Source organism: Eulemur rufifrons, chromosome 17 (genome assembly GCF_041146395.1).
Source record: "Eulemur rufifrons isolate Redbay chromosome 17, OSU_ERuf_1, whole genome shotgun sequence".
In the NCBI taxonomy this organism is placed as follows: domain Eukaryota; kingdom Metazoa; phylum Chordata; class Mammalia; order Primates; family Lemuridae; genus Eulemur; species Eulemur rufifrons.
This window is the reverse complement of record NC_090999.1, coordinates 80002020-80146198: the sequence shown is the minus strand read 5'-3', so window position 1 is coordinate 80146198 and position 144179 is coordinate 80002020. Positions and strand designations below refer to the sequence as shown.

The window sequence follows — 144179 nt, the reverse complement described above, 5'->3', positions numbered from 1 at the left end:
GCGCTGATGATGGAGAAGCCACAAAGGCTTCAGGGAGAAAATGGCATTTGATCCAGTGCAGTGAATGGGTAGAATTTTGATACTAGAGATGGAAAGGGCATTCGAGATGGAGGAAATGAAATGACTGAAAGCATGGGGCAGGAAAGTGCTGGAAACATCCAGGAATTGGTCAATGGCCCAGTCTGGTCAATGCACAGGATACACAGTTGTCAATTTCAAATGTGGTGTGTCCATAATCTATAATGAGGCATTCCCCAATTCTTGCAATCATTCATTCAACAGATATTTACTGGGTACTCTTTTTGGCAGGGACTTAAGAGTATTTAAAAGAATAACAGTGGTCAAGTGATTCCACAATAAATTTTCACAAAGTACTTTTGATGCAGGGGGTGCCCCAATAAAGGGAGGAAAGCCCCCTGAACTCACCAAATGGATTCTTGCCTTTGTGCAGGAAAAGAATTCAAGAGCAAGCCAACTAGCTACGAGGAAGGTTTGTAGAGAGAAACAGACAACAAATCCTACTCCACAGACAAAGTAGGGCTCCTCTCCCAAGCATGATGGGGCAATGGTAAGGTTTTTAAATATTCAGAAGCCCTGTTAGGAAACAGCCTTATGTGACCAGCATTGTCTAAGGTCAGGCCATAAAGGTTAATCAGAAACTGCTGTCACAGAAAGGTAAATACAGTTTGTAAGGCTTCTGGCTTAGTAATTCATTCATCCTCAGGTGGTTCTGAGCCTTTGACTAGCTGGCAACTCCCTTGCTCAGGGTGGTTAGGGTCTGGCATTGGTCAAAACGGCTGCACTCAGGCTCTCTCGACCTTCCTTTTCTGCCTTATCCCTACATTACTTTGCCAGAGTTGTTAACCAGAACTCACAGTGCCTGCTTTAAGATTACAATAACATCACAGGTTTTTTTTTTTTTTTGTACTGATTGACAGTTTTCATAACATCACAGTTGATGCTAAAAAAAATGCTGTGCATGTTTAATGTGACTCATTCATGAAGAAGTTTCATCATTTCAAGGGGGCAACACAACAGCTTGTTGGAAGAAATTGGTTTAAAGCACAACATCAATATATAAGACATCGATAACATTACAACATCCCAACTACATGCAATTGTACTTCCCAAAGTATTACCTGAGGAGTTGAGTGTTTAAAGGGGTGAAGTTTAGCCATTGCATTTGGGACTGGCCACCATAACAATTCACTTAAAAGTTGGACATTTTACCTGAAGGAGAAAAAAAATTAAACAGTGTAAGAATATTCTCAAACAATATTCTTCAACTTTATGGATAAAAAAATGGATAAAAACATTTGCTGGATCTACTTCATGGGGTTGATGTAAGGATAGAATGAGACAATATATGAGAGGTAACCTGTGACCTGCAGAGCACTAAACAAACATTAGCTCATTTTGCCACAAAAGTTAGTCTTGGCTGAGTCAGTGCCACTGTAACCCTCTCACTAACATGGTCCCAGCATGCACAACAGGACACATATTGATGTTAAGCCAAGTTAGAAGGCTATCCTGAATTATTTCTTGGAATTCAGAAGAAGGTTGGGGACCGTGTTGGTCACAGTCTGTCCAAGTAAGTAAGTAGCAACCGCAGGAGCAGCAAAACTGAGACAATAGCTTTGAGAAGCTGCAAACATTTGCTAGTTGCTAGGGAGCTTCAGCAAGATGTGTCCCTGCTGCTAAAATTGAGTTCATGTGGCCTATATTATAAAAAATTAATCCAAGTTAGGGCATAGCAGCAAAAGGTGCTTCCGTCCAAGTGGCTTGACAAGAGTCATTTGAGGTATGATCTTCGGTTTAGAGCCATCTCATACTCAAATTTTGGCTATACTACCTGAGCTACCAAATGAAGCAAGGACATCAGGTCATCACAACTCATTAGACCATCATAATTGCTGAAAATGAGTTACCCAATATTTTCTAAACTATCTTTGCTGATCAAAAGGTTATTAAAGAAAGACACAAACCAACAGTTATTAACTGCTTGCTTTATGCCAAGCACTCTAATTATTATTTACACATTAATTATCTCATGTCACATCCAAAAGACAGATGTACCCCAAGGGATATATGATTGAATGTAATGTTTTTGTATCTTGTAAGTTGTTGTAAACATAAATGTCTGGCTGGGACTAGCCCGATGTCCCTGACCTCTTTTCCCATTGCATTTTCCAGGACTTTTAGGAGTCATCTGTTGAGAGACTAGGACAGAATTAGGGATGAGGCAGAGTTGTGAAGACACAGAACTGCTCGGGGCAGACAGTAAGGAGAGTCAGCAAACATTATTACTGAGGGCAAATAGAAGGCATTCATAGCAAACTGATCAACATGACACCATGACTTTCTCCAGGAGGAGAATCAACGACACAGTGTTAGGATTCCATGCCGCCTTCTTGGGGAGAAGAAAGAGGTGACTAAAACAATTACAGTAAACACATTAAATAGCATGCAAATTAAAAGGGCTACTAGGACACATTCTCCAAATGCACATGGATGGACACAAAGGAATTCCCTGGGTTGGCTCATACCAGATAAGGAGGTAGACCTTCTTGTTTGTAGATACTGACAAATAGGCAGGCTGAGGGTTTTTTTTCATTAACTGCTTCTCTTTTTTATTCTTACCCACAAAAGACTTTCTCTTCCATCTTCAAACCAATGCTGAAAACTTAACTCCACTATCATAACCTCCCCCAAAGATCACAAAGCCCAGCAAATGTGTGATATCTCTGAACCATACTGCCTTCTCCAAAATCAATATCCTCCTCCCCTCACTGGTCCAAGCATGCTTTCATAAACACATTAAATCTCAGCTGGATCTGTGAGTTGGGGATAGTCAGGAAAGGCAATTCATTTAAAGCACACATTCTGGGACATGTAGAAATCATTAATCAAAACTCACAATATGATTCACATAATGCTACTATCATCGCAAAGTATTTCTTTTTCTTTTTCTTTTTTTTTTTGAATTGAGACAGAGTCTCACTTTGTCATTCTGGGTAGAGTGCAATGGCATCATCATAGCTCACTGCAACCTGAAACTCCTGGGCTCAAGCGATTCTCTTGCTTCAGCCTCCAGAGTAGCTGGGACTACAAGGTACAAACCACAACGCCCAGCTAATTTTTCTATTTTTAGTTGAGAAGGAGGTCTCACTCTTGCTCAGGCTGGTCTCGAACTCCTGAGTTCAAGCAATCCTCCCGCCTCGACCTCCCAGAGTGCTAGGATTACAGGCCTCAGCCACCGACCCGGCCTGGGATTTCTTAATTATTGAACATTTTAAATATTTAGACTAACTAGAGACTAAATTTGAGGTAATGTCCTGAATAGTAGCAAAATGGCTTTTCTAAAACTGAAGATTCCATTAAGAGATTATATTCACACATGTGTAGAAACTTTGTCCATTTTTAATTGTACCCCTGAAGGAACACAATATTCTTTTGTGAAATGGGTTTTAGGGCAACATGAAGAGCAAATGAGCTCATACATATGAAGGATTCTGTAAATGGCAGAACACGACACAAACCTAAGAGGTTAGCTCCCTTTCTATCTCCCACATTCTTCAGGTAAGACTGACTCAGTGAATAAGGATGAACTCTGAGACTCTCTCTCTCATAAATAATAGAATGTCTCAATCACCATCACAGTTGCTAATACTGCTTTATGCCAAAGCTTTAAGCTTGCATTTAAGTTAGGTATGAAGTCCACAAACATAATTAGATTGAATTACACAAAATTGTCAACATTTGACCATTTTAACCTACAAAAATGGTCATTTCATGGTTCAACCAAAGCATTAGCTTTTCTTTTATGATCCTGTAAAATTACAGACACCATAAAAATAGCTATTATGATTCTGATAGGATCTGAATTTATAGAAGATGACTAAGAGCCATGCTGTTCCAAAGAATGGGGTCCTCCATAAGAACTGGGAAGCAGATAAGAGCAGAGCAGTTTTAGCAACTGAGGCTGACTGGAACCTCCATGCCAGGAGAGGACCAGCTGCATAAAGGTATTCTCACACGTAATACATCTTACACTGATTTGGAGACATCTGGCTTGCTTTCAGCCTGTAATGGGATATTGAAAGACTCTTTTGCTCTTGTCTCAGAATTTCAACTAAAACCCAAAGTGAAGGATAATAGGTGCTGAGAACCCCCACATTCTAAAGAGAACTGCCAGACATATCTCTGTAGAACTTATCAGTTATGCAGCTATCACCCACTACTCCCACCAGCCTGCATAAGTAATAGATCAGAAATTATAGAATTCCCATGTGTTACTGAGTTGTTGGCCTGGCAATGGTTCTCAAACTGAGTGGAGGCTGGAAATGTGGGGAGGCGTTTTCTGGGGGTGCTATTGGCATTTAATAGGCAGGATCCAGTGATGCTGAATATCCTGCAATGCAAAGGGACAGCCCTGCTCAGCAAAGCATCATCTCACCCAAATTGCCAATAGCTCTCCTATTAAGAAACCGGCATAAGGTGACAGGCCTGTGGCTTTTCTGCTTCCCTCCAGGGACAAGGCTATTCTCCTATACCAAAGCCAAAGGACATGTGCTCAAAGGGAGTAGTAATAACTGCAAGAAAACTGACATCCATTCTCCAAGTGGACTCTGTCTATGAGTGAATTTGTTGACCTATCTCTGTGCCTCTTTGAAAAGAGAATAAAAGGGAATTAACTGTGGGGAGGTGGCGGCTAAAGAAAGGGCAGCAAGGTAGTAGTCCATCCTCCCACCCTTAGGTGCATCTCCTCTGGGCCAGGTGGACACCTTACCCAGGCTTGGGCTGTTTGACCAGAGGGCTGCCCACTGGGGAATGAGGAAACTGTCATTAGGTGCCTGCTATACAGAGGATGTGGCCAGCCAAGGAAGAAACACAGGATTCTTCTTATGCAGGATGCATTTGCCCCTTCCCCTTTCCTCCCCGCAAACCCTAGTACATTGGAGGAAAGAGGATTCCCAAGACAGGAAAAGGAGGAAGGTGCAAAAGGAGAAAAGGCGCAAGCCAGGCCCCCACAGTGCAGTCCCTTCACCAGCGCAGGCCCTTTGGGTCCCAGGGAGAGCTCCTCTCTTAGACACGAGGATTTTGTGACTAAATAAATAAATAGGAGTTCTTTCTCTATTGGACACAAGGCTGACATTTTAAACCTATTAAATTAAGGGAGATTGGAATTTTATGCCCGAAGTGTCCACAAAGCGATGGAATCCATCCAAAATGTTGTTGACATGGAAAATATTTCACAGCACATTGTTGATGGCAAAAAAAAAAAAAAAAAATGGAGAAAAGACATAAAACTGTTTCATAGTTGTATGTCACCAAATCTTGGTTAACAAGGAACATTCTCAGCTGATAACTTTTCTACATGAAATTATAAATGTAATCCTAATATATATATGAATGGAAATACTTTAAAAATAACTAAAACTACTAAAAACATTTCATAATAATAGCTATCTCCAGGGCCAATAATTGCAAGCAACAAATAGATTTTAGCTCTTTAATGCAAATAGTGAATGTACTGGAGACTAGAACAGGCTCCTAGTGCTGATTCAGTCAATAAATATTTATCGAGTATTGTTATGTGCTAGGTATTGTTCTAGGCATTGGGATACAACAGCGAACAAGAGACAAAATCTCTTCCTTCATGAAGCTGAGCTTCTAATGAAAGAGTCAGACAAAATCAAATAAGAAAACTACCAAGCATAGTAGATGACGCTAAAATAAAAACTAAAACAGGTATAGGGAGAGGAAGTTCTGTGTGGAGGGAGGTGGGCATTGCTCTCTAACATAAGCATGAATGATCAGAGAAGACATCACATGAAGTTCTCATCTGGGCAAAGTCCTAGAGAAGGGGAAGGCACTGAGCAATTTTAGCAGTAGATACAATGTCACCACCACTGGCTGCTGCTGCCATGGCAGATGGACACTGGTAGGCTGTGACCACCATGAAATTCTAACCATCCTTTCATCTTGGTTTCCTTCACTGATTCCACCCCCTTGCTCCAGGGAGAATATCTACGTGGCCAAGCCAGGACTCTGTGTCCCCCTGCCCTTGTCGGAGAGGGGCAGAGCGTTGATGAGTTGCAGTTACACTTATTGTGGTTCCCCTCAAATTGAAAAGAGTACCTGGCTACCACACTGTTGTTTTTGAAAACCTACTCTGTGGCATTAGCCCACTTGAGACTCAATTGTGACTTTACGAGATTACATGGCTTACTCTGGCAATGCCAGGTGGAGCAGGAACTCAGATTTAAGTCTTCCCTGACTCCATAAGCCTGTAACTCTAATCACAAAGACAACTGTGTCCCCTCGTGAGCAATCACTGCACTTGTTTTTTATTTTATTGCCAGTGTAGATAGGGCGGGATGGGACGGGGGTGGAGAATGGTTGTCCCCAAGGTCAGTGTCACCATAAGCTCCCTTAAAAGCATTTCACATCAAGGCTCACAATCTTCACTCTCATTTTAGGTGTTCTTCTAGCTTTCCTCACCTCCTGTTCTCTGCAAACGGCCAGGAGGTGGTTTGGCATTCTAGGTCAGCCTTTCTCAAAACGTGGCCTTCAAACAGCTGTAAAAGCATCATTTGGGAACTTGTTAGAAATGTAAAATCTCAGACCCCACAGCCAGACCTACTGAATTAGAAACTGGGGGAGGGGCAGCAATCTTTGTTTGAACAAGACTTCCACGTGGCTCTGATGGAGACCTGCGTTTGGGAAACACTGCTCTAGGTCATACAGCTGTTCTGGGTGCTGGGCCTTCTCAGCGTGGTTCCAGACGCCTGAATGAACCATCTCCCCGCCTCTCATCACACCCTACTCATCTCTCAGGGACAGCCACCTGCTGACCTCCTCATGGAGCTCTCCAAGCCTGGGAACAGGAAATCTCTGCCTTATAAAGCCCTTACCTCTAAAGTCTACATCAAGCCTACAAAACCTCAAGAGATTAAAATAAACATTCCTATAAATGCAAAGTGTATAGTATTATATTTTGACAACCAAAGGTAAGATAGATAGCATGATGGCTTGAATTATGAGGCCATGAAGAAAAACCATGTCTTTTTCTCTATGTCACCCAAGACATTGGCAGTGCTTAACAAATATCCTTTAAATGCTTATCTACTTATTAGTTAAATAAGTAGTTGAATCCTAAGTATATTGTTGGGTAACTACTTCTGTGGGTACAGAGTTGACCCACAATAAGGTGAAATCCATGAAATGGTGAGACGATTAAAAGCAGGGTTTTACTGAAATTTTTATAGCTTTTTATAAATGCAAATTCATACCCATGGGTATGAATTTCACACAGGTTTTTTTTTGCCAAAGCAAAATGAGACTCCTCAGTTTCCATGGATTTATAATTCTCATAGGTGTTGAGAAAAACATTCGAGTATTCTTCCCCAATGAAATTTTACTTCATAATTCTTCATAATACAACTTTTTTTCCAACCTCTTCTCTCTAAATAGTTCCCACATGCCTTCTGACAAGTTAATTCCTTTATTAGCTTCTTTATAACATTTAATTTTTGTATCATAGAAACTATATATTCACTGTTAAAATAAATATTAATAGATTAATTTTCTAAAATCAGTAGTTTGTATTTTTTTCTAACTTCTTATGATTCAATTTTATAATTGGAAGTATTTATCAAGAGAATGGGACCAGTTTGTAGAGATATATGCAAGAAAGCAATTTTGAACCCTCTTTTTCTCTAATGCAAAAATGGCAGTCTCTATCCTTGTTTTTAAAAGATATTGGTTACCAATATTTAGTACCATGCACACTGTATTTCAGTGAAAGTTTATGGTCAAGTTAGATAAAATATAGTTATTTAATATGTACTTAATATCTCACTACATAATGAATGAAGTGTCCAAACTTAAGTCAGTAGGTATAAAACTCCCTCCCTCTTTCTCAAGGACTGAATAGAAGCAAGCATGGCTCATGGATGTTACCCATGGGAAAACCTGAAAGCAGGAAGGACAGGGCAGTAGGAGATTCAGTTTCTATTCATTGGTGATCCTGCCGAGCTACATGATAACTTCACCTTGCTGTTCACCGCTTCTATTATTGCAATTTACTTAGCATCATCCCACTCCCTATGTTAACAATAAATAGACTAGCAATTCTAATTAGATAAGAACAGAGTTCAGTTATAGCATTATAGGTATTTTTTTTTTTTATATTTGGGACAAGCAAATGTACGTATTGTGTTAAGTTCCATCATCTTGACGTATCTACACATGCTTTGCTAGGCATGTACCGAGAAGCAGGCTTGGCTACCTGCCACTCAAAAGCCAAACTCGGTAGAAGAGGGGTTGGTGGAAGGAAAGGTGGATTTATTCAAGAGCTGGTATCCTGAGGAGATGGTGGACTCATGTCCATGTCGCAAAGGCCATCTCCAGTTCCTCAGTCTGACAAAGGGTTTTATGGGGGCAGGAGGCGGGGGAGGGCTTGGGAGGCGCTATGCGCAGGGTCAGCTGGTCTAGTTCCTGATGGTTATCTTGACCAAGGGGCCCTCTGGGAGTCTGGTGGTGTGGCCGGCACCAGCTGGATTGCAATGGAATTGAAGGTTAACTGCTCAGCATTTTCCTCCAGGGGGAGTTCAGCAACCTTGGTTCTAGAGTTAACTGCTCGGGTACAGTTTCTGGAATTCTTAAACAAGCACGTAATTAGCCACTGTAAAAGAGTTATTAGTTAGCTTAGGATGGAGTGACTGTTACTGTTACAGCTATACATGTTATTATTGGCACAAAAGTGATAATTCATTAGATCAAAAATGTAACAACTTCCAAAAAATAAACTTAAAATAATTTAGCCTCATACTCATAGAGACAATGGATAAAATAGACTCAAACCTTATTTTTAACAAACCCAGAGCTTCAGCAGCAAAGAACACGAAGCGGAACCGCCTCTGTCAGGTAAGGGGGCTCGTGATGGCAGCAATGTGCCCCGCGGTGTCAGGCGGCAGGAAGTCTCGGCAACCTACAGACATCAGCTCAGGCTGAGAACTTCACGCTGAGGCCATGCCAGGAGCACAGGTGACTGGCCTTTTGGTAAACTCCACAGCTCTTGATGGAAAATATAGTCTGGGAAAAGAGGGTGACTTTAAAATATAGCTTGGGTGGCAAATAGGGGAGTAGGAGTCTTATAAAAAATACAGGGTACTCCACTTCCTGCTGCCTGAGTGTAGCAGACAGACCCTAGGGTGACCCCCAATAACTCCCACCTCTTGATGTTAATGCCTTTGTGAAGTCACCTCCGTTTGAGTGTGGGTGAGACCTGAGAGAAGGCGTCAGTCTTGTGATTATATTACACTGAAAAGACTCGTCTTTGCAGGCAGGAGAGAGCGAGTCCCTCACTAGCTTTCAGGAAGCACAGTCACACCGGGGACTGGCTCTGAAGAGGGCCACATGGCAGGAACTGTGCTGGGCTCTAGAACCCAAGAGCAGTCTCCAGCTGGCAGGCGGGAAGAAGTGGGGTCCTCAGTCACACAGCCACAAGGAGATGAATTCCGCCAACAACCTGAGCGAGCCTGGACACAGATTCCTTCACAGTGAAGCCTCTGGCCAAGAATGCGACCTGCCCCCCACCTCGATGGCTGCCTCGTGAGGGCCTAACCCACGTCCTGTCTCCTCAACCCTGATGTGATCATTGTGAAGTGAAAAATGTGTGTTATTTTAAGCCACTGAATTGTGGTACTTTGTTACACAGCATAGAAAACTAACACACTGAGTCAACATGGAATCCTTTTTACTTTGAATCAACCAAGGTTTAGCACCCTTCCTCTCTCATTTATTTGTAATAACTGCAACCATCACGGTAAGATGCGTGGTAGTTATCTATGCGAGGTTTTCTTCACTCCAGAGAAGATGCAGTTTTCATTTAATGCCCTAGAGATACTTCTTAGCTCTTTCACAGAGCTAAGGCTGGCCTCTGCCGGAAAGCAATGAAAGGAATTTAGTAAATATGGTCATGTGTCCTTTAACAACGGGGATGCGTTCTGAGAAAAGTGACAGGAGTAGGTGATTTTGTCATTGTGTGAGCATCACAGAGTGTAAATACAAACTCAGATGATATATAGCCTACTGCACGTGTAGGCTATAGCCTGTTGCTCTAGGTTACAAACCTATACAGCATGTTACTGTACTGAATACTCTAGGCAATTGTAACACAATGGTATTTGTGTATCTAAACATAGAAAAGGTACAGTGTAAAGATTTTTTTAAAAAGGTACACTTGTTTAGGGCACTTGCCGTGAATGGAGCTTGCAGGACTAGAAGTTGCTCTGGGTGAGTCAGTGAGTGAGAGGTGAGTGAACGTGAAGGCCTGGGACATTTATAAACACTGTACACTTAGTCTGCACTAAATTTATTGTTAAAAATTTCTTTCTTCAATAATAAATCAATCTTAGCTTACTGTAAATTACATTTTTTACTTTGTAAACTTTTTTAAGTTGACTCTTTTATAATAACAGCTTAAAACACAAACACATTACACAGCTATACAAAAATATTTTCTTTATATCCTAATTTCATATGCTTTTTTCTATTTTTAATTTTTAAACTTTTTTGTTAACAACTAAGACAAAAACACACACGTTGGCCTGCACAGGGCTAGGATCGTCAGGATCGTCAAGTTGTCAATAGGCAACAGGACTTTTTCAGCTCCGTTATAATTATATGGGACCACCATTGCATATGAGCTCTGTCATTGACGGAAATGTCGTCATGGGGCACATGACTGTGTAGCTCCAGGTGCATATTAGGCTTATTTTAAAGAACGGAGAACTAGGAAAAACAACAATACAATCTTTGATGTACTCACTCTCTCATTCTATCTCCTGACCTCAAGCGATCCTCTTGCTTCGGCCTCCCAGAGTGCTAGGATTACAGGCCTGAGCTACCGCACCCGGCCAGACTCTCTCATTCTATAAAGCAAAACCATAAGGATTTACTTAAGCAACAACAAAACAACAAAACAAAAAAAAAAAACTCAGTTAACTATTCTTCCAATAAATGAGTCACAAAACATCTCAGAGCAAGAAAGAGTTCCAAAGGTATTTTTCTGTATAATTTTTGTGTCCTTTTTCGTATAATAAATATATATAAAAACATATATTTACTAGGCTTGAGATGTCACTGACAATTTTTCACTCATTCAACAAATATTTACTAAGAACAGTGTGCCAGGCACTTTTCTAAACACTTCTTTTTATTTCTTAATCAGTGAAAAGCAGGAAAAAACAGCAAAGAACGTTGCTATGTTCAGCAAGAGGCACAAACAATAAACAGCAAAAAGAATAAACAACCAAGCTGTATAGTGCATTAAAAGTGAGAAGGATGGCGGATGAAACGGAAAGTAGAGAGAGGAAGAGACAGCTGAGCATGGCAGGATGAAAGCGGGTGGTGAGCAGGTGAGATTTCGTGGTCAACCCTTTACCTGAGGGAAGCACCTTCCAGGTGGAGGGAACAGTGAGAGCGAAGGCTCTGAGGTAGAAGCGCGTCAAGCGCTGCTCAAGCAACATCAAGAAGCTACTTAGTGTTAACCCACAAGTTCCCAAACTTCCAAAGTTCCTGGCACTCTTAGTGTCTCAGCACCCCTAGGCCAAATAAATACATAACCATTCTTTTTATTAGGTAGGTAGGTCTACAAATTCTAAGTATCTATGTCCCAACAATTGAGTAGCCATTTTTAAACATAATACACATAAATTGACGGGAAAAAGTTTCATTTAATTCTTACATAAACACAATTACTTACAAATGAGGTGCTTGTGCCTCGTGGGTCCTGCATAGCCCCTCAGACACTGGAATCAGATTGGACAGGGCCATCCTCATTAACTGTCCCATAATGATTTTTACTCAGTTCCTGCTTTTTATCCCACTCATCTCCAAAAACTCAGTTTTGCAAAAATGCAATGTCATCTAAAGGAATATAGTAAAATCTAATATTGAAACTCTAAAGTAGTTAGTTTGGTCTCTGATAGATATTGCTCTGTTTCCCTCAAAAATGTAAAATATCCCAGGGCATCCCTGTGAGTTTGCTGCACCAGCCTGGGGGGCGGGGGGGCGGTCCCAGCACGGAATTTGGGAACGGCAGAGTTAGCATATATCTTAGCCTCTTTCCTTTTCTTGGACCAAGATACTTCTATTCTCTTGAGTAGCTTCTCTGGCTTCCTTTCTAAAATTTCTCCTTCCCAATTTCCTTTTTAAGTAGCCACAGACTGTCTTAATAAAGCATGAGTATACAGAGTACAGATATATAGATATATATAGCCAGCATCTCATTATAGTAATGCAATCATTCAGAGGCCTATATCCTGGTGAAGGACTCATTTCCTTCCCTCTTGAGTTCTTTAAGGGAACTAACTCTTTTTGAATGTTTTAAATACCAAACAGATTGAAACACAGATTAACAAATTAAAAAGACACATAGCCTCACACCTATAAAAGATGGAAGGCTGGGAGGAACATTCTCCATCCCCACAAAGATAATTCTATTCACAATAGAAGCCAATGATCTCTTATGCTAGAATTTGCTCTGATATGTTACTCTAAGGCCTAACTGTTCCACTATTTTCAAAATCATTAACCATTTGAATCATTACAAACTGTTTTTAAAGGGAAAAGGAACATTTTAGCCCCTTATGGGAATTTCCAAGGACTGGGAGAAAACCAAGACTTTTAGTCTAACAAAAATTAGTCATTAGCTTTCAGAGAAGGAAAGACTAGACAGCGTGTTCTCATTGTAAGAATCCATCATGCACCTCCATTTCTCCAAATCTCAAGTCACCTTCCGACTGCTCATGCGACACAGAGTTAGCGGCAGGAGGAATGCTGTCATTGCTCATTACCGACGCCACACACTGTGAAACAGAGCTGGTGGCAGCCTGGCATCCTCTCCCTCAAAGTGAGAATTAAATCAAATCGAATTTGCTTTATGCAGAGATAAAATAATGCAGTAGGCCCCTGTCCCCCTCCAAAATAAAAAGGTCATGGTTCTTATAAAGCATAATGAGGGGGAAATGACTTAAATTAAACCTCTGCTTATCTACATTGTTAGCTAATTACAAAATTAGAGACTCGCACCCCCCCCACCACCACCCTGGCAGTCTTCACGGTGGCGTAGCGCCATCTAGTGCTGATACTGTCTTAGGGTACTTCAGAAGCCCACGAGTAAAGGGGACCGAAAAAGCAATGGTAAAATAAAATAAAATCAACAAATATTTATTGAGTACCTACTATATAAATACCATATGCCCAGTTTTTTCTTCACAATTCTTGGAATTGCATAAAGGCTTCCTAGGCAGGACTTGCTCTGACTTCTGTGGCAATTATTTACATTGCAGTGAGAAGAAGACAGAGACGCTCTGTGGGAAGTTTTGCCAGTGATTTCATCAACATTAAATACGAGTGTGGAGGCTGCTCGGCTCGAGCAGAGCCCTGATTACATTTACTGCACCTCTTCCCAGAAAAATATGGGGCTACTTAGCATTTATATTGCACTTTTCATCTCCAAACCACTTTACAGAACCTTTACAGAACCTCTCTGACTAATTCCCCCAACACCCTTGCAAAGTACTTATTACTCTCTACTATTAGCTCCTTTATGAAAGCTTTTGATGGCTGTGGCCACTGCATGTGAGTGAATTGCATTTACCAAAGAGAATTTCTCCAAAGACTCATGTCCAGAGTCAAAGAACAATTACCATCTAAAACCTTAATGTTTTACAGAGGAACAAGCTTATAATTAATTTACATAGTGAACATATTGCCCCTTTCCTAACCAACGATAAAACTGTAACAAAGGAAAACACTGTACCGTCAGCGTGAGACTCTTCCCTATTCTCTCACCAGTGCCAGACACCGAGGGACTTGCCCCTAAAATAATAGCATCGTTGTGTCCTCAAAATAAAGAAAATCCAGGAGACAAATAAGATGGGCAGACTGCTAAACAGGGACAGCTTTATAAATTAGGACTCGGTGATCTATTTAGGAGCTGGCATTTTTTATTTAAAACGTAAGCATCCATCACTGCTAACTTCATCACCTTTCATAAACCAGCTCTTCCTTACAATATTTGGATTAGTGGTGTAATTTAGGACAAAAAATGGTACAGAAGTTGTCACTTTAATGAGTAATATTCACATTTTCAATATATAATTCAAGTTTGAACATCTTAATGGCGCTCTTCCCTTTTTTAAAAGAAAACGGTAAAAAAAAATACCATATTTTTAAAGACACAAAGCATATTTGCTACGTGTCTCCCATACACTATGTGATAAATGTGAGTGTTTCGAGAAAAGGGACCCACATTAAGATGCACCCCTGGGAGAGACAGAAGAGCAGGGCAGAAGAGTGAAGAGGCAGCGTCCTGAGCAAAGTGTAATGTCCGTGGAGGGAAAGGACAGCACACAGCGACAGGGTCAGGGAGGGGCCAGCTCCCGCACATTCTTTTTTCTGTTTCATATTTATTTGTCTTCATCCCGGAGATAACCAGCCCAAGAAACACATATGACAGGCATTTTAAAACGCACACTTTATAACTAAAAAAAAATTTCACATTAGAAATAATCATCCAATATTTTCAGCTTTAAAAAAATGATTATTTCATGATCCGTGGGAAGCAGTAAGTTAGAATTAATGTATCACATGCCACTTCCAAAATCCTTTCTGTAGACCCAGGAGGATGTATTTGGTGATGTCTCAATGCCAGCTTTTAAAAAACAATCTCTAGTTATAACCAGTTTATGTAAGGGGATTCATCACCATTCTGTTACCTAATGTATTTTCGTATATTTTAGGACTTAGGAAAAGAAGATGGTGTGAAATGGAATAACTCTAATGAGCACATTCATTAGGCCAGAGTATTTTAGGGCTTAAGAGAAATCTCCCAACTATTCCCTGGCATAAAACCTCATCATTTTCATTAAAAATAGATTTTATTTTAGATTGTTTGGGAAAGTAGAGGCGGGGTTCTTGTTCCAGAAGCAGAGTGTGTCCATTTTGGAAGAGCTGGGAAGTTCAGGTAAGCAAGGGGGGGAAGGATGGTACGTTTATGGTCTGTGATGCAGACAGAGCCACTAATACCGATAAGGGTTTAAAGCCACCCCATTGCCTACGAAATGAAGCCTGACCCCTGGCTGGCCACATGCCATTCAGATGTGGCCAGAAAGCTTGGCTTCCTCTTTCTGTAAGACTGACCTGATCTTCCTTACCAAACCCCCTCCTAGCTAAGTGGCACAGATCAGTGGTCCCCGATTTTTTTGGCACCAGGGACCAGTTTCATGGAAGACAATTTTTCCACGGATTGTGAGGGGGAGGAGCTCAGGCGGTTCACAACATGGCTAGTTTTCATGATCTCTTTTAGATGAATCAGACCCTTTGCCAAATATTCAGTCTTTCAGATTTTGCTCCCTCAATTCCAACTTCCCCAAGATGGCCACTGTGCATGTAAAAGGGATGTACTGTGCCCTCCTGGCAGCAGCAGGAAGGGGGCCTTGGACCATTGTGGCATCCTTAGGCCACTGCCTATTGCTACAGAGTGGATGGATAGACTCCCTGAGATGCAACCAGCCACATTTGGCTGTTTGGGGTGATGTGAGAACATCCACCTCTGGTCCCAGTCATTTGTCCCCAGCCTAGAGGCCCCCTCCACCCCGTGGTAATCTGTATTTTCTCCCTCCATGTTTGTCGGACGCCATCACAGGGAAGGGGGCCAATGGGAATTCCTGCATCCCTTGCTCACCACTCCAGGCCCATGGGAAACCAGAGGGATTGCTACAGACCTGCCTGGCCAGCTCTTCCCACCAATGCTGCTGAGCCGCCACCTGTGTTATGTTAGTAGTGGCCACATGCAAGGCTGCTTCATAAATCTTGCGGTACCCCACAGCATAACCAAGATAGTTTACTAGTCATCTCAGGCTCCCATGTACCTACTGAATAGTTCTGTAATGCTTGATGCTTGATTTACTTAGTCTATCTTCTTCCCTTAACCTCTCTTCTTTCTTTTTGTCAATCCTCCTCATTCTTTTCATAACAAACAAAACATTTTTTTAAATTAGTCAGGCATGGTGGTACACACCTGTAGTCCCAGCTACTTGGGAGGCTGAGGCAGGAGGATCGCTTAAGCCCAGGAGTTCGAGGCTGCAATGAGCTATGATCGCACCACTACACTATAGTGTACGTGACATTGCAAGACCCTGTCTCATTAAATAAATAAATAAGTGCTATGAGCACTGGCTGGGGGATGGACACGCTTGAAACTCTGACTCTCAGGGGGTAGGGGGGCAAGGGCAATATATACGTAATCTAAACATTTGTACCCCCATAATGTGCTGAAATAAAAATAAATAAATAAATAAATAAAACCATTTTTTACACTGAATATTTTATAACCATTCAAAATTTTGGAATTTTGCAAAAATTCAAAAATTCACAGTAGTTGAAATTACATTTGAAGAATATACCAGCTCTTTCTGTCCTTTCATTAACAAATAGAATGTTGAAAATTTTGGTGATAATGCAGACATTTCAAGTACAATCAAACTTTTTCCCACATCAAGTATTCAAAGCAATGACGGAGTTAATTTGCAGAACCACATGCACTGTTAGAGCAGTTACTCTGCCACTAGTTTTGACACCACAAAAGGGCTCATCTGCTGCACATGGACAAAGGTATCTGATATATGGAAAAACAGCCCCAACTAGGTCCATCAGGAGCCCCCACCAGACCTCTCACCTCTGAACTCTGACCATAGACCCTTAGGCTGCACTCCATGCTCCTGACACCTGGCAGATGACCCCCTCACTCATTCCCAGCTGCATCAGAGGCCATGTGTCCACAGTGAGTAACAAGACACCCCACCTACCAGCTGGTTCCTGAAGTCAACCCAGGGAGTGGAGCATCCCCTAGGCCATGCACAGGGAGACTGCCTGATTCCATTCTGCTCAAGCCCTGGCCAAACTGTTCACGTCCAGAGGCTCCCAGCCAGGAGCCACAGTTACAGCCAAAAGGCATGGCCACCTTGGGACATGCTAGGCTTTCGTGAAGAACACAGGTCAGGAGATGCCTGTAACCCACTGGCCGAACCCAGCTTGGGAAGCTCCAGACTATCTTGTTCTTGATTCCTACTTGGGCATCGAGCCTCCAGGCCTAGAGGGGAATCTTTCAAACACTTGTAGTGGAATCCTGTGACCTGAGCCCTCTGGGCTCTGTTATCAGCTTATTAAAGGAATTCAGAAAGTTCTCCTTTTAAGACAAAACTGGACTTCCAAGTCTGTTGTCTTGCTGCTAAATCCTATTTTGAATGTCACAAGCTAAATATTAACAGTTGCTTTTCGCTTGCATTCTAACTTTAAGAATTGTAATGTCTCTGTTTTCAAGAACATTGTATGCCTTGACTGACTATGGAGAAGACCAAGAACATGGCAATAAAAAAGAGAAATGTGCTTATTACTATAATATCTTTTAATACATCGACCTCGGTACATGGGCATTCAGTGCCCTCCCTCAAATAGCCTCAACCTAACTTTCCAACCTCACCTCTCCCTACCCTTCTCCACACAGGAATTTTGCCAACCTAGACAACACAGCATTCCTTGAACAGATACCCTCTTTGCTTATGCTATTCATTCTGCCTGGAAAGCCCTTTCCTTCCTGTCTCCATGCACTTAAAAAAAAAACTACCCATTTCCTTCAAAATCCATCTTCTGCTGAGTCATTCACCATATTTACTAAACTTGACGTATCGCTTTCCCCTCAGAGCTTTTATGGCGTTTGCTCATCTCTTTTGTACGTCTGCTTTACCTGGTGCAGGAGCGGGGTGTGCAGGGTCTTCCTCTCACACTGGCTCACGACATGCGTGAGAACAGGGATGATACCCTGCTTCCCTTTGTGCACACTCAACGCTTACACACTCAAGTTTGGAATGATGAGGATAGCAATGTCAAGTAAAAGTAGGTTTAGCTACATATAAAGAAAAAAATATTAATTGCATTGAAATAAAAAATAATAGTAGCTTAAATACAAAGAATGTATTCTCTGACAAAAGAGAAGTCCAGTTATAGAGTCACTTGCCTGCCCTGGTCAGGCAGCCCAGGGCAAGGATTTTTGCTTCACGAAGTTATCAGAGACTCAGGCTCCCCTTAGTTTCCTGCCCTGCCATCCTCAGAATCTGATTTACATCCTCAAGGATACCTTGAGGCTGCTCCAGCTGTCACATATGAATTATAGGCAGCAAGAAGGAGAAAATAGAAGAAAGAATAAAAAATGCATACCTATATCTCCAAAAATAAAATCTTGAAAAACACACACACACACAGACATTCACAATCTACCTCACAGAAAGAGAAGTCAAATGAATTGTGCCCATTTTGGGGGGGTTAAAGGGACACGAGGGGAACTGTCATAAGGAGCCATGAGAACCAAAGGATTCGACTTATTTGGCTTTGATACTTCTCAATTCACATACGAAACAAATAGAAGACTACTTGCAGCAAGAATTTTTTTTTTGTTAATGTCACTCCCTCTATGCTAGCAGCAAGAATTTTCCACCCACAAAGGAAGCTCTCTCAGCCGCAGGAGCAGCCAGAGGGAAGCGAGGGACCCAGAGGCTGGAGAGAGCCCTGATGGCAGCCTCTGCCCTCTCAGCTGAAAGGACCCACCACAGGTTTGGGATGCGAGACCAGAGGAAACCCGAACCTCGCTTCCTACACCCCGCAGTGGGAGAGCACACATGGTGGCCAGGCAACAGGAGCTGAAGACAGCCCCACTGAGTCCTCATGACCCCAAGGTTGCTTGGAAGAACATCAAAAGCTTTCCTTGACCTGACCCTATGGAGGCTCAGTATAGCAAAGAGGGTCCAAGGACCCTCTCGATGTTAGTCAAATCAGAAACAGAGAGTATTCTTCTAGAACTTGCATTTGAATCCATTTGGGAAAGCCTATGTTTCATGGATGCCAGCAGGGATAAAAGCCAATAACTGAAACAGGAAGGGATGAGCCAGTAGACACCAATAGGGACCGGTGACAACCAAATGTAGATGCCCCTTCCTCCTGGGTGTTGGGAGAGTCCCCAGAATTTAGATGCAACCTCCCTGTAAAAAGAAGCAGGACATCTCAGAATAAACCAAATGGAGCTCAAGTTAAATGTTAAATTCAGTTTAAAAAAAATTAAGTTACAGTTTTACAGATATAGGGTCTTTAAAAACCATACCCATATCATCAATGATGAAAGTAACTGACCAGTTATTCCAAGAAAGGGGATGGTAACATAATGGTGTCGCTGAGCTGAGAAGGCTTCACAAAGTGGTACTGGATTTGAGCTATGAGACCTAATCATTTACTCTGCTGACAAGGTGGGGGTCACCAGAAGACATTCTTGGCAGAAGGCCCTTGTACACAGAAGTGGTGGCATCTCAGGTGAAAGCAAGAGCCCTCTGAGAGAAAGGGTCTGGTCTGCTTGGATAATTCCCACCTTTTTCCTTCCATGGGTTTGCTCTATTCACACTTCGGATAAGTTTGTGTTATATTGTGATTGTTACTTTAATACATAAGTGCTAGTTCCTTAGTAGTATATTCAATGGTTCTAGAGAAAAAGCAAAATCTTGATGGAATAAACAAAAGGAAGTACCTTGGATACTGGCTAGAACAAGTTAAATACTTCTGTTTATAGAGTCCATTTGGGCATTATGTCTCCCTAAACTTGGAAAAAGAAACATGGTCAAAGAGAATGCACGAGCCCCATCAGCCTGATCTCACCTGGATGGGCAGCAGACTGTTCCGGACTAATTTCCTTCGGGCACTGTTTAGATGGTGTTCCCGCACACTACCCTTTCTAATGAGCTCAACAAACCCTACTGGATTTAATTTGCTTTGATCTGACCCTTAGTCATCTGACAGGTGTGGAGATCTATGGAGAAAACAGAAATACTTAACGTTATAGAGTGGTTACTTCCCGTTGGAGATTTAGAGCACTGTTACTATTTACATAACAACTCGAGAATATACCATCCCCAAGTTACCAAAGGTGTGGGAAAATGTGTTTTCATCTAGAGCACCTCAGCTTTAGTGTCATACCATGGGCATGGTTGACAATAAGCACATTGTTGTTGTCATGGATTAGTCATTCTTCTCCTAACTTTTCCTTAAAGGGGTCAAATAAATAGTTTCGTGTGTACACAGGCACACCCACTCACAGAGATGCCAATTTAAAGCCACAGTACATTGAAAATGAAGACAATCTTGAAACGTACTTCAATGGGATATAAGACACTTGGAAACGTTATCTTTTGAAACATTGTAAAGTGAACATGTATTTCTTCGTACTACCTGTCAAAATCCCTAAAATAAGAGTAAAGAAATAAAGAGGTTAAACAACAACAAAAAAGACAAACGGACAAAGAAAACATAAGAAGACAATGGACGAACAATGACAAGAGCATCTAGAAAGATGAGGAACAGAGGAATGAGTGATCACGGACTACTCTGGTTATCTGTGGTTGTGTAACAAACTACCCCCAAACATAGCAATTTGAAGCAGCTGTTTTTTATGCTCACAAATTTTGGATGTCAGGAATTTGGAAAGGACGTGGCAGGGACAGCTTGTCAGTTTACAATGTTGTCAGCTGAGAAGAATCAAAAACTGGGTGATTCAACAACTGGGGACTAAAACTATCTGGAAGCTTTGTCACTCAAACATCTGGCCATTGATGCTGGCTATTTCTTGGAACTTCAGCTTGGACTGTCACCTGGAACACCTGCATGTGATCTTTCTATGTGGTCTGGGCTTCCTCAGGGCATGGCAGTCTAGGATCTCTTACATAGCACCTCAGGGATCTGAAGGTGAGTGTCCCAAGAGAGTTAGACAGAAGGTATATCATCTTTTCTGACCCAGCCTTGGAAGACACTTATCATGGTTTCACTGTACTCTACTGGTCAGTCACTGAGGCCAGCCCATATTCAAAAAGAGAGAACACAGATCCCCACCTTTCATTGGGAGAAATATCAGAGTACTTGCAGACATGTTTTAAAACCCCTACATCAACTTAGCAGAATGGGGAAAGCTGAAATTTTAGAGTTTATAAAAGAAAATGCAGATGAAAACAAAGCAATCCATGCTGTAGAACTCCAGTACATCTCAGGAATTAAATACATCGGATACCAAGGAAAGAATAGAGTTCAGGGGTGAGGGGTGAAGCTTAAAACAGGAGAACTGATGAGCCTCTGTATAAGGAGCACTTAGACCCCCAGATCCTTTCCCCAACTTGTACAGTCAGACCACCAACCCATTCTCACCCCAGCAAGAGGAGGAGAGTTTGCTCCCTGGAGCAGCAGTTCTTAAAATGTGGAGCCCCCAAGATACTTTCAGGGGATCTACAAGGTCAAAACTGTCTTTATAATAATATCAGAATATTATTTGCCTTTTTTACACTCATTAGTGTATAGGGGAATTTTCTAGAGGATACATGCAGAGAAGGTATGAGAATCTAGCTGCCTCCTATTAAGCTAGACATTAAAAAGATTTGCAGAAATGTGTAACAATCCTACTCTTTTCACTAAATTGTTTGTTGTTTTGGAAAATATTTGGAGTGGACCAAAGGAATGCTGTTTTTTATTATATATTATTGTAATATTTGATTGTTTTATTTTTTATCTCCCAAGATCATTGAGTATATTTGACTTTTTTAGACTATGTACATGCGTAAAAATCTAAGGTTATGATAAAACTAAAACGTCACTATTTTGCAACCACTGACGTATTAATAGATGCAGGCATTGATCATCAAAGATTGCTAATGTTAGAAAAAGAGAGAGACAAGACCATGGGTGTTTCCTGATGGAACAGCACAATACCACCTATGAAGTAGACCTGCCCCAAATCAAATCTGAATCTGAACCTGATCAAGACTCTAGATTCTGTTGCCAATTTCCAGGAAATACAGAGGATGTTAAGTAACACCACGGGAATATATCAACAAAACCAGACTGTAAAAAACTGTACAGAGCAAGCATTTCAGTTTCTTTAACTGGAAAAAAGGAGATGGGAGGACTGGAGGAGGAGAAAAGCAACTTAAGAAATATCTTATACATCCCCAATCTCTAGGAATGGGCTCCCAAGCCAAATACTCAAAAAAGGGAGGGTTCATTTCAGTATAACTACTTGGAACCAAAGATACCCTTATGTCAACATCTCAGTGATGACACGAGGTAGCATATTTCAGTGTCAGACAGTTCATTATTCAGGAGGAGCAACTTCTACAGGAAATGCCCACATATGTACACCTAGAAGCCAAACCATGTGGTCCCCAATATGGTCGTTCAGATGCATCCATTCTGCCTTGTTGAGGCATGCCTGTCATCTAACTAATCATCACACTGGGACAGATTTCATTCCATGCAGGGCCTGTGGCCAAGAGAAAATTCCACAACAACAAGGAAAAATGCCCAAAAGATAGTTTCTAAGTACTAATTGATTATGACCAGCAAGACTAAAATACAAGTATTCTATCTATAAGAATAAATTACAATAAATCAGAACCCCTCATCATTAAAATTTAGCTTTGAGGCAGAATCAAATGTTCAGTGACATCAGCACACATCCATATACCTGCGCCCTTTACACTAGCCGAGATCAGTCCCTCCATGCTATTTCCCCTGACCAGAGCCATGAGTTCAGGAATGAGCATTTAATACTGTCGCTGCCGACAGCACCAGGAGATGTTTGCTGATACTTCTGGGACAGAGCAGCTGAAGTTCTGCAGCCGTAAGATCTGGCACTGCTGCTGTCTTACCCCAAAGGACCAAGCTTGCCTGAGAATGGAGCCCAAGTAATGGGGAGCAGAGCTGACAGATGGAAAGAAACTCTATCCCATTTACATTGTTTGATCCTGTAATTAAGTCATTGAGCATTCTATTAGGACATCTCAGTCAATCATCTATTCACCAGTGTAGGGGAGGCCAGTGGAATTTGTTTGTCACAACTGAAGAAGTCCTCCATGATATAAAGATAAAGGATATATCAGGCAGAGGAGGTTTCACTTTAGCAAACAATGGCCTGCCAAGCTGTTACCCCAGCCCAGCTACCCATAGTGGAGACATTTAAACCTGAATCACAATTCTCCCCCGTGGCTGTGATACCTTTGTGGCCAGAAGCTAGCATTTATCAACTTTATCCTTCATATTAGCATCTGCCACGCTGCTATAGCCAGCATTTAGTAATATATGAGTCACTAGGGCTGCCATAAAAAATCACCACAAACTTAGTGGCTTAAAACAATGGAAATTTATTCTCTCACAGTTCTTGAGGCCAGAAGTCCAAAATCAAGGTGTCAGCGGGGCCGTACTCCCTCCAGAGCCTCTAGGAGAGATTCCCTTCCATGCCTCTTCCAGCTTCCAGGGGCTATGGGCATTCTTGGGCTTGTGGGTGTCTCGCTCCAATCTGTCTTCATGACTATGTTACTGCCCAACTGGGTCCCTTGCCCACTGCCCAGATAAAGGCCAATATACTGAGACAGCAGGAGTTGCAGCAGGGAAAGAGGTTAACATTGCAAAGCACCAGGTGAGGAGATGGATATAATTTCTCAAATCCATCTCCTGGAGAATTTGGGGGCTGAGATTTTTAAAGGTGGTTTGGCAAACAAAGGGCTAGGGAACTGGGTCTGCTGATTGGCCGGGGATGAACTCACAGGGGTGGGAAGCAGAAATTGTCTTCTTGGCTGGGACGGTTCCTGGGTAGGAGGTCAAAAGACTTGTTGGATTGGCAGCTTCCACGCATGGCCACTGATCTGGTTGACAACAGTCCTTCCTAATGTAGAATCTGGAAGGTATCTCAAAAACTAGTCTTAGGTTTTACAACAGTGACATTATCTATAGAAGCAATTCGGGATGTCACAAGTCTTGCAACTGTCAAGATGTGACACTTAAGGAGTGAGCAGTTACAGCGGTAGAGAAGTTAGGGAACAATGGCTGGTTAACATTTAGGTATATCTATACTTTTACAGAAATCAGACTTTTATCACTTTTCCTGCCTTATGTTCTTACATTATTTTATCATAGGCAGTTTCAGCTACAGGGCTCATATGGCCTTCTCCCCGTCTCTCTGTCTAATCTCCTCCCTCTTATAGGGTCACCTGTCATTGGATTTAGGACCCACCCAGACAATCCAGGATAATCTCCTCATCTCAGGATCCTTAACTTAATTCCATACGCAATGACTCTTGTTCCAAATAAAGTAACACAGAACATGGACACATCTTTCTGGGAGCCACCATTCAGCCCACTATAGATAATTAATGTCCTTAAAAACTCATCACAGAGCATGAAGCATCTTCTTGAGAAAACACTCTTTGACATGGTGGTTCCCAAGAGGCTTACACTAGAAACACCTGGGAAACTCCCAACACCAGGTGGCAACCGATGCCTACTAAATGGCAATGTCTGAGAGGAAGAAACAGGCATCAGCAGTTTTTAAAGATTTGACCAGGTGATTCCAACAATGTTTGGGAACCAAAGCTTTCATAGAAGTTGTTTCTGTATCTTTTCTCTATCTTCAAGTTCAAAACTCTTTGATTTACTTTTTGTTTATTTATTAAAACTCATAAACCTTTCCCTTATGGTTTCTTTATTAAAATGAAGACATTTATAAAAAGAAAACAAAAGAATGCCTGATTAGATATTTGCTTATGGCTTCCCTTTGATCACACTTACGAGGACTTAGGAATTGCTCTCACCCCAGGGACCCACGACTTTGCCAGTCCTCCCCCGCTATACACATCTCTGCCAAAGGCAAAGGCAAGCTGCCTTGAATTTAATTCCTTTGAGTACAGTTTTATAACCATTGGATTGCATGTCATTTTCAAAGAATTTAAAAGGAATGATTAAACATTTAAAGCTTTAAGGTTTATGAAATATTAACCTCAGAGAAGAAAAGAAAGTGATGGAGTGTTGAAGGAATCTTGATAATGAGTATAGAAAAGAAAAATTCATATTTCTTATATTTCAAGAGAGATGTTTTGAAATGCTTTCAAATAAGGTCAATTACTATAGAGAAAATCTTAGTGTAGAGCATTGGTCCTATAACATCATATACTGAACCAATCCCAAATGGTTTTCTATTCCGATTTAGATTGTGTTGTTTAGTCTCCTTCCTTGGATGTCCCACAAAAGGTCTCATGTCGAGAACTTGTCACCTTGAGCACTGGGAAAATGCAGACACATTTGGAATGTCCAAACTCTGCAAAGACAGCAGGACTGACCTAACTTTGTCAAAAAGTCATTTTAGTACGTTGATTCAGCTAAAAAGTTTCATCTGATAACTCCTTTTTTTGAAAGTGACGAGCTGCTTTAAAATGCCTAAGAAAAAACAGCTGAGCGTGTGGATGCATATAATGAGATTTTATGACATCCCTGAAGCCGACTTCTGAGTCTGCCATCCAGATAAGATGTCAACAGATTCACATGCCAGAGTCAAGATCAGGCATGTGGATCCAGATGACTGCGCTTCACCATGTGTTTCTAGTCCCATTCCAATTCCAGACAGAGAGCATTTCTAAAGGCTGCAAGTGAGATAACTTACTGCTTCAGTTCTTAACCCATACTCCGACGCATTATATGAAAATTCATTTGAGCTTAGAGGTGATATGATTGTAATGGTTAATTCTAGGTGTCAACTTGACTGGTTTAGTAAGGAATACCTAGAGAATTTGTAAAGCATTATTTTTGAGTGTGTCTGTGAGGGTATTTCCGGAGGAGATTGGTGTGGGAATCTGATTGGACTAAGTGGGGAAGATCTGCCCTTAATGTGAGCAGGCACCATTCAATCACCTGGGCCCAGATAACAAAAATAGAGGAAAGGCAAATTGGTCTTTCTCTCTTCTGGAGCTGGAATACACTCTTCTCCTCCTGTCCTTGGACATCAGAACTCCAGGATCTCTGGCCTTTGCACTCCAGGACTTACACAGGTGGCCTCCCAGGTTCTCAGGCCTTTGAACTTGGACTGAATGAGCTACACTCACCTACACTACATTTAGTTCAATCTTGAAATAAACCATTCATTAAAGCTCTGCATTTTCTCTAAGAACTTGGGAGCAATTATTACCCACAAATGGTTTATAGTATCACTTAATTTCCCATTGAAACTTTAGGAAGATAATACCAAGAATGAAATGAAATAATATATATGCAAGCACCTAGCTCAGTGCCTGGTACAATGTTGGTGCTTGGTTGAATTTGAAAAATATTAATAACTTCTTTTATTAAACCAGTTATAAAGCATTTTTATGTATTTGATAGTGGTGTTGCCTGGGATGTTTGTTTGTTTGTTTGTTTGTTGTTTCATCTGCTTCTAGGTGCCCAGCCCCTAAGAGTCAATCAGTCCCAAATATACTTAATTCCTACTTGGGGAAAGGAAGATATACATGGGGCTCCTATACCTAATCAGCAGGAAGTGAACTGAGGGGATTCAGCTCAACTATCCCTTAAACTCCAAAATTGTAATGCTTCAGAAATTGAACAAGTCTAAGATTGGGCAACAGGATGGAAAAAATAATATGAATCCACTCTCCTGATCCCCATCCCTGGTTCTAGCCATAATAAGATTAAAAATGCTAAAAAGCACAGTAAGCTCCATGAAAACAGACAAACTTACATTGCTAATTTAAGGAAAGAACCGTGGGCTCCTTTCACATCATTTGCACTCTCTGTGCCACCCTGTGAAAGAGAATTGACATCTATACTGATAAAGGCTGTATTTTCAAAGGACTAACCCTTAAATGACAGGTTTAGGTTTATGAGCCCTAAATGGAAAAAGCTTCCCAAGCAGATGTTGGATGTCTCCTGATTCACAACTCAGCGTTTTGGCACACTTCTTGTATCTCCTGAACTACTTGAAACTTTTCATTTTTGATTTAGCTCTCTTGCTTTAAAGCAGACTTTATTTACGGTCTGCTTTCAGCATTATTTATTTTTCTTAATCTTCTTTTCTAAAACACTACTGTCCTAGATTTTATTCCACTTTGGAATACCTTTTTACACTTTACAACTAATTAGGTAGTTTATTTCATTTGCTTGCTTTTTTTCTCTGATTATAAGTTTAGTGAAAATAAAGTCTAACATTAGGGTATACCTTATGAGATAACCTGGTATCCTCTCACTATCTACATTCTTACTCAGAAGCCTCTGTAACTACACTAGAGAACGTGAAGGCAGAGAAGAGATAAACTGCAATGAAGTCACCACTTGTGCAGGATCTATAGAGAAGACAGAGACATTGGAATATGTTCAGACCTTCTCTCTTGCTCACCACAAGAACACTCATTTTCTAAGTGTAAAGCATCTTTCTTTATCCTACAATTGTATTCTCCCCTTCTTAAAACCATTTTAAGGAAAGATTAGAAGATTTGGCCAGGGGATCTAAGCCTGTGTTGGGATATGCCTTCAAAACTTCAACAACTCTGCCTTAGCCTTCACTTCCTGCCTGTACAGAGCCTCAGCCAGAGGTGGGAAACTCAGGCCCTCTCTAATATCTCTTAGATATTCACAAAGCCCTGCACATGCACGTGGCCTTCCAGATTCTAAAGAATATGTCAGAGCTTTTCAAAGCTGCCTATGGACATCTCATTTTCCAGATTTTCCTTTTACGTTTCTGGCCAGGCTTGTTTGCCCCAACTGGTAGCCTAGCTTCAGATAGCTGAGATAGTAAACAATTCCCACTGATTGTTCTTGACAAATGCCTTGAGGATAGATTTTTTTTCCCAGAGATCAAGCTCTGAGTCTGGTTAGGTAATGACCATGCCATTTCTCTCACTAATTGTACTTTGTTTTGAAATATATAGTTATTTCTATTTATGTTTATGTTAAAATATAATTAGTAATTTTTTAATAAAGTAATAAAATTATTCTAATGTTTTCACAGTTTGAAGACCTAATACATTAAATATCAATAGACATAATGCACATAAACAAAACCTCTTTAGGGTCCTCAATGGTTCTTAAGACAGTAAAGGAGTTCTGAGATCAAAAAGTTTGAGAACTACTGGTTTAGCTAAATATAAAATTCTAAATTCAAAGGATTTTTCCGGCCGGGCGCGGTGGCTCACGCCTGTAATCCTAGCACTCTGGGAGGCCGAGGTGGGCGGATTGTTTGAGCTCATGAGTTCCAGACCAGCCTGAGCAAGAGCGAGACCCCATCTCTACTAAAAATAGAAAGACATTATATGGACAGCTAAAAAATATATATAGAAAAAATTAGCCGGGCATGGTGGCGCATGCCTGTAGTCCCAGCTACTCGGGAGGCTGAGACAGGAGGATCGCCTGAGCTCAGGAGTTTGAGGTTGCTGTGAGCTAGGCTGACGCCACGGCACTCACTCTAGCCTGGGCAACAGAGTGAGACTCTGTCTCAAAAAAAATAAAAAAATAAAAATAAAAAAAATACAAAGGATTTTTCCTTTAACACTTTGAAAATGCTACCTCATTGTGTTCTTGCATCTTATGTCATTAAAGAGAAGTTTGTCATTTATATTATTCTTGTTTCTTTATGGGTGATCTCTTCTTCCTCTCCAGAAGCTTTTAGAATTTTCTCTGGTTCTTTGTTGCTCTTAAATTTTATTATAGCATATCTAGGTGTAAGTTTATCCTTATCTATCCTATTTTGTAATCTATAAATTCTTTCTACTACTTCTTATTCTGGAACATTCTCCATCATTATCTCTTAAAATATTTACTCTTTGCTTATTTTTTTCCTCTACTTTGGAACCTATTTATTGTACAGATGTTAAGACTATTCCTTCTACATTCCATCTCTTAACTTTTTATTTTTATTTTCTATCCTTTTGTCTCTTCCTAAAAGACAGTAGGAGCCCTCTAGTTCATTCTTTGTCATTTTTTGAGTTCTGTTTTTATGCAATTATTTCTAGTATTTTTATTGTGAAACATAACAAACATAGAGGAAAATGCATAAAATATAAATATCTAACTGATCAAATTATTATAAAGTGAATACTGATATAATTGAATATTCATGGGCATGCAACTTGTGCAGTCACACAGGAACCCACGCTAACAAGGGCCTCAAGCTTGTTTTAATTGTCTGCTGTCTCTGTCTTGATACTTGAAAATAATTTCTAAGCCAGAAGCCCCACATTTTCATTTTGCACTGGCTCCATAAATTGTGTAGCCCATCCTGATCATCACACTTTTCAAGAGACAGAAAATTTGCTATACTTCAGATGCTCCTGACATGTCCCTTACCAATTCCAATCTCTTCCTCCCACCAAAGATAATATCTATCCTTACTTTTATACTAACCACTTCATTACTTTTACTATAATTTTAAGACCTCTGTATAATCCTATATACTACAGTTTCATTTTCCCTGCCTTAGGGAATGTCTCACATTGTGCCACATCAATAAGGTGGAGAATATTTCAGTCATTAAAATTTTAATTATGAAAATTATAAGGAATAGGTATAGGGAATTCTCTGTTCCTGACAATATGGCTAATTATCATAGGCTCTGTCTTCCTCCCTCAACCCAATCTTGAAGATCAAATACAGAAAAAAGCCATAAATGGAACAAGAGAATTAACGTAAAAAGAAGAGGAAAAAAGCTACAATGTGACAGACACTGAACTACAATCGTGCACCTAATAGACAGGGTTCCTGCACAGCTCTTGAACAAATGATCACACAGTGTGATAAATGTTGAAGGGGAAAGTACCTGGTGCAATAAAAGCACATAATGGGGGTTTGACCAAGCCTGATGTATCTGAGAAGGCTGCCCGGGGCTAACTTTTGCTCTGAGATCTGAACGATGAAGAAGAGTTACCTGAAGTGAGCCCTGCTGTGAGACAGCACATCACAGCTGAGGAATTCTCAGAAGGCAATTTGTAGCACGTGAAGAGCAGGTGACAGATAAGCCTGGAGAGATATGCAGGGGCCAATCACACAGCCTTTGTCCCAACAGCAGTGATTTTAAGTAGTTCTGTTGATGTGATCCTGTTGGTTCTAAATGGTCACTTGAGCCGTAGAGTATGTATTAGAAGGGGAATGTGGAAATGGAGAGACCAGTTAGATGGCTACCGCAGCAGACCAGGCAAGATATGCTGATGGCTTGTCCATGGCAGTGGCAGTAAAGATGGAGAGAAATAGATCAATTGGAAAGATACTAAGTAAAACAGTCAGAGAGAGCAGTGAGAGTTGAAGTAGAAGGATGCATCCAAATCAAGAAAAGCCTTCCAGCTCCTGGTTATGCACCTGAGTGAACAGTGGAGCCATTTGCTATGTTGGGAAACCCAGAAGGAGAACACATAGGGTTTGGGAGCCCAAATAATGAGTTCTGTTTTAGACATGGTCATTTAAGTTTCCTTTGAGACATCTCCTTTGAGATCTTGAGTAAGCATCATGCACCTCAAACCTTCACATGGCCTCTGATCACACTTAGGATTTTATTATAGGAAAAAAGGAAAGAAAGGCACAAAAATAATATTCTCTTCATATAGACCTTTCTTACTCCTTTCTCCATTTTCCAAGGAAAGTAATGATGCCAAAGCCACTATTCTTACTAGGACAGCCTCATTCTCAGGCCATGCCTCTAGTCTGAAGGGAACAGAAACCTATAATCTCCTACAAAAATTCCCAATCTCTGCACATTAAATAAATAATAATAAAATATTAAATGCAAAACAATTTGCAGGAGCCTTTTACAAAGCATTGTATGGATTCTTAACTCTTATGATTGGGTGCCTAAAATTGTATTGAACATTGGGTAATTTGCTGAGAGCGATGAAGACACTATACACAGAGACCTTTCTTACTAAATGAGAGTAATTAATAGACAAATATGACTTTTTACAGCAACAGTTTTTCAAAGGCAACATGTGGATCACTTTTCCTTTCAAGGCTGCAGATGTGATTCTGTGTGAATTTAACACTTAAACACTAATTATTAATACTCTCAGAGTTTTCATCATATCACCATACTAATAAAGCATGATAACTTCCATAGCATCAGTGATCAGTGTTTAAATGAAGACCATCCCTCAGGGGGTGGAGGGTAATCAATCTAACTGTGCTAGTATGCTAGCCAAGCTTAAGTCAAGCTTTTCTTTTGTTTTAATAGCATATCCCTTATAGAAACGTACATTTCTTACTTGCTGTTTCTGTTTCTCTTTTCGTGACATATTAAATTTTCTTAACACCAATTATTAATTTATTAATTATCACCAAGCTAAAACCTGTTAAAAATGCCTAGAGGATGTGTACTGCAGGTTCACAGCTGTAGATCCAATGGAGTTTAGGAACTCATTGCCAATGAATTAAGAGGCCTCCATATGCTCAGGGGCTATTATTTAAACCAAAAATAAAATTTCTAATTCTTTCCATCCATACAATGTCCAGCAGAATGCTATGCTATGCTAATTTTAAGATTATAGAGTAATGTAACAGATATCATGGGTGGGCTACTACCGAGAAGGGATAAAATCCTTCAGTGAAGGAGTACTCCTTTTGGCATTATCACATTTCATTACTTATGAGCTCTTATCATTGCAGAAGAAACAGTAGGATATTATTGGAGTGTCTTCTCTGCCCTAGACTCTGAACCAAATATTTTCCAGAATACCCTGTATAATCCACACAACAACCTTATGCATGTTGTCTGTATTTTACAAAGACAAAACTAAAACATATTAAAAACTTTCCCCAAGTCACACAGATAAATAAATAGCAGCACCGTAATCTAATAACTATATTTAGACTTCAGAACCTCTATGGGAATAATGATAAGTAACAGCTGGTAACCTGTGTACATTAGAAATCCTGGAAGTGGAAAGAGAAATTGCCCACTGGTAAAGATTTGCAATGAAATTTTGACCTCCAGTGAACTCTTGATCCTCTCAAGATACAAAAAGCAGAAATTACCGAAACCATGGAAATCTTGGGAAATGCTCCAAATTTGTTTCATCAATTCCTTTTCATATTGAGTATAAAAAGTTGTTTAGGTTGCAGAGAACTAATGTCACAAAGATATAACATTAACTACAGGAAAACACTAATCAGAGTTGGAGTAAACAATGAATATGAGCAAATGACTCCAGAATTTTCCCTTCTTACTCTTTCTCTATGTCCAAACCAGGGATCAGACATTTCTTCGAAGCATAATAGCATTGGATAGTATCACATTTTCATAATTTTTTTCTTTTTTGATCATTTCATTGTAAAAACTACTCACTTCAGAAGACCTTGACCACAATCTACATTTTCCCCTCTTAGTGTTTTTGAATTTGTTTAATTTTTTAGATTTGCCATTGAAACTTAGGCTCCGCAATGACATAAATTTGAATAACTTGAGATATTAAATGTAGAATTAAATGTGGTGAGCCCTGAAAGAATTCAGTTAGGTAGGAAGCCCCAGAATATATTTTATCCTCTTCAGGAATACTAATTATGTATATGCTGGGTCTTTGTAGCCAGTCTTCTTTGTAGCTATATCTATCATCTTCTCTTTAATTGCTCTCATTTCTTTTTAATTTCACTCTCTGTGATTTATTTCAACTCTATCTCATGTCACCATCCCTGTTTTCAGCTGTGTCAGGTTTTTTTGTGTGCTACTGCTAATTCAGTTTTCATTCATTTGTTCCTCATTTTCTTGCATTAGCTCTGCTTCCTTTCCATTTCTTTCTGTTGTCTGAGCACCTCTCATTTTATTTATTTTATCATCTTCTTTAATTATTTTATATCTGGTTTTGTTTTTTTTGTTTGTTTGTTTGTTTTTTTTTTTGAGATAGGATCTTACTCTGTCACCCAGGCTGGAGTGCAGTGGCGTCATCATAGTTGACTGTAACCTTAAATTCCTGGACTCAAGCCATCCACCTGCCTCAAGCTCCGGAGTAGCTGGAACTACAGGCATGAGCCACCACGCCTGGCTAATTGTATTTATTTTTTGCAGAGATGGAGGAATCACTATGTTGCCCATGCTGGTTTCAAACTCCTAGTCTCAAGTGATTCTCCCAAATGCTGGGATTACAGGCGTGAACTACTGTGCCCAGCCTGTTTTATACCTTTAATGTATACCTTTAATTTATACCTTTAAATGTATTCTTTTCCTCCCAGTTTTTTTATTATGGATAAAATTCAAACATGTAAACAATTCGAAAGACTAACACAACGAACATCCATACCCACTACCTAGATTCAGAAATTATTAACATTTTGCCATATTTGTTTTACCTTTCTGTCTGTTTTGTGTATTGTGAACCATTTGAAAATAATATGCAGACATCATAACACTTCACCCCTAATAACCTCAGCATGTATCTTCTAATAAGGATATTCTCTTACATAATCACATTACCATGACTATAACTTAAAATAAATAATAATTTTCTGTTACTATATAACAAGGTCTACAAATATATTAACTTTTTTGCAATCATCTAAAAAATCTATTTCATATTTGTTTTTCTCAAACCAGGATTTAATCAAGTGTCATGCATTACATTTGGTTGTTATGTCTCTTCAGTCTCTTTTATCTAGAAAAGTCTCTTACTTTTTGCCTCATGGCACTGACTTTTGAAGAAGTATGGCCAATTATCCTATAGAATGTTTATCCTTGTGGTGTCATTTAACTTCTGCTATTCCTTTATTTACTCATGGTGAATCATCCTTGTATTTGTATAAACTCTATTTGGACATAAGGTATTCTTTTATAATGTTCTGCAGGGATTCTGGTTTTTAATATTTCATTTAAGATTTTTACATCAATATTCATCCCTTAGTCTCTGGTTGATCTTTCAGGTGCAGGAGTGAGCTGAGAAATAGCCAGCAAGCATCTTTAATATAAATTATTTCCCTATAAAACTGATTAATCCCTGTTGTGTAAACATATTGACTCTGTGACGGTACTCTCTTAGCACCCTGGCCATTCTCAAAGTTACCCTAGTCTGTGGCCAGGTCATAAACAATAAAGACTGTGGGGACACAAGGTCTCCTTCCAACATCATTTCCCTTGACATTCCTTGGAATAGAAATGTGCCCTCATCAAGGTTCTCCCTGTTTCTCCTTGATCCACTCACAGGCTTAATCCTTACTGCAGTTAAAGGTTAATAATAAGGCTATTTTTTTATCTACTAACTTACATTTACAATATCAGGGGATATAGGAGGCAGCTCTGAACATCTGTCTTCAACTAATTTGGTTCAAATGATATTGCTTCTAGAAGACATTCTTCAGTCTGTGATGTGGAATTTAGCTGTCTGCCAGTTTCACTGTGGATACATATTTTTTCCACTCTGTTTGGTTCTTTTGGTTCATGTCTGTAGGTTTCAGGAAGAGGAATAGACAAATTTACTCTCCTTATATCATCTTTCCAGGAACTTCTCTAATTTGAATATTTAAATTCTTTATTTAATATTTGTTAAATATTGAATAATTATCAAAATATTGATTAAATATTGGATATATAAATAAGCAGAGCTATACACTATTGAATGTCAAAAACAGGATATCAAAAGTGCAAATATCAGAGCCAGGTGTGGTGGCTCACACCTATAATCCCAGTGACTAGGGAGGATCACCTGGGCCCAGGAGTTCAAGGCAGCAGTGAGCTATGATCGTACCACTGTTGGATCATAAAATCCAAGAATAGATACACTGAAGAGGGCAAAAAGAACAATTTCACTTTACCCATGAAATGCCTCTCCCAACTTGGCATAGCTCAGTGTCAAGAGAGCTTGGCCCATGATTTCTTCCACAGGGGAAAGTGAGAGCACAGTGAGTGAGCATCCAGCTCCCTCAGTCATGTAGGATGCTGCCCAAGAGGCCCACTTCATTCTTACCCTATGCAGAATACTGAGGTAATCAGCATGGCTGGAAGCAGGGAAGAAAGGCTGCAAAATCTACCAAACACTGCATGAACTCCTTCAGGAAGCCTCCCCACAAGCTGCTAGGGATATCTTGACTGTGGATCCCCCACCTTCACCCACTGGGCACATCAAATTCTCTGTTTACTTCACCTTCCCCCAGCTGGATCCTCAAGTGCACCCCCATGGACAGAAAGTTCAAGTGTCTCACACTGACAGCCACCCCAACTCTGTGGGACTGGGATGAAGCACACAAACTTGAGCATTTTGGTGCACCATCCTAGAGAAAACAAATGGAAGGCTCTCAGCACTTCGTCTGGCTTTGTAAGATCAAGAAAAGACATACAATCTTAAGAATCCACCTAGTCCCACCAGAAGGAATACGAGATGGGAGCAGGCACATCTACAAAAAAAGTCTGAGAGAACATCAGAATTCCTAGCCCGGTTGTTTTTTGAAGGCATTTCTCTACTGAAGACAGTTAGTTAAGACTGAGAGGTAAATTCTTCTTCAAATGCAAAAACAGCAATGCAAGACTTCAAAGAACATGAAAAAATAAAGAAAACATGACACCACCAAGCGATCACAATAATATTCCAGTAACCACCCCCAAGGAAATGAATTGCCTGACAAAGAATTCAAAATAATTATTACAACGTAGCTCAGCAAGCTCAGATAGACAACTTGATGTATTTAAAAAAATACAAGAACAAAATTAAAATTCCAATAAAGAGATAGAAATCAAAAAAGAACCAAATAAAAAATTCTGCAGCTGAAGAATACAACTAATGAAATGAAAAATGCAACAGAGAGCATCAACAGCAGACTTGATCAAGCAGAAGAAATATCTGTAAACTCTCTAAGACAGGTCATTTGAAAATATCTAGTCAGAGGAGAAAAAGTAAATAAAAATGAAAAGGAATGAAGAAAATCTATGGGATTTATAGAATACCATCATAACAGTTGAATTTGCATTGTAAGAGTTTCAGAAAGAGAAGAGAAAGAAAGCAGCAGGAAATTTATATAAAGAAAAAATGGATGAAAACTCTCCAAATCTGGGGAGAGATATGGACATCCAGGTACATAAAGCTTAAAAGTCGGATTAGGTTCATCCCAAAGAAGACTTCACCAAAACATTATAATTAAACTGTCAAAAATCTAAGACAAAGAGAGAATCTTGAAAACAGGAAGAGAAAAGTGGCTGTTCACATAAAAGGGAACACTTATAAGGCTATTGGCACATTTCTCAGCAGAAACTTTGCAGGCCAGGAGAGAGTGGTGTGATATATCTGAGTATACTGAAAGAAAAAAACTGCTAACTGGGAATACTTTACCTGGCAAAGCTGTCCTTCATAAATAAAGGAGAGATAAAGGCTCTCCCACATAAACAAAAGCTGAGGAAGTTCATCACCACCAGACCTGCCTTACAGGAAAAGCTAATATGAAAACATTTGAAAGTATAAAACTTACTGGTAAATTAAGTATAGAATCAAATTCAGAATACTCTAACACTGTAATGATGGCATGTAAATTACTTATGTTTCTAATATAAAGGTTAAAATAAAATAATATTAAAAATAACTATAGCTATAATAATTTTAATAGATACACAATATAAAAATGTAAATTATGATATCAAAAACAAAATGTGGGGCAGGGGAGTAAAAGTACAGATGTTACGTATGTAACCAAAATTAAGTTGTTATCAGCTTAAAATAAACTATTATAACTGTTTTATGTAAGCCTGATGGTAACTACAATGCAAAAACCTATAGTAAATACATAAACAGAGAAAGAATCAAAGCATATCACTGCAAAAAATCATCAAATCACAAAAGAAGTCTACAAGAGAGAAAGAAAGGAACAAAAGATCTAAAAAATAACTAGAAATAAATTAACAAAATGGCAAAATACCAAAATAATTTAAGGTAATTATTTATAAATAAGAATTATTATAAGGATTATTTATAAATAATTACCTTAAATGCAAATGGATTAAATTTTCCAATCAAAAGACATAGAGTTGAATGCATTTTAAAAAAAAAACCTTAACTATATGCTACCTACAAGAGACTGACTTCATCTTTAAGGACACACATAGAGTGAAAGTGAAGGGATGGAAAAAGATATTCCATGCAAATGAAAATCAAGAGAGCAACATAGCTATACTTACATTAGACAAAATAGACTTTAAGTTGAAAACTGTAAAAAAAGAAAAGAAAAAAGACAGAAAAGGTCATTATGTAAAGGAGTCAACTCATCAAGAGGATACAACAATTGTAAATATATATGCACCCAACATTGGAGCACCTAAATACATAAAGCAAATAACAAATCTGAAGCAAGAAATACAATAATAGTAGGAGATTTCAACGCTGACTTTCAACAATGGATATATCACCCAGATAGAAACACTGGACTGAAGTACACTACAAATCAAATGGACCTAACAAACATGTACAGAACATTCCACCCAACAGCAGCAGAAAACACATTCTTCTCAAGAGCACGTGGAACATTCTCCCAGGATAGATCATATGTTAGGCCACAAAACAAGTCCTAACAAGTTTAAGATTGAAATCATATCACATATATTTTTCAACCACAATATGATGCTATAAAACTAGATATCAATAACAGGAGGAAAACTGGAAATTTTACAAATATGGGAAAATTCAACAATACACTCCCGCACAACCAAGAGGTCAAAGAAATCCAAACCAAAGAATATCTTGCAACAAACAGAAGTGGAAAAACAAGATATCAAACCTTATGAAATGCAGCAAAAACAATCCTAAGAGGGAAGTTTATAGCAATAAACACCTACATTAAGAAAAAAGAAAGGTGGTTTGAAAGATAATGGAGTAGGAAATGTCAGCCTTCATCACCCTATAAAAAAATCAAGTATAGACAGCTATTCACAAACCAAATCGGCTCTGAGAGGGTTCCAGGGCACACTGAAAAATCTTCAGCATCAATAGAAAAGATGGCTGGTGAGATCAGCATACCTGAGACACCAGGAGAGGGCTAGGAACAAAGAAGAAAGACAGAAACCATCTGTATCAAGCCAATGTGGTGGGAACCACTGTGGTCCCCAGTGGCCTGCTCTGCAGAGGACACCAGCATCTTTTCCCACTGAGTAACCAACAGCCAAAGAGCGAGACACAGCTGTACACCCCTGCACCCAGCAAGAAGCAGCTGCTGTTGAGCTACTTCAGGAACAGAACTGCCACCTTTTCCAACCCAGGGATATGACTCAAAAACACAACGAAAGCAAAAATAGACAAATGTGATTACATAAAACTAAAAAGCTTCTGCACAGCAAAGGAAACAAGCAACAAAGAAAACAGACAACCTACAGGATCAGAGAATATATTTTTAAACCATATATCTGATAAGGGGTTAATATTCAAAATACATAAAGAACTCAATCAACTTAATAGTAAGGGAACGATTCAATTTAAAAATGGGCAAATACAAGGAGGCAGAAGCCAAAACATTAAAAAAGAAGAAGAATAAAAGATTTCTGAAGTTCCAAAACAATTTAAAAAAAAAAAATGGGCAAAGGATCTGAATAGACATTTCTCAAATGAAGACAAATAAAGAGTCAATAGGTTTATGAAAAAATGTTCAACATCATTAACTGTCAGGGAAATGCCAATCAAAACCAAAATGTGATATCACCTCACACCTGTTAAAATGGCTTTTATGAAAAAGGATAATGATAACAAATGGTGAGGATGTGAGAAAAGGGAACCTTTTATACTGCTGATGGGAATGTAAATTAGCATAGCTATTATGGAAAACAGTGTCAAGGTTCCTCAAAAAATTCAAAATAGAACTACCATACGATGCAGCAATCCCACTACCGGTCATAAATCCAGGAGAAATAAAATCACTATCTCGAAGAGATATCTGCCCTCCCATGTTCATTGCATCATTATTCACAAGAGCCAAGATACTGAATCAACCTAAGTGCTCATCAACAGATGAATAAATAAAGAAAATGTGGTGTATATATATATAGTGGAATATATTCAGCCTGAAAAAAGAAGAAAGTCCTGTCATTTGCAACAACAGGGATGAACCTGAAGGACATTAGGTTAAGTGAAATAAGATAGGCACGCAAAGACAAATACCACATGATCTCACTGGTATGTGAAATCTAAAAAAAAACAAAAGTCAAATAACACAATGATAAAGAACCAAATGGTGGTTACCAGAGCAGAGGTGGGAAGGAGGAAATGGGAAATGTAGGTCAAAGATACAAAGTTGCAGATACATAAAAGGAACAAGTCTAGAGATCTAATGTACAACATGAAGATTATAGTTAATAATATTATATCGGCCGGGCGCGGTGGCTCACGCCTGTAATCCTAGCACTCTGGGAGGCCGAGGCGGGTGGATTGCTCAAGGTCAGGAGTTCGATACCAGCCTGAGCGAGACCCCGTCTCTACTAAAAATAGAAAGACATTATATGGACAACTAAAAATATATATAGAAAAAATTAGCCGGGCATGGTGGCGCATGCCTGTAGTCCCAGCTACTCGGGAGGCTGAGGCAGTAGGATCGCTTAAGCCGAGGAGTCTGAGGTTGCTGTGAGCTAAGCTGATGCCACGGCACTCACTCTAGCCTGGGCAACAAAGTGAGACTCTGTCTCAACAAAAAAAAAAAAAAAAAAAAAAAAAAATAATATTATATCATATTTGGGATTTTTGCTAGGAGTAGATTATACACATACACACACAGAATGGGTGACTATGTGAGATGATTATTAATATGTTAATTTACTTGACTATAGTAACCATTTTACTAGGTATATGTATATGAAAACATCATGTAGTACACCTCAAATATAGACAATAAAAAAAAAAGGAAATCCTGCCATTGGTGACAACATGGATGAACCTAGAAGACGTTATGCTAAGTGAAATAAGCCAAACACAGAAAGACAAATACTGCATGACCTCACATATATGTGAAATCTGAAAAAGTCAAATTCATAGAAAGAGAGAGTATAAGCGTGGTTCAGGGGTCAGGGAGTAGGGGAAATGAGAAGATGTTGGTCAAAAGGTAAAAACTTGCGGCTATAAGGTGGATAAGTCCTGGAGACCTAATGCACAGCATGAAGGCTATAATAATAGTAATGTATTACATACTTGAAATTTGCTAAGAGAGTATATCTTAAGTATTCTTATCATTTTTAAAAGTAGCTACGTGTGTGAGGTGATGAATATTAGCTTAATTATTCACTTGGATATTAGGTTAATTAGCCTGAATGTGGCAATCATCTCACAATGTATATGTACATCAAAACATCATGTTGTCTACCTTGAATATATACAATTAGTATTTGTCAATTATACCTCAAAAAAGTTGGGGGAAAAAAATCCTATCCCAGCACGCATATTCTTGGATCACTCCTGGCACCAAATGTCACAGGTTGGGTCTGATGCTCAGAAAAATGTTTAGCATGCACAAGTGTTCTCATGATAAATACCTAAAAAAGGAAGCAAAAGAAGCAGAGTTGGTCAGAGGGAGAAGAGGAACTGAAACGCAATCTCAGTGGAGGTCCCAGTTATCTCCACAGAAATTCTTAAAGCTGGGATGACCCTTCAGATAATCTCAAGTGTGGGCAGGAAGGCTGAGCCCCTATATCCCAGACACTGATCAGTCATTGGATATGGGCCCCCCTGGGAAGGGGGCATGACTTGGGCAAGGCAGTTCTCTTCCATCAGCAACACCTGCAGGGGTCTGACATCGAAGGCTCTCTGCTGGCAGCCCACCCAGAATTGGGGGAATAAGTTCTTCCTTCCTAAAGGGGTATCTGGGTGATAAATCACAGTGTTTATCATAGAAACTATGACTAGCAGTGAAAAATGATTTTTTATGGTAGTGTTTTAAAACATACATACAAATACACAATAAAAATGTCAATGTTCAACTATTACGTAAGTGCCTAACAACTTCGACTATAAAACCCTCAATTTAACCGGGACAGTTAGGATGAGGATTAAATACAATTTGAGATATGAAGTATGTACTGTCATGCCTAGCACTCAATAAGATTTTCAAACTAAACCCAATAAAACTGGACCATTAATTTTCCAGTTTGAAAATTCACACATAAATCCAACATCATAAACAAATTTTATAAGGAATTTTATATTATAGAATTTCAATGAAGTTTCTGGCTGAACTGGTCAGGGCTCTGGCTGAAAACAGATGGAAAGAACAAAGAGATTTTAATGAAGGGTCTGTGCACAAAGGAGCGGGCAGCGTTGAGGAAAAGCCAGAGAGAATGCAGTGCCCCATGACTAGCAATAGTGGGAGGCTCTACCACCCCTGGGCCCGATGGGGCAACAGAAAGGAGCAGGAACTAACTGGAAACCAGAGTCCTGCAGCTCTAGGAGAGGGGGTCTGACAGGAGCTATGACCTTCAGGGGAGGATCAAGGAAACAGCCAGTCTACCCCGTGACCCTCTGACAGAGACGTAGGGAAAGAAATTCTCCAGCTCTCTCTCCTCTGACCTATCCACCCCTTGCTGGTGCCTCCCATGGGCCAAACCTACCGGAAAATCAGAGGCCATAAAGGTCAGCATCCTGAGGCACAAGGAGGGTGGACCTGTAGAGACGACAGTGACTGTCCATCATAGTGACCTTCACAATTGCTCACAGAAATTTAACAGACACAATAGTAAGTTTTATATACAGCCAGGTATGTTTATCAGTGCAGATGCAATGGTCGGTTTATAAAGGCCATTTCATTAATTTAATATTGTTAGTTTTGGTGGAAAGAGGTCTAAACAACAGGTAGTTTGGTTCCTGTCTTGGCTAGGTGTGGCTGAGGACTGAGGAACAAAGAGAACAGGGAAGTGGAGAGGAAAAGACAGCAATATCTTTTCAGGACTCAGGCACTTTAAGACTCTTTTTGGGGAGAAATTTGGATGGTTTGCCCTCCAGAAAAGTGGGCCCCGAGCACATGCCATGGCTCCTCTCAGTGCCTGGTTCAGTGAGCTGAACACCAGGGATGCTACACAACTTGGCTTCCTTGAGAAAGGCTCACCGCTTGTGAGAACCTTCCAGCCACTTTCCCAGGGCTTTCTCTCTCTTCAAGTCTGGGGACTCCAAACCTCAATATTTATAAGCACATCTCTTCTGTGTCATCAAAACTCCTTACACATACATTTATAGGGTTACCATTAGCTCTGAAAATAACATACTGCACATAATTGTAAGAAATGTCTAAAGCCTACCAGGAAAGGGAAGAGGGGAGGTTTATGTCACAGAGAAGGGCTTTCTGTGCAATCTCCTCCTTCACCGAAGTCCTCCTCAGCCTCACCAGGGTCCCCACTCCCCAGGAGAAGAGCCGGATTTTAAGTCAAGGTCATAACTGAAATATATGTGTCTCAGAGTCAAAGGGATCTGAGGTCCCACCAGTACCACCCGCAGCCAGAGGTGTAAGCTTCTAGTGTGTTAGTGTTGACAGAGGCGCGCCCAGGCTCCAAGGGTTCCTTCCGCTCAGGACATCCTTTTCATTGTACAAAGGGATTTTTCCAGTCAATGCTCTCCCTTAAACTTTTGGGAACCAAATTCTTCATCTGTAAAACAATGAGAAAGAACTATGCTCTTTGTAAAATTCCTTCCATCCCTAAAATGATTTTGAGAACGTTCCATTTAAACCACTGTGCTTTTTCGTTTCATAGCCATAAAGCTCATGATTAGTGTTTGAAAATGCGTGCCATATCGCCGTCTAGTGGAGAAAAGGTAGTAATACAAGCAACAATACAGACAAATCAGTGAACTTTTAAAAGGATAAAGTAATTATGTAGAACTTCCCAGACAGTATCTCTCAACTTTTTGTAGACTGTGGGCCCCTTAGAGAATCTAATGAAAGTATGGACCCTCCCACCTCCAAAAATGCAAAAGGCATATATACCAAATTTCTGCATACAATTTCAGAGACTATATAACCCTTCACAGCCCTCCACAATCATATTCATGGGCCACAGTTTAAGAGTCTCAACTGTATACATTATTTCAATCATTATTTTAAAAAGGATCCTATAATAATTAGGAATCAATAGATGTTGTAGCACATCTATTGTCTTTTTAAAAAATCTAACCGTAATCTAAGTGCCCTTCCCATTTGGGGAGTTACTTCATTGTATGAAGGTTGGTGGGAGGCAGGGTCCCACCTACCATGGCAGAAGCCAGATTCTCCTTGGCAGGAAGTGCATTTGCTCCCATCAGACTTCGATTCTTAGGAAGGTGGAGCAAAGTTATAGAGAAGGCTGAAAAATTATTAAAGAAAGAAGTGAGAATCCAGCACTGGCCGTGTCCAGTGGCAGCAAAGCCAAGGGTAAGGTCCTGCCTGATCTTTCCTTGGTCAGAATTCCATCTACCTACCCTCCAGCCCATTTTGATATCTGGTTCTTCAATCCCATCAATTCTGTGAACTACCTTACATTCTTCCAATAAATTCCTTTACTGCTTAACTCAGAACCTATTACTTGCAATCAAGTTACACTGAACTTTTGATTCATACACACATCAGATTCTTAAGGGTGCCCAGAAAGGCAATTCTCATTAAATGTAACATATTTTATCATTTATTTTATCTCATATTAAAGCAAAAGACCAAAACTGATTAAAATTTCTGGAAGCCACATCTTCTCTAAAGATGATCAAAGCATTGACAGCACATTACTGCAACATAGTCCACGCTTTGCAGTGCCCTTCTCTCACCTCTTGAACCTACACTTTGCTTTTTATACAGTCTTCAAGGATATCATTTCATGTTTTATTATTTTTCTCTACCTTACACAGGAGAATTTGTTTAATATAATTCCAAATCCTTTTTGGAACAGGAAAGTATTTCGTATATTTCCATACTCCCATTATGGCTTCTGATGATTAGCCAAGATGAATTAAGAGTCCACAAAACATGTTTTTAGAAAAAATAAATTCTAATTTTAAAATTGTTTTTTTAAAAAAACCTATTACTATAATACGAAAGAGAAAGAACCGCCAGTATTGAAAACAGCTTCTCTTTTTGAACCCATATAGACCAGGCCCTATTTTTCAAAAAATTGTTTCCCTGATTTAAAAAACAAATTTTAAAAAAAGTACCTGGAATAGCTAAGACCATTTCCATACCTAGATCATTCTGTTGAAGGAACTATACATTCCATTTACAGCAAAACATACTTTTAAAAATGAGTATAATTGTTCATACCCTTTCATCTATTAATACCACTCCTAGATATCAGTCCTAATGCAATCATTTAAAACTAAAAAAGTTTAATATAATTCACAATAAGGAAAAATAATTGAAATTATAAATTTTATTATAATAAATGAAATGTATTGAATATTATATAACCATTACTATAAATGAATCAGAAGTCTGCAGTAACATGGGGGAAATAGAGTCATAATTTTAAGTGAAAAATAAATAGAATAAAATATTGCCCTCCACTATGAGAGACTGGGTAAAATTCATATATGAACATGGAGATAAAATAAAAACATGAAAAAATAATAGTGTTCATGGGTTAAAGAGGTAAAATTTAATAATGAATTTTCCTATTATTTTCTTTATTGCTTTTAGTAATTTCTTTAACAAATATTTATTAAATGCCTAATAGGCATTGTGTGAGAAACTCAACATATAAAATTGAAAGATTTCCCCATCTCCAAAGAGTTTGTATAGTCTGAGGACAGAGCAGAAGGAGGCAGACATGAAAACAATTATAAACAATGTGATATTTACTATAATGAAGATATGCAAAAGCAGTGAGGAAAAACTAATACCTAGGAGTGGAATATGTAGATGTATGTTTAACTTTTTTAAGGAAGTACCAGACTAATCTCTAAAGTAGTTGTGTCATTTTACATTTTTATCAGCTATGTGTGAGAAATCCAATTCCTCCATATATCCTAGTCAACACTTGGTATGATCAGTCTTCTTCATTTTAGCCATTCTATTAATAATAGATGTATCATGACACTTATTGTGGTTTTAGTTTGCATTTCCCTAATGCCTAATTATGTTGAACAACTATTCATGTACTTATTTGTCTTCTGTATATTTTCTCTGGTGAAATATCTGTTCAAATTGTCAAAAATTTTTTTTTAAAACAGGGTCTTGCTCTGTCACCCAGGATAGAATGTAGTGACATTGACGCAAGAAAGTGACTCCCAGTGCTGAGAGCTGTTACTGAAAGCTTGGCCCCTGTCCTCAAGGCCACATTAGAAGAATGAGAACAAGAGGTTTGAGGAGAAGGAAAGAGAGGTTTATTACTTTGCTGGCAAAGGAGGAGAATGGATGACATAGAAAACAAGGAAGTCAATTAGCACGATGATTTGTGCAGAGACAAGCACATGACCAAGCAAGCCAATGAGATCCAATGAAGAAACTAGCGGGAAAACATTGCTTTTTCTATGGCCCACAGTACAATTTATCATGATAAATGTTGTGTGTGTACTTGAAAAGAATGTGTATTCTGCTGCTGCTGTTCTATAAATGTTGGTATGTTCTATAACTGTTAATTAGGTCTGGTTGGTTGATAGTGTTCTTCAAGCCTACTGTATCTTTGCTGATTTTATTATGCCTACTTTTCTAACAATTGTTGAGAGAGGGGTATTGACATCTGACTATAAATGTAAACTTAGCTGCTTTTCCTTGCAGTTTTATCAATTTCATGCAAGGTATTCCTGAAGCTCTTTTATTAGATCCATAAGCATTTATATTATGTTTTATATATTCATATCTATTGATGCTTTTAGCATTTCTAAATTACTATCTTTATCCATGGTTATATTCTTTGCTTTGAATTCTCCTTTGATACTAATATGACCATTCTAACTTTTTTAAAATTAATATTAGCATAGTATAACTTCTTTTATTTTTTTTAACTTTTAACCTACTTGTGTCTCTATGTTTAAAGTACATTTCTTGTAGGCATCATGCAGACAGGTCTTGATTTTTTACTCCATCTGACAAGCTCTCCTTTTTAATTGGAGTTTTTAGATCATTACATTTAATATGATTACTCATTTTGTTAGGTTTGAGTCTATCATCTACTTGTTTTCTATTTGTTTTTATTTTTGTTTTTGTTTCCATTTGTTGTTTCCATTTGTTCTTTGTACCATTTTTCCTCTTTTCTGCCTTCTTTTGGATTTTTACAAATCTACATAGTGAGAACAGGCACTATTTTCGGCCATTTATAAGCACCAGTCATTGTTGTTCTCTTTAACCCTTTCAGATGGCTCTTCTGCTGACCTCAGGTAGGTTCTGCATGCATGCCCTGATCAGCACTCTGCTGAACACTCCAGGGAGACCCTCTGCAGAGCTCTGATATTCTTTGTACAGTTTTCTCATCTCTGGCCTTCTGATCTAAGAACTCTAGCTGCTTTGGTTTCCCCACTCTCAACTTTGTCTTCTCAACTTAGGAACTATCTCAAGTTCTGCTTCTATTACCCCTCCCTGTGCTATGGCCTAGAAACTCTTTCAAGGCAATAAGCTTGGGCAACCTTAGGACTCACCTTATTTATCTCCCATCTCTCCGTAACTACTGGTCTTTGTTGTCTGATGTTCAGTGTCTTGAAAACTGTTGTTTCATGTATTTTGTCTTTTTTCTATGTTGTTTCTGGCAAGAGAGTAAATATGGCTCATGTTATTTCACCTTAGTTGGAAGTACATGTCCTCATTACCCAGTTTTAATTCTAAAGCATTAATAATCAAGACCATACTTGTGAAGGAACAGACACATAGATCAATGGAACAGAATAGAAAGTCCAAAACAAGAGCCAAACAAACATGGTCAATTGACTTTTTGACAAAGTGCAAAGCTATTCAATAGAGAAAGGGTAGTCTTTTTAACAATAGTGTTGGAACAATTGGACATACATATGCCTAAAAATGAACCTCAGTCTAAATCTCATAACTTACACAAAAATTAACTCAAAGTGGATCATGAGTATACACATAAAACTATGCAACTTTTAGAAGGAAACAGAGGAGAAAACCTTCATTACTGGGGGTTAGGCAAAGAGTCCTTAGACATGACACCAAAATCACAATCTATAAAAGAAAAAAATGAAGAATTATAGTTCATCAAAATTTAAAACTATAAAAAATACTGTTGAGGGAATGAAAAGACAAGATACAGATAAAGAAAAAATATTCACAAATCACAGATCTGACAAAGGACTTGTATTCAGAATATATAATGAACTCTCAAAACTCAACACTAAGCAAACAAACAACTTTTAAATGGTCAAAAGACTTGGACAGACATTTACCCAAAGAGGATGTTTGAGTGACAAATAATCACGTGGAAAGATGTTCAATATCACTAGCCATTAGAGAGATACCACTTAAACCCACAATCACATACTATTGCACATCTACTAGAATGGTGAAAATAAAAAATACTGATAATAGTAAGTGCTATTAAGGATGTGGAGCAACTGGAAACCTTAGACATTACTGGTAGAAATGTAAAATGGTATAGCCACTCTGGAAAATAATGACTACTACCACTACTAAAAGGAAAAGAACTATTGATGTACACTATAACTTGGGTGAATCTGAAAGGCATTATGCTGAGTAAAAGAAGCCAGTGTCAAAAGGTTACATATACTATATGATTCTATTTATATGACATTCTCAAAAAGACAAAACTAGAGTGTCAGAGAACAGAGTAGTGGCTGGCAGGGGTTAAGGATGGGGAGGATGCTGTAACCACAAAGATACAGCACCAGAGAGTTGGTTACCTTCTGCTCGAGAAGGTTACCTAAATCTGTACGTGCATTAAAATTCATATAACTGTATCCCTTAAAAAAGTTTATTGTACTGTATGTTAATTTTAGAAGTTAAATGTTAAAAAAAAAACTTTACAGTAAACCTAACACTAAATGGTGCTTGGTTGTTTGAAGAGACATTCTGAGAGCATTCCAGGTAAAGTGAAGAGCTATAGCAAGTCTCTGAGGCTGAAATGTGCCTGGTATATTCAAGAAATAGTGAGGAAGTCAATGTGGCTAAAGTGGAATAGAGGACAGAAGGTCAGATAAATAATTGGGGATCAGATCATGTAAGGCTTTTAGGTATTATAAGGACTTTGGCTTTTGAATGAAATAGGGAGCCACTGTAGGGTTTGGGGAAAAAATACAAGCCAGTTTAATGTTTTAAAAGGATCACTCTGACTTCTCTGCTGAAAATAGATGCACTGTGGGGTGGGGAGGACAGGAGATAGAAGAGGGAAGACATCTCAGGAAACTATTTCAGTAACCCAGGCAGTTCAGAGTGGTTGTGGCAGATGTGGTGAGAAATGGCTGGAATGTAGGTATAATTTTGAAGGTAGACCCAAGAGAATTTTCTAATGGATTGAATTGAATAATGAATTAAATAAAGGAGTCAAGGATGCAAGTTTTCTGCCTGAGCAACCAAAAGAATTGAACCAACATCAACTGAAAATAGGACAGCTTTGGGTAAAACAAGTTGTGGGGAAAGAACAGTAGTTTGATTTTGAGTATGCTGTTTGAGATTTTGACAGCCAAGTGGAGACTTCACATTTGGCTGGAGAGACCAATATACATCCAGTGGCCTTAGGCATATTGACTGCACTGTGTGGTCCTTTACATGGAGAGGAACTGTGGAGAGTTCTGGACCATAGTGGGGATTTGTGCTCTAGGAAGTTCATTCAAACTGGATGGTGTGGTCACTTGTGAGTTACCTGTTCAGCTGTGATATTTTTGCTCTGGTTTTGATTCAAGAGTGAAGTTTATTCGATTTACTCATCAAGACTTTCTCTGTCTCAGGATGTAAGATTTCAAATGGTGAAGAATGAATATCTGAGGGAAACTTCTTAAATGAACCTGTCTTTTCTTGTAGGACTCATTCAAGATTATTCTTTTCTCATCGTCTATCTTTGCTGTACTCGTTAGTGAGGCTGAGTTGTTCAGTGGACACAAGGGCATGTTACCATAATGCAGCATCCTGACTGAGAGCAGAAGGTGGATGGCTATTGGAACTCTAAGCTGCTCAGAAAACCAGAAGGAACAAATATAAATTGTGGGTAGGGGGTGGGAGATGTACAAACTCACAGAAGAATAGTTTTAAACAAAGTACTGGATAATCTGAAAAATAATGGCAACTGACACTCGCCTGTGAAAATATGGAGTCCTTGATTTAAGAAAGCAAAGAGTGGAAATATCAATGAGATTGGACACCAGCTCCAGCTGCAAATCTTTAATGTTCATACTATGAAATAAAAATATAGATATTTTCAATCACAAGATGCCTCTTTCTGGCCCTTCCCATTTCCCCAAATGGAAATTATCATCAGTAGTACTATTTTGGATTCCAAGTTTATATGTAAACATATGTTTCACAGCCTACTCCCATCCCAAACCTCAAACCCAAATAACCTCCAATTAAGTTGTTAGCTAATAAATACATATACTACCCCTTCTCAAGAGACCAACATACAATAGGTTGATACTAGATCCAGGGAAGTAGATTTTTCACAATAGGTCTTTAGACACCACGATAAATAAACAAGGAAATATCTAGAAATGGAAGCTTCTCAGTGTTACAGCTCTTTTAGAATTTGTCTAGCAGGTTTTCTGGTCCTCACTGGAACATCCCCCCCTCCCCCCAAGAAAGAATTAGAAATGGAAGCTTCTAGTATCCCCTCATAAATTATATAGTATTTGGAAAAATCATAACAAAGATGCTATCATTCTTGAAAATGGGGCTTGACTAATTTTCCTTTTTGTGTATTAATTGATGTTAAAAATAACAGAGAATAAGAATTAAATCTTAGATCCATAACTATGTGCAGTAGACAGAGATAATTTAAATAATACATATATCATTCAAACAGCCAGTTAGGCCATGTATTGAGGGTTGAGGGAGTAGAAAGTGGGGCATGAGGGACCCTCTACTTTTTTGAAGCCTCTGCAATTTCTTCACTATCTAATCATAGAGTAATTGCTTTGCCACTAAGTATTCTTTCAGAATGGTAAGAAGTTAGGCAATAGTGGCTTGAAAAATTGCTTAGAACAGCAATTTTTGTACCATTTTGTGGGCTTCTTATTCTTAGCATTAGATAGTCAAGTGTTAAAACTCCCCTTCAAAACAGGCCTAGTTTAAAATAATCTACCTTACAAAAACACTCTTGATCAAATAATGTTTTTCACTATTCATCCATTCACTTATATAACCTCTACGAGAAAACATTTATATTTCCTAAATATCAGTATTTTCTTGTAAGTGTATAGCGGATTATTGTGTCTCAAAGCTAATTAAAACATGAAGAATCTGTTTCATATGCTAACCAAAGGATTCTGCACAGGTAACTTATGAAAACTTTCGCAGTATACTAAGCTGAAAGCCTGTTTCCACTATTGACTGACCATGATAGACTCGAATAAATGGCATTTGCTCTTTTTTGTTACTATGGACATAGACTCAAAAACCTGTTCCCATCACACATGCACACAACATATGCACAGATATGCATGAATACATTTGCATTATTCTAGGCTTGATCTCTCATTTTGATTAATTAGTCATTTTTTTCAATTGGCTAACTGAGAACTTTCTGTATTTAGTTAAGTGTGTCAAATACATTGATAATCTTATAAACCATTCTTTACTTTCAAATTGATATCAGAAGACTTGAAAATATTTATCAAACATTAATTCACTGAATTTCAATGAGCAGATAAAAGTGTTATCTTGACTTGATTTTATATAGATAAGTGTATGTATACGAAAATATATAGAGGGAGGAAAAACAAAGAAAAATATCTGCAAGAGCTTGTCTCCATTAGCATATTATGCTCAAACGACTTGAATTTTATACAGAAAGACTGTGAAATGAGGATATTAGCATATAAATTATTTCCTACTTTCATTTTAATTTAGAATATGCATTTTTTCCAAAGAAATTGTCAGTTGCCTAAAGACAAAGTACACAGATGGAGAATCCAGGAAGAGTTAAACTGAGCACCCTCAGTCCTTTCTGCCAAAATAAACAACCCACTAAGTCATTCTTCCTGCCTTTCTTAGAAACTGAAGCAACAGGTATGATATTTGAACACTCATTAAATACACAGGTACCTTAGACTAAGCCAGGCTTCTGATTAGGCAGATTTAGCACAGATTCATCATCAGATGACATTCCAGCCTAACATCCAAAATAATTGAATCTGCAAACATGTCTTCTCAGACAGAACATCTTCACAAATTGAGTGGTGCAGCATCAGTTTGCTCCCTGTCCTTGAGATTGGTTACTCTGGTTTTCTTCTACTTTATGAACAATTCTTCCTGCCTTTCTTTCTCTTGTGTCTCCTGAGGAGAAATACATTCCTTCCCCCTACAGAATTCCTGCTTGAGCCATAAAGTGACAACACCTACCTGTACAGAAGTAATGAGAAGAGTACTTCTGCCTTTGTTCCTTCCCTCCAGAAGTGACACTCTCATTGATTTCTGAAGGGAGCAAGTATGCTCAGCTTTCTTCTTCCTGGATTTTCTTTTCAGGGTGACCTGGCCTCAAGATGCACCAAAGAACTTCCTTGACAACTGGATTATGTGGCCTGTCCCTATAGGTAAGGTCTATCACAGTAGAATTAAGTTCAACGGAGGAGGAATAGTTTGCATATATTAGAAAGTCTGTGTTGCCATGAATCTGAGCGATGTTGATCTTCACTTCATCAGCAATGAAGCTAATACTTTTTATCTTTTCCTACTTTATTTCTCAATTGGCTTTGAGCTTAGTAGAGAAAAAGATGTGAATATTGCCCGTAAGACCCCCAAATCATGTTTTTAAATATCATCTCTGTGTTGATGAGTATCACATATACCACCTTGGGCATCTTCATAGTCATATCCTTATTGCAATGGGACTTGCAGTCTTCTCTGTATTGTATACAACATAATATACTTTCCTGCATATTATGAGGGTATTCAACATAGTCTCAGGAAATACCGTTTTCCACCGTAATAGAAGCTCCATCTACGGAGAATTTGTTTACTGCTGTTACTTAGTGCCTGCAACAGTATCTGGGGTATAACCGGAATTGAGTATCTACTTACTGAATAAAAAAATAAATATACATCGGGGATCTATTACATTGCCCAGTGTGTGTTGAGCACTATTAAGCAGATAATACTAAGCACTTATATTTGTGTAGTGTCAATAGCTTTCTAAGCACTCTCATTTGATCCTTCTAATAATCCTGTAAAATAGATAGGGAAGATACTATTTTTCACTTTTAAAATATGGAAATTAGAGGTCAGAAAGATTAAATGACTCATGTCTACTGTTGGAGGTTGGCTTCACATGCAGGTATTGTAACTCTAAATCCAGAGTTCTTTCTTAATATTACATGGTACTTCTTGCAACAAGGTCAATGCTTCATTAAATATCTCTACTTTCAGTATTCAAATCACCTGTTGTTTTATTGCACAAGATACATAATATGAATATGTTGTGTTCACGCATTTGAACTTTTAAATCTTTATCTTCTTTGATTTTATCAATCTGTTTCAGTATGACCTATGGCCGTATGTATCAACATTACTTGACATATCTGCTAAACAAGATTCTTGAGCCCTATTACAAAACTACTGACCTAATGCTCAGACCCGTGTATGATGAGGAAATATTTCTAATAGGCACCCCATCTGCATACTGAATTTCGAGACCCACAGATTGAACGATTATTTCTTAGCTTTCTTACAAACACTATCTTTGTAAAACTCTTACACAAAAGCTTGCCAGGTAGCCATTATAAACTATATATTCCCAAATATACCTTGTCCTTTTCCAGTTCTTCACTACGGTTTTAATTTTCTGTCCCAATCCTTTTACAAATGGTATTCTAATAGTCATGCTCAAATGTAACTCCATCATGAAAACTTCAATGACAGTCCTCCTCTTAAATGTCTTAGCACTTGGTCTTTATCGATGTAATCATACTATACTATACCAAATAAAATTGCTATCTGTAAGAATATAAGCTCCTCCTGGACAGAAAGAACAGTACCTGATATATCTTAGTATGTAACTGTAAATAATAAATAAATATTTATTATAAATAAAGGATGATGGACTGCTCCCAGCAAATTAGTGAAAACAAATGTTATATTTCTCTGGGAGATGAAAGAACTGATGGAAACCAAATGTCTAAGGTACTACTACTTCAAGGAAACACCTGGGCAGTATTTTGCAAACAGCAGATACTCCATGTTTTCTGAATGGATGGCTCCATTAGCTGAATGAAACTATGAACTAGCTGATAGAAAAGAACTACATGCTTCAGAAAAGTAGAGTTAGTTACCGTAATATTGTACTGTAACTTTCTCCTGGGTGATCAGACAAGAACTTTATGTATAAAGTTGGAAAAATATAAACATTTAATTACATTTCTTCATAACATATAGAAATGTTGCAATATAGTTTGCTTCCTATTTGTACATTATTTTATTAACATTTAATAGATTTTATAATAGACATGTCTCAAATTTTTGCCAATCCCCTACTAAGGCAATTTGGCGAGGAGAAGTACTGATACAAAACCATCTCCTTCTCTATCAATTTAGTGTTTTTCAAGGTGTTTGAAATTCATTAATATCTCAGAAGATATTGATTATTGTTACCTTAGTCCTATTATAAAGCATCAGAAATAACAAGATCTGAATAATTTAATATAATTTCATTTAATAAGTATATTTAAAGTTCATCTCTTCCAAAAACAGTATTTTGATTACATTCAAATTATATTCATTTTAAATATTGACAAACCCATCATTTACATACGGGGCTAGATATTACAAAACAGATGGAAATTAAAATAAGTTTTATTTTTTAAAAGTCTTTCCAAATTTAGAACACTGTGAACTACTACATACGTACTTAAAAAATGTATACATTATCAGGAAAACACAAGTTGCTCCAATAGGAAAAGGACTATAATACATATACAATGGAACATAATTCACATAGGCTCAATTTACAGGTACATCTCAAAGTACAAAAAAAATTAGTAACTACAAATACAGGAAAAAAAAATCACACCTGACACTCTAGACTAATGCACCAATATACTATATAATGTTTTCCCAGAGAAAGTGGAAGGGTTCTCAAGATTTTATGCTGACCCATGATTTTTCACTTCTTTGTTCTTGAACATAGAACCAGAGGACTTAGAGGGGGTTTTTTTGTGTTTAATGTAGACTCATGTATGAGTTTAAATAACAATAACTGAAATGCATCATGAGAAATGCTATCAAACCTGGTCTATTTAGAACTCGGTAACCAAGACATTTCTTGCATTTTTCCCTGTACTTCTATTTTCCCTTCAAAAAGTCTCTAAGGAAACTTCATAGACAGTACTGGTAAAGAGATCAAACCAAATATTTCTGAGATGGCAAAGAAATATGAGACTTGGCACTAGCACAAGTTTACAAAAAAACCATCCCCCATTTATTAAACCATATATTCAAAGAAAGGAAAATCATATCTTAAAATATAAGTCAGAGAAAACAGACCACCCAAAAATGAAGAAGGCATTTAGAATTGTAACTACTGAGCATTTTTTTAAACTTACATAAACTTGTTTAAATTTTAACCTGTCTAAATCAAGTTTCTGTAGCTAAAACAAAGAGGTCATAATTACTATGCAGAAACAATAGATGTGTGAAGGTTGTTACATGGGAGGAAGAGGTCTGTTATACATCAGGTTAAGAGGCAGAAGTAGGAATAAAACTAAGCACTTAATCTGATCTGATCAAAGACAGGGAGGAATTCTTTGCCTTTCTTCAGATTTTATATCATATATCATAATCACAGAAAAAGAACATCCCTCCTTTTTTCTTAATGTACCTCAGGTTAAAAATGGCAGAATGAATATCCCTTAATAAGCATATACTATGTTTAAAAGGGACATTTTTAGAATTTGGTTGGTTGTGTTTGTTTTTTAATGGTAAATCTTAAGCGTTAACTCTTGTAAAATGGTGCTCAGAGGTTACTCAGGCCTTTCTTAAACAATTTACTTTACATTAAAAAGTCATCAATAAAAGTTGTAATTCAGTGGGGTTTGTTTCATTTAGACACAGGGTCTGGCTATGTTGCCCAGGCTGGACTCAAATTCCTGGGGTCAGGCAATCCTCCCACCTCAGCTTCCAGAGTAGCTAGGGCTACAGGTGCACACTACTATGCCCGGTGTGGCTATTCAGTGTTTTAAAGAAATGAAATGTTTAACTTCAAATTAAGTTTGTTTAAAATAACTGCTATTGTGTCAAATAATGAAACTACTACTATTTCATTCATTACAAACATTACATAATCATTCCCTATGATTGCTATACAAATTTAAATGATCCTTTTTTCTTGTATATGAAGATGGTGGTTCCGAAGCAACACTCTAAACCAGAAAGGCCCAATCATAACACACAACCCATCTCTGTTTTTGGAAGTCAGCGCATTCAGTGGTTATAAACAGGCATGATGTTTTTTTTGCCTCTAAGAGTTCTGTAGGATTAAAAAAGAAGAAGAAGAAAAGGTAAGATAAATAATCTGAATGTTATACTAATGATCACAAATACTGCCAGTATTCAAAGTAAAGTATGGTATAACCTGAGTGTCAATCAGTTGTGGCTTTTTCTCCCAGCGGAAGGCGTTCCCATAACTGGAGCAACTGTTCACCAACCTGAGGTTCTAGTTCCTAAATAAATCAAGTCAAAATAAACATAAAAAGAACTGGATTGAAATTTTTTTAATCACCAAAATCTATACTGATAAAAATGTAAGAAAATCACTTTAAATTTCATTTTCCTACCAGAACATGCAAAATCATATGGTATGCATTTTTCTAATCTTTTACTTTAAGGTTCACGGAGCTGACTTCCAGACTTAAGACAGCAGTTATCCTTGTTTATATAGTGGTAAATAAAAAAATAATAAAAGGAAAAAAAGACTGCAGTGAATCTGCAAATATGTCAACTTTTGTGACAAAATGGTGACAGACATCCATGGAGTCCTTCTAGAACTTTTTCTATCTGGAAATAATGGATTTTGTTTCTAACAGAGATTTCGCAAAAGCACTCAGCTGGAACTTCCAAAGGTTTACTGTGAAACCTAGCACGTTAGATGTTTTAAGGTTTTTTCCAAGAAACTATCTTAGGTGACTACACATTCTTATCTCAGAAATTATTAAAATTAATTTCAAAATTATAGAATAGAAATAAAAATATTCTTATACAATTGAAAAGAATGCCACCTTACAGTCCTCCTGAGGCATGGATACCTCTGATAAACACTTAAAAAGCACCCAAACACTTTTCATATGGTGACCTAAAGTGAGTCACACTGGTTCAAATAAATTACTAGCTGCACAAAATTTAGCTTAGGCAAAACTAATTTCTGAGTCTATTTTCTCCTACATAAAACTAGAGTAATAACTCATTTTATTAATAAATAAATATCTTATAATGTAGTTAGCACAGTATTTGGACAATATATATTAATTCCCATCATCTTAACTAGCTTAAAATGCATGTAAGCAATATCATGAACGCAAAGCAAAACATAACAGAAATAAAGCAAGCCATTACAATATATAAAGGTTATTTACCTTACACAATAAAGCCATAGAGAACTTAAATATTATTGTCATCTTGAGACTTTAGTCAAATTACCTCAGAATTGCACACAGTATTGATCATATGTTCAGTTAGTAAGACAACAGGAGCCTCTATGAAGTAACTTACAAAATATTTTATATATGCAATGACAGACAGAAGCCAAATTTACAAAATGTTAAAAATGCTATCAGACACCTTTGCAAGTAGGTTTTTAGCAGCTTTTTACATATCTGAACCACTGTTTCCCATGTGCATATAAAATATAAAAATTTGTATTCCTAGTTTTTCTCCTCAAAGCATTGAATAACGGCAAAACAAAAGTAAAAGAAAAATTTTTAAATGTCATTGTATACCTGTCCATCTCTGCTTATCTGGACTTTCTTGTTGTCATTCCATGGATTGAGTAAATGATGTGCAAATTGAAAGGGAAGACTTTCTTTTCGTATCCACTCCACCTTAAATACTCCTCCTAGTCCAGCTGAGCCCCAGTCCTGGCTCTTTTCCCTTCCTATCTCAGAAGACATCCTAGAAAATCCCTGTGAATAAAATATGAGAAAGGAATAGAGATGAGGATGTATTAAAATGTCTAAATTCAATTTATCTGATAAGGCTGAGTTTTTTAACCTTTAAGGTAAAGATGTAATATAAAAATAACAGATATCTAACAAAAAGAAAAGCTACCTATTATATTTTTATAAAAGGATTTATTAGCAAATCTTAGAGAAAAGATCAATTTTAGCCTTCTAATATAATTTCAAATATTAACAGATGATTTCTAAATAATGTATCAACAGTTCTAAGTCTACATTTATTTCCAGATAAATGAATAAAATCTAACCGTTAAGCTTTTATTTCAAAAAATTATAATAAATATCAAATAGTAAATTCATTATTTTATAAACTCAGATATACATTAAGTCAAGATGAGTTAAGAAACATAGTTCATTTCTTGATTGTCAATACTAACTTCCTTGGCCTATTTAAATAAATATTTTAATGAAAAGTCAAGCTTCTTATTACTTTTAATCCACTTCAGAATTTGTAAATCTAAAGTTCTCTTCAGAAGGAAAAACTGTGGTGTTCAGAAGAAAAGATTCTGGTAAGACAAGGCATAAACAAAGGTATCCCAGTTCCATCATCCCCTTGAAAAGATGCAATTTATTGCTCATTCTCAATCAAGCAAAAGGCATTTCCCACATTCTAATGTAATAAAAAGTAAAAAGCCAGGTTTTTTGTTTGTTTTAAATCTCGGTCTAACTTAAAGCCAGAACAACCCCATTTTACTGTTTCAGGATGGCTCACCTGGAAATGTCCAGATCCTTGAACAGAAAATACCAAGTAAACCATGCTGCTTTCCCAAAAGGCTCGATTTAGCTTCCGCTCATTACTAGGGGTTGTAGACCAGATGCCCTTCTGCTGAGAAATTTCAAGGTTTCTCAAATTGCTACTCTTCATTATGAAGTATCGAATAGGCATGTTTGGTCTTGGTGAAGGAGATTTTGAGCCCTATAAAAGAATGCATAAGTTCTTGAAAGGTAATTTGACCTTTCAAAACCAATATGCTCCATTATACAACATCTTCATAAACACATAAACCAAATATTCAATAAATGCAAATAGGTCTATCATGCCTGAAAATCTATGCAAGGCTCAATCAAAATGAAGTTAAAGAGCCAAAAAGAAGTATTCATTTTCAGAGCATTCAAAACCTCTTATCAAGAAAGGATCCTGGAATACCAACTTTGATTTATACTTCAAATATACTTTCAGAAAATATTTTAATAAATATTTTAATAAATCTTCAAAATCTAAAAACAAAACAAAAATCACTCTAACTTACTGTCTGGAAGCAGTTTCCAGGTGACAAAGAAAAACACAGAGTCCAGTAATCTCACTGAATTGTGAAAACAGAGATTGGAGTTTAGAGACTAAGGCGGCTAGAATTTGCATGGCAATGTACTAGATTAGAAGGGAGTTGCACAGAAAGCACCAGAGAAACTGCAGAGTGGTCCCCTACCGGGTTTTGACTAAGTACTGTCCTGAATATAAGTGAGAAAACAAATAATAATCTGAGGCTAGGGAAAGATCCAAAGGAAAGCAGTAGATCAAACAATTCTCAGAGCTCACACATGGCTGGGAATATTTCATGTTATCCTCAGACAGAACAGAAAGACCTTGTAATACATAGGGCACTGGCCCACAGAAGGGTCAAACCTTAGTACTGGAACTAAATTAATACCAGAATAAAGACTGCTCTGGACCCACCCTAACACTGTTTAAATGCAAACCTCAAAAGGATTAATTAAACTGATCATCAGAACTTCAGCATCAGAACAAAATCTAACACTATTTAAAGGAATACAATAAAAACCTGGCAGCCAAACAAAATTACAAGAAATGCAAAGAAACAGGAGAATATGACCTATAACTAGGAAAAGAAGTAATCCACAGAAAAAGATTCTGATATGACAGAGATGATGTAATTAGTAAACAAGAATATTAAAGTATCTATTATAAATATATTCACTATGTTCAGGAAGGTAGAGGAAAACATGAACATAATGAGGGGACAAATGAAAGACCCAAAGGGAACTTTAGAGATGAAAATATAATATTTGAAAATACATTAGAAGGCATGAACAGCAGATTAGGCACTAAAAATAAAAACACCCATGAACATAAAGACATAACAATAGAAATTATCCAAAATGAAGCAAAGACAGAAAAACAACTGAAAAAAATGAAAAGAGCATCAGTGACCTGTGGAACGATATCCAATGGTCTTACATTTGTGGATCCAGAGTCCCAGAAAGGAGGATCTTCAGGCAGAAGTAAATGATATAAGATGGACAGTCATATAAACACAAAAGAATAAAGAGCACAGGACTGGAAAATATGTGAATAAATACAAAAGACATCTTTCTGACTTTTAAATATTGGTAAAAGATAACTGACTATGTAATGTAAAAATAATACATTGTAGCATTTATATAGAAATAAAATGTATGAAAACAAAGAAGTGTAAAAGAACACTGTTGCACAGTTCTCAAAACTACACCTGAAGTGGCGTAGTATTGATTCAAGATATACTAGCATAAGTTAAAAATGGCTTTACCAGTGAATTCTATAAAAGATTTACAGAAGAAAAAATACCAAGTCTATCTCTTCTAAAATATTGAAGTGAAAAAAACACTTCCCAACTGATTTTAAGAGGCTAGCATTACCCTGATACCAAAATCATACAAAGATAACACAAGAAAAGAGAACTACAGAATAATATCTCTCATGAACACAGATCCTGCATTTAACAGTATTTTTGATTTAACAAAATCAAATCCAGCAAGTGATGTATGAACATTTTTAAAAATCAGTGAAATCCACCATATTAACAGACAAAAAAATGCCTTCCTCCTAGGATCAAGGAAAAGATGTCTGCTCTCAGCACTTTTATTCAACATTTTATTTGAGACTTAGGCTAGACAGATAAGGTAAAAAATAAATAAACAGCAATGAGAATGAAAAGAAAAAAAGAAAAACTACTTTAACAGATGACATAATTATCTCTGTAGAAAATCCTGAGAAATCTACATAAAAAGCTAATAAAATTAATAAGTAAAGTAAGGTCATGGATACAGGGCAAATGTACAAAAATCAAACTTATTTCTATATACTAGCAATGGACACCTGGAAATAGAAATTTTAAAAATCAACAGTATCAATATTAAATACTTAGGGATTATAAAAAAAAGGTGTAATGCCTGTACTGTGAGATTTATACAAAACATTGTTGAGGGAAATTAAAAAATATCTAAATAAATGGACAGATACACCATGCTTATAGATTGGCAGACTAAAAATTGTTAATTGTTGATTTTCTTCAAATTAATCTATGGACTCAATGCAATCCCACTTAAAATACCAAAATTTTTTCTGTAGAACTTGAAAAGCTGACTCTAAAGTTTATGTGAAAGCACAAAGGACCTAGAATAGCCAAAAAAATTTTGAAAAAGATGAACAAAGTTGGAGGACAAACATTAACTGATTTTAAGACTTACTATAAGCTACTAAAATCAAGTCAGTGTGTCACTAGTAAAAAAAAAAAAAATACAGATCAATTAAACTGAGTCCAATGAATAGACTACATATTTATGGTCACGTGATTTTTGACAGAGGTCCTAAAGTAATTCAATGGGAAAAAAAAATGTTTTTCAACAAATGGTACTGGAACAATTGTATAGGCAAAAGCCAAAATATGATCCACGACTCACCATACTATTAACAAAAATTAACTTGAAATACATCATATACCTTATACCTAAATGTAAAAGCTCCAACTATAAAACTTTTAAAAGAAAACAAAGGGAAAATCTTTGTCATCTTGGGTTTGACAAAAGTTTTCTTCGGACCCAAAAAATACAAATCATAATAGAAAAAAATTGATGAAATGGAACAAAATTAAAAACATTTGCTCCTCAAAAGACACTGTTAGGAAAATGAAAAACAAGCCATAGGTTGTTACAAAAAATTTGCAAAACATATATAATTAAGTCTTGTACCCAGACCATATAGAAAACTCTTACAATTCAATAAAAAAAGACAATAAAAAAATGAACAACAACAAAAAAATGAACAAAAATTTGAACAGACAGTTCATCAAAGACCACACACAGATGGTAAATAAGCACATGATGAGATGCTCAACATCATTGGTCACTAGGGAAATACAAATTAAAACTACAACGGGCTATCAGTATATATCCATTAGAATGCTAAAATTACCAAGAATAATAATGCCAAATATTGTCAAGAGTAGGTAGCAAGTGGAATTCTTATAGATTGTTGAAGGAAAGGCAAAATAGTGCAGCAAATAGCTGGGTGGTTCCTTACAAAGTTAAACTTACGATTATCACACAACCCAACAAGCCTACTCCTAGGTGTTTGCCCAAGAATAGAAAACATATTTACACACAAAGACTTGTACTCGAATGTTACAGCAGCTTTATTCATAACAGCTAAAAAATGGAAACAACCCCAATGTCCACCAACTGGTGAATGGATGAGCAAATTGTCATTTATTTATACAATGAAATACTACTCAGCAATAAAAATAAACTAATAATACATTCAATAATATGGGTGAATTTTAAAAATATTATATTAAGTGAAATAAGCCAGATACAAAAAGCTTATATACATATGATTCTATTTAACAGAAACTCTAGAAAAGGCAACTCTAAGGAACAGAGAGCAGGTCAGTGGTTACCAGGGGCTGGGGTGATGAGAATGTTTTGTACATGACTGTGGTACAGTTACATAACTGTATAGATTTGTCAAAATTCACTAAATTATACAGTTTAAATTGGCAGAGTTTTATTGTGTGTAAATTATACCTTAACAAAAGTGTTTAAAATATAAACCCAAAACCCCCAAAACCTAAGAATGTAAATCTATAAAAACCTTCCTTTTCTTCTTATTTAACAAGAGGACTTCAGTAGACATATTCGCCAAAGCACAACAGGTAGCTAAATAACCTCTAATCAAATACTTACTTACTCAGCTATTAACAATGCAGGAAATGTGAAAGTCATCACATTCTGAACACTTGAAGTCATTCATATTACAAATTTTTTAAAAGACAAATAGTTTTCAATTCTATACCAACATTGGCTACCTCTGTACCCCCATCTTGTCTTAAGGTTTTTAAATATACACTTTGAATTGTAGAAATCAATTAATTGAAAGTAACCATTGTTTTCAATTATGAAATTATAAACCAATATTAATTTAAATTAAGATAATCTTTTCATTATTTGTTTGAACAAAAAAGATTCTAAAGAAAAAGAAAGGAAATAATGAATTGCCTTGATACATGCCATTAGTGAATGATGTTAGTTTTAAAACACCCCAAGACATTAATAACTAAAAATATCTGGCAAGCAAGAAAAACTTAAAACTTTACTCAAAGTGTCTAAAGTTTGCCAGCTTCAACTTATATCTGGAACAGAGGCCACAATTAGAAAAGTAGAATTGTTTTATAATTTTATTTAAATATATAACATTAGATGGGCTACAAATATGTTCTTTACTACATCTACTTTAAGATACTCTACCTTTCCTGAGGATGGAGGAGAAGGACTAGCACAAGGACTTGGGTAACTACTGCTGTCTGTAGATTTCACAGAAGATTGATCTGATCGGTCATCAGTGCTTCGTTTAGGATGTAAAATTCCTCTATCTTTGTACTTTTGAGGTGGGTGTAATGCTGGAGATGGAGATTTCATCAATACTCTTGAGCAAACAAAAAAAAAGAAGCAGCAAAGATCAGTTATATAGAAGTTTATAAAACAAAGAAGATGCCATTTCAATCCAAAGTCCCAATAACATTATGATTTATGGAATAGTATTTTAAAATACTAGAGTCAGCAGATACAGATTTCTACAACAGTACTAAATTTACAACTAACCAGGTATGTGATCCTGAGTAAGTCTCTTAACTTATCTAAGCTTTAATTTTCTTATCTGTTAAATAAAAGTACTAGATTAGATAAACTCTAAGACTCTTCTAAAATTCTATGAATAAATGCTACAAACTTGGCAGTTGGGAATATTATAATTTTTTAAGAGTATGGGTCTTTATGGGACAACCAGACATTAAGCAATATAAAGTTCACAACACCAACATTGAATCTAATCAATCCCTAAGAGCTAACTACCAGTTTACATGAAATACATAGCGTATAGGAATAAATGGTGCCAGGAAAAAAACAAAGAGACAAATCCAGAATGTGAGACATCTTACAGTATCACTGACCCAGTTTCTTCAAAAAAGTCAATAGAAGAACTATTCTAGATCACAAGAGACTCGAGAAACATGACATTCTAATATGATACATGAGTCTTGTATGCTCATTCAAACAAATAATTTGAGACAACTGAGAAAATAATTTTATTGGGATTGGTCACCACTTTGGTTATATACGAAAAATGCTCCTATTTTTAACAGATGTTTTTTTACATATGGAAGGGTAAAATGACATGAAGTGTGGAATTTACTTTGAAATATGTAAGCAAAAAAAAAAAAAGGAAGAAAGCAAGCAAGAAAGGAAAAAAATTTTGATGGATAAATCAAGTAGGTGAAAATCTTGATAACTGTTAAATCTGGGCTATGGAGTTCATTATTGTTTACAATTTATTTTTGTTGTATTATAACAATACTTACAGTAAAGAAATTTTAAAACAAAAAAAGTATAGGTCTTCAATAATTCATAAGTTTCCATAGAGTCTTACTATGTTCAAGACAATAAAGTAGCTTAGCCCCACGATTTGCTTCTTTATCAATAAATATCTTACATCCAAGATTCTTTCACAAATAAAATAATAAAATATCTACAGCCTAAACATGTTAACAATAAAATATATAATAAATACACATCTGAATCATTAACAAAAAATTGGTAAGATGCACAAAAAAACTTTTCAGGGGTATTTTATCCATTAAACTGAGGTCCAATGAATTACCTAGATACAACTGGTAAAATTCCATGGTACCTAATTAACCTGAAATTTGGGTGACAGAAATTAATGAGGCTAAAACCTTATTAAAATAAAAATGATATTGTCGATGGAACTAAATATTAGTTTCATGGTTTTCAAATTCATCTTTTGTTGTGATATCTACTCTAGCTTTTCTCTCTCTCATATTAGGTTCCACCTAAATTTTCATTTAAGGGAAACAAAGAGTTCTGATATAGATAAAGTGGCAAAGTTATCTCACTTTCCTTAGAGAAAATATGTTTGTCCTCTGCCACCAAATTATTATTTAGATAAAGACATAAAAATAAGCATTGGTTTAATTTTAGGATGTGATATAGGCAATTTCTATCATTTAATAATTTCTACAGTCAAGTAAATAGAGCTTTTCCTAAAAGAAATTACGTTATCTATAGGTTGCCATCCTAGAGTGAAAACTCTAACTATAAATACCTTTTTTCCAAGAAATAATTCCACAAAGACCCTAACTTCTCCCTTTAAAAATAAATCTTCCTAAGAGTCCCCATTCTATTCCTCACCAAGTTACATGAACTCCAGACCTTATCTATGAATAACACCAAAAGTCTCAAAGTGAATGAAATTCTATGTTTCACTGTTCAACAGGTAAGAGAATGAAGATTGTCAGGCTAAAATTTGTAAGGAAATGAAAAAGATTGATCCTGGTGTCACATTTAAAATGAATTTATAAAATCATTAGTTTCTAAAGTGTAACCAATATCATACTTTATAATTCTTTTTCTTTTATATTTCCCAATTTTTATCAAATGAGTATGTATTACTTCTAGAAAGGAAAAGTGAAGCTTTATTTCCAAATATGTCTTTACATACATATGAATGCATGCGTACACACACACACATATGCATTTATACACACATCCATATGGTGGTATTAGGGATCTAAAAGGTCTTTTATAGGCCGGTCTAAGTATTACACTACCACATAACAATTTCCATGGAAATGTATTCCCACATTCTAAATTAATGCTCAAAAAAATTTAGAACAATATTTTCGAATAGTAGGGAGTATCTAAGTAGAAAATGTACTTTTTGGTCTTCTCGTTTCTCTCAGCAAGGTCTAGAGCAGAAAAGAAAGGTTGAGGCACATGCATTATAGGCTTTTCTTGGAAAGTGATCGAATTAGTTTGAAAATATAAAACCTGAAGAGCTTGGAAACCAGTATGTTTTATTCCTCTTTAACTGAAGTTTTAAGTGATATCCAAGCCTTTATACTTCATTCAAATATGCAAAATCAAATCAAAAGAACCCTACCTGATCCCTGAAAAACAGTAAGCATCATATAATACCTTTTATGTTTCCACTGTTTCTATTTTCATTTTTTTAACTCATATTCTTACCACAGAGACATTCTACCAGTACCACCAAAAGCAGCTTCACAGGCCAGAAAGTTGTCTATGCTATCAATTCTAACATGGTTTAAAAAATTTTTTTAACTGATATAAAGTAACTTAAATTTGATTCTAACAAACATTTTATAACCAGAAATTTTCTGAATCATGCCAATGATTTATTATAATTACTATATTACTAAAACACATTTTTTACATAAATAATTCAATATGAGTTCTCTTACTAACAATCAACAAACAAACAGAAACATCACCACATCTAATTGCAAAAGAATGATATAACAATTTGGCTAAACAGTAATAGAAATGTTGTCAGATGACAGTTTACATTTTTATTATATGCCCCCCTCAATAAAATGTAAACTCTCTGCAGGATAAGATCTTAACTGTTTTGTACACTGCTATATCCCTCACTCAAGAACAACAGGCATTCAATGTCTGAATAAAGTACTCTTCTGTAGGAATGCCAGTCAGAAGTATTGATATCAGATAAGGCTTGGGGGAAGTTGTTCTTTCAAATGGTCATAGTACTTCTCACTAGAGGGTATCTAGGAAAAAATGTTACTTGACATATATCAACTAAAATATATACTTTAAAAACATTTCTATCTGATACAACCTAAATTTGTGAATTCTAGAAATTTAACACTTTGAGTTTTTCCTCACAAATTGCCTTATTAAATAACTCAGAAATACCACAGATACTCAGGGATACCACACACAGTAGCTTAAAATCCCTCATATTACCTTAATACTTAGAAGAATTTGGTTTTACAAGTAAAAAATGTTTTCCCGTTTATTATAAACTTTTTATGTATCTTAGATTATAAGGAAGTAGTGTTTTGGTTATTTGTTTTGTTTTGTTTTGTTTTTTGAGACAGAGTCTCACTTTGTCACCCCAGGTAGAGTGCAGTGGCATCATTACAGCTCACAGCAACCTCAAACTCCTAGGCTCAAGTGATCTTCCTGCCTCAGCCTCCCGAGTACCTGGGACTATAGGCACATGCTACTACGCCCAGCTAATTTTTTCTATCTTTGGTAGAGATGGGGTCTTGCTCTTGCTCAGGCTGGTCTGTACTCCTGACCTCAAGTGATCCTCTCACCTTGGCCTCCCCGAATGCTACAATTACAGGCATGAGCCACCACACCCGGCCTATAAGGAAATAGTTTTAAAATATTATAAAAACACTTGATTCTAAGATAAATAATTCACTTTCCTAGAGAAAATGGTCCACATTTTGACAAAACATTATAAATTTACCTTTCTGTAGTAGTAGACTCATCAGCAAATTCAGCATCTGCTGAACTTTTCCTACTATTATTTGACCTCCAAGATGACGCCAAAGGAAGTTCTTCTGAAGACATAGGCCTTGGCCTTTGGCCAATCCCAGATGGTTGCTGTAAACCTGCGGACTGTTCTTCAGTGCTTAAAACAGCTATAATTGCTCTTATGGTAGCTTCATCAACTTGAGACCAAGGTTTAGATGGTGCTCTCATTCGGCGTAAAAATAAGCTATGCCACTTCTGTCTGAGTTGCAGCAATAAACTGGCTGCCTGTAATAAAACAATTTCCTCAGTTCAAATAGATAAATGTAAGATGTATATCGCACATACAAGACACCTATTTGCTTATTAGTTAAGGTCCGCAACTGTTTTCAAAGAACATATTTTACATTTCATATAATTTACTATTAATTTCACTCTTTTTATAGTATGAATAAAATAATTTCTCATTTACAATATTGTAGGCATTAGAAACATAAAATCAAATGCAACAGTCTAATAAGAGAGATAGTAAACAATAGTTATGGTAGAGAACAATTAACACTGAGAAAGTAGCAGCAAGGTAAATAAACTACATTTAGTTCTATTCATACTATTAATTTAGTGCCTGTAGAACATCCAAATGATGACTGATGTCCAGAAGGCAACTGGATTAATAGAAAAGCCTAAGCTAGACACAAAAACTTGGGAGTCATCAATGTATAAATGGTTACTAAACCTACATGCAGAGATAAGGTCCCCAGGGATTGTGTAGAGAAAATAAGAAAAACAGAGTAAGACACAAAGCGCTGGAAAACTTAAAATTTAAGACACAACACATTTAAAATACAAGGCACAACACATACAGAAGTTTCAGCAAAATAGCCTAAGAATAAATGACTACAGAGGATGAAGAATATCAGCAAAGATTAATGTCACAGTAACTAGTGACAAAGAAGTCAGGAGAGGAATAAGGAGGAAGAATCGAGAGGGGCAGGATTTAAAAAAATGAGGTTATGGACAGTAATGCCAAATACTAAAGAGAGGTCACATTTCTGAAGGACAGAAGACTAGCTTTGACAACATGGAGGATAAAATTGACCTTGGTAAGTATAGTTTCAGTGAAGTGAAGGGTTGGTGGGAATGGAAGTGATGAATGAATGGATGGTATGAAAATAAACCTAGCCCGTGGCAATGACTGACAGCTTGGCCAACCCAAAAATGTACATACAGTGGTATTTAAAAGCAGAGATAGAATTAAGGGAGGCTTTGTCCAGAAAATTTTTACTCTGAACAGAAATATTCATCTCTCCCAATTCTAAGGTATATGGAAAGAGAAAACAAAATGGACTCATATCTTTTTCTAAGAAACAGTTACACGAAATAAAGGGAGTTCTTGTATACCTAATACTTTTCTATATATCTAGAAATACTCAAATATTACTGCTATGGTTTCAATGTTTTGCCCCCTCCAAAAATTCATGTTGAACTTAATTTCTTTTTTGTTTTCTTTCCCCGAATACTAAGTATGAACTTAATTTCCAATGCAACAGTAGTGGGAGCTGTTGGCTTCTGAGAGGTGATTGAGTTATGAGGGCTCTGCCCTCCTGAATCGGATTAGGTGCCCTTATAAAAGGGCTTGATAGAGGGAGTTCATCCCCTCTTGACCTTCCACTTTCTGCCATGTGAGGATACAGCATTTCTTCCCTGCAGAGGACAGAGGATACAAGGCATCATCTTGGAAGTAGAGAGCAGCCCTCACCCTATGCTGGCACCTTGATCTTGGACTCACCAGCCTCTAGACCTGTAAGGAATACATTTCTGTTCTTCATAAATTCCTCAGTCTGAGGTATTCTGTTATAGGACCACAAATAGACTAAGACAATTACCTTCCTTAAATATTGAGCCACTTCTAAGTTTTTCAAGTCCTCTGTTGGAATAAATCCCAGTACTGCAGAAAATGCACAGAGGCCCTATGAAAACTTAAAAACAAGCTGTATTCTCTAATACTGAGGGCTCAGTATTGAAGATAAATTCTTTTTCATACTGTATATCAATTCATACTATCTAAATAAATTTATGACACTACAAAAAGCAACTTACCTCTGGCTCTAGTTTGAAATTGAGCCACTCATCAAGTTTTAAGGCTGCCAAATTAGCAGTAGTTCTGTCCTCCATTTCACTATCACTACTGTCATTGGGAATGCCATCCACTGTCCAAACACATAACAAAAGAAAAAAAATCACTTTACCACCTTACATTATGGCAAAAAAAGTAAGTAGAATAGATACTCTCTTTATATGCAAATTCTCCTGACATACTAAAAATTTGTGTGGGGAAGTTCTCCAAACCGAAAAGATGACAAATTAAATCTTACTATTTAAAAGCAGGAAAAAAAGGACATTTTGAAGATTACAATCTCTAATCACAATGCAATAAAAAAAGAACTTAAAAACTAAACTACAATCTTTAAATAACTGAATGAAGAGGAAACAACATAATTTAAGAAAGATATGAATATACTATATATTAAGAACTATAGAATGTATTCAAAGTAATACTCACATAAATTGGTTACAATTTATCACTCTGTTGCCTGTGCTACAGTGCAGTGGCATAATCATAGCTCACTGCAACCTCAAATTCCTGGGCTAACGTAATTCTCCTGCCTCAGCCTCCCAAGTGGCTGGGACTACAGGATCACACCACCATACCTAGCTAATTTTTCTATTTTTTTTGTAGAGATAGGTTCTTGCTTTTGCTCAGGCTGGTCTCAAACTCCTGGCCTCAAGCAATCCTTTCACCTCAGCCTCCCAGAGTGCTAGGATTACAGGCATGAGCCACCGTGCCAGGCCAAATTGTTACAATTTTAAAAAAGAAAAACTATACAGCTAAATTCATCTTAGAAAAATAGAATAAAGCCCAAAGAAAAGTAGGAGAAAACTGAAAAGAAAAAAAAAATCGATAAATTAGGGGAAAAAGGCAGCAATAGTTAAAAGTACAATTCAGTTCTTTGAAAAGACTAATAGACAACCCCCTCTGTATACTTAATAAAGGAAGAAGAAAGCACAAATCTATCTATAAAATCAGAAGTGAGAATAAGATTATAAAACTTAACATAGGATGTATTATAAACTTAATACAAAACTAATACAAGCTAGAGTCAGGCACAGTGGCTCACAGCTGTAATCCCAGCACTTTGGGAGGTAGGAGATCCCTTGAGGCCCAGAGTTGGAGACCAGCCTGGTCAACACAGTAAGAGACCATCTCTACAAAAAATTAAATGTTAGCTGGGTGTGGTGGCACATGCCTAAAGTCCCAGCTACTCAGGAGGCTGAGGCAGGAAGATTGTTTGAGCCCAGGAATTCGAGGTTATAGTGAGCTGTGATCAGGCCACTGCACTCCAGCCTAGGTGACAGAGTGAGACACCATCTCTAAGAGAAAGAAATAAAGAAAAAAAAACCTAATATAAGCTAAAAAGATACAGTATCCCTCCACTGAAACTACTCTGCCGTACTGCCAAATACAACATTTTCAATCCACGTTTTTTTTAATTTCTCAAAGTAACATTCAGTAGAGCTGACCACTCCTTTCTAGAAGCCTATTTACCTCCAACACTGCAGGAGGTAACAACGCTGCCTCTATTCAAATTTACACATTCTCCTTAGGAAATCCATTCTCATGTCTCTAATTATCATTTATAATCTGGTGACTTCCAAATTTGCAATTGTAGCTCAGATCTCTTCCCTGAGCTTCAGATATGCATATTCAACTGCCTTCTGAAAAAATGTCACTTAGGATGTCTTCACCATCTCAAACTTAAATATGTTTAAAACAGAACTCTTGACTTCTCCCCTATACAACCTGCTCTTTCCAGTTTTCTGGATCTTAAATAATCGGCACCATTATTCAGTAAGCTACTACAACCAAAAACCTGAGAGTTATAATTGACTCCTCCCTCTTTCCCTTATGTCCACATTCAATTCAGCACCTCCAAAATAATTTTGAATCTACTTCTCTTCGTATCAGCTGTCACCACCCTAGTTCTGAGCCATCATCAGCTGTTGTGAGACCACTGCAAGAGCCTCCTACCAACCTCCCTCCACTCTTCTATTCTTGGCCCTCCAGCAACCCATCCCTTAGCCAAAATGATCTTTTTGAACATAAATCACATCATGTCCCCTCCCTTTCTTAAAATCCTTTAATGGCTTTCCTTGCATTTACTATGGCCTACAAGTCCATGCCTTTCTTTCGACATTATCTCACTGCCCTTGCCCACTGATCAATGTGCTCCAATCACACAGCTTTTCTGTCAGTTCCTAGATCATTTCCTAGCACAGGATCTTGGGGCCTTCTGTATTTCTCTACCTGTGGCACACTTCTGCTTCTTTACATAGCTGGCATCTTCTCATACTTTAAGTCTCAGTTTAAGCCTATTGTCCTCAGAGAAACTTGTCTAGGCTCCCTTTTAAAAGTAGGTCACACCTAAGATGGTCCTCTTTGTACTTCCTTGATATACCATGCATATTACTTACTTTATTACTGTCTATCCCTACAACTGTGTAAACTCCTGAGAACAGAAAAAAACACCTTGTCTTCTATTACATCCTTCTAGTATAATACCTGAGATACAGTGGGTGCCCAATAAATATTTGCTGTTATCACTGGAAAGCAAAAACTTAGAAACCATCAAGATGTACAACTACAAAGGAACATTTTAAATGCATTATGCCACTTCAATGTGAAAGATTGTTTTGCAGTCATTCATACTATTGGGTCATTAAATATGAAATGTTCAATATCAAATAAAAAGTGTTTCTTACAGCACAAACAACCAGCAGTACAATTAATCAAAGTATGTGCCTAAACTATTGACACAGTTTTGCCTTTTTTTTTTTTTGAGACAGAGTCTCACTCTGTTGCCCGGGCTAGAGTGCCGTGGCATCAGCCTAGCTCACAGCAACCTCAAACTCCTGGGCTCAAGCGATCCTCCTGCCTCAGCCTCCTGAGTAGCTGGGACTACAGGCAAGCGTTGCCATGTCCGGCTAATTTTTTCTATACATATTTTTAGCTGTCCATATAATTTCTTTGTATTTTTAGTAGAGACGGGGTCTCGCTCTTGCTCAGGCTGGTCTCGAACTCCTGAGCTCAAACAATCCACCCACCTTGGCCTCCCAGAGTGCTAGGATTACAGGCATGAGCCACCACGCCCGGCCAGTTTTGCCATCTTACTGTAGCTTGTTTATGCCAGGAGAGCAAGTGGCGATGAAATCACCAAAGGCATTTTTCATAGCTTGTTGAGAATTGAGTATTTTTCCTTATAAGAAGTAGTCCAAAGCCTGGAAGAAGTGGTAGTCAGTTGATGCAAAGTCTGGTGAATACAGTGGATGACAGAGTTTCCAAGTCCAGCCTCTATAGTTTGAGCAGCATTGTTTGTGAGACATGTGGTCAAGCATTGTCTTACAAGAGGATTGGATTGTCTCTGTTGACCAATCTCAGCTACTTAATCGCAAGCATCCTCATCATTTTGTCCAAATGGTTGCAGAAGACATCCATTGTAATCGACTGATCAGGTTTCATGAAGCTGTAGTGGATAATACCAGCACTGGACCACCAGACATCATTAGCTTTTTTTGATGAATATTCAATTTTGGACTGTGTTTCACCACCTCACCTTTATCCAACAATTATGCCAAACACTTGCAATTGTCAAAAAGAATCTGTTTTTCATCACTCAGAACAATAGGTGTAGAAATAGTTCGCCTTTATGTCATGACAGCAAAGAAAGGCAAGCTTCGAGATGATTTCTCTTTTGGCGTTTGTTTAACTCATGCGGAACCCATCTATCCAGCTTCTTTACTTTGTCAGTTTGTTTCAAATGGTCTAATATTGTTGCAATAGTAACGTCAGACCTTGCTGCTAATTCAGGTGTAGGTTGAGATGGATTCGCCTCCACCACAGCTTTTAGCTTATCATTATCCACCTTGGTCTCAGGTCACCCAAGTGGCTTATTTTCAATATTAAAATCACCAGAATGGAACTTCTCAAACCATCAATGACGTACTGTGTTCATTAGTCACATCCTTCCTAACGCTTTGCTGATGTTTGGAGCTATCTGCGCTGCACTGGTTCCACAGCAGAACTCATATTCGAAAATAACACGGATTTTTGACTTATCCATGGTTTCATAAAAAATTGCTCTAAAAAAAATTTGAAAGATATTTTCTTTTTTTTTTTTTTTTGAGACAGTGTTGCTTTGTTGCCCTGGCTAGAGTGAGTGCCGTGGCGTCAGCCTAGCTCACAGCAACCTCAAACTCCTGGGCTTAAGCGATCTTCCTGCCTCAGCCTCCCGAGTAGCTGGGACTACAGGCATGCACCACCATGCCTGGCTAATTTTTTTTTTTTTCTATATATATTTTAGTTGGCCAGATAATTTCTTTCTATTTTTAGTAGAGACGGGGTCTCGCTCTTGCTCAGGCTGGTCTCGAACTCCTGACCTCGAGCGATCCACCCGCCTTGGCCTCCCAGAGTGCTAGGATTACAGGCGTGAGCCACCATGCCCGGCCAAAAATTTGAAAGATAATCACAAGCCAAAACATGCGTTTGAAAGACCAAGGATGTACCTTCATAATAAAAAACAAAGAAGGGTCAAGTCAGAGATATCAACTGTTAAACTTAGTACTTAAGGAAATTGGACATTTCATACATAATAACCTAATATATCAAAAGGGAGCTACAATTACATAAATTTTTGTAATTTCACAATGTGGTTTAGCACAAAAACTTATTTCAAACATATTTTTATTTCCTTCGTAACACATTTACCTCTAAAGGACGAAGGTTCCTGAAGAGCATTACTTGCCAACCTAGCTGGTCCACAGAATACCAACACAGTGACAGGTGTCACTGCTGAACAACATCTGATATTAGCTATTCTATGAGCTCTGGTCATTTCATCATAAATGAGCCAATCTGTGGGCAATGCCTGAATTGCTGCAGCTTGACCATTGGCTGGAGGAATCTATTAAGAGAATAAATCAAAAAACTGTTAATTATAATTATCACCTAATTTACTAGGAATACTTTGAAGGTATAAAAAGTTCCTCGATGCAACTGATGATGTATATTAGTATCCAAGCAAAAATTAAAGCAAGTCAATGCTGATGTATTTTGTATAAAAGTCTTCATTTCTCAACACGTTATCTCTTCTAAGATTCAAAGTTTTGTTCCAATGTTTAATTATATGTATATAACTAATTAATTCCTTAAAGCAGGTAGGTACTTGGAACATTTTTTATTGATTTTCAACTAGCTCAATCAGTTTCTCCTCAAGGACTAAAAACATTAAAAATGTTTTACCTTTTTATATTGAGGCTGACTGAGAACTGAAGTGGGATGAAATCGCACTTTTTTCTCCTTTGGCCCTGTCAATACTACATTTTCTCTGTCCACGTGGACTAAATTAGGATACATGCCTGCCACCAATGCAGCTTTAACAACAGCCCAGTTCTCAGAGTTTGTGTTAACATCTCGAATGTCACCACCACCTCGTGCTCTAACAAAACCTAGAAAGGAGGAAAAGACCACACCAACTTTTTCTATTGTGCAAAAGGTACTTTTAAATTTTTGTATATTTTACAAAGAAAATTGTATAACTCACGTAAGTTTAATGACATTTAAATTCCATAATAATTAATAGACTCTCCTCTGGAAAGTTGTTTAAAGTATAGAACCAATGTTCTAAGAAAGTGTAGATCTGCTCAGGCTAGAGTAAGTACAAGATTTATTGGGAGTTCACGGAATTCTTAAAAACATACATTCTTGCAGTAAAGTACTTCATAAGCAGCTGCCAGAAACATACTAAGTTCACAGCTGGAAACTCAAACCATTCTTCTGACTGGTATTAATATTTTTGTTACAACAGACACTAATTATGGAGGTGAAATCAAGTAAACATATAGTAATTCTTGCTCAAATTTCATATTTCCCAAATTTAAGGCAATTTTTAAATCCTCTGGTTCATTCCTTATATTACTTTGGCACTTCAGCTAATCCATGGATCCAGACTCTGGTACTTTTCTTTTATCACTTCAATGTACCATGCTTACTCAAAAAAAGAATTCAAAGAAGCAATTCTAAAAGGAAATGGCAACACTGGCATCCTCTTCACAAAAAAAAAAAAAAAAAAAAAAAAAAAAAAAAAGAATCAGTGCCTTCAAGTGATTACCACTTGTTTTATCGTCCCAGAAATATAAAGACCAACATTCATATCAATGTATTTAACGTTCTATGTCATAGAACTAAATAATTGCTCATTAGTAGTGATAAAAGAAAATATAGTAACCATAAGACCTAAAATGATCTTTGCAAAAAATATAAACTGCCTACTGCCAACAGTATTGAAAGGGTATAAAAAAAATTCTGTTTATATAATTCTTAACTGCAGCTTCTGCAATATCATTTTTTTCATCAATAAACAAAAGTTGAGGTCGTGAAGAAGTCTTCAAATCAGTTCATGAATATAAGATATACAACATGATAATGTCATAAAAATAATAGGAGATGGCATCAGTTAACACAAGAAATACTATGAGGTATGGGCAGGGCATTCTCAATGGCTTAAACAGGTTCTCTGGTGGAAAACTTTACCTGATGCTCTAAGTTGACCAAGCAACTGTGTTCTCATGCCTATGATTATTTCCATGGTAGCTTGTGAAAGAAAATTCTTTTCACAAAAGGCTCGCTCCCACCCATCACTTCGTGCTTTCTGCCATGCCTATAAAAAAAAATAATTACATAACTAGATATTAATATATATATATATATCACTTCTTAGGCAGTAACTGAAAACACTACACTAATTACTCAAGCTCAAGTCTTCTTATTCTAATTGTTCCATAAAATCTAATATTTTATAATCAAAAAATTTATAATTTGTTAATTTATACTCAAATTCTATGAAAGACATTGAATTTACAAAATCCCAACGAGAACTGTCAAGTAACCTAAATGACCAGCTATATAAAAATATTTACCTTCTCAGATGTACCTGCTAAGTTTATTCCACAAAAGTGTAGAAAGTTTTCAATTAAGCTATCATAACACAATTGTACCTAAGATTCCTGCCACTCTAGGCCTCCAAAAATAATCTCTATATCAACTTTGTAATCTGTCTGAGAACGAAAAGTAGGATCTCTAGAAACCACCTATATGCAGTATAAAAAAAGCTCCCATTTGAAAATGGGTTCTCTTTGGAATATAACTGAAAGACCAGAGCAGTAATTTACCCTCTCTGCTTTTGAAAGAGCTAGGAAAAAAGCAAAAAACAGATAGAAATTTACTCCAAATCTCCCTCTCATTACCTATCACTCAACTAATCTACTGTAATATATGGTATCTAATACAGCCAATTAAGAACAATGAATCATCCATTATTCAGTAATACAAAAGGGCTTGCAATTATTTTTAAAAATTATGTATGTCTCAAAAAATTCCTATATACCTGAAAGAATACTTTCTACATAAACAAAGTTAGATTTTTAAAAAATGTATAAGCACAGCCTATATTCAAGAGAATTTAAGGATAATTATGTCTACCTTTGTAAGAAATAACATATTCTTTCCCACATATCTGAATTTCTAAATTACATCTCATTTCTCTTCCTCAGAAAGTCCCACTTTCCTTATCATTTCTTTCCCATTTATCTGTTTCTTCAATTTCTCACTACTATTATCTAAAAAGGTCTTAAGTGATTTTTGCATTTTGCTTTATTAAATTAAGTTCTTAGGGCCAGGCGCGGTGGCTCACACCTGTGATCCTAGCACACTGGGAGGCCGAGGCGGATGGATCGTTTCAGCTCAGGAGTTCAAGACCAGCCTGAGCAAGAGTGAGACCCCGGCCCTACTAAAAATAGAAAGAAATTAGCTGAACAACTAAAAATATATAGAAACAAGTTAGCCGGGCATGGTGGCACATGCCCGTAATCCCAGCTACTTGGGAGGCTGAGGCAGAAGGATTACCTGAGCCCAGGAGTTTGAGGTTGCTGTGAGCTAGGCTAACGCCACAGCACTCTAGCCCAGGCAACAGAGTGAGACTCTCTCTCAAAAAAAATAAAAAATAAATTAAGTTCTTAGGATAGTGTCTTGAGCACACAAGAAAAAAATGTACTCTAGAAAAGAAATCAATAAATAGATATTAAATTCAAATTACTTTTCTTCCAAGCTTTGTTCTATACACTCTAATAGATAATGTTTCTTAACTAAAATTTTAGAGTGTTTCTTATCCAAAACATGATCTAAAGATAAGAAACTTGGTATTTAAAAAAAATACAAGTATAAATATAAATAAATATATACACACATATACACATTATTCCTACCATAAAGAGAAAATGAGGGGAAAAAAACAAAGTAGAGAAAAACTCTAATAATTTTAAGATATTAACAGCAATAAGTTATTTTTTGGGACTATTAATAAAATATAACTTCATAATGAAATAAAATTAATGGAATTATCAATTTATTATTTTTTAAATTGCTACACTTGCCCCAGAAATGTGTTTAATCAGCAGCATTTTCAGAAATAAAACAACATAGTACCTGGAATGCTCTCAGAAGTGCCATATGGTCACTGAAAGTTCCTGCAGTGAACCGTTTCCTACAAAGCATAGCTGCACGTTTTTGAGAGGCCTGAGTAGGTAGTACAAAAGGATCTCGATACGCTAGCGTGCAGGCGATTGTAAGGATGGGGTCCAGACACTTTAAAACAACAGCACACAGGACCATTTTACCAAGATGTGGTTCTACTGGCAAGTCAGCCAAATGATACCCAAGTTCAGTCAGATCTTCCCATGCATCCATTGCATCTATTGTCTAAATAAAAGGATACAGAACAGAATTTGACATGAGCAAAAAATATGTTTAACCCAATCTCATACTTTTTAAAAACTCATAAGAAATAAGAATATATATTTTCTTTTGCTATTGCCAAAATATATTTCTAAAAGGAACTATACCTACTCTTTTACCACAATTACCACAAAAATATTATTCAAAGTCATGATCATTTAAGATAATTTGTTAAAAGTACTAAATTAGTTAAGACATATTCTCATTTGGTTTAAATTTCAAGTAAAAAAGCCAGGTAAAATAAAACTATTAAGACACCAACCTTAAGCATTTGTACAGCATTTCTTACAATTAAAGCTGGTGGAGGTTCAGGTGCTTTCATAAGGAAATCAGCGATGGGACAATTAACTGGGGCTAGCAGCTTGGTATGTAAACAAAGTTCCTATAAACCAAACAGTAAATAATTTTGAAAAATTAAGAATATTATAATATTGATTTTTATATTTAAAGAAATCATGAGAACTACAGTTCCCAGACTCAGACTAGTAGAGTCTCTGATTAGAATGAACAGTAGAAGGTATAATGTCTTTTTCTAAAAGATGAGCTTATACCTTGTCCTAGATGCCAGAAATTTAACTCATCAACTGAACTCATCAAGATTACCAGTGTCCCCATTGTCAACATCTCCTCACACAGTTCTTATCCATAACAATCAGAGTCCCTGTCCAAAAACTAAATCTTTTTTCCCCTTTATACTTACTACATTCTAGAATCTTTTATCTGTTCAACAAGTATTTAAGTGCTTCCTAGGTGCAAGGCACAATGCAGCAAGTTGGAGAAAAAGAAGAGGACAAGTATCCGCTCTCGTGGAGTGTACACTGTAGTATGGAAAACAGACCTTAAACAACTAATTACATAATTAACTACTTAATTACAATTGTGGTAAGTGCTGGCCAGGTGCGGTGGCTCACGCCTGTAGCACTCTGGGAGGCCAAGGCAGGAGGATCACTTGAGGTCAGGAATTCGAGACCAGCCTGAGCAAGAGCGAGACACCGTCTCTACTAAAAAATAGAAAGAAATTATCTGGACAACTAAAAATATATAGAAAAAATTAGCCGGGCATGGTGGCGCATGTCTGTAGTCCCAGCTACTCAGGAGGATGAGGCAGGAGGATTGCTTGAGCCCAGGAGTTTGAGGTTGCTGTGAGATAGACTGATGTCACGGCACTCTAGCCCAGGCAACAGAGTGAGACCCTGTCTCAAAAAAAAAATAAAAAACAATTGTGGTAGGTGCTAAGAAGGATACAGGGAGCTAAAGAAAACAAGATTTAACCAAGTTCAGGAAAGGGCAGGAGAAGAAGGCCATGGGAAGTTAATGATAGTTTTCCTAAGGAAATGACACTTAAACTAAGATATAAAGATTGAGTAGGAGTAATTATAAAAGAAATAAGGGGAAGGAATCTAAGGATAGGGAAAGGCACATGTGAAAGCCCCAAGGTAGAAGAAAACAAGATATGCTTGAGAAACTAAAACTACTGGTATGAGCAGAGAGGATAAATGATAAGAAATAAAACTGGAGACGAAGGCAGGTTCTTGTTAAGAATTCTGAATTTTATTCCAGTGGAAACAGGAAATAGCATATAGACATTGGGAAGTGGGAAATCGTCTCAGGTATGTGGATGTCAAAAATATGATACCGTGTGTCTCTTTAAAGGTTTGGAAGCCAGCATCTAGCCCAACACACCAAAGAATCAAATTAATGCACTTGTGATAGTTTTCCCTAGAAGCTACAATGGCTGTTCCATAAAGTTAGAAAACTTAAAGAAAAACAATTAATAAAGGCCAGCAAAATCTTAGTGAACTCAGTTCCAAAACTACCAAGGTAATCTCAGCATCTTAAATTGAGATTTTGATATTATCTTTTGGACCTTAAATAATTTGTTTTCTAATCCTATTGAGAATTTAAAAGGTGAACACGATGTAGCTGAGACTCCTAAAATGTTGCTTAAAAAATATAAACTGTATCATAATTTAAATGTATTCAAATAATTCTTTAAAATGTTGAAGGTTTATGAATTAAATTTTCTTGTATAGAAAATATTATTCCGTTATATACATAGCCACCCTCTATAATATGTATTTTATAATTTTGTTTTAAAAAATATTGTTTTAAAGTCCAATCAATAGCAGTTCAAATGGCCCCTCTCCTCTCTCATCTACAAAAAAGCCTTTTAGAATTAAATAAGTTTCTACCTGTAATGGCATTCTCAAAAGTTCTGGAGTCTGAAATTCCAACATATTCTGGAATCGGAGTCTACTGAACAGACGGAAACAAATTCCAGGTCTACATCGCCCTGCCCTTAAAAATAAAATATAAGATTAAGACTTAAACAAGGAATAAAGGTTATAATAAAGAAACTATAAAAGTAATGTGATTTAGGAGACAGAAAAATGAACCAGAATCAGGACATTTGAGTTTGAATCCTTATTCTGTCACGTATCTTCTACGAATTCTTTTGGAAGGCATTTCACTTATGTGAGACTCAATTATTTCATATATAGAGTGAGATTCATGAATGACACCTACCTGATATACCTTCTAGGGTTATGGTAAAAATCAAAAGACATAATAGGCTGGTCATGGTGGCTCACACCTGTAATTCTAACACTCTGGGAGGCCAAGGAGGGAGGACTGCTTGAGGCCAGTAGTTCAAGACCAGCCTCACCAAGAGTGAGACCCCCATCTCTACAAAAAATAGAAAAATTAGCTAGGAATGGTGGTATATTCCTATAGTCCCAACTACTTGGGAGGCTGAGGCAGGGGCATCGGGTGAGCCCAGGAATTTGAGGTTGCAGTGAGCTGTGATAATGCCAAAGCACTCTAGCCTAGGAGACAGAGCAAGATCTTGTCTCAACAAAAAAAAAAAGAAAGAAAGAAAGAAAAGAAAAAAGAAACGAAAGAAAAGACATATATATGAAAGGAAGTAAAAAACAAAGCATGAAAAAATATTTGGTAATTTAAATTCAATCAATTTCACTGAGCTGATTTCAAGCACTGTGTTTAAGACCAGTGATCAGAGTTGTACAAATTGTCCATTACACAACTCAAAGGGAGTGTCATTTATCCCGTTATCATAGAAACTTGTATAATTTTATGGAAGTAGCAGAAAAATACCTTGAAGAAAAGCAATCTCTTAAAATCACTCAAAGTTTCTGTATCAGCTAATGGCAGGGCTGAATATGCTAAGTAACAGGGATGTCGAAATATCTCTGTCTTCATGGAGCTCACAATCCAGAAAGGCAATCGTAACTGTAACACAATGTGATAAGAGCTACAAAAGCTGACATTATTGGACCACTCCTTCCTTCATCAAATACGAGGGAACTTCAAAAAGTTCAAGGAGAAATGAAATTAAAAAATAAAAAAAATATATATATAAACTTTATTTCTCAATATAAGGGCCATCAGAGTCAAGACACTTTTGTAAACAATGATACCAGCCATTTAGTCCACCCCTAAAAAACTGAGGGTCTTGGGAATTTAACAATGTCAATGCTGTCTTTTTTACATTATTAACTGAAGAAAAATGGGTGCTCTTTAAAGATTTTTTTAAGATTAGGAAACAAAAAGAAGTCAGAAGGAACCAAATCATGACTATAAGACAGATGCCTAATGATTTCCCACAGAAACTCTTACAAAATTGCCCTTGTTTGATGAAAGAAATGAGCAGGAACATTGTCAGGGTGGGAAAAAAGTCTTTTGTGAAGCTTTCCTGGGTGTTTTTCTGTGAAAGCTTTGGCTAACTTTCTCAAAATATTCTCATAATAAGCAGATGTTATTGTTCTTTGGCTCTGAAGAAAGTCAATAAGCAAAAGCTGCCTTGTGACCAGCTTTTGCTTTGACTGGACCACTTCCACCTCTTGGTAGCCATTGCTTTGATTGTGCTTTGTCTTCAGAATCATATTGGTAAAGCCACGTTTCATCTCTTGTTACAATTCTTCAAAGCAAATGCTTCAGGATCTTGATCACACTTGTTTAAAATTTCCATTGAAAGCTCTACTCTTATCTGCAGCTGATCTGAGCATAACAGTTTTGGCACCCATCAAGTAGAAAGTTTGCTTAACTTTAATTTTTCAGTCAGAATTGTGTAAGCCAAACCAACTGAGATGTCCATACTGTTGGCTATTATTTCTGCTGTTAATCATCACAAATTTATGTGCATGGTCTGCCACTGAGGGCTTCATCTTCAACATCCTCTCATCCCTTCTTAAAATGAGTTATGCATTTGTAAACTGCTTTCTTTGGGACATTGTCCTCCTAAACTTTTCATAAAGCATCAATAATTTCACCATTCTCCTACCCAAGCTTCACTATAAATTTGATGTTTATTCTTTCTTGCTCATATTTATGTTTGTATTAAAATTGGTGAATTTACTGGACTCCAACATGGACTGCAACATTTTCCCCACCTCCAACTTTACCCATCAGACTATAGTTTACTCATTACTGTATCCATAACAACATTTGTACAGTGAAGGCTTTCAATAAATATTTGTTGAAAAATGACAATGAAACTTTCTACAATTTCTGAACTTTATGTCTAATAACATACTATTAACAGCATGTAAGTCCGTCTCAATGTATCAAGCCACACTTGGTCATTAGAGAACAAATGACACAGTAACAACAAAGCCCTCAGGGGCATTCTGTGAAGTTACAAAGTACAGAAATAATGCATTATGAGTCTTCAGTATGTAAGAAATTCTTTTAAAGTCAGCATTTTGATGTTTTCTTGCCAGTTAAAAGCCAAGAGAAATTAATTACTGAAAAATTATACTTTTTAATTTTACCTTTTTAAAAATGAAAAAGTAACCCAAGCATATAATAAAAAACCAAAATACAAAACAAATAAAAATCTCCTTCCTTCAAAAACCTACAAAAACCTCCTTCTGAGAGTCAACAACCATTAATTGTTTTTTAATGGTTCTTCCAGACTTCTGAATGCACGTGTGTCTAAATACATAAACATATGAAAATCTTTTTAACACAAGACTACCAGATGCATGTACTACACCTTACTTTATTTAATTAACAATATACCCTAACAAATGCTGGCATGGATGTGGAGAGATGCAAATATTCATACACTGTTGATGAGACTGCAAACTAGTACAACCTCTATGGAAAGTAGTATGGAGATACCTCAAAGAACTAAAAGTAGACCTACCATTTTGATCCGGCAATCCCAGTACTGGGTATTTACCCAAAGGAAAAAAAGGCATTCTATAAAAAAGACACTGTACTCAAATGTTTGTAGCAGCACAATTCACAATTGCAAAGGTGTGGAAACAACCCAAGTGCCCACCAATACATGAGTGGATTAATAAAACGTGGTATATGTATACCATGGAGTACTACTCAGCCATAAAAAAGTAGAGTGAACTAATACCTCTTGTATTAACCTAGATGGAACTAGAGACCATTCTTCTTTGTGAAGTATCACAAGAATGGAAAAACAAACACTACATGTATTCACCATTAAACCGGAACTAACTGATTAACACTTATGTGCATGGAAATAACATTCACCAGAAATCCAATAAGTCAGAGGGGGGCGGGGGGGGGGATGGGTAAATTCACACCTATCAGGTACAATGCACACTATCTGAGCGATGGACATACTTATAACTTTGACTCAAATGGTACAAAAGCAATTTAGGTAACCAAAATGTTTGTATATTCTAAAATTTATATATTCTAAAATTTAAAAAATATATTAAAAAATACATATATCCTGAAAACTCATCCCACATAAGAACACATGGATCTACATCTTGCCCTTTTACAGCTACCTAGAATGCCACTGTGCAGCTATTAACATGATTTATTTAATCACTTCACAATGATGGACAGTACACTGTTCCCAGACTTTTCATTATTACAAACAATGCTGTAAAGAACATTTTTAAGCACACACATGCAAGTATACACCGGATAAATTGTAAGTGGAATCCACAAAGGGTAGATTTGGATACAGTTTCAAATTACCCTCTGAAGAAATCACATCAATGTACACTCCCATCAACAATACATGAAAGTCAATTGGCCCATGTTTTTGCCATTATGTTGTGTGTAAGCATTTTCAACAAATGCCAGTTTGATAAGCAAAAAATAGTACCTCCTTAATCTGCATTTATTTTGGTATATATGAGGTGCTACATGTGAGATTATTGTATTAATAGGACATGCATATTCTTTATTTTAGTAAACTGCCTATTTATGCCCTTTATACATTTTAACTGGATTTCTAGTCTTTACTTGATTTTAAAGAGCTCTTCTTGTATAATTAGAAAATTAGCCCTTTGTCCCATATTGCAAATGTTTAGAATTTTTGCTTTTACTTTTCAAACTCCTCACATCTGTGGATGTGATTATACTAGGCAAAAGTTTTTAATTTTAACATAACCTAAATTCAACTTTTAAAAAATAAAACGTTTTGCTTTGCAAAAATAATATAAAAATTACAACTAATGTGAAAACTAACATTTTATAGACAGTTGGACATAAAATAAACATAATACATATGAAAATGTTTCCATTTTATAGGCAATTGAATGAAAGTACATTGAATATACATTACCTGCCTTTTCGCTGTATGGCACTAGCTTTGGAAATCCACACCATTTTTAACATTGTAACAAAATTCAATGCATCAAAGGATTTCTGTAATATTTAAATCTTTATGTTAAAATATAAAAGGTATTTAAAAGGAAACAGCAAACAATGTTATCAACATATTTTAACATGACAAGTTTGACTTAAAGTCCCCTCTTGATAGAATAATTAGAACAAAGTAGTGATTTTTTAAAAAATCCAGATTTTCAGGTTACAAATATTCTAAGGGAAAAAAAATGAAAAAACTAAACTCAAAAGAGCTATAAAACTTTCCTATTCTGTGCTTTGCTGAACTATTTGTTGCTCTCTGCTATAGTTGGATAATGACAGCCACATCAAGAGATTGGAGAGAACTGATCTATTCTCTTGAGATAATTTCTCTATCAGATTTACATCATTGTGGGGAATAGAGAAAGACAGTTTCTGAAATACTTTTCAGGGAACTGACCTAGAGGAGTAAGAATAACAACAATCGCTAATCTTATCCCAAAGTGAAGATTTTTAACCCCCTCCACTTGAACTCCTACTGAGCTACTAACAAGTTAGCCTATCCTGAATGTTACAGAGAAAGTTAAAAAAAAAAAAAATCACTACCCCCATACTTCCTCAAAGAACCTAAAGTGTAAATTTACTGTTACAGAAATATTTTAAGGAAATATATGCTTAACTAGAATATACACTTCCATCGTTCAGCGACTTGTGCTTTCCCCTTCATAAAATAACAATATAGAACAAATAAAATGTCCTCATAATAGTTTAATTATAAGATTTTTAGAAAATATGCTGCTTAGTTTTTTTAAAAATGTTATATTTGTCAATTTTGTATGTAAAATAACTTTTGACACTACCCATGTTTAAATCATGGTATACTTGATAAATAACACCTAAAGGAATTAATTTCCAAAATATTCAAAACTCACCTCATCTGCTTTAGGTAATTTTAGGGCAATAAAATCTAAATTGGCTCACTATTCAGATTTTTAGTGATAATACTCATTACTGTCCTATTATAAAAAATTAAAATTTATCCCACCTTTATAGTACCCAACTATAATGCATATGGCCAAATTTTATAATAAAATTTTATTTTCTATAAAATATTCCTTAAAATTGCACTCAAAGATTATAAAGCAATTAATTTTTTTCACATTAAAAATGATCATTTATATCCACTGAACAGATAAAATTTACTTTCCACACATGAATAGTATCTCTTCCCTTGAAAAATCAATAACCTCTATCATTTTCATTCTTTCAGTGAATGCATCTACCAAAAGTTAGGGGCATGGAAAATTGATAGCTATTCCAATACTCAAAGGAAATATTATAAATGATGCCCTTTTTTAGTATCAGGGGTTGGCATACTGATTTTATAAAGGGCCAAATAGTAAAATATTTTAGTATTTGAGAGGGTCCCTGTTGCAATTACTGGAATCTGCCACTGTAAGTGTGAAAGTAGTCACAGACAAAAGGTAAAAGAGTAGATATGGTTGCGTTCTAATGAAACTTTTTTTTTTTTTTTTTTTTTTTTTTTTACAAAAGTAGGTGGTGAGTCCAGTTTGGCTGCTGGCTATAGTTTGTTGACCCCTGGTTTATATATTTGTTTGCTTTCTTTCAGCACTGTTTTCTTGAACTAAATATCTTTTGAACATCTACTACATGTGAGGTACTAAAGTTATAACAATGAACAAGAAGGACATGGTCCTTCATGGTCAAGGACACGTCCATGACCACGCGTAGGAGAAAAACACACAAAATATGCAATCTAATTCCCATATTGTGTGACAAAATCTTCACTATAACTAGCCAAACACTTTACATTCTTCCTAGTATTTGGTGAGCAGAAGCCAAATTTTTTATATCATTTGTTAAAACAAAATTGATTCTATATACTGAATTATTTAAGGTAGAATATTTACTTTAGTGACATGAACATTTACTATGCAAAAGTAAATCTATAAGCAGAAATTTTCCATTAAAGTGAATTCTTTTTATAAAACTATTTTTTGGAATGGAACTTAACCTTCATTTAAGTAAAAATACAACTTAACCATACATACCTCTTTCACCTTACCAGAATCAATAACAAAGACAACATCATTGACTGTGATGCTGGTTTCAGCAATATTGGTGGAAAGGATCTGCAATAGGATATTACTTTAAAGTTAATATGAAAACAGAATCAATGACTAATAAAAATTTTAAAAAGAAGATTTTATGAAGCTTACTATTTTTCGAACACCTGCAGGTGGGTTTTTTAATACCTTCTTTTGATCAGATGTTTGCATATTTGAATGAAGCATAAAAACCTGGTATCTGTTGATAATTGAAAGAGAAGATGTAGTATAGTACCTATTAGTTATTTTAAGCAATAAATATAAAGCTTTAGCTTTTACCTATGTGTATTGTCAGCAAACCGCTTGTCATCAAACAGGATTCGATCCCTCAATCCAACAATTTCATCATATCCAGGTAGGAAAATTAATACTGCACCTTGGGGAAGAATGACTTTTTAATAATAAATTTCATTGTGAAAACACAGGCAATCAACAGAAATCATTATAAGAACCTACTACCATGTGTTTTTGAGTACTGGTAAACTATCATACCTACAAAATGACAAAAGATCATTCACACAATACTATCAATGCAATTATATAAAAACTTGTACACTCAAAATATTAATTTTGAAATCGAAGTATATATTTTGTTCCAGTCCTTTTAGATATTTACCAGCATCACAACTATGGCAGATATTGTACAGAAGATGCATGATTAAATCCAAGTCTACTTTTTCATCATCGAAACTATGATGATAAGCTTTCAGGAGCTCTCTATCTTCAGCACTGAGGTCACTCCCATTTGTTTGAACCAGAGAACTTTCATCAAGATTTCCAAATTCCAGTGCAGCACTGAAAAAAAAGACCAAGTCAATTTCCATTCAAAAGAATCACCCTTAAAGGCCAATGATTCCCATTTATGTCCTTCTTCAAATTTCCAATGTACACTAAAGGGAGTTAAGTGACATTTTATTTCCTAGCTATAATATAATTCATGTCTTGGTTATTTGGAGCACAAAATAAAATTTGGTACTGAATTCTTTTAGAAAAACACAATCTGAAGACAGTTCAATGTAAATATACAAATGGCCTATAAGCACATGAAAAGATGTTCAACATCATTAGTCATCAGGAAAATGCAAATCAAAACCACAGTGAAACACCACTTCACACTCACTAGATGACTACAATCAAAAAGACAGATAATAACAAGTGCTGGAGAGGGTGTGGAGAAATTAGAACTCTCTTACACTGCTGGTAGGAATATAAAATGGTGAAATCACTTTGGAAAACAATGTGGCAGTGCTTCAAAAGGTTAAACATATAGTTACCATATACCCCAGCAATTCCACTCCTAGGTGTATACACAAGAGAAATGAAAAATTATATCCACATAAAAATGTGTACACAAATGTTCACACCAGTATTACTCCTAATAGTCAAAAAGTAGAAACAACCCAAATGTTCATCAATTGACCAACGGATAAACAAACCGTGGTATATCTGTTAGGTAGATAGTGAGGGATTCCCAGTCTCCTAGGGACGACAATGGGTGCTGTTGCCCCTATCTTGGTCCTGCCAAATCCTGATTCTCCATACCTGGGGGAAGAGGGACTACTCTATGAATCTGTCAATCAGAACTTGGCACGCCAGCTGAAAAAGAATGCAGAGGACTCTCTAGCCCATGGGCCAAGCCACATGGTTACCATAAAGTCCTGAAAGTGACCTAGAACCCACATGTGCAGTTAAGGCTCAGGTCATGTGACTCCCAACTGTCTAATCAAAGTGGTTCCATGGTGACCTCTGAACCACAAGGGAGGTCCCTACCCAGACACTGTAAAATAAGATGCAGACCACAGCCAAGCTCTCTCTCTTTGCCCTCCCTTTGGCCTGCCCAGCTGCAACAATGGGTCCGGTCATCATCCATGGCGTATGTACCATGCTCTGTAAACCTGTATCTTGCTCTTGCCCTATCATTCTATCTTTCTCCCTCAATAAACCTCATTTTCATGCTTGCCTAACTTTGACGTGTCTGGTCATTCTTTGGCCATGAGCGCTCTAAGAACCAACAGTTTCAGACTGAAACCTGACATATCCATAGAAGGAAATATCATTGTCAAATGCCACAACATGGATGAAACTTTTATGCAAAGTGAAAGAAGCCAATCACAAAAGACCATATACCACATGAATACATTTATACAAGATGTCCAGAATAGACAAATCTATAGAAACAGGAAGTAGATTAGTGGTTGGCCTAGAACTGGGAGCTTTGGGGAAAATAGGGAGTGACAGTTAATGGGTATTGGTTTCCTTTTGTGGTGATGAAACTATTCAAAAATTGACGGTGATGATGATTGCATAACACCATCTCCACAAAAAAATTAAAAAAAATTAGCCGGGTGTGGTGGCACGTGCCTCTAATCCTAGCTACTTGGAAACCTGCACCAGGAGGATTGCTTAAGCTGGACAGTTTGAGGTTGCAGTGAACTATGATGACACTGTATCCTGATTCAAAAAATCACTGAATTGTGCATTTAAATGGGTGAATTATATGGAATGTGAATTATATCTCAACAAAACTGTTAACCATGAACTTCTGGTCATCATTTATATTTTCAAAATAGGTTGTTTCTAATTGTTCACTATTATAAAGAACATTCTGATGAATAGTCCACATTAAAAAAAACTCATTGGATACCAGCTTAACATGACTATTAGGTAATTCTATACTAAAAATAGGTTAATTATGCTATTTTCCAAAAGCCAGAATCAGCATAAATTACTGAAATAACTGCCTTGCTTCTTCATCTTGTATGTAAAAATATAAACTACTGCCAGCACTAGTAATTAATAGGATTTCTAGGAAGTTCAGTTCAGCCCAATCTTTTTTAAAAAGAGCTTAGCAGAAAAATAACATAAGATTGTTTTCAATAGGGAAAATATTAACCTCATATAACCTTATAATTGCTGTATTTTGATATTTTGAATGTCAAGATCTAAATTTTTTTTTTTTTTTTTTGAGACAGGGTCTTGCTCTGTCATCCAGGCCAGAGTGTCATCATAGTTCACTGCAACCTCAAACTGTCCAGCTCAAGCAATCCTCATGGTGTAGGCTGCCAAGTAGCCAGAATAGGAGGCACGTGCCACCACACCTGGCTAATTTTTTTTTTTTTTTTTTTGGTAGAGATGGTCTAACTATGTTGCCCAGGTTGGTCTTGAGCTCCTGGCCACAAATGATCTTCCAGCCTCCCAAAGTGTTAGAATTACAGGCATGAGCCACCACACCCAGCCCTCAAGACCACTTTAAAACATTTTAAGTTTATTGTTTCTTAAATGAAGGTAAATGAAGAAGACACTGTATCTCTATTTAAAGCTATAAACTTTATATATCAATTATCAATAACCTAGCAAACAATATACTTAATTTTAAATATTTGAAATTTATAATTGATAATGTCATGATAGTGTCTACTGAGATTTACTTAACACCATAAGAATGTCTTGAACATTCAAAGTGTTAACACTAAAAGGATTGCCAAGTTCTGGGTGCTATTACTGAAATGATGACAAAACCCACTATATCAGAAAAAGCATCTGGACCTACCAAGAATTTTGAGACTCAATGACACAACTAATTTCACACTTCAAACATTTATTTCTTCTGTCTGACACTACATATATAGAATTAAGTATAAAAACCCAGGTCAAATAAATTGTTTTTTATGTTCTTGAATAATAGATGTTCTAAAACATTTTAACTTCAAACTCCATTTTTTTTCTTTTTGAGACTCTTATAGGTTGAAAACCATATATTTTAAAATACATTAAATACTTAAAGTTGTGTTTAAATATCTAATCTAAAATCTACATAATTTATGTAAATATATAATCTAAGTGTATCCAAAATCTCTTAAGTATCTAACAGATAATTAGTTTCATAGGATTTTTTTTTTTTTTTTTTTTTTTTTTTTTGAGACAGAGTCTCGCTTTGTTGCCCTGACTAGCGTGAGTGCCATGGCGTCAGCCTAGCTCACAGCAACCTCAAACTCCTGGGCTTAAGCGATCCCACTGCCTCAGTCTCCCGAGTAGCTGGGACTACAGGCATGTGCCACCATGCCCAGCTAATTTTTTCTATATATATTTTAGTTGTCCATATAATTTCTTTCTATTTTTAGTAGAGACGGGTCTCGCTCTTGCTCAGGCTGGTCTCGAACTCCTGACCCTGAGCGATCCACCCGTCTCAGCCTCCCAGAGTGCTAGGATTACAGGTGTGAGCCACCACGCCCGGACTTCATAGGATTTTTAAAGTATTGCCCTTCTGATTTTTCTTTTTTTAAAAAAATCAAAGTAATACATATACAGTGTTAATAAACAAATGGTTTTATAGAAGTTATAACAAAAATCCCTAGTCACACTAACTAGGATCTTTTTCCAATTGTTTTAGCCATTTCTTTTAGCATTTACTGCCATATATCCACGCAACATACATCATCTGCTATTTATTGGTTTAACAATTTAGTCATTATGTGTGAACCTCCAACCAATGAAAAATGAGGTCACCACCCCCACTTCCCAAACTTTCAACCTATACTGTTTCCTACAATGTTCATTAAATCTTCACTCGGCCTTTATTTTGACTGTGTAAACATTTACTGCTTAGCCAAATAGTGAACAGTGATTATACCTCCTTTCTTCTACCATTTTTTGCTTTTCCCAGAGTAATTACTGTCTGATTTTTATTTGCTTAGTTTTCTGTGAACTGGTAACTAATCTTTCCCAAATTGTCCAACAGATTTGTAAACTTTTTAATATAATCAAAAATGCCAGGTAATTTTTTTCCCCCTTAGAGATCTCCCTCTGTTGTTAAGGAAACAGGCCTATGATAACAGGTGTTATCATAATACTCCTCTGTTAACAGCACCCTGAGCATTCCTTTCACCTGTCCCCTAAGTTGTATCTACAATGTTGTTCTCCATTTTTTTTTACTTCCTCTTTTATGTGGAGCACATTCTCTAACAGTTTCCTAATAAAGGGTACATAGGAAGCAAATTTTCTTATCATTTTTCTATGATTTTTCATCTCCTATCTTTCCTATTTTATAAGCAATTTTCTCAACTTTACTTGCAACCTTTCTGAATTTTTTTCTGTTATCATATTTTTAATTTACAAGAGTTCTTTCTTGTTTGTTTATTCATTCAACAAATATTCACTGAACATCTATATCCAGGCATTGTTCTTGAACAAAGGAGACAAGATGTTTACTAAATTCTAATGGAGAGAAGAGATAGATAATGAACCAATGCAAAAAGTAAATATGTAAATTATATACTATATCAGAGGATAGTAGAGGTTATAGATGAAAGAAAAAAGAAAAAGTAGAGCAGCTTAATAAGGATGAACAGTGCAGGGTAGTAGATTTAATATCGGATCAGGTAAATTTGGGTAGGCCTTATGAAGATGAAATCTGAACAAAGATTTATATTCTGTTCCTTTTTTATAACATACTATTTTAGTTTCATGACTGCAATAGCTTCTATTACAGTTTTATTTTTTTAAGTTTTCTTCTGGTCACTGATGCTTAGTTTCATCCAAGTTCTAGGGTTTTTTGCTGCTACTGTAGTTTGTTTCATTTGTTTGATTTCTTGGCACTTTTCCCCCTCAAATTCCTGGTGACCCATCCTTGGCAGTTTGTTCATTTTTAAGAGTAAAGAACCAATGTGCACAGATAGGGATTGTGAGTTATCTGGTCTAAAGAGTCATTTCATTGAAGGAACACCAAACCGCTTATAATTCTAAATCTTTTCTCTAGACTTGGTCTATTTTTCCAGGAAAAAAATTTTCCAGTTTTCTGCCAAAGAACATAAACTTCAAATAGGAAAAGGTGGCAGTGGACAGCGAGAAAGTCAGTGAATGGTATCTCAATTTTCAGTCTATAAACTTTCACTTAAGCCTTTTTGTTGTTTGATACCACACTCCCACTCACCCACTGTGCCTGATTACCCAAGTTCAAAGCCTCTATGGCTAATTTTTTAATAAACTCCCCTTTCCTGCCAAGGTAGGGAAGGGATATCATCTGATGGCAGGGGAGAAGGAGATTTGGAGTTCATCACAAAGAATATCAACAAATTCTGCAATTTTTTTTTTTTTTTTTAGCCCTTTCTTTCACTGCTTCATTCAAAGGTAGATGAATGAGCCTCTAAGGAGTTCCAAAGCTAAAATGAGTTTGTTTCTCATTGGCACTGCGAGTTATCCTAGTTCTGTTAAGCCAATTGTTACGTATCAATTGGCTATCTTTCATTCAAAAATGTATTAACATCTTCCATCAGTTCTTTGACTTTGTCAGTTTAGACCTTTTATATTCCTTCACTGTCATTTTAGTGAGGTTTCAGAAAAACGCAGAGATAAATACTTGTGTTGTATTTACCACATTTAATTAGGAATCTCTCTTCTGATTTTTCAAAATAAAATAAAAAATAAGGTAAATATTATAAGATGGTAGCTCTCATTAAAAATATTAAAAAAATCAAATGGAAAAATTCCTCAGAATTACAAAAAAAAATCTCTGGATAAGAGACAATAAATAGCATATATTTTTACATTCCATGATTTATATGACTAAGCTCTTTTAGAAAGAAGGTAGGATTAATTAAAAATCATATAGTTTTACCTGTAAGATTCTAGAAGATCCACAATTTCAGTCTGCCCAAAGTGTTTAGCCCAATCTAATGCCATCCTGCCAAAATTCAAAGATATCAAATGAAGACAAAGAAATGTTCTCAAATTGTAAAACTAGTCACTCTAAATTATTTATTCACCCATTAAAGTACATATGTACCAGCAATTATTAAGCAATAGCTTTTAATTATAAAGACAAACCCAAGAAATCAAAAAAGATATGTATAGCTATACAAAGATATACAAAGAATGGATGCAGTTTAAAATTACCAGCCATTTGATGCTTTACTATGGACATTGGCTCCCATGCTAATTAACTGTTCTACTTGACTCGCAAAACCTCGTCCTGCAGCAACCATCAGAGCTGTTGCACTGGTTTCACTATGTCTGTAATCAACTAAAAAAAGGAAGAGATAAATAAAACTTAAATCTCCAAACTACTTAAAATTTTAATTTTTTTTTTTAATTTAAATGGCAGAATTAAGTGTTAGAAGAATTAACCTGGGACTGTTCGTTCACTTTAAGTACATGATAACAGCATTATATAACCCTTAACTCAGATAATCCAAGGAAATCTGTTATTGATATGCCCTTAACAAAAATAGGATACAATAGAGACAATAGTTGGAAGGTAGGAGAAGGAAAGATCATGTTTAAACTGTTTTAAGCTTACCTATATAATTAAAACAGAAAAGGAAGCTACTAACTTGCAGAACCCTTAAATAATCTTCCTCAATCTAGATATTGCCTCGTTCAATAGATAACTACAAAAGGGAAAATTTAATTCTCCATATACAGTATGTATACTCAATTACCTCATTATTTAATAATACTCTAAAACATGGTATCCATTATCAGTATTAATCAGTGTTTTTTTAAAGTGGGGAGGGAACTTACAAGAGAATTACCTCAGGCTTTTTTTTTAAAGAATTTGTTTTTTTAGAACAAGTTTTAGATTTACAACAAAACTGAGAGGAAGATACAGAGATATCCCATATACCACCTACCCTTACACGTGCATAGCCTCCCCCATTATCAACATCTCCCACCAGAGTGGAACATTTGTCACAACTGATGAACCTACATTAATGCATCATCACCCAAAGTCCACAGTTTACATTAGGGTTCACACTTGGTTTTGTACATCCTACAGGTTCGAAAATACAATGGCTTTCTTCTTAATATTGATAATGGCTTCTCTTGAAGAAAGCCAAAGAAAAATATATGATGAGATGTATTTTTATTTTTTATTTTGCTTTTTTTTTGGAGGAGTTGTTTGTGTTTTGCAGATAGCCATGCCTTATTCCTAGATTCAGACTCAGTAGGTCTGGGATGGTCAGGCATTTAAAAAGAGGTCTATAATTGATTATGATCTGTACATACTCCATGAGAGTTACTACTTTAAGTGACTATTCAATTCACGGCCTTGGAAAATAGTACCAAACTGTGTGTATTTTGAGCAGAGGGGTATGAATAAATGTGAAAATTTAAAATGTCTTTAATATTCCTCCCTTTAAGAGGTGGAGCCTACTTCCCTTCTCCTTGAATGTGAACTGGACTAAGTGACTCACTCTAATGAACAGGATAAAATGGAAGTGGTGGTATGCAACTCTGGAGACTAGGTAATAAAAAGTAACTACAGCTCCCTGTTTGCTCATTCTCCTTCTCTGTTTAATCACTCACTCTTGGAGAAGCCAGCTGCCATGCCATGGAAAAGATGAGATGGCAAGTAACAGGAGCCATCTGCCAATAGTCAGCAACAAACTAAGGCCTCTTTACCAAAAGCCATGTAAGTGAGTGTTCTTGAATGCAGATCCTCTAGACCCAATAAACCTCTGCCTCTACCCCTAGCTTAAGTGCAAACTCATAAGAAACCTGGAGCTCCTCTCAGATTCTTGACTCCCAGAAACGATGTGAGATAATAAATGTTTTAGGCTGCTAAATTTTGGAATTATTTGTGATGCACAAATAGATGAATAGTATATGAAATATGACCATATAGGAATACGACAGAGAATGTCTAGTCTTACTAATTACTAGCTGCTTCTACAGGATCACACAGGGAAAATGATGGTACTAAAAGGAAACCTGTGATGGCCATGGCTTCCTGAATCACATGAAGTATTTTCAATTCTGGTGCCAAATAAGGGTTGATATTTTTTAGAAAAGAAATAAAAAGATGGGAAGTGAAAAAACTGTTTATAGAGCTACCATAATATTTTAGTTTTCTTCACATGGTTTAGGATATCAGAATACTGAACTGAGGGAAATGCATAAACTATACATAAGAGGAGAGTAGAGACCTGGGTCCACAGGATGACCATTATTGAAGTAATAGTCTAGTGTTCACTAAAAAAAAAAAATCAAGAAGGGAACCAAGGATAATACTTAAATACTTAAAATGCTTCATAAATATTTTTTTTTTTTTTTTTTTTTGAGACAGAGTCTCACTCTGTTGCCCAGGCTAGAGTGAGTGCCGTGGCGTCAGCCTAGCTCACAGCAACCTCAAACTCCTGGGCTCAAGCAATCCTCCTGTCTCAGCCTCCTGAGTAGCTGGGACTACAGGCATGCACCACCACGCCCGGCTAATTTTTTTCTATATATATTTTTAGCTGTCCATATAATTTCTTTCTATTTTTAGTAGAGATGGGGTCTCGCTCTTGCTCAGGCTGGTCTCGAACTCCTGAGCTCAAACGATCCGCCCACCTCGGCCTCCCAGAGTGCTAGGATTACAGGCGTGAGCCACCGCGCCCGGCCAACTTCATAAATATTTTAAAGTAACAAGTCTCAGAGTTTGAGTTAATCTATTAATTTTCAAGTAAGATTGCTAAACTCTCCAAAGTAAATATTTTTTAAAATAACAGAAAAAGAATGAATGCCAGAAAACTGGAAATGAACAAATATCTACACTTTTAAATGCAAAAAATTACTTTTCAAAATGCAGATCAATTATTTTTCAAAAAACGAATGATGAGCTTTAAAAAAGTAGATCAAGAGAAGCTAAAATACAATTACAAAGAACAAGAAATAACAAAAGATTCTCATTTATTTCTTAAGAGGTCTGTTAGATTAGAAGATGTACAAGATTATAACTACTTGAACACTCACACCCAAATAGTGACCTAAAACCTCTTGTAGCATACCACATGCTTGGTCGTTGACCCAGGCTCCTCAAATTAATAAAATGAGAAAGCTTATTAATATAATAGATAACAATTAGAACTTTAAAAAAAGTTAAGCAGAAAGAATGGGCCAAATCTAACTATAAGATAAAATTTTGTTTGTTTGTTTATTTGTTTGTTTTTGAGACAGGGTCTTGCTTTGTTGCCTGGGCTAGAGTGAATGCCGTGGTGTCAGCCTAGCTCACCGCAACCTCAAACTCCTGGGCTTAAGTGATCCTACTGCCTCAGCCTCCTGAGTAGCTGGGACTACAGGCATGTGCCACCATGCCTGGCTTATTTTTTCTATATATATTTTTAGTTGGCCAGATCATTTCTTTCTATTTTTAGTAGAGACAGGGTCTCGCTCTTGCTCAGGCTGGTCTTGAACTCCTGACCTCGAGAGATCCACCCGCCTCAGCCTCCCAGAGTGCTAGGATTACAGGCGTGAGCCACCGCGCCTGGCCTAAGATAAAATTTTAAAGGAATAAATAGTATGTCTTAAGCCAAAAAACTCAAAACAACAAGTACATGATACAGGGATTACTTTAATAAAATCACATGTTAAAAAAATAACTAAGAGTTTCAAAGACAAAATGAATCAGTAAGACAATGGGGCTGGCAAAGAGCTATACTGACCACAGGCTGAGTTAATGTAAGTAAAGAGTAGAGGTTTTTAGGTTAATAGACGTACTCTATCTTAAGATGGTCACTAAGAGATTAATACTCAGAAATGGACACCAATGCTTTTCAAAAAGGATAAAATAGAACATGTCCACAGAAGGTGGACCACGGCAGGAAGAACTATATACCATGTTATGTTAAAGAAGAACAGAAATAATAGATATAGTGAGTCCAGTAAACAAAAAACCTAAAAGTCTGTCAGGCATAAATACATACTGAATCTCTTCATTATCACTCCAGCAGCAAAAAAGGGCAGAAGTTATATAGATTTCACTTCAAAATATTAAAAAATTAACAATTAAAACAATCCAAATTCAAAAGAATATCCTCAAGAAAGGTACTGATCTTCCTGTCACTAAACATGTTCAAACAAATTATCACTTGGTAAAGATGCTTAAAAGTAGTATCATTATTCAACAAATATTTTTCAGAACTTACTATGAACCTCTGGGGATACAGAGATAAGAAAAGTAAAACAGACAGGGTTTCTGCCTTCATGTAGCTTATATTCTAGTAGATGAGACAGGTAATAAAAAATATATGATATCAGTTAATAAAAGTACAATAAAGAGTAATAAAGTAGGGTAAAGAGAAATAGTGAGAAAAGGGTACAATTTTAGTAAGGTGATCAAAAAAGCCCTCTCTGAGAATGCAATATGTAAGCAGGGACCTAAATGAAGTAAGCACTGGGCCATATGAGTATCTGGGGGACAGTTTCCCAGGTACAGGAAACAACAAAACAAAGGTCCAAAGATGGGAATGTGTCAGTACATATAAAGAACAGTAAGGAGGCAAGTGTGCCTACGGCACAATGAACAATAGTGTGGCAGAAAATGAGATCAAAAAGGCAGCCAGAGACCCAATCATGAAAAGAACTTTAATTTTTTTTTTCCGGAGATGGAGTCTCCCATGTTGCCCAGGCCAGACTCAGGCGATCCTCTTGCCTCTACCTCACAAGTAACTGGGGACTACAGGAGGCCCCGGCTCAGGAGTTTTTTTTATTCACAGTGTAATGGGAGACCTGGGAGAGTTGAAAACTGGCAAGTGACATGATCCAACTTTCTTTCTGAAAGGATCAATCTGATTGTCCTATAGAGAACAGACTACAATAATGTAAGAACAGAAGCAGTTAGTGGGCTACTGCAATAACCCAGGAGAGAAATATTTGCTTGGACTAGGATGGCAGCAGTAGGGGAAGTAAAATGTGGTCATATTCAGGATTTATTTTAGAAGGTAAAGCCAACAGGATTTGCTAATAGATTATATGCAGAGTATGAGAGCAAAGTCAAGGATGACTTTCTACATGCTTTGCTGCATGTAGCAAATTAGCAACTAGGTGAATAGCAGTGACCATTTACTAAAAAGGGAAACACTAAGAAAAGAGCAAGTTAAGAGGAAGGTAGGTGAGGGGTTGCGGGGAGGAGATCAAACATTGTTTGGGACATATCCAATTTTACTCACTGAACAGATATCGACCTGGAGCTATCAAGTGATCAGGTATGTTGAAGTCAGGAAAGGGAGCTCAGGACTGGACATGTAAAATTAGGGGTCATTTAAAACAGGTATTTAATGTCATGACTAGGTGAGATTCACCTAGGGTACAAGTATAAATAGAATTAAGGTCTTAGGTATTGAGGCCTAGGACATTCCATATTTAGAGGTCAGGAAAAAAAAGAGAAAAATATTGTGAAGGAAACCAAGAAGAAGTTAGAGCCAAGATAATGAGAAAAAGCCAAGTATGGAATATCTGAAGTTGACTGAAGAAAATGTTTCAAGAAAAGAGTGATCAATAATAATTACAATAATGATGCTGAGGGGGTTAGGTGAAGGGATTAACCCCTTGACATCTAAATCTTTCTTGGGAAGGGGAGACCAGTGTATGTGCACAACACATACACATGAAGTATTTTTGCACACAATTGTCATGTATTCACAGACCTCATGAAAATATGATGAAGATATTAGGTTAAGAATCCCTGAATTAACACAATATTTATGAATTCTACTCTGCTAATAAGATCTTGATTTGTGCACTTTAAATACAATAAGCACTCCAAAAGAACAAATTATTCGTTGGGAACAAAAAAATTTTAAAAAAATTTTGAATTAAACTACACTCCCACCATAAATAACTGCAAGAGTAATAAAAAAACTTTAAATAAACTTACCACTAACATTTTCAGTTAAAATAAGGTGAAAGACCTGAGCAAAAGCATCAACATCTTTATGTAACCATATGTCAGAAAGACAAGCATCCATTTCCTTTATTAACCATGGTTCAAGGCAATTCACATCTTTTTCTGTCTACAAAAAAAAAAAAAAGAAAAAATTATAAATTATGTAACAGCCTAATATTTGCTTATAAAGAATGTAAGATAGCCACAATGGCCACAAGGACCACTAACCATATAATACTACAATAAAGACTTTGACATAAATGTTTCTCATTTCATCACAAACATTATCACTCACAATATATATCTTGTTCTTACCTTTATCTTTCATCTGAGAATGAGCTTGTCCATAAAGGACTCAATAAAGGCACAATGATAACCAACTATGTTTCTGATAGGATGTTTCTACATGTTTCTATATACCAGAGGTTCTCTCTCCCTACTGCACATCAGAGGAAGCCTCACCTGGAGTTTTTTAACACTGATGTCTCATCTCACCCCACAGCAAGTGCATCAGAATCTCTTGTGGTAGGGCACCTATGGTGGAGCACCATAGTCCATAGGGCTTTAAAAGCTCCTCAGATTATATAATCTACAGCCAAACTGAGGAGCCACTAATTCACATGGTCAAAATATTGTGCATTGACCCAAATGGGTCCTCCCTATAATAACAATTTTTAGTTACAATTTTTAAACATTCTTGAAAAGTATTTTTAAAAACCCATGACTAGTTCATTCTGATGCATTAGAACTTTAAATGCTGATAGAAAACTGCAAGCATATCTGTATTATTAATACATATCTTCTTGTGTTCAAAAACAGTTAAATTCTTTTTCTAAAGAATAAAAAGTTGCTCTCGGCCGGGCGTGGTGGCTCACGCCTGTAATCCTAGCACTCTGGGAGGCCGAGGTGGGCGGATTGTTTGAGCTCAGGAGTTCGAGACCAGCCTGAGCAAGAGCAAGACCCCATCTCTACTAAAAAAAATAGAAAGAAATTATATGGACAGCTAAATATATATAGAAAAAATTAGCCGGGCATGGTGGTGCATGCCTGTAGTCCCAGCTACTCGGGAGGCTGAGACAGGAGGATCGCTTGAGCTCAGGAGTTTGAGGTTGCTGTGAGCTAGGCTGACGCCACGGCACTCACTCTAGCCTGGGCAACAGAGTGAGACTCTGTCTCAAAAAAAAAAAAAAAAAGTTGCTCTGAAAAATCTGTTGTAGTTGAAGATACACTAAGAGAATTACCCTTCCATTATCCAGTAAAAAAATTATAATCTCATAAAATGTTCTTTAACCTACACAATTTTCACTCAAAATATCAGCAAGAAACCAAGGAGGTCTTACCAACTGACTGAAGACAGCATCACCACCATCATCCAATAAATCATACTCTTCAGTCACATTTGGAACAGTTCTCTGCCTCTGAGATTCTGGCTTGAAAGTATTCTCTTGAGCTGAGTACCATTCTGTAAGTGTGGTTTGTTGTTTCTCCTCTAAATTATCAAAAAAAAGTATAGATAAATTCGTTCCTTTTTGAAATGTATTACTTTGTTTAAACAAATTAAGTGAATCTGGTTATCGGTTTGCAGTTACTTTTTAAAAATATATAAAGAACATTTAATAAAACATGTTATGCTGAACCACATGAAACTGCTTAAAAACTTCATCTATTCATCTATTAGTAATAAGTTTACTTCTAAGTAAGATCAGAATTAAAACAGTATTTTTACCCATATTATAAATATTGTTTAAATCAATGACTAATATTCATATATCACTTTGCAGAAAACCATTTGTAGAACTTCTTTCACTGTGCTAATTGTTTAAGATACCACAATTACACACAATTTTCATCTTCAAAAGTTTCATGACATAGGAGTTTTACAATTTACCTATCAGTGATTCAGCACTACCCAGTGAAATAGGCATTGTTAATTACATTTTTCAAGGGGAGTTAAGATATCTGTCCAAGGTCATACAGAGTAAACCAAAAGTATCAAAGCTTGAAGCCAAGTCTTTTTTTTTTTTTTGAGACAGAGTCTCGCTTTGTTGCCCCGGCTACAGTGAGTGCCTGACGTCAGCCTAGCTCACAGCAACCTCAAACTACCGGGCTTAAGCGATCCTACTGCCTCAGCCTCCCGAGTAGCTGGGACTACAAGCATGCGCCACCATGCCCGGCTAATTTTTCTATATATATTTCTAGCCGTCCATATAATTTCTTCCTATTTTTAGTAGAGACAGGGTCTCGCTCTTGCTCAGGCTGGTCTCAAACCCCTGAGCTCAAACAATCCGCCCACCTCGGCCTCCCAGAGTGCTAGGATTACAGGTGTGAGCCACCGCGCCCGGCCCAAGTCTTAAATAATGAATAATTTAGTTAAAAGTAAGATAAAGGAATCTGGACACTAATTCAAAAGCTGAGATAGTATAACATAATAAGTGACGCATCAATAGGTAAAATAATGCTAAATTCAAAGTACAGATGAAATCCCACAATATCAAGATGTTCAAAACATTTTGATCAAAGATGAGCCTATTATTACTCAAATGCTACCTTTTTACTCCCTCCTATCCACTTCCCTCTCCTATCCTATAAGATATGCTATAGGCAGCTGGCATATGCTTTTTTGCCTCCTTAGACAGACACATTCAACCTCCTCAATCAACTCTGGCATTCATTTCCAATATCTCTCCATAGATTATAACTTGAGGACATAAACCAGAATGCAAATGTACACTTGGGACAATATTCTAATATAATGTTACATAATTAAGTACACAAGAAAAACACTTTCAAGTGTCCTTGTACACCCATAATATAAGGCTGGAGTATGCCAAAAAGTCATCAATAGCATTTTATATTTCTTTGATTAAAAATTTACCTCTCTGTTTTTCCTTTTTGTACTTCAACATTTCTTTGTTTGTATATCCAGTAGTTCTTAAAATATCTTCCAGAAACATCTCTTTTACTTCAAATGGTCGTCCTTGTACTAAAAAATAAAATTTTTTTTAAATAGTCAATTTGCATCTTAGAGAAAATTCACAAAAAACATGAGAGTTCCAATTCAATGCATCTAAGTGTAATATCCAAAAGCAATTCCATAGTTCAATTGACTCTTTAAAATATGGTCATTTAAATATAACTTTGATTTATAGACAACTGTATATAATAAACCATATTTTTATTTTAGACAACTGTTCACTTGTTTGCTTTTTTTTTGCAGTGTTTATTAACTACTTATCATGTGTTTGGTATCATGCTAGGCACCAGGAATACAAATAGTAAGCAGAAACAGAGCTATAATACTTCCTGCCCGTCTCAGGCAAGCTAGTAGGGGAGACAGATAGTAAACAAATAATCCAAAATATAAATGTAAAAATGGAGTTGTGAAAAGTCCTATACAAGAGTTCTGTGAGAGAGAAGTACAAGACATCATGACAGTATGTAATAGGTGGATTTGACTATGTCAAGAAAAGCATCATTACTGAGAAAATGGGGAGCAAAAGAAGGGGCTAAACAACATAACTAGGCTATATGGAAAGGAAAAAGGGTACAATGAAGAAAAATGAGCATGTGCAAAGTCTCTGTGTCGGGAAGGAGCACAATGTTTTCAAGAAAAGAAAAAGGCCAACTAGAAAAATGGTGAGAGTTGGGGAATGGAGAGAGGATTATAGTTTAACATAAGGCAGGAGAAATAGATAAGACCTACTAAGGGTTTAGGTCTTTAACCAGAGATAAAGGTCATTCAAAGGTTTAAGCTCAGGAGAGTGCTCTGTATCATCAGAATTCCACTTCAGGAAAGACCAGTCTGGCTGCAGTGTGGAGAATGAATTTAAAAGACAACAGAATGGATGCATCAGACCAAGCAGGAACTATTGCAGTAGTTCAGATCAAAGAGAGCAATGACTTGAATGAGTTGGTGATAGTGAAAATGAAAAAGAAGCAGACAGATTCTAGAGCTAGTCAAGAGGTAAAATCCATAGAACTCAGCATTACATTAGATATGGAGGAATGATAAAAAAGAAAGAGTCAACTATAGTTCTTGGATTTCTGGCTTGCAAATCTAGATGGATGATGATTTCATTCTCTGAGGTAACAAGGAAAACTGAAGAAGAGAATAGGTTGGCTGGTGGGAGATGGGGTTTCATTTCAGGCATGTCAAACAAGAAGTACCAAAAAATGAGCTTTCAATTGTACCTTTCAATTGATTTTATGTGCCTGATCATCTAGGAATATCATGAGAAGTTAAGAAGAACTTACAGGTTTGTGACTTAGGTGGAACTAGGTCAACAGCAGTATGATTAACCAATACAAGAAGAGAAACAGGTTTTGTAGAATAGATTAAATATTCAGTTTGGGGCACATTAGAAATGAGCTACTTGTAAGATATCTAAATCCAAAGCTCTGGATAATAATCTAAATTGAAAATAAAGATTCAGGAGTCATCAGTACAAAAGAGAAAACAGAAACCAAGAGCATGAATGAGAGCTTCCAAGGAAACTATGCATCTCCAGTACCTAGCAGAGCATAGCATGGAGCAGGAAAGAAGATGGGAGAAGGAAGGAAAGAAGAGCGAGTGAACAGAAAAGAGAAAAGGAAATGGATTAAGAGAATAACTCTAAAAAATACCAAACATTTAAGCATCATGCAAAAGAAGAACAGCCCAGAGAGGAGACTGGGAAAAAGCAGGCTATATTGTAGAACGAGATTCAGGAGGTAGTGTTGCCAAATAGAATTATGAGATCTAAGTATTTCGCGCACGCACACACACACACACACAAACACACACACACGGCCAATGAGAAATACCACAGAAAATTTAAGTACAATCTTTGCCTAAAATCTGAGTATTAGGCTTGGCAATTAGATCAATGTCATAACAATACTGGTAAGAACTCTCAAGAGAACAGCCCCATACAATTCAGAAACATAAATCATTTCACCCTTTTGAAAAGTAAAATGGCAAAAGCTGTTAAAATTAAAAAGTTATACTCTTTTACTTAGCAATTTCGCCTTCAGGAATCTAGCTCTAGAAATAAGAGCAACAGTATATAAGGATATATGTAACAAGGACGTTCATTATAACATCGTTTATAGTGAGGGGTTGGGGAGAAGAGATGAAGGCCCAACCTGAATATCCAGAAATAAAGAAATGCTTAAAAGTACAGTACATCCATAGTGCAAAATGCTAAAGCAGATGCTTAACATAATGAACTAGATCCAGAGTTACTGAAATAGAGAACTGTTTATGATGAATAAAGCAAACTGCAAATAATGTATTAGGTAGGTACTCATTTTTGTAAAACCCATTTTCGTAAACCTTACATATACATATATATTTACATATGTTTGTATGAGCATAGACAAGGTAGACAAGGTAAGAATGGATATATACAATGCTTTTAACATCTGTAGTATCAGGATAGAGGACATGGAACAAAAGAGGATGGGGAGGTGGCCGCTGTGGCTCATGCTTGTAATCCCTGCACTTTGGAAGGCAGAATCAGGAGGATTATTTGAGGATGGGAGATCGAGACCAGCCTGGGCAACTTAGCAAGAGCCTGTCTCTACAAAAAAGAAATAAAAAATAAAAATAACTAAGAAACATCTAAAATAAAATATGTTTGTTGAAAAAATAAAATAAAAATTAAAAAATTTTAAAAAGAGGATGGGGCAACTATGAACTTTCTCTCTTGAAGTAAACACAACTTTTGTATTTTTTGAAGAGGAATTTATAATTTTTTTAAAGATCAGTGGTAAAATCACTTTTATTAAAGGACAAGAGCAAAAGTTAATTGTCAGCATATTCAGAAGTGAATCCGAAATAAACATGGGAATGAAGACTACTTTTTTCAAGGAATCTACCAATAAAGGGAGGAAGCTATAGGACAAAATTTAAGCGGGGAACACAGGGTCAAAATAAAGCATATTTCTTTTTAAGATTAGAGAATTGGGCTCATTACACAAAAATGAAAAGCTGTAGATGGAAAAGGAGAGGTTGAAAAGAGAAAACTATCAAGCCTATCTAAGGGGAAACAGAAATGCATGCCCTCTACTTCAGAACATTCTCCAGTTTCTGTCAGAATAAATATAATCAGGCTCTAAAGTGTTCATAAAAATTATAAATCTCACAATTTTAACTTACTATATATCACTGGACAACTTCCAAAATATCTTATAAAGAGATTTACATCCAAGGCAGCACTAGAAAGAATTAGTTTCAAAGTTGGGTGCTTTTGCAACAAATCTCTTAACTTTGTAAGTAAAAAATCACTAAATCGATCCCTTTCATGCACTTCATCCTGCAATAAACAGAAATAAAATCATGACTAAGTCTTTAAAATAATGGCACTAATTTTGGACTAATTCAAATTAAATGTGGACAAGGCCAATCAACATTAGTGAAAATTTCATACTATAGACAATTCAGAAATAATGAAACATTAACAACCTACTGTGGATAAGAAAGTACAGTTTTCCTTCAGTACCTATGGAAAATTCGTTCCAGGACCTTTCCCTATATCAAAATCCATGGATGCTCAAGTCCCTGATATAAAATGGCATAGTATTTGCACATAACCTATACACATTCCTCTATATACTTTAAATCCTCTATATACTTTAAATCATCTCTAGATTACTTATAATACCTAATACAGTATAAATTGTAGATACTTCTTAAACTGTATTTAGGGAATGACAAGAAAAGTTGAGTATAGATGCAATTTTTTCCCCAAATATTTTCAACCCTCGTTTGAAATCACAGATGTGGAACACACAGATACAGAGGGCCAACTGTACTGCCCTTATTTCCCACAGAATATAAAACCACACAAACTATAATAAATTCTAATAAGTCCAATTTAATGTACTTTTAATATATACAAAATCTATTTAAATATGCTTCTGTTGCATCAGGGCTCAGGTGCATCCTTTGATTTGGGTAAGTTTTAAAAGCTGCTTATTAGAAGCCTGTAAACCTTAATCTAATTTTTTCTGAATTAAACTAGATAAAAACTTGTATATATTTTTTGAGACAGGTTCTCACTCTGTTGCCTGGGCTAGAGTGCAGTGGTGTTATCATAGCTCACTGCAACCTCAAACTCCTGGGCTGAAGCAATCCTCCTGCCTCAGCCTCCCAGCTAATTTTTCTATTTTTTGTAGAGATGAGGTCTTGCTATGTTGCTTAGGCTGGTCTCGAACTCCTAGCCTCAAGCCATCCTCCTGCCTCAGCCTCCCAAAATGCTAGGATTACAGGTGTGAGCCACCATGCCTGGCCTATAATTCTTTAATATAGGAGTAATTCATCTACTTAGCTCATTAGCAGCTATTTAATTTAGCAACTTAACCATCATGTTAAATGACTATAAAGTATACCCCTATAACTGAGAAATATATGACAATAAAGGAGGGATCAGATGACCAAGTATAGAGATAAAAAGAAAATCACCATTTCTAGAAAACTCCAAGTACATGCATCATTTTCATATATGAAAACTGTATTTTTAAAACTACCTACTTATTTTATTTTCCCCTAATAAAATCTAATGGTTTTATTATATCTTTATTTGATAAAAAAATATCTAACAATTATAGACAAAAATAACTTGATAGCAGCCTGTTCAAAAGAATAAACTGATTCTCATTTATTCCTAGTCCATATATCCATAGCCATTTATTCCTAGTCCATATTCCATAGCCCATTCCTCATATCCTAGTCCAAAAAATATAATTATGTATTTAAATTTTAAGCAATCTGAGTTACATATGGCAAATTCAGCAATAGTCTTACCACAATAACATGTGTCACAGTTGACAATGTACTATCACCTGCCATCAATGTACGAAGCAATACTCCATTAGTGCAAAATGTCAGAAGTGTCTTTGGAGAAACCCTTTTTAAAAAATCAAAATAAATTGCACAATTAAAAATCTTTTAGGTAATTAAAACATGATCACAATAAATGCTAGTCTTATATATACTTTAATAAGTATTACTAATATAATAGTGTACTGGTAGGTACAGTTTACTACCAAAGTTATGTGATTTTGCAAGATTACATGAGATTGCCTGATAATAGACTTTTATTAACTAAGTGATGCATTTTGTTAAAGAACGTAGATAGCCTTTTTTTAAAAAAAAAAAAAAGAAAGATTGTTAACACTTTTTGCTTGGGTAAAAATATATCACAAATGAAATCAGGTTTTATAATCACCATTGAGAACAAAGAAATAGTACTACTTATCAAGAAGATATTAAGGTACTACAGGTTGAGTATCCTTTATGCAAAATGCTTGGGACCAGAAGTATTTCAGATTTGGGATTTTTTTTGGACTTGGTGATATTATCAGTTGACCATCTCAAATCTAAAAAGCTGACATCCACAATGTTCCAATGAACATTTTCTTTGAGGGTTATGTCAGTGCTCAAAAAGTTCCAGATTTTGGAGCATTTTGGATTTCAGATTTTTGAAATTGGGATGCTCAACCTATATTACTGCTAATAATAAATTCAGTCACTAACATTTAGTGAGTGCTTAATCTAAACTTCACACCAAACCTGTGTCCTAGGTGCTTTCATTAGTCTCATTTGATGAGAAAACTGAGGCTCAAAGATGGCACTTGATCATGAAATAAAATTTTTATCTATGGTCCAAACTCTTTCAAACTATTAACACTTGTTCAAAATCTCTCTAAGTTTACACATGATATCAACATCCTGATACAGACTTACTTGGGGCAAAATGATGATCTAACTTTTCAACTAACACATCCTCTATTTTTAGTGAAATATAAACATTTAGTCTTTTCTAAGCATGATAAAAGATAGGAGAATTGTCTTTACCTGCTTTCTAATCGGATCTGATAACCAATTGTTTGACCAATCCTTTCCCTTCTCTCTGCAGCAACTCTTTCAGCCACAGCAATAGCTGCTAATCGTCTTGGTTGAGTACAAAATATACGGCAAGGGATACCATTTTTAAAGCAATCATCTAAAAGGAACTGAGGAATCTGAAACAAAAGTGTTAAAATACTATAAGATGACATGAGTACATACCCAGAAAAATCCAAGTGAATCAAATGAAAAACCATTAAAGCGAAAAAAGTTCTACAACCTGTCCAAATATAAAATCATAAAATCATAAAATCAGTAACTTTCATGTAACTGGTTACAATAATCAGCTAAAAAATGTAATTTCAAAAGATCTTGTTCACAAAGAAACTAAAACTAAAATATCTAAAATCAAATTTTCCAAAAACATTTAAGGCTTACATGAAGAAGACTGCTGAAAATACTGCTGAAAAATGTAAAAGAAGACTTGAATATATAAAGAAATATGCTATATTCCTGGATAGGGATAATCAATATTGTAAAACCGTTAATTCTCCCCTAAACTATTCTATAAAGTCAAAGAAATGAAAATAAAATTTCCAATGGGAATTTTTAAATAGTGAAAAGCATAAAGAAAACAAAAATGCCCTATATAATCCCAGGACTGCAGGTATTTTTCTATAAATAAAATTCAAACAGGATGGAAAGATTTAAAATCAAAAGTAAAAGTCTTACCCACCCATTCCCCATGACCACTACCCTTAATAGTCTCCAAAAAGTAACTACAGTTAAGTTGCTTATGAAATCTTTCAAGAAAAAAAAAGTTTACACAACTCAGAATATCTATGTATATGTTTTTTATTCACATAAAGTGATTATTGTACTTTATGTAATTTTCAGTTTTCACTTAATATATCAGCTCTACTTAACCCATTTTAACAGCTACCTATTCTATCCTTATGGCTATGCTGTAATTTCACAATGACTACACATTTAAGTAATTTCCAGTTTTTTTAGGTTTGTTATTGATGTTTACTATTATGAACAATGTTGCAATAAACTTCTATTTCCATATACTTTTGCAAAGATATATGGACTATTATAAATCACTAGCAGTGAAAATGCTGAGTCAAAGAGTATATAAATTTTTTATTTAGATTAAAAAATGACCAAGTTACCCTCCAAAACAATTTATACTCCTACCAACAAAGCCTATTTTCCAACACTCATACAAATACTCAGTATTATCAATTTTTTAATTTCTGCCAATCTGATATTTGAAAAACATAATTGTTTTGATTTTCATTTAACTGTGAGTAAAAGAGAACATCTTTTCATATATGTCTTAGCCCCTAGGTTTTTTAACTTGACTAGTTCATCCAAAAGCATAAATGCACAAGAACTACCAAGAAATATTTTAAGAGAAGATAAGCCAATTACAGAAAATCAAAGATAAAGAAAATATCATGAAAGCCACCAAAGGAAAAAAATGCCTTATGTATACAGAAGCCAAGCTAAGAATTCCATCTGACTTCTTAGAAACCGTGCATGCAAGAATAAAGTGGAGTGAAAATGTTGAGATAAAAAACCCCACCAACCTAGAATTTTGTAACTTGCAAAATTATCCTTCAAAAATGAAGGAAAAATGAGGGCTTTCTCAGACAATTGAGGGAATTTCAGCCAAGCACCAGTGGGTCATGCTTGTAATCCTAGCAGCCTGGGAGGCAGAGGTGGGAGGATTGCTTGAGCTCAGGATTAGGAGTTTAAGGCCAGCCTGAGCAAGAGCGAGACCCCATCTCTACTAAACATAGAAAAATTAGCTGGACATCATGGCTTGAGCCTGTAGTCAGTCCCAGCTACTTGGGAGGCAGAGGCAGGAGGATCGCTTGAGCCTACGAGTTTGAGGTAGCAGTTAGCTATGGTGACACCACTACACCATTCTACCCATATCCCAAAAAAAAAAAAAAAAAAAAAAAATTGAGGAAATTTGTTGCCAGAAGACGGGCCTTGCAAGAAATGTTTAGGAAAAAAAAAGCTCTTTAGAGAGAAAGAAAATAACATACACCAGAAACTTGAATCTTCATAAAGAAAGAAAAGCACTGAAGAAGGAATAAGTGAAGGTAAAATAAGAACTTTTATTTTTCTTATTCTTAATTAATCTAACAGATAAATTTGTTTAAAATAAGGCCAGGTGCAGTGGTTCACGCCTGTAATCATAGCACTCTGGTAGGCCAAGCCGGGAGGATTGCTTGAGCTCAGGAGTTCGAGGCCAGTCTGAGCAAGAGTGACAGGCCGTCTCTATATAAAAAAAAATTAAAATAAAAAATTAAATAAAAAGTTTGTTTTTATAACAATAGTAACAATATATATGATTACACATGTTTATGTATATCTTTTCTGTGTGTGTGTACATATGTATGCTTATATATAAGTGAAATGAATGACAACGATTCAAGAGACAGGAGGGAGGAATTAGGATGATTTTGTTATTTAAGGTATTCACATTACCTGAAAGTCATATAGTTTACTTGAAAGTGGACTTGGTTTTGTTGTAAATGTATATTGCAAACTCTAGGGTAACCACTAAAAAAGGTACAAGATAATGAAGAGGAATATTATGCTTTTATTGTAAACTACAAAAAGCAAAACACAAGATCCTGGTACAGGAGTAGATAATGAGATTAAAATGGCATCTTAAATCAGAGGGGAAAGGATATATTATTGATAAATAAAAGTTATATTTAAATTAGTTATTAACATGAAGAGAAAAGTAAGATTTCTACCTGATATGATACAATAAAATAACTTCCACATGGACTTTTAAAACTACAGAAGTATTAGAAGAAAATATGTATAGGAAAAGTAGAGTGCAGTGGTGCATGCCTGTAGTTTCAGCTACTAGTGAGGCTGAGGTGGGAGGATCCCTTGAGACCAGCAGTTCAAGACTGCAGTGAGCTATGGTCACCCTTGTAAATAGCTACTGCACTCCAGTCTGGGCAACACAGCAAGATCCTGTCTCCTAAAAATTAAAACAAATTTTTTACAAACAATGAAATATTTAGAGGAAATTTTTCTTTAATCTTGGGGTAGGAAATGCCTTTCTCAGCATGGCCCAAAGCCCTAAAAAGATTGACAAGTTTGACTAAATAAAAATTTAAAATTACTAAACAAGATATCATAAGCAAACCTAAAAAGTAAATAAAAAATAAGGAGAAATTAAAGATGTTTAATAGTCAATAGGCATGTATCCATAATATATAAAGTGCTCTAAAAAAAATTCAAAATGATTAAGTCAAAAGAAAAATAGAACAAGGAACTCACAGAAGATAAACAAATAGATAAGTAAATAAAAAGATAAGAATTAAGGAAATGCAAATTAAAACATTTTTGTTTATCAGCTTGATAAAGGTTAAAAAAATTATGTCTATTCTTGCCCACCATTTAGAGAAACAGGAACCTTCAATACCATTTTACTGAAATACAGTAATTCTTTTTAAAGTTATTACACAATATCTAGTTAATCTAACTATTAAAATTTTAACTGCCATATCCCTGACCCAGCATTTTCACTTTTAGGAATTTATCTTACTGAAACACTCCCACAAATGAAATATTAGGATACAATGTAAGAAAGTTAAGTATAATATAAGAATAAGATTCCTGCTCTGCCACTTCCTCACTATGTTAACTAGGGTAGATTAATATCCTTGAATTTTAGTGTTTATTTCTCATTTGTAAAAACAGATAATAAAACCTACATGTCTTGGGGTTATTGAGAAGCTGAAATAAGACAACCCTTGTAAAAATCCAGCACACAGTAAACCCATTTTTCATCATTGTTTTTTATACCATTACAAAAATGTTCAGGAATACTATGCAGTTGTTTAAAAAATGGGGTATCTAGGCACTGACATGGAAAAACATCCAATATCTGGCAAGTGAAAAAAGCAAATGCAAAATGTATGTATGCTATTATATTTGTTTTTAAAACAAATATAACAATGCTGTAAAGTGAACAAAAACAAAACACACAACCCCCTCCAAAAAAAACCCCACAAATATATTTTCCCAGTTTCTGACAATAATGCAGGAGGAAAGGGTAGCAGGAGAATTAAAAATCTTTCACTTTCTATGTCATATTTTCCATAATGTTCAAGTTTTACATAATGGACATGAATAAAAAAAAAATTCAAAAAGCACTTAAGTTTATAATGCCATTAAAGGCAAGATGAAACTGGCTAATGATATTACTTTAACTGTTTTATATTTCACAGAACAGAAACATTAGTATTTTACTTTAACTCCTTAAACAATATACCCATTAGATTAATAGTTTTTTCCTGAAAAACAGAGTTTAAAATATTTAACTACTAATTAAATTCTCAAGTATTCTTTCATATCTAGTAAAATGATACACATAATCGTGAAAATAGGCATCCATAATTCCAATATACAAATATCTAGCAAAGACATTCAACTAATTTAAATAAAAACATATTATATTTTATTGAAACTTCCATGATCTCTATTCAATATAATTTAAATTGCTATAATTAACAACCTAATGACAAAATTTACTCATATTAAAATAATTATAACAATCTAAGACAACTGAACTCCGACTTTTCTGCAGTGACTTCATAGAATTTCACTTAATCATAAAAGGACTCGTGCTGAAGAAAAATATTACATATTATCTTCAGATAAAAACTTTTAATTATTTAGTTTTACAGACTCAAGTTTTAAGGACAAAGAACTATACTTCTATAAAAATGTTTAAGTCCTACTAGTAAATAACTGGTAAAGTTTATAGTTAATCTCTCCCACCACCTTGCATTACCTATTGACTAAGTTTATTAAACCAACCAATATAACCATAGGAAATCTTAAGCAATTGTCAAAAGCAAATTGTGTCCATAAAAGAAGCAAATGTATAAATATATTGACTATTTAATCTGAACCTCTATTAAAAGCAAAGTAAATTTAGTACTGATGCTCAAATGCTGCAAGTTAGAGAATATAAACAAGGTCACATCGTGCCATACTTACTACTTCCAATCTGTTGCCCTATGAGTGAAACTTCATGATAATGAGGTACTTTGATTCTAAATATCCACATTATATCATATCATATTAATTCCATTCCACAGTAAACTTTATATTAATAATTGTTGTTATTGCTTTACTTTGCTCCTATATGCAAAACCCTATGCCAGGCATGTATAGAGTTTATCTCTAAATCTCACCTTGAAAGATAGTAATTATCAGCCCCATTTTACAAATGACGATGACAGCCCACAGAGGTTACAAAACTGTCCTAAAACTTCATCTCCAACAAGTGAGGAAACTGGAATTTGAACCCAAGGCCAAAGTCCATGTTCTGTCCATGATACCAAATCATATCCTCCTCTGTTTAAATAAAGGCCAAATGCACTAGTTTAAAAATAAATAATTTAAAGTATTTCCTTTCTGCAAATTCTCAAAATGTACTCCCAGTAGTAAATTATTTTTGAAATACCCATTATTAAAATAATCATAAGTTTCTTTTTATGTTCTTAAGACATGTAGTATAAATTCAATATAAAACTACAATATGGGATAAAATTTTTTTTTCTTCTATAAACAACAAAAACAAACAAACCTGTGTGGTCTTTCCAGATCCAGTTTCTCCTACAATCAAAACTACTTTATTTTCCTTTATTATTTTAACAATTTCTTCTTGTTTTTCAAACACTGGTAAAGACTGCCTAAAAGAATCAAATTCAGATTCTCCTCTTTTCACTGGAATCTGAGGTATGCCATTGTTGAGTCGCCCACTTGTCTTGCTCATTTCCCGGTTTTCTTTGAAAATGAATAAAGAACAAAAAATGTCTGATCAACATCGAAAAAGTGTTAAAAATATAAGTGATTTCTAATGCAATTTCTTTCAACACTCAGTCTATATAAAGTGAGCAAGCAATATCTCAACTGTCGTATTCCTACACTTACTATTCTTATGGAACACGTTACATATTTTAGTATCAATTAGAAAGCAAACCTCTCAGAAGTATTTCTGGTGCATAATGTTTAAAAATTAATCATTCAATAGCTATTACAAACAAATAATTCTGATTATCAAAATGATTTTCAGGCTTGCTATAAGTTTCTATCAATAATGTCACAGAAAATTAAAATTTTATAGTAGGAAATAACATGTATTATACTTCTAAATCTGTTATAATATATACAATACAGAAACACGTTAAAAAAGAAAATACCCTATATGTGTTTAAGTTATACATGTAAGATTAAGTGATCAAATAAAACAATATGTGTCAATAAGGTCCTAATGCTTAACAAATTTCCTGAGTATCGTAGCCAACATCCATATTTAAACAGGCAGAAATAAAGAAGAGGCATGATCTTCACATAGCTCAAAATATTTTTGTGTGCGTATATTTAAATTTTAAGTTCCCTGCTTTTTTTTTTTTTTTTTTTCTTATTGCAAAGTATTTGTTTTGGTCATATAAAGTTTAAGTTCTTTCAAAGGATCACATATTTTCTACATTCTGCCAACCTAGTCCAATAGACAATTATAATTATGCAAAGTCCATCACTACAGGCAATAAAATAGTTTTCTCACTAGGGACACAATTTTCCCATATAGTAAAATTACAACTTCATTTTATAATCTAAATATATTATTATCTACCTTTGAGCAATTTAATATACTGAAGACTCTCCTGTTTCTTACCAAAAGCTAAAGCCCCAAATCAAAATCTCACTCATTAGTGTGCCATGGCAGCGTAATATAGGAAAGTCCAGAACTTGGAGTCAAATCCCAGCTCTGCAGTTTATCAGCTGGATGAGTGGCCTTGACCAAATTATTTAACTCCTCTGAGCCTCAGTTTCTTCACCTGTGAAATAGGGGAAATTCTTACCTTGCAAAGGTTGTTATGAGGCCCTATAAAGGATTTAGTATACTGCCTAGTACACCATAAGTGCTCAATAAATGGTAGCTATTATTATAACACTTAAAAAAAAGACTTGGTTCAACTCCATGACATGCCCTAACACTGCATTTTGTTCCAAAATTTTCACAGCTCTTAATCATTTCTAAAAAACTGTTCAAATTGAGAAATCTTATTTCATCTTAGTTTTTAAAAATAAATCTAAAATGGAAAAAGAACAATCATCAAATAATAGGGTAGACAAGGAAGCTCCCCAGAAAATACATACCAGCTTCAACTGCAAACACATTTCCTCTTTCTGTCTTAGGCAGAAGTTCAGTACGCTCTTTATTGGTGACAGGAAATCTTTGAATTAGGCTCCTAACAGCATGTTTTGTATTATGAGTCAAATTACAGGTCATCATTGCATGAGCTGTTTCTGATCCATCTTTCTTCTTCACAGTTAGGTATCTATTTGCTCCCTTTCTGAATATTAATAAAAATCATTTATTTACTACATATAGTCAACTTGTTCACACATGACGTATGCCTACTTAGAAAATACGTCTCAAGTAAAACAATGAAAAAAATCAAAATGCTTTGGGATAAGATGCTGAAAGTCCCAAAAAAATCAGTAAAGAGAGGTTTGGGCTAAAGTGGCCACAAGACTATTTTCAATTAAAATTTCAAAGAGCTGCAAATCTAAATGTAATCAGCAAAAAAGGCTTACTTACCCATAAGTGTTAAAGTTTGTCTTTAGCAGAATTCATGGTGGATGAAACATCACCAGCTAACACACGCTGGGAAGCATACAGGTGGGAAAAATAATCTGAACAATTAGAACCTAAAAATGATAACGAAAAAGTTATGGTTCACTGTTCAGACTGATATGTCCCATTGAATGTTTCCACAGTATGTTGGTAATGTCACACTCCCATGAAAACCTGTTAAAGAGCCAAGTTTAGTGGCTGGACCAAAAAAGCATAAATCAGTTTACTGATAACTATTTTCAGATGCATTTTTTTTAAGTCAAAGAAATTTTTCAAAGCTTCTGGTTCTACCCTTCAATTATAAGGTAATATGATTTATAACTGTTCTAGTTATTTGCTGTAGATATATTTATATCTTCAACTGGTGTGGGACTGAGCATGTCTTTTATAACTTTTGCAGCTCCAAGAGTACTAGGTATAATGTTATACACACAGGAAGTCCCAAATGTGTTTTGAATGATTTAATAACAAACACCTATAATCCAGCAATGTAGTAGTGGTTAAAGCTCAGAGACCTGGGTCTGAATCCCACCTCTACCACTTACTAGCTCTGGGACCATACACAAATTATTTAATGGCTGTGAGCCTAAGATGATAATAATACCTACCTCAAAGGATTATTCATATAAGTAAGATAATACAGTATCTACCACAGAATAGACTCTAAATAAATGAAAACTATGATTGTAATTATAGTCAGAAAAAAATCATTTCTTAAAGAAGTTACCAAAATATTCTATAAAATGTTTTACCATTTGTTAATATCACTATCATATTATAGAAATGAGCAACATAGCCACAAACACAATAACAATTACATGTATAATTTTATAATTTTCATTAGATATAAATTTTGTCAACAAAATCTTCACTATAAGAATGATATTAAAGTGGGATTAACCTACAGTTTTAGCATTTAAGTCTTCTAAGTGAGGCTTTCAATTTATCAAGATTTTTAATTTCTGGAAACTCTTTATTGAATGCTTTAATGAATTATAAGCTTTCTATGCTATCCTCCACTCCTTAACAGGTGCTTAGATGCTTAAAACGATGTTACAAAGATGAAATAGTAAAAATTTAACCTGATTCAGCAATTTTGGTTATTTTCATGATAAACCAAAATTACTGGATTCTAGAAATGTTCTCTGTAGTTCTTTTCCCATGGACCTTTCTGAAACTTCAGGACAGTCATTATAGACTCAATCATTCATTCCCCTTCTGTAACATTCACTTCATAAAATTTTAACTACAGAAAGCAGAAAATATGCTAAAATGAGCATTAGAGCAAAAGTCAGAGGGCTAGTGTTCGGCTAGTAATAACCTTTCAACTAACTAGTTATGTGATCAAAAATAAATCATTTTACTTCTCTAACACTGTATACTGGTTAATTTAAAAGACTTCAATATTTCTAAGAGCTCCAAAATGCTTTAATTTTCTTAAAAATCATCTTGGAAAGGTTTTGCTATATTTCACCTTTAATTTTCTTTTATTTATTCATTTATTCGCTCATTCATCATATGTAAATTGAGCACCTACTGTACGCCAGGCACTATGGTAGAAACTGGGATTACAGAGTTGAGTAAACTATATTCTCTTTCCTCAATTAAGCTCATAACTAAAATAATGGGTCAGATCGAAACCTTCCTAACAGAAGTTGCCTAATATAGCATTTATGTATAAAAATATACTCACAATAAGCAGGTGTGAGTATTTAGCCATTACCATTTAAAATTTACTGAATTCAATTTGCACACAGATGGGAGGGCAGAAAGATAACATCAACTTAACAGTGTTTATGTTTCAATAAAAGATTCTACTGTGGCTATTACTGCTCATTTCTACCACATTCAGTACCACAGTGACAATGCTATCATAAAAGAATTAATGACATTTCTGGCAAACTATTTATCTCATGTTGTGAGGAATGAAACATTCAGAAGAGATATGTCCTACCATGTAAACTAACACTGAGATCTCATCGTGCTTTCATACCAAGGTAATTAAAAACTATGCTTTGATGGAAAACAGATGAATCTCCTTTATAAAAAGCAAAATTACAAACTAGCTGCACGTGTGGAAAAGATGCTAGTAAGTGAAATTCACAAGAATTTTTTAAAAATAATAAAGGCAAACCCCAAATCCAACTTTTAAGTATAAAAGTAAATGTAATAAAATTATAGATAAGAACATCATAAACCTCTAACTTTCAAAGGGTAAAAGTAACCAATGCATGCTATAATAAAGTTTTGGCATTTCCCATGGCTTTTTCCTTTTAAAGAAAAATGATATAAATAATCAGATTTGACGCAATTCTAATAGTAATCAATTTATCAATTTACAAAGCATGTTACTGAACATTTAGCTCAGATATAACCATATGCCTCAATATTCCCTACTCCCCAAGTCTGACTACTTAAAAAACTCACAGTCACCAAAGAGCTAATGTCTCTAAAAAAAAAGATAGGCATTCATTTGATGCCTAGCAAATACTTAATTCCATATCCCTTTCATTTATACTTCCATTAGGCAGACAGATGCAAAGATCTAGCTCTGAACCATTTTCTCCCCCAATACTCTAATACACAATTGCAAATTTATTAAAGTTTGTATCATATTAATTTGCATTTTATGATTACCTAAAAACTAATAAATAAACCAACCAGTTAACTTTATGTTGTCACTAAATTGAACACAGTTGCTTTCATGCCATCATCACTATCGTCTATCGTAAATCTGTTCTTTTTCTGGTCTTAATGAACCATAAGCAACTTGGAGATGAGACCTACCTGATATTTCTGTTCTAACTCCTCACAGCACCTAGTGCATTGCTATGAACTCACTGTGAAGATCAGAAATTAATTAGCTAAACAATTGTATTCAAATCCTGGGTCTACCACTTGCTAGCTGTGTGATCTTGGGAAAATTTACTTAACTAGGCTTTAGTTGCCTCATCTAAGTACCAAAATTAGTAACAGAATCTACTTATAAAACTTATAAAACTGTTGCTAGGATTAAATGATAATCCATTTAAAGCTCCTAGCACAATGCCTGTTGCACAACATCACTTAATAAATGTTAGCTCCTTCTTCTAGAAGGAATGCAACCTTGCTGACAGCTTGATTTTAGCCCATGGGACCTGTGTTAGACTTCTGACCTCCAGAACTGTAAGATAATAAACTTTTGTTGTTTTAGCCACTAAAAACAAAAAAAGTTAGCTCCTGTTATTATTGGACACAGCAGTGTTTATTTTTCAATAGATGTCTAAAAATTCACTAAGAGAGTTCATTACCTTAAAGACATTTTTCCTGTTTTAGCTGGGGAAAGAGAAGGAAAATGCAGTATGTAACTTTCCAAAGCAGGAGGCAAGTGAGGCAGTAACCCAAATTTTAAAAGGGGTGCTTCTTGGTAGGTTGGAGCCTTCTGGTCAGGGTGAGTAGAGTACTTCAGTATCTATTAAGCAGTGACTTTGGCAGTCACAGAATAAGAAATCTGTACTTGGAAAAATCTACTTTCATATAATTTGTACTTTCTCATTCCACAAATTTTTAACAAAGTTCATTCTGTAAATTGCATTTTGTATACCTTGGACTAAGAAAAATAGAAAAGAGATTTTTGTTTTGGTTATGAACAAACCAAAAAGACTCAGAAAAGTGTGCTCTTAGGACCCAAAAACAGTGACCTCAGTTGAGGAAAAAAGTAAATGAATTATGAGGTAAAATTTTTGTTATGTGAAATCTGACTAGAATTCCAAAGACAATTTTAGGACATATTAAAGATCACAAAATGGGGGTGTTACTCCAGGAGGAATGTTTCACTAAAAGATGAATAATTATAAAAAAAGAATCAAAACCAAAGTAAATCCAACTCTTTAGAAGAAGATGCAAAATAAAATCCATCACAAATGGCTTCATTTTGAAAGAAATAATATCAAAAAGGAAAAATTAATCAGAAAAAAATTATAAATTATCTACAAAGTCTAGAATCTATTTGTAAAAACCTTACATGAAGCCCAAAATAAACTATAGAATCTTAACTAAAACAAAGAGATTAACCCCTTTATATCTTACATTTAAGAAAACAGGCCTTCAAAGTGAAGAGACTTGACCAAAGCTGGAGAATGAGACAATGAGAGACTAAGAGTAGAATCCAGGCTTTCTGTTCTTTACTCCACACCAGGTGACCTCTCAAATATGTACTAAGGAACCACTATACCAGGCACACACACACACACACACACACACACACACACAGAGATAGCTAAATCAATGAAGTTAATGCTAGAAGATTTAAAAAAAGAAAAAAATCTTTGCCAAAGAGTAAACAGAAAAGCCCATGAAAGTCAGGTACAAATTCTCATATAAATGAAAAGAAAGGCTTTGAGAAGAAGTACATTCAAAGTGATTTAGTTCTTTATATGAAAAGAAGGAAAATCATTTGAGAATCACAAGGACCACTAAATAAACATTGCACAAAGTTTGCTCAAAGATGCAAAGGAGAGGGAAGAAGCTAGGATATTTTCTAAGAAGAGGGTTTGGGAGCATTAAGGTTATAGGTATTAAGGACTACATAAGTAGGCAGAATCTCCTGGTTTCCCTTAGTATCTCTCCTTTTCTCTCTCTCTCTCTCTGGCTTTTCAATGTTTCCTCATCACCCTTTTTCATCCTGATAACTTTTCTTGATATCTCCTTCCCCAGGTAGTTCTCCATTCTGGATCATCCCTTAAATGACTATGTTACTGAACAGAAATAGAAGTAGTCTATTCTAATGGACTGCTTTTCTAAGAGTAATTTCTAACAATCATTTCTAAGTCAGCTGTTTAGAATTCAAGACCCATTTAACCACAGAAATGATGTAGCTACAGAACGGTACATTTATAAAAGGTGTTTTCCAGTGCAGGCCCAAAACCTCTTATCTGCAACTCTTAACCCCAAACAGCACTGAAAACTGGAAGATTTTTCATAAGTCTACAGTAACTTTATTTAGCAGCAAAATCTAATTAAATTGACATGAGCTTATTAATAGTCTTTATCTTGGTGTGTGCAGTCATACACTTTCCAGCAAAAATATTAATGTGACTAAAGGTGATGGCCATAACTTATTAGGGGTATTATATAACATATTGCAAATATACCCTTACACCTTTCTAAACTCTGAAAATCTGTCTCATATATTTGGCCCAGCTGTTTCTGGATAAAGTATTGTGGCTCTGCATTATATTTTTATATTCCAGTGCAGCATTTTACTTACCTAGTGGACTATAATACAGGCATGCTCAAGCATCTAACCACTGTCCTAGACTGGCCTTAGTGGTGTTCAAAATGCACATTAAGCTAAATCCCCTGTCTCAGTGAATAATATATCACTGTAATGGGCATTCATATGCAAGGTATTTCCACATCCACTAGTTTCATCTTAGGACATTCCTATGTATTTATTAATATTTTTACTTAATAAAGTTTTGTTTTCCCTCTTCTTAACCTAAAAACAGATAAGCTGAAATTTTATCTTTTTTTCCCCTCTATATCAGTGGTTCTCAACCTGAGTAATTTTGTTCCCCAGGGAATATTTGGCAATGTCTTGAGGCATTTTTGGCTGTCACAAGTGGGGTTGGGAGTGTTAGTGACATGTATGTATTGTAGGATGCTGCTAAACATCCTACAATACACAAAATAGAACAAGGAATTATCCAGCACAAAATTTAAATAGCAACAATACTGAGGAACCTACTTTATATTGATCCCACCATTCTTATTTACAAAATGAAATAGCTCCACAGAATTTTAGAGTTTTCCAATTTAGATGGCTCAATCACCTTTCCCCATTTATAGAACAGCAATCCTCCAAAATAAAAATACTACTTCTCCCTGTTCCATTTTATCATGTCTAATCATCAGATTCTTGACTTGGTAGGAAAGAAATAATGGACCTATGTTCTAAAGCTTACCATTACAATAAAGTAACAGTAAAAGAGATGAGTACTGTAAATAATTGTACTTATCTTTTGTACATCCATTCTTCATAAAGAGATCTAGTTTCCAAAAAAAATGAAAATATTTTTCTCAATCATTTAAACTTTAAAAAAATGTAAACTATTTTTTTCTTACATTGTAAAATTTACCTTTTACAGGTAAAGTGTTCACAGTATACCACCCCAAACTATGTCATCCTGGCATAAGGATGAGCTGAAGGAAACTGAGAAAAAGCAGACACAAGAAAAACTCTCTGTCCTCCCTCTCTTTACCAAGAAGGACAGTACTATTCTCAATGACAGAGACCACTCTAGATTTTTCTGAACTGAGAGATAGCACCAGAAGAAACTACATAACCAACTTTGCTAAAACAACCCACATCTTCCATTAGTTTCCCCATATATTTACCTTCCCACAATCTGCAGCACCTCGAAGCTCAAAGAAAGCTTTTTCTTTCTCTTGTCACTTTTTTACAAATTTATTGTTGTTTATTAAGAAGCTTGTTGTTTATTAAGCTCGAAATTTGAGTTACTCGTCACTAAGGTCACCCCTGTGTATGTGGATGCACATTTTAGTAAACTTGTTTGTTTTTCTCTTTCATCAGTTTAATTTGCAGAGTCCCAGCCAATGAACCAAAGCTGGGTAGAAGAAAGCTTTTTGCGAGGGTGAGGTAGAAGGACAGAAGGAAGAAGCAAGAGTTGCATTTGGTACAGACCTGAATCAGTTTACCTACATACAATATAATTAAGAATGTGAAGCTAAAACAGTAATAGCTATTTAAATGTAGTCAGAAAATTTTCTTTTTTTGATAAACAATCTTTTTTTGAAGTAAGAAAAGCTATCAGCTTACCCTTTACTTTTAGAGACCAAACCAAGAGACTGACTCAATCGATGAATAAAGGCTCTTTCAGTACTGGTCAAAGAAGAAGGAAATTCCATTTCTACATGGAAAAAAAAACATAGTAGTACCATTTGTAGATAATTTCCCTTCAAGTAATAAACACATAAAATGTGAAAAAACATGTATGTAATCAAATGTATTATATTTTATGTGAATAGTTACCTTATATTTCATGTATTTTGTGTAAAAGTTAATAACACATATTTTATTAATTCAGTAACTACTGGATGTCTGTCAGAATTCTGATATTAATAAAAAGACATCTAGGTATTAAACCTAAATGTTATAAAGGACTCTGATGTTCACTAAAGACGACTACCTCTTATTTACGCTGGAATCTTGAGTTGATATAATGACTGAATATACTAGTCCTCAATTAACAAAATGTTTATTTCCTCCAATGACAAGGTATGCTCAAGTATTATGAATTCTCAACATGAAACTCCACTGTTTTTGCTTTCAAACCCGTGTAAAGTTCACATTTCACTATTTCAGACTGGATTTGTTATTTTGTAGCAGTTGTTATTACACTGCTAAGGATTCGGCTTCGTTTAATATAAGCTCAGAATCACTCTATTCAAGTCATTCCCAGTTTTTGGACCGTAAGCTTCCAGAGTAGCACATCCCCTATGAAGCCAGCAAGTTGGAATGAGCACTCAATATACTGTACAGATCTCCACAAGTCACCTGCTGGTTTTGCATGATGTGACTCAAGACACGCTTTCTAACCTTAAGAGGTGTGAAAGACGCTTCATATGCCAAGACAAGTTTAATTTATTTAAGTGCTTGGTGTGACACTCCTAGGATTTAAACAAAGCACTACACAATGCCAGAGCATTTACTTATCTGTTTGATATCCTTCTGCTCTTCTACTTCTGTAACTTAAAGGTGCCTCAGTTAAGACTACACCCCGATTTAAAAAAAACAAATTCTTTTTAAGGATAGGCGCTTGCCAATACCTAAAAAAAAAAATGATGGCTTAGCTGCCCAAGGCTGCTGAAGGACCTGGGAAAAGAAAAATTTCCCGCTTGAAAGCAACGGGACCTTTTCGCCTTCAGACGCCAGGCCAGGGCCCCGGAACCCCGCCGATCCGCAGAACAGCTTGCGGTTCTTTACAACCCACGAAGGATCAACAACCGCGCCTCCAGGCCCTGCTCCCACCTCTAAGGCCCCCGGGAGGGCGGCCCAGGTCTTCCCTCCCTCCCTCTTCTGAGGCGGACCCTTTACTCGGTGAGTCTGGGTTTGGTGGGCGTGGGTCGGGGACGGAGGTGGGGGCGGCCGGCAGGGTCCGTGTCAGGAACCTCACCTCTCTGGTCGCCGTATCGGAAGCGCTCCAGGGCGATATTGACTGCGATCTTCACCTCCTCATCAATCCGAATGTCCTTCAGCCCCTTGGCCCGGCCGCCGCCCCCTCCGCCTCCGCTCCCTCCGCCGCCGCCGCAGCCGCCACCGGCAGGAGCTGGCGGCCGCGGGGAGACGCTGCTGGGCCTGGACATGGCCCTGAGGAGAGGCTCTCCCCGCGCGGCAGCAGCCAGACCTGCCGACTGACAGCCAATAACAGGGACAGCGGGTCTCGGGAGCCACTGGCGACCGCTCTGCGGGCGGCCTGCGCTGGGCCCGGGTCACCAGAAAGCCCCCAGTCACCACAACAGCTACAGAGGCACCGGCGCCACTAAAAACCCCGGCGAGGCGGAGAGCGCGGACGTGATGACGTCACCAGGGCCGCCAGCGCACGTGACCTCCGCGCGTGGGCCGCTGACAGAGCGGCCTGTGCAAGCGGGTGGAGGCCCCCAGGGGAGCTGATGCTCTACGTTGGCCTGCACCCCCTGTCAAGGGCCTCTCCGTCATCCTTTTATTCTGTCACTCATTAGCTCCATTAATCCCTCTTAGTTCCTTCAGTAAGCATGTCTGGGCTCCTGCTATGTGCCTCGCACTATGCCATGCCCTCAATATACATTAAGCAACCAGACAGACAAGGTTCCTGCCTTCATGGAGTTCATACTCTAGTAGGAGTAGGCTTGCCAGATACAGCAAATAAAAATACAGGATGCCCAATGAATTTGTGTTTCAGATAAAGAATAATTTTTTAGTATTTGCGTTTCCCATGCAATATTTGGGAACAGATCATAAAAAATGATTCATTGTCTATATGAAATTTAACTTTAACTGAGCATCTGTATTTTATTTGGCAACCGCAGATAGGGGTGACGGACAATAAACGAGTAAATGATTAAATGCTAGCTGTAAGTGTTATATGATATGATGGAATAAGGAGGTGGACCTCTGCGGGAAGAGTTATGAGAACTTCCACATCCTTACTTACAGTCTCACTAACATAAATCTAATTCCGACCACCCTAACTGCTTCTACTCTGGTCTACCTATTAATATAATCATTCTCCAGAGAGCAACAAGAGTGACCATTAAAAAAAAAAAAAAAGCCAGATAGCATTACACCTGGACATAAAGTTCCTCAATTACTCTCCATTGCAACTAGGACAAACCCTGAATTCCTTACCATGACCTTCAAGAGCCTGCCTGATCTGGCCCCTGCCTATCTCCATGATCTCATCTCCTACCACTCTCACCCTCACAATGCTCAAATGGACTAATTTCTTTCTGTCTATTGAATACACCAAGTTCCTTACCATCTGGGGAATTTTCCACTTGGATAGTTTTCTCCTGCACAAAACAATCTCCCTCCCAGAACTTCACGTGGATGCCTCTTTCTTATCGTCTAAAGTAAGATTCCATTCCTTACCTAGACAGACTCTCTCATTGCAATCTGTTGTCACTTACCAACGTTTGAAATTATTTTATTTATTTTTAATATTTTCTCTTCCCACTAGGAAATAAGCTCCTCAAGAGCAGAAACCATGTTTATCTTGTCATTGTTTCATCAGTACCTAGAACTGAGTAGGCATACAATAAATATTTTAGAGTCTAAAATTAGGACTGAACATCTCTGACCTCAGAAAACTTTCATATAATCCTTGAGCTCCTGATATCTTTGGTTGACTACTAGAAAGAGTTCTGGACAAGTCCTATATTCTGGCCCTGGCTTACAGCAAGAATAACTAGCACTGAGGATAGAATATCCTCATTTCCAGAAGATGTATTACAGACTTTATAAGAAATCAGAAAATATGCCACAGAGAACAATTATCTCCTTCACTGAAGCTGACACAGGAAAGACCGTACAACCCCAGTGAGTCTATATAGAATTTGGGTGGGCAGCTCAGCATCAGTTAAAGAGTAATTGTCATCCCTGCCATGTTAATTAGTCACTTTTTTATAGTGTTTGGCAGGATATCATAGTGACAAATAATGATAATTTGGAAACTAAAAAACAAAACCAACCCAACAAACATACATACATAAATACTCAGATTTTTATTTGTCTTTGAGATTGAGGTGGAAAAAAATGTGTTTTAAATTGAAACCTTAAATCTATTCACTACATTTAAGTTTTGGTGTTTTCCCTCTGACTTCATCATTTACATATCAAAAATATTTTCAGATAAAAATAATATTAATAATAAAATTGTGTCTAGCTCTAATTAGACAATATGATTTGATTGGGAAAAACCTAGCTGCTCCTTGACTTGAACAAATCATTTAGTCTCTATAGATTAGTGTCTCCCAAACTTTTTTGCCTCATGGCACACATAGAAAATGATAATTTGCATGGCACCTTGGGTATGGCAAAGAATGCTAGTGTTCATAAATTTCCATGTTTCTCCTCTTCATCCTGAGCACACACTAGACTACATTTCCCTCATATTCCCCCAGAATTCTGCCCCTGTTTTCTGGTTGGAATTGTGAAGCCATATGGTGGGTTCTGGTAATGGATTGTGGACAGAAGTGATATACACTGTCATTGTCCCTCTTCTCTGGATTGCAGCCATATGTTAGATGAAGAAATTACAAATAAAGGAGGAAGGCTAGAATGAGTTCTACGGTGCTGGATTGGAACTAACAGTATCATGAACTTATGGATATATATGTACATATATATTCACACACAGATGGATAGCTAACATAGAAATAAAAATAGACGTATAAGTATGTATGTGTGAGTGTAAGTACTGAGAGGGCTTAGAAGCAATGACAACCCAATATCAATGAGTACATCTAGCACCCAAATCTTAGTTTCTAAATACCATTCTCCAGTAAAAGAAACCAGGCTCCCTAGAGGGAAGGTTGATTTTAGGGCTGGCACAGGAAAAAGACAAGATAAGCCTGGAACATATTGAGGTGTCAAAAAGTAAGGACTTGCCTAAAACAGAATAAAAGCTTCTCAGAAGATCACAGGAGCTAAACTCAAGTTGCTCCTAAGGGCCAAAGCTGGCACAATTTGAGAAACAAAATAAATAATGATGATATTGGATTATAACCCAGAGAATAAAATAAGCATCCATGAGCCCATAGTGATATTAATGCATAACTGAACGAATAAATAAATGAGAGAAAGGACAACTTGTCCTCACATAAGTTCTAATTAATAAATGTAGGAGGAATGATGAAAACAGGAAATCACCATTAGGAAACAACAGTAATAATCATTTTAGACAAGAATCACTAATGAATGCTAAAATTATTTGCCTAGCCTAAGAATATTTCTCTACCAGATATTTATTAATTACAAAGGGAACATGTCAACTTTGCAATGGAAAAATTTGGCAGCTACCACTGTAACAAGGTGATCAAGTTAACATCACTGGTAATAAGATACATCAACAACATCATTTCTGTGGTATTCTTGCCAAAAATACAAAACCTCAATCTAATCATGACAATCAGACAAACCCAAAAGCCTGTTCAGGGGCATCCCACAATCGCTATAAACCAGTGAGTGCTGCTGTGTGTCTTACATTTCCCCCTTTTCTAAATGGGAAACTTTAATGCAAGTATGTTACCCCTGCTCTATCACATCAGATAGGGTAGCTGAGTGGGGGTCGTTATGTAGTACATATTTACATAGTACTGTGTATCAACAACAGTTTCTGGATGCAGTGACTAGATAGAACTTTGGGTGTCTCTGGGAGAGTGTATGTATATTCCATGAGTGGTAAGAAGGGGGCTAAATGGTATTTGGTGACCAGAAGTATGTACTGTGGCAAAGAATACTACTGCTCACCAAAAAATGTGATTCTCTTCTTCTTCCTGGGCATTATGATAATATTTCCCAACTCCCTTGCACTTAGGTGGGGGCCACGTGACTGAGTTCTGGCCATTGGAATCTGGCTAGAACTGATGTACACCACTTCCAGGTTTGGTCTCTAAAACCTTTCTTGGATCTTCCATTCTTTGCCTCTCCTCCTTGGCTGGAAGTTTCTTAGACAATGGTAGAGCCACTAGATAGAAGGGTTCTTGTTCCCTGAATACGTGTGATAAAGAGTCTTCTCACCAACTTACACTGGACTAAGACATGGATAAGAAATAATCTTTGGTTGTGGTAAGCCCCTGAGATTTGGGGAGATGTTTGTTATAACAATATGGTAAATTGCTACTTTAATGGCCTCTGATGAATAATACTTTCCTGCATTCACACCCGTATACACTTCCCTCCCACACTGACTCTGTCCTTGGCCATATAACTTGCTTGGGCCATTGGGACATCAGCAAATATAACATAAGCAGAGGCTTGAAAGGTGTTTGTGTATTAAGTCTTACCCTCTCTTGTTGCTGGGAACTCTGCTTCCACAAAGCAAAGAAGCTTAATCTAGCCTGGTGAAGACATATGGCCCAACCATTAGCTAGCACCAATTGCTAGACATGTGAAAGAGGCCATATTGGAAAGTCTAGTTTCAGCCAAGCTGCCAGATCACTGCAGCTACATAAGTGACCCAAGGCAAGATCAGCAGAAGAACCTCCTAGCTAAATACAGCCCAAGTTGTTTACCTACGGAACACATGAGCAAATAAAATGGATATTGCTTTAAGCTACTAAGTTTTAGGTTGGGTTTGTTACAAAGCAATACATAATTGACACACCCAGTTAGTTTATTCTGGCTGCCATATTGAGACAGAGATAAGGCTAATCTTGGCCAGAAACAGCTGGCCTGAGAGAACTGGCTTCAACAGTTCCAGTTCCTACCCAGCTGCCCAAGGACTGGGGTCATCAACATCTTGATATGCCTGTAAACAACTTGTGGCATACCAGCATGCCACAGCACAGTGGTCTGGAAACTGATTTAGGTTCTCTTGTCATCTCTAAAATTGGCTTGGTAGAGTAATGTACCTTTAAAATATAACCAATATGCTTTTATTATTGCTGTTATGAATATTTCCTTCCACTCTTTTCTTCTCGCCCCTTTCTGTCTTGTTCAGCCAGGTCATTTAGGGTCTACTGTTTTGGGGAAGGAATATTGTTTTAATTTACTTTCAGTTCCCTGGACCTTGGGGAGAGGAAGACGTCACATATTAATATACCAGTGAGTCGCTAAAAAGGATCCTGAGCCCTGCTCCTGTAGGGGAGAACAAAACAAAAACCCTGGATGGTTTGGGAGATCCTAAAACAGAAGGCCTGTGCTGCTTTCCCACGTAAAGCCCCAGAGAGGCAGCGCAGGAAAGAATGGCAGAGTGATGTGCCTAGGCAGGTGGGCTCAGTGTGGTGTGGAGCAGCAGAGCATTCCTGGTGCTCAAGAGGGGTTCAGAATTGGGAGAGAGATACAGCAGTCTTCAAGGAGTCTCGCCACTGGAAATAAGCAATGAATGACTTAGTAGTGACCTATCCTTAGTTTGATAACCAAGGATTAGAAATCCCTTCCCACATTTCCTGGTGCCTTGACACCCCATAAGAACACGAGAACTTAGAAGCAAGCCTAGAGAAGAGCTCGGGGGGCCCTGAATTAACTGAGATTAAGTTAATTACAGGAAAATTAAGTCCTACTATATCTAAATCTATGGAATGAAATTTACCTGAGGTTCAAGTAATTGTAAAATTACTTCCAGTTCTATTATTTAATACATGTATAATGATATATATGTCAAAAATGGATATTTTACTGTGCTCTGTACATGTATCTACCTACCTACCTATCCACATAGTAATCAGCTTTAAATGTATATTAATAGGTTAGCCACAAGGTGGTACTAGAAAGCTCTCTTTTATTACGGTCCTAGGTCTTGATGGTAATTGATATTAACAAACAACTTCTGTAACCTATTGTAATAACAGCGGCAATCGTAGCAAAAGTTGTGATAGCAGCAATTAGGTTCGTGGGAGGGAACATTCATATTTAAAAGTCATAAAAGTAGACTCTCTGGTAGATGGCTATCAACTAGTTTGTATTCTTCCTCTTTTTCCTATCCATTATCATGTGGTAGGATATCCCAATCATTATTATGCATGTTATCAAATACTAATATATTCAAACACCCATAAATAAAAAATTTTAATAGACGTGGTCTCTTAGGTCTTAGAGTTTAAATTTTTTTTTTTTTTTCTGTTGAGACAGAGTCTCACTTTGTTGCCCAGGCTAGAGTGAGTGCCGTGGCGTCAGCTTAGCTCACAGCAACCTCAAACTCCTGGACTTAAGCGATCCTACTGCCTCAGCCTCCCGAGTAGCTGGGACTACAGGCATGCGCCACTATGCCCGGCTAATTTTTTCTGTATAGATTTTTAGTTGTCCATATAATGTCTTTCTATTTTTAGTAGAGACGGGGGTCTCGCTCTTGCTTAGGCTGGTCTCGAACTCCTGACCTCGAGCGATCCACCTGCCTCGGCCTCCCAGAGTGCTAGGATTACAGGCGTGAGCCACCGCGCCCGGCCTAAATTTTGAATGAGTATTTTTACAGACTATGCCTCAAAAACATCTGGAACACCATTAAACCATCTCCCAAACACTAAAAGGTCAACTCCAAAACGTGAACACTGCAGGTCAGCAAATACATTGTGTAACTTGCTGAGCACTTGCTATCGCATGCTGGGGATGACCGAGGAGAGGAGAAAAACCATCTCTTCCACGCAGTCTTGCTAGGTTTGTGGGGTTGTTTGTTTGTTTGTTTGTTTAGGAGATGTGATTTTAAAGTGTTGCATAGTAAAAGGGGAAGAAGAGGTTTGGAAAATCTCACAGGGAAGGACTTTCTAAGCAAAGGCGTAGTATATCAGAGAAGATATCATGTCAACCCTGAAAGTCCTTCATTAGGAGCATGGAGAGGCAGGTTCAAGGGACTGAGGAAAAAAATAGTAATGCTAGGTGACCAATGTAGGTCTAGTCTATGGTCTGGTAGCAGAGGAAATTTACCTTATTGGGAAGTAGAGCCACTGTGTGGTTTTGAAGACAGGAGTGACATAAATTTGTCAACTGGCATATGTCCTTGTGGAATTGTAAAGAAATGATGCTGTTAGGATGCCAGTCAAGAGTAGGCTCTAAAAGTCAAGTGTAGGCTGGACATGGTGGCTCACACCTGTAATCCCAGCACTTAGGGAGGTGAAGGTGAGAGGATTGCTTGAAACCAGGAGTTCAAATCCAGCCTGAGCAGCATAGCAAACCCCCGTCTCTACAAAAAATTTAAAAATTAGCCAGGCATAGTGGCACACTCCTGTAGTCCTAGCTCCTCAGGAGGCTGAGACAGGAGGATTGCTTGAGCCCAGGAGTTTGAGGTTGCTGTGAGCTATGATCACACTGCTGCACTCTAGCCTGGGTGACAGAGTGAGACCCTGTCTCCAAAAAGAAAGTCAAGTGTAGAAATGATTACACTTTAAAGAATTTAACTACAGTGGTAAAAAGAATCAGATGAAAATCTATGAGAGGAAGCAATATGATTGGGAGCATGAATGTCCCTAAGTTTCTCTCTCAGGAGACTGTTAGGAAGAACTCAGAGACCAAGAGAAAGAGTCTATTCCTGGGGCCCTCTCCTGAGACACTCTGAAAAAAAGAAAACATCAAGAACCTCTTGAAAACAAAAAGTATTATTGCTAAATATATAATGTTTCCATTTTATGAAAGGATCCAGTTTTTAAAGCATAGGCAAAATTTACTCATGCAGATAGCTGAAGAGGGATTAGGTACACTTTTCCATAGCTTGGCCGTGTATTTACATCCCACAAAATAATAATTTTATTTTCCTTATGGCACACTAAGTACATTGTAAATGTAGTATTTTGTCTGTCACTAATATTTTTCTCTAAAATCTTCACAAGCAAAATCCTGGTAATCGCTGAATTTGGGTAATCGCTATAATGGGGCGTTCTTCATACTATATTTTTTACTTTGGGGCATGTTTGAAAATGTTGACAATTTTTAAAAAATCAACAAGAGTCTTTTCAGCCCCAACATATATCAAGTTAGTAAACCTAAGAGTTCCTTTAGGAGATGCAATTACCTTGTTTGATTGGATCATCCAAAAGTAGTCAGCTTCAACAATAGCACCAAACAAAGAAAGACCAGCCTGACACTCTATTGAGGACAAATAATATTTAGGAATACCCCCTTGCCAGATGTTTTGGAGACATTTCTTTCATGCTTAATTTGGCAAATTGACTCATGCCTGACACTGAAAAGGATGGAGTCCATGTGATTAAAAGGTCAGGCGGGCTTCCATAACAAAATACCAGCATCTGGGTGGCTTAAACAACAAAAATTTATTTCCAATAGTTCTAGAGGCTGCAAAGTCCACAATCAAGGTCTGGCAAAGTTCAGTTTCTGGAAAGGGTTATCTTCCTGGCTTGCAGATAGATGGCTGCCTGCTTGCTGTGTGCCCACATGGCCTTTTCTTGGTGCATGTGCTCAGACAGTTTGCTTTCTCATGTCTCCTCTTAAAAGGGCACTAATCCCATCTTGAGAGTAACACCCTCATCTAACCTCATCTAACTCTTATTACCTCCCAAATTCCCCATCTCCATTACATTGGGGAATGGGGCTTGAACATACATGAATTTGTGGGGACACAAACATTCATTCCATAACAGAGAAGTAAAGGACTTCAGAGTTATGAACTTAAAATTCATGTGGACACCAACTAACTCACGTTTTCCCAAATTATCCCCTAAACTTAATCCCTTCCTCTCCACTTGCCTGTAATGACTGGTTCATCACTTGGGGTCATGGGGCCTGAGAAGTGCCCTGGATTCCCATCGATGCCTTCACACTCTTCTTCAGTCCCTTCTTCTCTGGCCCACAAGACTTATCTAATGGACGATTCCCATGAAGTTTTAAGTTGGTGCTAAGGACGGTGTGGTCTTTCAGGGACATTTCCATTTTAATAAGGGGGTCTTAAAGAGAACCTCCAAAATACAAAGAAATAAACCTCTTCTAGTATAATTTCAGGAAACGCTATAGCTAGTGAAGAGTTCGCAAACTGGAGATTTCATTTCATTATGCCCTGTATCACCACATAGAAGTGGTCATTACTGTCTGCTTGTGAGGCTGACCCTTGTCAAGAATTAGGTAACGTGAGCAGACGACAGTTCTGCCTTACTGGTAATCCTCTAACATAGTGGGTGAGTAAAACTTTGTGGCAAAATAAATCATAGAATTTTAGAAAGAGAAGAAACTTTTGGAATTCAGTTGGATCATTTTACAAATGAGCAAATCAAAGTACAGCGTGGCTGGGTGTGTTGCCCAATACTGAACATGCCAAACTAGAATACCTTTCTATTACCACATTTCACATCATTTCCCTAGTTCTGCCCCATATCATTAGACATCAAGATCAGTCTCTGGCAACACACCTTCAGTCTGGACCTGTTAGCAAGGAGGTGGTCAAGGGAGCCACTTTCTCACCAGCAAGCCTTTAATTTATTAACTCTGAGCAAGCAATTCTACACATTTCGTGCTGTGTTGGGCCTCAAAAATTAGTTTGTGGCTTCCTGTTAAAGCAAACCACACATGTTGAATTGCCAGCCATTACCACCCTACCTTCTCTGTTCATAATTCACAAATGCTGGCAATCTTTCTAGGTAGGTACAGTTTTATTGCCTTCTTAATTATTAATGCACAATTGAAATGACAAGCACACGTCTCTTACCTTCACAGACTTCTGAGGAGGTCTCTGACATTAGAGAGACCTGTGGGGTCAATGGAGAAATATTAGATTTAATAAATATTTCAGACACAGAGCCACTGTCTCTGCCTCCTGGATCCCTTCTGATTGCCCAGTGTGACTATGGAGTTATGTCTCTCCTACAGGAGAGGCCCATGGTTATGACCATTTCAGGACTCGGCTGTTGGGAGCAGCTAAGCATATAGAAACAGTGTAGCCCATTCATTGCCTCCATGCTTGTTTGAGGTTATGGAGAAAAAGGTAATATCAGCGTTTGGTTGTATTAATTCCAAGGAAGAGCACGAATGCCATTTTGAGACATTTTTTCAAGTTTGTATGGTGGAAAATTTCAAATCCAAAGTAAACAGAATAGCACAATGAATCCCCATGTACCCATCACCCAGCCTCAATAGTCTGCCATTCTTGATCCAGCTGTACCTCCACACACTTCTCACCTTTACTCAGTTATTGACATTTTTAAAATAAAATGTGCACACATTGAAATGCACAATTTTTAGCTATACAATTTGGAAATGGATATCCCCATTTCTATCATCTCCTTTTGGGCACATTTAAAATATATAAATCAGTAGATAAGGAAATAGCTTATAAGTTTTTAGTTTTTCTTGTTTTCAAATCATAAGGCATCATCGTGGGTGTTCCTCACTTTGGAAATTCCTTCCTTGTAGTTCCCCTCAGCCCACTTCACTACTGAAAGATCAACCCTTCTTCCCCGACCTATGTTTCTAACACTGTTTGCCTCTGTATGTTGGCTCCAGATTTCTGTCTAGCTTCTTTGATTTGAGAATCCAAATGAGATTTCCAGTAATTTCTTCATTGGCTTCTCCCATCTCAGATAAAAAGGCTGCCAAGCCTCTCCCAGAATCCAGCAGTCTAACTCACTCTGCTTGCCTGCTAAAGGAGATAAATGAAGCAGGTCAGCCTTTTTCGCTCACCCTGGGCACCACATGGAACTAAGAAGGAGGACAGGAGGTACAGAAATAGAAGGCGTTCCTCCCTGACCACCCCAAGTATGATGAATAGAAGGTGAATGAAATGGAGAGAAATACGGACAATGCTTTAAGCCATTCTTGGTCAAAAGAAAGGGGGAAAAAAAGTAAATCTTCCGGTCTAAGAGTGTCAGGGTAATTGTTCTTGCTATGAAACCAGTGTATATCAGCCAGATACACAACCAGATGTATGCCCTTTTTATGCCGTGTCCCAGAAAAAAAAAAATACATACATAAATGAAAAATTTTTGTGAAACAATATGTAAGACTACTAAACTAGTCCCCCTTTATCCGCAGGGGATATGTTCAAAGATTTCCAGTGGGTGCCTGAAACCAAGGATAGTACCAAACCCTACATACATTGTGTTTTTTCCTACACATACATACCTATAATAAATTTTAATTTATATATCAGGCACAGTAAGAGATTAACAAATAACTAATAATAAAATAGAATGATTATAACAATATACTGTTCACAATTTCATGGATAGAAGATTTCTTCTCACTGTAAACCTTAGTGACATCAGCATATGTTTTTTCCTTTCCATAAGTTGAGACCTTTCACCTTTTCCCTTAAAGTAAGCACTTTACAGCTTCCCTTTGGCATATCTGAACTTCCAGCATCACTACTTTTGGGCTTTGGGGCCATTATTGAGTAAAATAAGTGTTACTTGAACACAAGCACTGCAATACCCCCACAGTCAATCTGATGACTAAGACGGCTACTGGGGCACTAACGGGTGGGGAGCATGTTTAGCACAGATATGCTGGACAAAGGGATGATTCACGTCCCGGGCAGGATGGAGCAGGTCAGTGTGAGATTTCATCATATTACTCAGAATGGTGCACAATTTAAAACTTATGAATTGTTCATTTCTGAAATTTTTCATTTAATAATTTTGGACCACAGTTGACCATGGAAAGCAAAACCACAGTTAACCGGGGACTACTATACTAAATTAAATATATCCAGATATTTTCTACGTTATATTTCTGTAATCCTTTTTTTTTTTTTTAAGCCTTGTCACTACCCACTAAAATGATTTTGCAACCCACTGATGAGTTGCAACCTGCAGTTTGAAAACCACTGCACTAAGTGTTTGGCATATGATGTTGGAAGGGAGCTCTTCTCTCCGGGGTTCTTGGCCTCATCATTTTCTTCAATAGAGGCCAGTTTGATCCCTCACAGAGTTTGTTTGCTCAGTTAAAATCCGAGATACCGAGGCTTCTTAGTAGAGCTAGTATTTAGCTAGGGATTATTTAAAGTCAACCAACACTGAACCCATGTCACATGGAAGGCTCCTCTTGACAGCCAGCCCAACCCGCCAGAGCAGGGATGGAGGTGACTAGAAAGGTGGTCATCATGGGAGGTACTGAGAGTGATGCATATACTCAGCCTGCCCCAAATATTGCCTGTGGTGTTTGCCGTACTCTTTAGCTATAAGAAAAAAATGCAAGCAAGTTACGTATGAGAGGTACTGTGTGTAAAGAAAACACCAGGCCCCTTCTCCAGAAATTTGAATCTAAATACTTATAGCTATCTTCCTATATCTGAACCCAGAAAGAAAAATAAAAAACATTTTAAAAGAGAAGGTCTAATGATATCTGACATCCAACAATAAAGGTCCTGGAAATATCATGATATACAGCCTGATCTAGTTTTTTTTTTTTAAATTAAATTAAATTAAATTCAGTTTAAGTTAATTTTTTAAATAGACAAATAATAATTGTACAAATTCATGGGGTCTTATCCAGTTTTATAATACTAAAAATCATAATAGCTATGTTTCATGGGGCTCTTTCCAGTGATCCAGTGTGCTTTATGTGAATTATCTCCTGGAATTTCACAAACTGTCTATGAAATAAGTAACACTGTAACCCCCATTTAACTGGTGGAGATGGGAGACAGTGAGTATCGGTTGGGGCCCCAAGACCAGAAGCAGTGGTAGGCATTGCCATTTTTCCCACTAAACTTCCCCTTCTAAGACTGCCCCAGAAAGAGAGGCCCACCAGAATCCAGGAGGAGCTGCTCCCCATACATGCATGAAGACGTAGATTCAAGTGGCTCAAGGGGTGGACTGTGATGAACATTGAAATGGACCACGCTGTTCTTCCTTTCAGTAAGGACTTGCTGCTGAGCTGCTAGGAGTACTGTCAGAGGACAACCTGCAGCTCTCAGCCTATCAGGAATTGACTCTGCTACGGAGAGTCACCTACCCAAGGTCACAACCCTCCTGGGTTGTGGATCCAGTGGGATGGGGATCTACACTTGAAGACTGGTTGGAGCAGAGGTGTAAAGGTCCAGCCATTGCATTTCAGTAAAGGACAATCTGATATCATAGGCAGAATAATGGCTTCCCCCTTAAGATATCCACATCCTAATCCCTAGAACCTGGGAAAGTACTATGTTAGATGACAAGGGGGAATTAAGGTTACAGATAGAATTAGAGTTGCTAATCATCTGGATTTAAAATAAAGAGATTATCCTGGATTACCTGGGTGGGCCCAGTATAATCACAGGGTCCTTTAAAGTGTGAGAGGGAGGTAGAAAAGGGAATCAAGTCATAGAGAGATTTGAAAATGCTCTTCAGCTGGCTTTGAAGCTGGAGGAAGCACGAGAGTAAAGGAAGGCAGACAGCCTGTGGCAGCTGGAAACGGAAAGGAAAAGATTCTCTGCTTCAGTCTCCAGAAGAAACGTGGTCCTGCCGACACCTTGATTCTAACTCAGTGAGACTCATTTCAGAGTTATGACTAGAGCTGTAAGTTAATAAATTTGTGTCATTTTAAGATAGTTGTTTTATGTTATGGTGATTTGTTACAGCAGCACTAGGAAACAAGTACAGGCCACGTTAGAGCTCTCTGTGAGGTCAGACAAGGCTGCTCTTGCCCTGCATCACAGCTTGGCTTCTCCCTCTGTCCCATCCTGCGTCTTTTGTGTCCCTTCCACACAAGATGGGGCACTCCTTAGGAAACATCCTGCACGTGAAACTCTGTCTTGGAGTGTGCTCCCCAGAGAACCCCATGTGGGACAGATTATAAAAGCATATGGTGACTCCTTATAATTATAAATGTAAGGTTTATAATTGTTTAAGAAAATAAGTTTAAAACTTCTTTTCAGTGTTACTCAAAAATATAATGCCTATATGAATATGAATATGAATGGCACTGGCCCTGATATTAAGACAATATGGTCTGGGCATGGTGGCTCACACCTGTAATCCCAGCACTTTGAGAGGCTGAGGTGAAAGGCACTTGAGCCCAGGAGTTTGAGACCAACCTGGGCAATACATTGAGACCCTGTCTCTACCCTGGGCAACATAGCAAGACCCTATTTCTACAAAAAATAAGAAAAAATAGCCAGGCACTATGGTGCCTAACTGTAGTCTCAGTTTCTCAGAAGGCTGAGGTGGGAGGATCACTTGAGCTCAGGAGTGGAAGGTGCAGTGAGCTATGATTGCATGATTGCACTCCTAGGTGACAGAGCAAGACACTGTCTCTTAAAAAAAAAAAAGACAATGTGAAGAACATGGGTTTGATAAGTAGATAAGAGTTCAGTTCTAGGTCATTTACTTAGGCACTGCCATGGTTTGAAAGTTCATGTGTTGGAAACTTAATCTCCAGTGTAACAGTGTTGAGAGGTGGAACCTTTAAGAGGTGATTTGGTCATGAGGGCAGAGCCCTCATGGATGAATTAACGACATCATTAAGGGAGTGGATTCCTGATAAAAGGATAAGTTTGGCTCTCTTCCCCTCTCTTGCTCTCTCTGGCATGCTCTCTTGTCTTCTCACCTTCTGCCATGGAATGACACAGCAGGAAGGCCCTCACAAGATGCTGGCACCTTGATATTGGACTTCCCAGTCCCCAGAACTGTGGAAAACCAATTTCTTTTCTTTGAAAATTACCTAGTCTGTAGTATTCTGTTATAGCAACATAAAACAGCCTAAGACAGGCACATTATTAATACTTGACCTTTTTGGATTTAATTATCCTCCCTTGCCACTCTCCACCCCCTAAAAAGGGACAAGAAATACCTGCCCCCACTACATAACATTAAGTAAGGTAAAACTTTATACACTGTTACTGATTTGTGATGAGGACACAATAAAAATTAGTTAAGCTCCTTTAACTCCATCTCATTTTTTCTCAGGAATTTACAACCTTGTTTTGTAATAAATAATTGATACCTTGTGCAGAGGTGGAAGGCAAATCATCATTAAACTATATGATTCTTCTTTCAAAATGTGTGCTTCAATTAAGGGAGCTCTGCAAGATAAGTGTGCCCTGAAGTGGTGAAGGAAGGCTTCTTGAGGGATATGGGAATTTAGCACGGCTTATAAAAACACCTTAGAGAAAAAGGTGAGCAGAGGATACCATGGGGTCCTCACTCTTGCATGTAATCCTAGGTCAGGTAAATGGAATTTGGAAGGGCAAGCAGCAGATGATCAAGTTTGCAAAGCACTGCAGTTGTTTTATTTATTTCAACTGGTAACTTTAGACATACAGGTTAGTATACCTTGTAATGTGTACAGATATTTTGAAATGTACTATATAAATATGAAGTGTAATTATAACCAAGAGGAATCTGAGAAGAAAAAAAAAACTGGAAAAGGAAAAAGATATTGTGCTATTGTACTCATCTCAGACAAATACATAAAACCTTTGAAATTATGACATAACTGGTACTGTTAGATTTATGGCAATGGGTATTGCTCTCATTCCAAGCAGTTACTTTATGTTTACCATATTTATATTCATATGACATCTCTATTTTCGATGTCTTACAAATTTCCCACCTCCTGTAACCTTTTTAGCTGAAATTTCACATGCTTCATATCAACTCAGAAGCAAATTCTTTTCTGGAAGTTTGAATCTATCTGTTCAGTCATCTCTGAGTTACTCAAGTGTGAGAAAATGTTGCTTAGGAAATTTGTCAAGATCCACTTCTTGTGTGTTTTGATATAATTCAAAATGGTTTTAACTTAAACCTCCAGAGCTGTTATGTATAATATATTCTGTAAGGAGAAAAACATTCTTTGCACTCTCTGTATACATGAAGTGTGGTTATAGAGAGATTTACTCAAATCCTGGAAAATCCTTCGGGTTTCCAGACCCTTCATACATGTTGTACTTAGAAAAATGCTTTTTTCTTTCTTTTGTTTAATCCCAAACTGCCAATTCTCTAGAAGTATTTGAGGGTAAAAACTACTGTCTGGCTGTACTGTCAGATAATAATGTAAGTTTTATTTTATGAAAATTAGAAAAATTAAGATTTAAAGTAAGATATATGTAAATTTGACTCTTGGGCTTTGGTCCTTAAGCAAACATTATTGAGTAGCGGGGTTGTCTGTTTTCTGTTGCTAATAACAGAATACTGGGTAATTTATAAAGAAATGAAATTCACTTCTTACAATGCTGAGAAGTTCAAGGTTGAGGGGCTATACTTGGTGAGAGCCTTCTTGCTGGTGGGGACTCTTGGTAGAGTCTGAAGGCAGCCCAGAGTATCACACAGCAAGGGGGGCTAAGTGTGCTAGTTCAAATCTCTCTTCCTCTTCTTTTTCCCCCCCAAAACCTGAAATGCTCCAAAATCTCTTCCTCTTCTTATAAAGCCACCAGTTCCACTCCCATGATAATCCATTAATCCATGAGTGGATTAATCTATTAAGGAAGGCAGAGCCCTCATGACCCAACCATCTCTCAATACTGCCACATTGGGGATTAAGTTTCAACATGAATTTTGGAGGGGACAAACATTCAAACTATAGCATTCTGCCCCTGACCCCCCAAACTCATGTCCTTCTCACATACAAATACATTTATTCCATTCCCATAGCTCCAAAGTCTCAACTTGTTCCAACACCAACTCAAAAGTCCAAAGTCCAGAGTTTTACCTATGAAATGAAAACAAGTTATCTCCTTTCAAGATACAATGATGGTACAAGGCATAAAAAAAATTCCCGTGTCAAAAGGAAGGAATACGCAAAAAGAAAGGAGTAACAGGCCCCACGAATGTCCAAAACCCAGCAGGGCAGACATTAAATTGTAAAGCTAGAGAATAATCTCTCTGATTCCACGTGCTGCTTTCTGGACACATTGGGGTGAGGGTTGGGCTGCCAAGCCTCAGGAAGTCCTGCTTCTATGGCTTTTCTGGGTATAGCCCACGTGGCTACTCATCCAGATTGAAGTCTGGTACCTGAAGCTTTCCCAGCAGACATTGCGTGCTGCTAGTGACGCCACAGTTCTGGGGTCCTGGTGATGGTGGGAACTCTGGTGGAAACTCTGCAATGGCCTTGCTTCCAGACCTCCATGAGGCATTGCCCTGGTGGAAATGTAGCAGCTGCAACTCCACATTTCTGCTTAGCATTTCCCTAGTAGCGGCTCTTGACAGTGGCTCTGTCCCTGTGACAAGTCTTTGCCTGCAACCCAAGGCTTTCAGCAATATCTTTTGAAACCAGGCTGGAAGCTGCCAAGCCTCCATAGCTCTTGCTTTCTGCAAGCCTAAAAAACTAGCACTATGTGGATGCTGCTAAGTCTTACAGTTTGTATTTTCTTCAATGGCGGGTCAATCCACACCTAAGGCTGCTTAAGCCACAGCTGACATAGCCTCGAAGCACTGCACCAGAATTTGGGAAGCAGAGATCTGAAGGGGCTCTGGGCAGCAAGCTCATAGAGGGCACCCTGGATCTGTCTCCCAGAACCATACTATTCTTCTAGTGTCTGGGCCTGTGATGGGAGGGGCAATCTCAAAGATCTCCGAAATGCCTTCAAGGTACAGGTCTTTCTTTCTTTCTTTTGATGATCCCTTTGCTCCGAGCTAATCTCCTTAGCAAAAGCATGCCTTTTCATTCTTTACATGGCCAGGCTGAAAGTTTTCCAAATCTTTCCACTTTGCTTCTCTTTTGATTATAAATTCTGTCTTTAACTCATTTTTTCCCTCTTGCAGCTTACTGTAAGTGGTTAAAAGTAGCCATGCAGCAGGCTCAATGCTTTGCTGCTTAGGTATTTCTTCCACCAGATACCCAAGTTTATCACTGTCAAGTTGTCTTCCACAAAGCACTCAGGCATAGACCCAGTTCAGCAAAGTTCTTTGATAATTTAAAACAAGGATGGTCTTTCCTTCAGTTTCCAATATCCTGTTCCTCAGTTCCATCTGAGACCTTGTCAGAATGGCTTTTACTGTCCATATTGCTATCCTCATTCTGGTCACAACCACCTCACCAATTTCTAAGGAGTTCCAGACTTTCTCCAGTCTTTGTGTTTACTAAGCCCTCACCAGAATCTAAGCTTTTGCTAGACTGCTCCTCCAAAATCTTCCAGCCTCTGCTTATTACCCAGTTCCAAAGCTGCTCCCACATTTTCAGGTATTCGCTATCAGCAACACCCCACTCCCGGTACTAATTTCCTGTCTCAGTCCACTTTCTGTTGTTTATAACAGAATAACTAAAATTGCGGTTATTTACAAAGAAATAGGATATATTTCTTACAGTTCTAGAGGCTGGGAAGTCCAAGATCAAGGGGCCAAATTTGGTGAGAGCCTTCTTGCTGGTGGGGACTCTATGCAAAGTCCTGGGGTGGTGCAGGGCATCACATGATGAGAGGGCTGAGTGTTCTAGCTCAGGCCTCTCTTCTTCTTCTTATAAAGCCACAAGTCCCACTCCCATGATAACCCATTAATTCATTAAGCCATTAATCCATGAGTGGATTAATCCATTTACAAGTACAGAGCCCTCCTGACCCAACCACCTCTTAAAGGCTCCACCTCTCAAAACTGCCACATTTGAGATTAAATTTCAATATAAGCTGTAGAGAGGACAAACATTCAAACCATAGCAGGTAGACTTACAAAATTTTTCTAGGATGATATCCTGTTTATTATATGATTATAAGTGCCCTGAAATACTGGGAACTTAGAGAATTAAAAAGAACTAAAGTAGGAATAGTGAACAGGGTAGAGGGAGGGAGCAAGAGGGGAGAGGCCCCTTTCTTCTGACCTGGCAGAGTCCCAAGATATATGGACTTGTTTCAGTTATTTAATGCTGCATAACAAATCACCTCAAAACCCAGAGGCTTAAAACAACAACAATTCTTTTATTTTTATCATCACAGCTCTGGGGATCGGCGAGGCTTAGCTAGATAGTTTTTCCTGGGAATCTCTAATGTAGTTGCAGCATCTAGGGCTAGCATTCTCTCTCACTCATGTCTGGTACCTGGTCTGGGAAGGCTCAAATATCTGGGGACTAGAACAGCTGGGGCTCTTTGGGCATCTCTTTTTGTCTTTACTTGGTCTCTCTGCATGGTTTCTCCAGCACGGCAGTTTCACGGTAGCCAAACTTCTTTTAAGGCAGCCCAGGGTGAGAGAGCCAGATAGATCTGCATTTCTTTTTCTAACCTAGCCTCAGAAGCCCAGGCAGTCACAAAGTCCAACCTAGACTCAGGGGGAGACAACAGACTCCACCTCTTGATGAGAGGTGCACCAAAGAATCTGTGAACATATTTTAAAACCACCAGAGGACTTCATAGGCCTCTGGCAGAAAGTCTGGGACAGAATAATGAGTCATTCACTAAACCACAAATTGCTTCACTGTGGTTCCCCTTCTGCTAAAGTGGAAGGATAGTGTAATGTTTAAAGAGTCTTGCTCTGGAGTTAGATTGCCTAGGCTTGCCTTTGCCCTGACGTTTACTGAGCCTGGAACCTTCAGCAGGTCTTGGCACCTCAGTTTTCTTAACCTTACATTGGGTATAATGAAAGCTAACATTTATTGAGCACTTAGTAGGTGTCAAGCATTGTCCTATCTGCATTATGTACGATCTTTTATCCTTAAGACAACCCTACTAGGTACTTATCTACACCCTAAGTTATACAGTTTATAATAAAAGGCATCTTCCAGGTCTGTAGTGTGGATCAATTGATATGATCTGTTATTAATATATCTCTTGATGTCGTAAAGCTGTTGGGGAAAATTCTAGTGATGCTTGACTAATAGAGTAAGCCCTTTCCAAGAGTGGACCCTACGTGCACAATGTCACACAGGAGCGCAGACTGTTCCCAGTACAGAGTGGAAGCCAAGGTTGGGCTGAGAGGGTGGGGTTTCTTGACAGGTGTCAAAAATTCATAAAAAGGTCGACCATTCCGAGTCTCATTTCGGGCTATGGGTACAGAACCCAGTGCAGTCCTGGAGAGTGGGATCACAAGTGCCGTTCTGAGTTTACAAAACGGGAGTGTTTACCTTTCTCCTGGAAAAGGAATCCAGCACTCTGGGCGGCTGGAGTTCCGCGGGGAGAACGCCCACCCTCTGCCTGAAGAGTTCCCAAGTGTCAGGGGCCCGCGCGGTGGCCGCAGGCACGATGCTGACACCCGTTCCGGGGCCTCCTGTGTACTCTGCCTCCTCTCGCTTCCCCGTCGCCACCCTTGGCTCCCTGACTCCTAGAGCCACCTTCTTCTCCTCCCGCGGCCCTAAGGTGCCCTCTCGGGCAATTCCGGAGCGCCCATCTTCCCAGCCCGGGCAAAACCCGGAGAGGTGGAATCCCTCGCCCGGAGCGCCCCGGCGGCCACTGGGCATGCTCCGTCGTCAGGCCGGTCCGGGGCCGCGAGCAGCTCTCGCGCCTGGCGGATTCCTGCTCCTGCCGCGCGTCCTCCTCCTCCCGAGCAGGCAGCGGGCGCATGATGGCGGCTGCCGGGAACGCCAGCGGCGGCGGCAGCAGCGGCGGCGGCGGCGGCTGCAGCAGCAGCGACACGTCCAGCACCGGCGAGGAGGAGAGGATGCGGCGCCTCTTCCAGACGTGCGACGGCGAC

At 36.9% G+C, this 144179-nt stretch overlaps 1 protein-coding gene and 1 non-coding gene across 2 annotated transcripts; one reads left to right on the top strand and one right to left on the bottom strand.

Annotated features, from left to right (window-relative positions):
- Positions 1 to 49460: 49460 nt before the first annotated feature.
- Positions 49461 to 49522, top strand: LOC138398514 (U7 small nuclear RNA). The gene has a single exon (XR_011235995.1). It is a non-coding gene; the product is annotated as a U7 small nuclear RNA (small nuclear RNA).
- Positions 49523 to 53706: 4184 nt separating this feature from the next.
- YTHDC2 (YTH N6-methyladenosine RNA binding protein C2) lies at positions 53707 to 123881 on the bottom strand. The gene is made up of 30 exons (XM_069492252.1): positions 123692 to 123881; positions 122335 to 122425; positions 115034 to 115230; positions 113457 to 113656; positions 107828 to 107994; positions 106775 to 106877; positions 105128 to 105284; positions 101864 to 101971; positions 100329 to 100477; positions 98980 to 99115; positions 93240 to 93366; positions 92962 to 93027; positions 86965 to 87143; positions 86628 to 86724; positions 86460 to 86547; positions 86292 to 86372; positions 84197 to 84279; positions 79809 to 79914; positions 77879 to 77998; positions 77308 to 77580; positions 75358 to 75484; positions 74068 to 74273; positions 73534 to 73729; positions 68811 to 68920; positions 66706 to 66998; positions 62637 to 62814; positions 57829 to 58032; positions 56880 to 57062; positions 55520 to 55607; positions 53707 to 55414 (listed from the first exon to the last, which is right to left on the bottom strand). Exons 1-29 carry the CDS (start codon positions 123879 to 123881, stop codon positions 55527 to 55529), a joined length of 4296 nt encoding a protein of 1431 aa, XP_069348353.1. The 3' UTR covers positions 53707 to 55414; positions 55520 to 55526.
- Positions 123882 to 144179: the final 20298 nt, after the last annotated feature.

What these genes read in the sequence shown, in the direction of transcription:
- YTHDC2 (XM_069492252.1), bottom strand. Translation starts at nt 123,881, where the DNA reads ATGTCCAGGCCCAGCAGCGTCTCCCCGCGGCCGCCAGCTCCTGCCGGT. An exon ending in GATCTGGAAAGACCACACAG is followed by an intron (nt 107,995 to 113,456) that starts GTTTGTTTGTTT and finishes CTTTTGTTTCAG; the next exon opens with ATTCCTCAGTTCCTTTTAGA. An exon ending in ATTTCAAACTAGAGCCAGAG is followed by an intron (nt 66,999 to 68,810) that starts GTAAGTTGCTTT and finishes GTTTTATTACAG; the next exon opens with GCAGCCAGTTTATTGCTGCA.